The sequence below is a fragment of the Papaver somniferum genome, chromosome 4 (assembly GCF_003573695.1).
Source record: "Papaver somniferum cultivar HN1 chromosome 4, ASM357369v1, whole genome shotgun sequence".
In the NCBI taxonomy this organism is placed as follows: Eukaryota; Viridiplantae; Streptophyta; class Magnoliopsida; order Ranunculales; family Papaveraceae; genus Papaver; species Papaver somniferum.
The window spans coordinates 9,045,695-9,189,873 of record NC_039361.1 but is presented as its reverse complement, the minus strand read 5'-3'; the positions used below and the strand labels follow the sequence as shown (position 1 = coordinate 9,189,873).

General features: G+C 38.2%; 5 protein-coding genes, 1 long non-coding RNA gene and 3 other non-coding genes across 10 annotated transcripts; 5 read left to right on the top strand and 4 right to left on the bottom strand.

Annotated features, from left to right (window-relative positions):
- The first annotated feature begins 9,034 nt into the window (after positions 1–9,034).
- On the top strand, positions 9,035–13,793 carry LOC113271964. The gene is made up of 13 exons (XM_026521886.1): positions 9,035–9,213; positions 9,285–9,354; positions 9,452–9,461; positions 9,556–9,679; positions 9,790–9,885; positions 9,996–10,115; positions 10,217–10,301; positions 11,359–11,454; positions 11,650–11,705; positions 11,849–11,971; positions 12,106–12,142; positions 12,897–12,977; positions 13,525–13,793. Exons 1-12 carry the CDS (start codon positions 9,035–9,037, stop codon positions 12,957–12,959), a joined length of 1,059 nt encoding a protein of 352 aa, XP_026377671.1. The 3' UTR covers positions 12,960–12,977; positions 13,525–13,793.
- Positions 13,794–17,136: 3,343 nt separating this feature from the next.
- LOC113273504 lies at positions 17,137–18,299 on the bottom strand. 2 transcript variants are annotated; one of them, XR_003322439.1, is made up of 3 exons: positions 18,222–18,299; positions 17,952–18,099; positions 17,137–17,433 (listed from the first exon to the last, which is right to left on the bottom strand). It is a non-coding gene; the product is annotated as an uncharacterized LOC113273504 (long non-coding RNA). The 2 variants fall into 2 exon arrangements; XR_003322438.1 differs by having other exon boundaries at positions 17,154–17,433; positions 17,932–18,099.
- Positions 18,300–21,935: 3,636 nt separating this feature from the next.
- On the bottom strand, positions 21,936–22,043 carry LOC113276969. Its single transcript, XR_003324751.1, has one exon. It is a non-coding gene; the product is annotated as a U6 spliceosomal RNA (small nuclear RNA).
- An 18,838-nt stretch (positions 22,044–40,881) lies between these two features.
- Positions 40,882–41,511, bottom strand: LOC113271963 (probable F-box protein At5g47300). Its single transcript, XM_026521885.1, has one exon. The coding sequence runs from the start codon at positions 41,509–41,511 to the stop codon at positions 40,882–40,884; it is 630 nt and encodes a 209-aa protein (XP_026377670.1).
- Positions 41,512–48,557: 7,046 nt separating this feature from the next.
- LOC113271962 (F-box/kelch-repeat protein At3g06240-like) lies at positions 48,558–49,661 on the bottom strand. Its single transcript, XM_026521884.1, has one exon. The coding sequence runs from the start codon at positions 49,659–49,661 to the stop codon at positions 48,558–48,560; it is 1,104 nt and encodes a 367-aa protein (XP_026377669.1).
- A 303-nt stretch (positions 49,662–49,964) lies between these two features.
- Positions 49,965–51,794, top strand: LOC113271961 (protein ABCI7, chloroplastic-like). The gene is made up of 2 exons (XM_026521883.1): positions 49,965–50,897; positions 51,087–51,794. The coding sequence occupies exons 1-2, from the start codon at positions 49,965–49,967 to the stop codon at positions 51,657–51,659; spliced, it is 1,506 nt and encodes a 501-aa protein (XP_026377668.1). The 3' UTR covers positions 51,660–51,794.
- Positions 51,795–84,873: 33,079 nt separating this feature from the next.
- Positions 84,874–87,281, top strand: LOC113274708 (short-chain dehydrogenase TIC 32, chloroplastic-like). Its single transcript, XM_026524096.1, has 8 exons — positions 84,874–85,136; positions 85,502–85,733; positions 85,847–85,926; positions 86,119–86,272; positions 86,361–86,439; positions 86,558–86,642; positions 86,765–86,826; positions 86,909–87,281. The coding sequence occupies exons 1-8, from the start codon at positions 85,031–85,033 to the stop codon at positions 87,065–87,067; spliced, it is 957 nt and encodes a 318-aa protein (XP_026379881.1). The 5' UTR covers positions 84,874–85,030; the 3' UTR covers positions 87,068–87,281.
- A 389-nt stretch (positions 87,282–87,670) lies between these two features.
- TRNAM-CAU lies at positions 87,671–87,759 on the top strand. Its single transcript is given in 2 exon segments — positions 87,671–87,708; positions 87,724–87,759. It is a non-coding gene; the product is annotated as a tRNA-Met (tRNA).
- A 29,480-nt stretch (positions 87,760–117,239) lies between these two features.
- Positions 117,240–117,328, top strand: LOC113276892. Its single transcript, XR_003324684.1, has one exon. It is a non-coding gene; the product is annotated as a small nucleolar RNA Z101 (small nucleolar RNA).
- The last annotated feature ends 26,851 nt before the right edge of the window (positions 117,329–144,179 follow it).

The window sequence follows — 144,179 nt, the reverse complement described above, 5'->3', positions numbered from 1 at the left end:
TATCAACTCCTTTTCTGGTTCTGGCTTTTGCAAGATTGACAGTTTGATAAGGTGCTCTTTGATGCCCTTCAATGCTTCCTCGCATTCATGCGTCCATGCAAACTTCCCCCCGTTCTTTAAGATATCAAAGAAGTGTTTGCATTTGTCCGATGATCTTGAGATGAACCTCCCCGATGCTGCCAATTGTCCATTCAATTTTTGCACGTCCTTTACGGTTGATGGTGACGGCATATATAATATTGCTTGCACCTTAATGGGGTCCACCTCTATGCCTTTCCGCGAAACAATATGGCCTAAGAACTTCGCTGATTCGACCCAAAAAATGCATTTGATTGGGTTTATATTCATTTTATATTTCCTCATCTGTTCAAAGATCTCACTCAAATCTTCCACATGATCGTCAGAATCCTTGGTCTTCACAAGCATATCATCCACGTAAACTTCCAACTTTGTGTGCACCCACTTTGCAAAGATCTTCTCCACCATTCGGTGATAAGTCACCCCTGCATTTTTTAATCTGAATGGCATTCTCGTGTAACAATACAACCCTCTGGGAGCGAAGAAGGTTGTATGCTATTGATCTTCCTCGGAAAAAGGTATTTGATTGTACCCACAATACCCGTCCATGGAGGACAGTCTTTTATATCCCGCTGCTGATTCCACCATTTGTGAGATATTTGGAAGGGGAAAGCTGTCTTTGGGACAAGCAGTATTTAAGTCACTGAAATCGATGTATATCCGTATTCCGTTGTTCTTCTTGGGTACTATCACCATATTCGCGATCCAATCTTGATACTTCGCCGACCTTATAATTCCAAAGTCCATCATCTTCTGAAGTTCTTTGTCGATTTGCTCGTGATAAGTTCTTGTAATGTTCCTTATTCATTGTCTTACTGGCTTAATCGACGAGTCTAGCTCCAATATGTGACATGCCACTCGTGGATCGATTCCTGGTATCTCATCCATGCTCCAAGCAAACACGTCACAGTATTCTTTTAACAACTCAATTAGCCTTGCTTCTTATTCTTCCTCAATTTTCGTCCCAATCTTTACAATTTTAGGTTCGTCATTAGTCCCTAAATTTATATCCTTCGTGGGTTCTATAACTGCGAAGTTTATGATTGGTTCACCCATTGGGGTCGGTTTTTTCACTTGTCTTGCCGGTTCTCCTTCCTTTTCTGGTATCTCGCTGGGTATGACCCACTCTTCTTTCGTCTTTGCCATATATACCATCAGTTCTTTTTTCTTCTTTGACTTCAGCATGCTCTTCCTTCTTTCCTTCCTATTTTTTAGTCCTTCCTCGTAGTTTTCAAAATCCTTCTTGCCGCAGTCCTTTGCGTCTCCCAGATTTCCTTTTATCTCGCAAATCCCATTCGGCATTGGGAATCTTATCGACTGGTGGTAAGTCGATGCGACCCCTTTTATTCCATGAATCCATGGCCTGCCCATGAGGGCATTATATGGCGACTCCACGTCCACCACATAGACAGTAACTTCTACTTCTAGCTCACCCGCGAAGATCTTCATGCATATCTCACTAGGCCTGTCAATGGAAGAATATCCGTCGGATATTTAGAAATCCGAGATCCGACATGTTAAGCACTACCGGATATTCGATATCCGATAATATCCTATATGATATCAAAATCAGATATTGATTCCGATAGGCTAAGCTGTCGGATATCCGATAAATATCCGATACTAGACTCGAAATTAGGATAAATTATAAATAAGTTCCTATACTATCGGATATCGGATATTAACATTTCGGATGGGGTCTAATCCGTTTCCGATATGTTAAGGAAGAAATATCCGATAAAATATCCGATCTGATATCCGATAAAACGGATAAAATCCTATAGGATCTCGAATACTCGGAAACGGATACCGGATATCGGACAAATATTGACAGGCCTATATCTCACCCTTTGGTTTTGTTTCCACCCCATTGAATCCGTATAGATTGTACGCCGTAGGCATCATGTCAGAATCTTCATATCCAAAAGCTTTAAATGCATGATAAAAAAAGATGTCCATCGAGATTCCCACGTCCACTATGACTTTATCCATAGCCCAGATCTTTCCCTTACCGCTTCGAACCTCTCTTCCTTGTGAGTATTCGCCAATAGCCAAGGTAATGACCAATGAGTTCATATGCGATCCTTCCTTTGGTGCATCTCGTGCCGAGAACGATATATCCCTTTTTTTCCACTCCTTCAGAGGTTCCCTTTTCACCACAGGGATGATCTCATTTCCTTCGTATCCCTTTTGTATACTCTTGAGAGCATGTTGTCATGGAAATTTCGAATGTCTTCCTTCGAATGAATTATGAAGTTACAGCCGGACCTCCACGTTCCCTTGTTTATTTCGATCTGACGCCTCTCTGTATGGTTCCTATAGTGTTGCGGTGGTGGTGGCAGCCTATGATCTCCCACGTAGTGTGCGAGCTTTCCTTGTTCAATGAGACGAAGTATGATCCTCCGGACATTCCTACAATTGTTCGTATAGTGGCCGTGAAAGCGATGATATTGGAAAAACTCATCATTCCTCTTCCCCGATTGTGGCTCCCTTCCCAGATTTGGTGGGGTTGGGATCTCTTCGGTCAATATGACTTCCTCGGTTAGCATTCAAGGCTAAGATATTCACGCATATCTCACCCTTTGGTTTTGTTCCCACCCCATTGAATCCATATAGATTGTACCCTGAAGGCATCATGTCAGAATCTTCATATCCCAAAGCTTTAAATGCATGATAAAAAAGGACGTCCACCGAGCTTCCCATGTCTACTAAGACTTTATCCATAGCCCAGATCTTTCCCTTACCGTTTCGAACCTCTCTTCCTTGTGAGTATTCGCCAATAGCCAAGGTGATGATTTCGTATGCGATCCTTCCTCTGGTGCATCTCGTGCCGAGAACGATATATCCCTTTTTTGCCACTCCTTCAGAGGTTCCCTTTTCACCACAATTATGATCTCATTTCCTTTGTAGTCGCTTTTGTATACTCTTGAGAGCTCGTTGTCATGGAAATTTTGGATGTCTTCCTTCAAATGCATTATGAAGTTACATCCGGACCTCCACGTTCCCTTTTTTATTTCGATCTGACGCCTATCTGTCTGGCTCCTATGGTGTTGCAGCGGTGGTGGCAGCCTCTGATCTCCCACGTAGTGTGCGAGCTTTCCTTGATCAATGAAACGAAGTATGATTCTCCGGACATTCCTACAATTGTTCGTATGGTGTCCGTGAAAGTGATGATATCAGCAAAAATCATCATTCCTCTTCCCCGATTGTGGCTCCCTTCCCAGATTTGGTGGGGCTGGGATCTCTTCGGTCAATATGACTTCCTCGGTTATCATTCAAGGCTAAGATATTCACGCATATCTCACCCTTTAGTTTTTTTTCCACCCAATTGAATCCGTATAGATTGTACGCCAAAGGCATCATGTCAGAATCTTCATATCCCAAAGCTTTAAGTGCTTGATAAAAAAGGACGTCCACCGAGCATCCCATGTTTACTAAGACTTTATCCATTGCCCAGATCTTTCCCTTACCGCTTCGAACCTCTCTTGCTTGTGAGTATTCGCCAATAGCCGAGGTGATGACCAATGAGTTCATATGCGATCCTTCCTCTGGTGCATCTCGTGTCGAGAACGATATATCCCTTTTTTGCCACTCCTTCAGAGGTTCCCTTTTCACCACAGGGATGATCTCATTTCCTTTGTAGTCCATTTTGTATACTCTTGAGAGCACGTTGTCATGGAAATTTTGGATGTCTTGCTTCGAATGCGTTATGAAGTTACAGCCGGACCTCCACGTTCCCTTGTTTATTTCGATCTGACGTCTCTTTGCCTGCTCCTATGGTGTTTCGGTAGTGGTGGCAGCCTCTGATCTCCCACGTAGTGTGCGATCTTTCCTTGTTCAATGAGACGAAGTATGATCCTCCGGAAATTCCTAAAATTATTCGTATGATGTCCGTGAAAGCGATGATATCGGCAAAACTCATCATTCCTCTTCCCCGATTGGGGGTCCCTTCCCAGATTTGGTGGGGCTGGGATATCTTCGGTCAATATGACTTCCTCGGTTATCATTTAAGGCTAAGATCTTCACGCATATCTCACCCTTTGGTTTTGTTGCCACCCCGTTGAATCCATATAGATTATACGCCGAAAGCATCATGTCAGAATCTTCATATCCCAAAGCTTTTAAATGCATGATAAAAAAGGACGTCCACCGAGCTTCCCATGTCTACTAAGACTTTCTCCATAGGCCAAATATTTCCCTTACCGCTTCGAACCTCTCTTCCTTGTGAGTATTTTCTAATAGCCAAGGTGATGAACAATGAGTTTTTATGCGATCTTTCCTCTGGTGCATCTCGTGCCGAGAATGATATATCCCTTTTTTTCCACTCCTTCAGAGGTTCCATTTTCACCGCAGGGATGATCTCGTTTTCTTCGTAGTCCCTTTTGTAAACTCTTGAGAGCACGTTGTCATGGAAATTTTGGATGTCTTCCTTCTAATGCATTATTAAGTTACAGCCGGACCTCCACGTTCCCTTGTTTATTTCGATCTGACGCCTCTCTGTCTGGCTCCTATTGTGTTGCGGTGGTGGTGGCAGCCTCTGATCTCCCACGTAGTGTGCGAGCTTTCCTTGTTCAATGAGATGAAGTATGATCCTCCGGAAATTCCTACAATTGTTCGTATGGTGGCCGTGAAAGAGATGATATCGGAAAAACTTATCATTCCTCTTCCCCGATTGTGTCTCCCTTCCCAGATTTGGTGGGGCTGGGATCTCTTCGGTCAATATGACTTCCTCTCATACCCTTTCTACAGTTATATTGAGTCCCGGGAGTTTCAACTCGGTCCATGATAACGCGTTCGGTCCTTTCTTCGTTGTCTTCATATTCTTTGCCTCATGACATCTTTTCTTATCTCCTCGTGGCCTTTGTTTTCTTTGATGTGACTCCCCTTGCCTTGGGTTTTGATTATCCCACCTCAGTTCTTCGTCTGGCGTTGTTTCTAACTCTGCACGAGCCAGTGCGGTTGCCTACCCCTTTGTGAGCTCCCCATTTCTATTCTCATACCTCGCAGCTCCTGTAAGATCTCATGATCTAAAGTCCTCCCTCTTACTTCGTAAACGCTTCCTTCGCTCTTATTACGTTTATTCTCGTCCTCGCGCCTCTTTTCTTCTTCGTATTTCATCTTTTGATTTTCACATCTCGCCTCCACCAACAATATCCTCAGGTCTCTTTCCCGTTCATATCCTTCCCGCAACTTCCTTCTCTGTGTTCTTCCTTCTTTACTTTTCCCATCTTCCTCGTAATCTTCCTATGGATCGTTTCCTCGTTGCGGAATCTTTATTTGAGATGAAACTGTTATTGCTTCTGAACTGGTATTTTCTTCTTGCAAGCTTCCCATCTTCACCTTATTGCCGCGTTCGTAATTTGGTTGCGTCACCTGACCTCCTTGCTGTACCGTTCCAGCTTGCTTTTCTAATTTGTATCTTGCTCGCCCTTTCTCCCAACGAGGTGCCTCATTCGGTTCATCCAACGTCATGCTCTCATGAACAACATCCTTTCTCTTTTTCTCCTGGCTCGTTCCTCTTTTTGCAATAGCCCTAGCTTTCCTGATTTGGACAGGTCCCTTCGTAAGTTCGCATCTTCCCGCCTTGCCTTTCCGCCGACTTACGATGCTTTCTCCATCTACAACTGATGCCTTTGCTTTCATTTCTTCTCTACGTGCCTCCAACCGCTTGCTCCTCCTTGTTTCAATCACGTGTCTCGCCCGATCTGGTGTTTTGGCCATCAACTGTTCCTTGGTTCAATCTCTTCCGACTAATTTCTTGCCTACAATCTTCCGATGCAATACCCAAGGGTCACTGTCTCTCCTAGATTTCTAGTCTTGACAACGAATGAATCGTTTAAGATCTACAAAATCCTAATTTGAAAACAAGTCGCCAAAATCTCTTCTACAATTTTAAAGCAATTTGAACCTTTCCCAAACTCTTAGATGAGGATGAATCCCCGATCTAAGTCCCTGTTTCTGGACGCCAAAATGTAACTATTGGAAACCTAGTAGCACATCCAAGTAAGATAAGAAACAGATCTAAGACATGATAAAGGTTTTGGATAAGAAATTCTTTATTGATTAACCATTCCAACACTACACCAAATTCCCGGATTCGTAACAGCAATTCGTAACGGCTTTGTGGCCGTTACAAAATCCCTGATACCAAAATCTGTTACAAAATATTAACAGGATGTAACTGTTACAAATGTTTAAAAAATTCTTAACAAGCTTGAGCCATTACGAATTTTTTTATAGGCGTGCCAGTCACACGCTTGGTCACACATGGTCGTAACACCTGGAGTTTGTGCGTGTGCCATTTACATGCGCGCTTTCTTACGTTTCATCTACACCGTTTATGCCTAAACTAATATATCTACCCTTCTTTCTATTCTCGAGATGCATTTCAATCATAAAACCCTAGATTTTACACCTACTCCACATTACTACGTCTTAGCTCTCTCTCCGTCCCTCTTCCTCTCTATCGATCTCTCAGAAGAAACAGGGTTCTTCTCAACTTCTTTTTTTTTTTTTTTTTTTTTGCTGTTCTTCGTTTTTTTTCTTCTCAAAAGCATGAACTGAGAAATTTTTCATATCAATTAAGAAGAAATCTGGAAAAGTAAATGGATCAGGAAAGGTGTTACTGAGGTTGTGAATTTGATTTTGGTTAGGGTTCTTATTAATTGAAGAACGGCGAATCAGTAAGAAATAAAATTAGGGTTTCTGGTGTTAATATTGATTTTGTGCAAAATCGAAGGAGGAGATGGTGAAGATGTATTAACTCGGATTATAAAGGCTAGGGTGAATCAGAGATAGGAAGTTAGGGTTTGGAAATTGATTTAAGGTTCGATTTAGTGGTAGATAAGAAGAAATCAAAGACTGGGTTTGATGGTTTGAGATATTCATTGAGCATGTGTGCAGATTTCTTGCTGAGAAAATGGTTGTTATAGTGGTAGCTGCAATGGAATAGAAGATAAAGCCAATAGTGCTGCAGGATGAGTCAGTGTTGGTAGTTGCTGTGCAGGAAAGAGGATTCAAGGGGTAAGCTTCTTTCACTTGTAACATATTGTTTCTGATCTGTTTGTTTTTATCTTGATTTCAGTTGGTTTATTTTTGTATCTTGTGTTACCCTTATTTTCTGCATAGGGTATGTATATTTCTAGGGTTTTATCTTTAAGTATGGATGGGTTAGGATTTAGGCAAGTGAATTTTCGTCAATATCTTGGGCTTACTAGGTTCATTGGTATTGTTTTGTTCGTTAGGACCAAACATATTTCAGGGGCACAAAATGATGACAATTGCTTTTGCCATTGCTTAATTTGTCTTTTATGATAGTCTAATTATGCGTTATTGAGAACATGAATTTTGGGTTCCACAAATGTACCTGAACTTGAAGTTTGCTGTCATCTATATTTTTGTAGCCAGCATAAGTATGCAATTGTTGTTACGGAATAAAATATTTCTAAACTCCAAGTCAGTCATTTCGCGATACTAATTTTTATCATCATAACATTTGATGCAGGGGAAGTATTTAAAGACCTTGTTGGTAGTGCATACTACGTTGCTCCTGAAGTATTGCGACGACATTACGGGGCAGAGGCTGATATTTGGAGTATTGGTGTGATACTCTACATTCTTCTTAGTGGAGTCCCACCCTTCTGGGGAGGTATGTAGGTCATCCTTACCTCCATGCCAATATATCTGACAACAACCTCAATGAATTTTATTAGCTGGTCATCCTTATCTCTATGCCAACACATTTGACGACGACCCTGATGAATTTTAATAGCTGCTCATGCTGGGAAAGTGGCTCACAAGATGAGCTGGTCCGCAGTGTCCAATTTTATTTAAACTTGTTTTTCTTAGGTGCCAAAGTTAAGTAAGGCTTCAATTTGAATGTCAGTGCATTGAGCCTGCATTTATGTGCCGTCAAATGCCCGACAAATGAAACCCCATGTCAACCACATTTAGATTTTTTTCCCCAAAATTAAAGATTTACATTAGCTAGGATTTGCACTGAGACAATACTCGGAAGGATAGTTGTAATCCTAATTGGTGTCTGCGGGAACCCATATAATATGAGGCAGTCTTACTTAGATGATCCTGTATATTATCTATCATCTACTGTCTAGCTATCTGGTGTCTAATAAGACAGTACTCGTTGATTCTTGAATGGAGGTTATCCTGTCCAGCTATCTGGTGTCTATTATCCTGCCTATTATCTAGCGCTCTGCAATATAACCGTTCGTTCTTCTCACTTTACTCTTTATTGAATGGAAAATGATATAATACTTCTTGTTTTTGGTTGTGAATTTCTCTTGAATTGTGAGAATGATGGTCTCCTTTGCCTCCAACACTTAGCTTGCAGGGACTTAAAACTAGGATCATAGGGTGGGTGAGCTCCAAGGGTGGGTGAGCTCTAAGTTCTGTACTGCTGCTCTTATGTTCTTCTCCCTGGTTTAGTCTGACCACAGAGACAAATTACGTTTAAGTCAGCAACTTAGTATGACATGAACAAAAATGGCAAATACTAACTCCTTGTGTGTGTGTGTGTGTGTGTGTGGCAGGAACACACAATGATTGAATCGAATCCTGATAATTTCTTGGATGATCTCTGATTAAATTATTCATGGCCTGAACTCAAACGGTACAGTTTCTTTACGTCATCCCCTATCTAATTGCTCGACCAAACTCTTGACTTGTATTTGACAATTTACACACACAACTCTGTTTCAATTTGTAAACCCTGTTAAATCAGTTCAGTACAATAATCTTATCCATATTAACCTGAAGAAGATTTCAGTAAAATTATTGTGTGTTTGATTCGTTTAGGCAACTGCTGCTGGTGGTGGACGTGGTATACATCTCGCAAAAGAAGACATCTTCCTTTACCAGAAAGTTACCACTTTTTGTGGTAATATACTGTATTTTAGCTGCTGTTTCACTTATACTTCATAAAATTTGATTCTTAATTATGACTGCTGATAGTTCTCGCATGGTTGCGCTCGTCCCTTTGTTGCTAAAGTCAAATGCTGCACAGAGTTTGATTGAAGATTACGCAGCTTGCTTAGAGTTACGTTCGGAAGAGTCTCAGACCATAGAAGACACCAAATATGACATAGGAGTTCTTATCATTCAGGTTCTCACCATTTGGTGTCTCTTTCTTTGAAAAAGTTGTTTTATATACTTTCTTGGTGGGTTCTAATTTCCTTTCTGTTTATCAGCTGCTCATCGATAATATCAACCGCCCACCCCCAAATATCGCACAGTTCTACAGCCAAAGTTTCATTACAGGTTTTGCTTGTTACAGTTATTACTGATCCATTTTAGTACATACCACTTCTGATGTTTTGCTAATAGTGAATAATAATTTTCTTATATTTGTATGCAGTTGCTTGAAGGTGATTCTTGATATTCTCGAAAACCTCTCCAAGCCAGAAGTTAAGGCTTTGCTGCATGAATTTGGATTTAAGGTCTGGTGGTACTGCTTTTTAGTATTACGGGTTAGGCATGCAAGGGCACGGACTCTGCGGGCTGGCCAAAGTCTGGTTTCAGCTAAAGATCTTTGTCAGGACCCATGTGCATCACAAGGGTGGAGAACAAAGCAGCTTCAAGTTTTGTAAGTTCCATGTATTCAAGTTTTGTAGGAAGTTATTAAGTTTCTTTATTCCCTTGGAAATTTGACACATAGCAAAAAAAATAGAAAATTGGTACTTACAGAAATTTCAGTTCTTTTGTTATATGTGAATCTGAGATGACACTACAAAAAACAAGGCTTCTAGGGACGGCATCACAAGGGTGGAGAACAAAGCAGCTTCAAGTTTTGTAAGTTCCATGTATTCAAGTTTTGTAGGAAGTTATTAAGTTTCTTTATTCCCTTGGAAATTTGACACTTAGCAAAAAAAATAGAAAATTGGTACTTACAGAAATTTCAGTTCTTTTGTTATATGTGAATCTGAGATGACACTACAAAAAACAAGGCTTCTAGGGACGGCCACTTCTACAAAAAACGTACCTAGAGGTTCGTTCACAGTGAAGCGACACTTTATTCTCAGGTTGAATTTCTTCCTCTTTCTCTCTCAATCTTACGTTGATTTGATTTTAGGGTTTGCGAATTTTGTTTTGAAAATCTCACGTGGTTGTTTTTTGATTTTAGGGTTTGCAAATTACAAGAGAACACTTTCCGCGTCTTCATTGATTTTGGGTTTGCAAATTACAGATGCTCATCATGCAAACTTAGGGTAAGAATCTATCTCTCATTCCCTTTGAATTTTTTTTGGTTTGATGTTTGAAATGAAGAATTTAAGGTTGCGGTTAGCAATCGCAGTATCTAATATTTTGAGGTAAAATTTGTTATTTGTTTCAATTAGAGAATATTAGTTTTGAGTTGAATCTGCTATATATTTGGTTCAATTAGAGAATATTATTGATTGAGATTGATAATTTTGAGTTGAATCTGTTATTTTTTAGTTCAATTTTATTGATTGAGTTTGATAATTTTGAGTTAAATCTGTTGATAGGAGTAAGAGGATATTCAAATTTCACTATACAGGAATGAACAAAAAGTGTAAGCACCAGAAAAAAGTCCTCCGGCACAAGTTTACTCTAGATTTGAATCGTTTTACTACGTTGATAGTAATTTGTAAATCATCGGCGAGCAAACTTTGCATCCTTTATATTATTAATTGTTGCTGGATTAATAGACTTCGCCCCCTTTATGTTTGATTGTTCTTTTTTTCTTGTGAGTTTTCTTGTTGTCCAAAGTTGATATTTGAGGCCAGATTCATTAAGCTTCCCCTGTATCCTGTACACGCTATCATCATCTACTTTCTGTTGTAGTTTCTTGTTACTTTCAGCGTGTTAAATGGGTTCAGCAGCACTAGGTAATCCTCCTTCTGCAATCATTTGATCATAAACCTGCTTTACTTCGCCAATGCAGTGATCCTTGCAAAACCCCAATACCCTCTTTCTCCTATCAGTAGCTCTAGGGAAGAAACTTCTCATTTTAGTGAGAAACTCAAATGATTATGATTTATAATTTTTCCACTATATTGATTTACTTCTTGTGATTCCTGAAATGTATTTATGAACATTACGTTTTGGTTCGTTGAAGCATACTCCTACTAACATTTTTCTCTCCTAGTTCAGCATGATACGTTCTTTTCCTTAATGATTCTCTATCTAGTGTACTATATCTCTTTCTAATGTATTACATCTATCTTCATATCTAGCCTGTACTTATTTTATTTTATTTTATTTCTATCAATATATTCACTGGCTTGAGGTGTATTGCGCCAGGTGCATATTTCTGGTGGTGGCAGTTTTCCTCTAGCGAGCGTTACTAGCTTAGCTGATCCTTTCCCTTTACCATCTGTTGATACCAATAATCTAAAGGTACCCACTGTTTATGTTTTAGTTTTTAACCTTTGTTTGTAAAAAATAATTCTTCATACTGTTCTATTCTCTAGAAAGGCAAAGGAATGGGGTTGTCTGGGACTTGGGTTTTTTGATCTGAACTATATCTTTCAACCTTGCTTCATTAGTACAGTTTCACGATTTAGGATCTGTTTTTGTCGAATTTCGATGTAGTGGGTAAAATCCTATAAGCGGACCAGAGTACCATTCTTTCCAGTGGTTCAGATCAGGTACTCCTCAGTTTGTTGAAAATTAGATTTGATTCTGCGTTTCTTGTATTTCATTTTATGTACAGCAGTGTGAATTGATCTATGCTGTTAGCTGAGTATATTAGTCATCTAAAGCAAGAATGAAATCAATTTTTGACCCACAGCCGACTTCATGTTCCGTTAGAAAGCAAGTACCTCGAGCCGGTAATCTTGGACACATTACACGTATTTCTAATAGGCTTATTCAGCTGGGAAATGGAAACAGTCACATCCATGAATACATACAGGTTGGTGATAGTGCACATTGTCTATACTAAAAATTCAATCATTAGCTAATTTGCTTCTTTCTTTTTGTTATTTGTGTATGTGATTTTGTTTGTCGATTTCGTTAATTATGGGGTATGGTGTCTTTCTGAAACAGGGAATGCAACTGCTCTGTTACTCTTCTTGTCTCCAGTGTAAGTTATCTCTCTCCGTATGTTCTTTTGATCTTTTCCATTATAGAACTGAGAAATTTCATTCAGGTCTTACAGAATTTAGACATTAATGTCTTCTTTCAGATTCTAATTACAAATTTGGGGTTAATTACTTTCCATGCTTAGCTTAATTAGGTTTCTTGAATTATCTTCTTTCTTATTTTACCGACACCAATGGTGATCGTTAATTACTCTTAGTAACTTAACAAATAATTTCAACCTATTTCTATTTCTTGATAATGACCATCATAATCTGCAGAGTGACATTTCGTAGAATCATAAAAACCAATCTGACTCAACAATCCTCTGGTGTTTCCTTACATCATGACCTTGTTCAATTTCCTTATCTCTCTGGATGGTATAAATCTCTACCTCTCTATCTCTCTATAACATGATTGCTATATGCGATTCTATTTCAGAATGAATGGGATAAGGAATAGCATAGGTATACCAATTCTCTGAACATGATTGCTCAATTTCCTTATCTCTCTTGATAGTATATGCGATTCAAAAATGATACTGATTCAAAAATGAGACTACTAGTTGTATTTTGAGTTCGCTTATACTTTTTGCCTTGTTATGCCTTAATTAGGATAACTTCTAGGAGATGGGAAGCACTGGTCCTTGTGGTGGACCCTGCACAGAAACCCATTTTGATACATTTGGTAACCAAGATGTTGCGTCATTTGTTTTGCTTAGTAATTCATTTTTAATCACTTCATTGTTGTTCAAATAGAGTGTAAACTGTAAAGTACAAACGGTAGTTATTGGTGGCGCAAATTTGGGGAAAAAGTGCTAAAGGAAACCTAAATCCCAGGTGCATATTGGTTGTTCTTTATCCTTAGTTTAATCTTCATTTTCTCACATTTTGTTTGGTTTGATCTAGTTGTACTGTAGTAGGTCTTTGTTCAATTGCTTCATCTATATGTTCATTAGTATTTTCGTTGGAATATCTCAATGAGTCTTTAGCTCTGCGCTTCATTTATTAGCTACTACGCTCCTACCCTGCAATCATCAAAAAAAAAAAACAAAAAAAAATTCTATTAGTATATGAGAAACGAATAGAAATCTAGAATGTGTTTATTAGTTCTTACTTGATTGAGATTGAAACTTGAATAAGTAGAGTACAAGCTAACTCTTGGAACTTTGCGGAATAATACTGATGATGAAGGAGTGCAAATAGATGGGGTTTGAGGGAATGAACCAGAGATGTAATTACTGCGCAAAACTGATGGTTTCCATTGTGAATGTGTTGAGCTTTCTTTCGGTTTTCTTGACTGATTAGAATGTAACTACTCGATGATGTATTGAGTAGATTGATGATATTGCAAATATCGTCTTACCACAACTTCTGTTTGTTGCAGGATATGTGACACAGAACGGTGCAGGAAGGGTTCTAATCCGCTACATTAGCTTATTCGGATTGACGAGGTCTTTAGGCATTTCAGACGCAGGAAGGGTTTGCTGTAAAGTGTTAACAAATGATACACGGAGACACCATTTGCTGTAAAGAGTATATGAACATCTAGATTCTTGCTTGTTTTTTGAGAACAACTTGTTTTTGAGAATGAGTGGGTCTCTTTTGTAAACAAATTAACAACTTTGTTTTGAGAATATATATAAAAAATTTCATCTGCGCATTTGTCTCTGATTCTCCGTTTTGTGGATATATGTTTGTCTCTGATTCTCTGTTGTATGGCATTCTAATCATATGGTATGTGGATGCATGAGGGGATGGCATTCTGCCAACTAAAAACTGGGAAACTAAATTTCAGTATTATTCAAATATTAGGACACTTGTAAACGTCCTATTGTTTCACTTATATAAGAGACGTTATTACTGTTTTTCCGGCAGTTTCGAAACCGTCCCTAGAAAGGTGAAGCCGTCCCTAGAAGTATTATTGACGGCCATTCAGAACCGTCCCTAGAAGTATTAGTGACGGCCGTCCAGAAAAGTCCCTAAAAGTCAGAACCGTCCCTAGAAGTATTAGTGACGGTGGATCTGGGGATGATACATCAATCGCCCCTAATGCCTTTTTGGGACGGCTTTTGTCCTCTTGGGACGTTTTTTTGACCGTCCCAAGAGGCCTTCTGTTTTGTTGTGTGAATTGAATGAATGTGATGTGAATGATTGAACAAATTATTGTTGAGTGTGGTTATGAATGTATTGAAAGGTGTATGCAGGGTATTGAATTTAGAATTCCGGCTTATTTCCAACAAAAAATGAACTGCCGGTCAGCCTTGACCTGGTCAAAATTGGTCAATGTTGACTGGCAGTAATTTTTTTCCTGTTACAAAAAAGTTCGTAACGGCTATAAGCTGTTAAAATTTGCCACGTAGTAACGGCTTGAGAACGTTATGACAGCGCTGTTACAAAAATAATTCGTAACAGCCTGGAGCTATTATCATGTGGCAAATTAGTAACGGCTGATAACTGTTACGGGAGACGTTACAAACAAACTCGTAACGGCCGCAAAGCCGTTACAAAACTATGTAACACCCACTTTTGCAACAGGCATAGCCGTTACAACCGGTTTTAGTAACAGCTTAGTTCTGTTTCTAATCCCAGAATTTGGTGTAGTGCAAGTAACGTGCCTATTCTCCCCTTTGGTTTGTTCCTTCCTCTGCTTTTTTAGGGTCTGAGCAAAAGCTTAAGGAGCAGGTTTCTTTTCTGTCTCGCGAGAAGGATGATCTTTCCAGGAAGGTGTCTACTCTCCAAGAGGACGTTCAATATTTGACTGAAGATATCGATACCATGATAATGGATGCAGCCACGATTGCGAAGCGAATTCGCAGAAATACTCAAGATGATAAGGTCAAACTTTTTAATGAGTTCTGTGATTCTCATGGCATTTCTCGTGTTCCCCTAGAGCTTGAGGTATTTTCCTATGACGAACCTGAACTTGTGGTTAATGAGCCGGCTTCTACCGATGAAGATACAAAGACAAATGGCGATCTCCACTCAGAGGACAAGGCCCATTAAATTCACGAGACTGGCAATGTTGGGATTTCCCCTCATTAATGTTGTAGCTTTTGTCTTTATTTCAGCTTCTCCGAGATATTTTCTTTGTAAATAATGTAACTGCCTTTGCTTCATGCCTTCATACTGTCTTTACTTTGTTTGCCTTATGTGCCAAGTATATACTTGAAAATGTTGAGTCTTGCGAAGATAATGCTAAAGAAGAACACAAAATATAAAAGTATATACTTGCCTCTTGTTCTTGTTAAGCATTAGTTGACCAAGATAGAGTCATACCAGATTATCATTTGTTATTAGCTAATCATGGCAGTTTTGCCTTTATTGCTTTCTGGTTTACCTTCCTCGCCGGATCCGTCACTTGTTGCTCTAATTGTCTTCCTCGTTGGGTCTATTAACTCGAATTGTATTAGGTAAAATTTTGTTACTTGTTGCTCTAAGAGGTCTTATTGCGCCTCCTATTTAAGGTCTTATGGTGCCTCTTATAATAAGAAAAGGCAAAGTGTAGATACCAAAGTTACGATTCACCACGTGGGCGCAGGAGAAGACACGAGTCATTCAAGGGAATCATGTCGAAAGATCTTGCACTATTTCCCGAAGATCCTCGTCAGTGACTTGTCAAATCAAGTCAGGGTCGTCATTATTGAATGACTGACGAAATAAAAACCATGCGCGAGATAGTATATTAAGGCGGGGTAACTCACTTGAAGGATCTAAGTTGCGAAGAACCAGTTGGACTACCCGGCAAGGCACCCGCCACGAAATAAAGATGGACCAAGTAAGGTTACTTGACTAGAAAGATAACTTGCGAAGTAAGTAAATTATGGAGCAAGAAAAGAGACAACTGTCCCGACAAACACCCAAAGATGTCAGCGAAAGAAAGGGGAAAACTTCATGAAAAATGATCTGGGCGAAGTATAACGCACCTCCACGAGATCCAGGCGAAGAAAAATGAGTTGTACACCATTAGGGTTAATTGGTCTATAAATAGGGATCCTTGGGAAATGTATCGGGGTCGGATTCTTGGGTGAGGGAAAGTTTTGCTTAGAGTGAGAGATTAGGGTTTCCTTGTACTCAAAAACTTGTATTCTTCACTACTTGGAATGGTTAATCAATAAATAATTTCTTATCCAAAACCTTTATCATGTCTTAGATCTGTTTCTTCTCTTACTTAGGTGTGCTACTGGGTTTCCAGTAGTTACAGCATTTGGGCACACTGCTCTGATGGGTATCGCAGTTTAGCCAAGAAAATATGGGTTTCCAGAAGGTCATGATTGTCATAGTTTTGTTTATCTGTCCTCATGGGTCACGTTTGGTTATGCACGGCATTGATGATATACTACATTGTTTCACATCTAAATGTCAAGAGGCGTAAATGGAGAGTGGACAACAACATTTCAAAAAAGGAACTCAAAAGCACAAGATATGAATTTTAGCCAAGAAAATATGGGATTTCACCATGAAATTGACCCACAGTTGTTGAAAATTCTTATGTACTGTCCATTGTGATCTATAGTTGTGTTCTAGTGTACTTGTTATTGATGATTATATTAAAACTCCATTTCCTGGCTATCCATTGCAACATATTCTGCTTTGCTTTCACATTTCTATTCTTCCAGGTGGTGTTAGCATTGTGCCAAAGTTGTGTTTTAAGTGATGGAAGAGCCGCGGCCGCTGAAACGAGCTTTAATTGATGCCACGTCTGGGGCTATTTCCGGTGGCATATCTCGGACCATAACATTGCCATTGGATGTTATCAAGATTAGATTTCAGGTTCAGTTGGAGCCAACTTCATCATGGGCATTACTTCGTAAAGGGATGTACGGGTCGTCAAAATATACTGGGATGATGCAAGCAACTAAAGACATTCTCAGAGAAGAAGGTTTGCCGGGTTTTGGGCGCGGTAATGTCCCAGCACTGCTCATGGTGATAACTTGGCTTTCTTGCCATTTTTTTCACTTTAAAATTTAAACAATAAAAGTTCAAAAAAAAAAAAAAATTGAAAGAAAACGGGCAAAATATATTGAAAAAGAGACTTCACTCACCAAAGGAATGAATGAAGCAAAAAGTACAGTTAGCTGCTATGAATAACGGCATTCCAATTACAAATCAGAGTGCTTAAAGAATAACCCTCAAAAAGTTTTGTATACCTTGACCAATTAAACAAAGTGAATGCTACAGACACAATGAGCTACTCCAAATTCCTCTTTTTGTTGTTGTAGAGCCTGCCGTTTCTTTCCTTCCAAATGTTCCACCAAATTGCAAATGGAAGGATCCCCCAGATGTTCCACAAACGCTGTAATTCAAAAAGTACAGTGTCAAATTTTGTACAACCCGTTGTAAAATTCAGCTCCTTAGTCATGCATCTTGTATTTTGCTGCGGCTTTTAGTTTTCACCGATGTCTCAACTCTCAAAAGCAGCATCTCCTGAGAAATTTTGATCTCCATAGGCGGTTTTAACTATGGTGGAATCTAAGCATGGAATGTTTAAATTTTGATCTCATATTCTTGATAAATCAGAGTTAAATCATGTTTGAATAACAAAACCAGGTATGAGGGAAAGAGTTGTATACGCGCAAAAACAAGGAGACGTGAAAGTAATAAACACTAGATGCCTCTGTCTATATTTTTGAAACAAGTAGCAATCAGCATATCACTGCTTGGCAGTTAGCACATGGTTTTATTCTCTTAAACACTCTACTAAAAGAAATACATGTAGATTGCTTTTTTTTTTTTTATATATATAAGCATAACCAAAAAAAAAAAAAGGACAAACAGAAAAGGAAACAAGTACTGCTGTTTAAAGTGCTTTACGGTGGTGTTTAGGCTTCTGTTTCCTGCAACATCATCCCTTGTACCAGAGCCAAAATTCGCTGCATTGAAGTTTGACCATTCGGTTGAAGTATGAGATGTTACTACCATTTAGTTTTCACCAATGTCTCAACTCTCAAAGCAGCATCTCCTGAAATAGAGATCAGAATAAATCATTAAAAGTTGTTGGTTAACATGGTGGCAGACCAGACATACACATACTAAAGTGAAGATTAAAAGAAGCATATATAGAATTATTGAAAAATATTTTACCTCATTGTAGCTTTGGGAGAACCTCCATTTTTATGAACAAGTTGTTTAGAATTCTATCGCTAATACCAAACTGAATCGTTTGTTTTGAAGATAAACTTCCGAATAGCTACATATAGTACGTTGAGAACAGTACTGAGTGCATGTTTTACCTAATTAACTCTCAAAAAGCCTACCTAAAAATGCCACCAACCTAACTCTAATAAACAAGCAAACACAACTGCTAGAAACATAGAATTTATGCTACACTGAGTAACCAAAATCCACAGAGATTACCAAGCCAGTGATCCGGTGGTAAAAATTGATTTATTTTATAGGAATCCTGTTGATAATACGTTTCTAAGGAACCATATTGGCTTCAAAAATGGTACCGAGCAATTGTCTCTTGCGGATTGGTGAATTTGTTTAGTCCATGGTTCTTTCACTCCATAATGTTGCACAACCCCATACAACAGACGTACCATACAAGAGACGGGAACAGCTAAAAACATGCAGTTCCCTATATATTTTACTCGATGGACCACCTATTGGAGGTGTCTTAGGTTCTTCACAAACGGGTTATATATTTTACACGATGGAGGGTTATACCGACTTAGACATGCAGGGCGGGATCCCAACCCGCCAATGGCCCTACCCCTGCTAATCCCTGCAGGACGGGTTGTGGTTCCTCCCCGAAGCAATATAGAATTGAGCGAATTCGGCACAACAAAGCCAAGCGATACCCCATAATACATGTCCTTCGCTATAACTAAGCTATAGCTAAGCGACACATACTACCATATATATAATGCTTAGCTAATAAGCATTAGAGTTATCAAACTAGGCTTTTCACCTAACATTCTGATCTATATCAACCTTGTAGAATTTAGCCAAGAAAGTGTGGGATTTCAGCATCACAAATTTACATTTATTGAAAATGCTTGTGCAATGTAACGTCCTAACTGAAGTACTTGTTAACGGTGATTACAAGAGGCCACGCAACAAATTTGGACACCATTTTAAAGAAAAAAGATCCCATCAAATGAAAGTATTTAAAAAAATTCTATCAATAAAAGGATCCATTTATCATTTGGTACTTGGATTTTTGGTGGATTTAACTTTGATGCACCGATAACTCTTGGTTGACTTCCATTTGTCATCGAAGTTTTTACAAAACAGGAGCCCTATTTTTGCCTTTCCTAATCTCCATGTTGAGAACGTAACGTTTGGTGTGTACGATTCCTTTTTTAGAAGAATTGCACTCTTTAGTAATTGGATATCAAGGGGTCACAGACTCACGTGGATATAACCCAAATATCAAATAGCAAGTTAACTCAAATAATACTCTATTATATCTTCTTGGCACATACATGACATATAAATAATTTATCTTTCGTCACGGAGATTGGAGAACGACAAGAGATTCGAATCTATTAATAGGCTCTCTCTCTGCTACGACCTAGGAGTCCCATAATGTACATAATGCAACATAATGTTAAGAGAGCAGGATATAACATATTGTAACAATTGTACTATGATCCACACATTGATGAGACACTTCAGATTACTTTTCAATCAATGGAAGATTATTCAAAATACTTCTCTGCACCAAATTTAACAATGAAACCAAATATCTATTTTACTTTGATTAACTCCACAGGAATTGGTTTAACAATGTGTGACTTCACAGGAATAATCAGAGAAGCTAGAGGTTTGCATGTAGATTGTAGCACCATAGAAAAACTAGAGAAAGCTGGAAATGATGCAGCTTTTTAATGGGCGACAGAATTGAGTGGTCATGTTATCTCTTTCAGAAGCACCTCTGAACCCACTCTGCTGCTGCTAGTAGGAATGTATGTTGAGGCCAGAAACCGAAAATGGCGGATTAGTGAAAATTTTGGAAACAACACAAAGTTCCATATAAACTTTTTTGACCAAAGATATAAATCAGTTAGGAGATCCCAAATGATTTAAGCATCTAGATTTTCGGTTTTTCATAACAAATACGCTACCACTCATAATTGGTTAGACAATAATTTAAGAGCTATGCTAATTTACTTGAGCATTCAAATTTGGAATGAAAATGTAACAGTGTACCGTAATTCCAATTATGGAGCTTATGGTACTTTTCAAGCAATGATACTAGGAAAACCTCTTTATAGAAAAAGGAAAAAAAAAGTTTTGTTGTTATATTAAAGCAAAGATCTTGGAGTTGTATTCGGAAAAGATCTTTGAGTTGTATCCGGAAACGAGTTTTCTGTCCACCTATCTATATATATAAATATATATGCCGTGCTCGATGCAGGATGTAGGTGAATTCAATATCTCTTTTCTCTTTTTCATCTGTTTGAGAGAAAAACCGTTTCGACACCTAAGAGCATCCTCAAGAGAAGGTGCAAAAAATTCTACACATAGAGTAAATATAGGATCTCATATCTAAAAAAAATAGTGAAAAATATGACGTGGAGGTGGAGGTGGAGCCGGAAGTGTAGATAACATTTTCTTGAACACCTTCATATTTATTAATTGGTCCCTCCTAATTTGTAGCACCCTACTATTGGAGATGGATTTATGCCAAACGGTGATGTAAAATCCCTTGTATCACTAAAAAATAAAAAAATTCACTCTCTGGTGGAGATGCTCGAAGAAAACGATATCAATCCTGAATACACCAAAGATGAACCCGAAAGCTAAGAGGTTGATATCAAACGAAAAGTTCAACCGGAGATCTATCAGGATGTTTTCCGATCTTATGGAGATCAATGAAGACGTTCGCCATTCCCGGAAAGACTATAAATATTCTGATCCTAACAGGAATCGTACGAGAATTTTCCGAGGATGAAAAGGTAAACACCCTACTAAGCTTCCACAAGGGTACATGCGCCAATATAATCTCACAACTCTATCCATCTACTGGCCATGACGATGCACTTGACGACTTGAAAATCCTTAAAAGTTTTGAGCCTATACTGCTCCATCTCGAACATGAATATCGGCAAACTTATTCTAAAGCTTCGTATGAGAATTTTAGAGCGAAAAAACAACTACTGCAGGTAAAAATTTCAATGTCAGTATTTCTAAAATCTCCAGATGCCGCCGCCCTTCCGGAGGATATTAAGAACTGGATGATGCAAAAATTAGAATGTAATGATGATAATGATGATGGTTACTATAAAAATGATGAGGAACGCCTAGAGGGTCTCGAAGGAGCAAAAAATGATACACTTTCTTATCTCCAAATGCTAGGAGTTGATATGTCCGAGTACCGAGATAGTGATGACGGTGATCAATATCTCAATGATCAGCCTATTCAGGCCAGAATAGACAAGTACATGCTGTTGGAGAAGGTAATAACAAGGACGTATGCAAAAATGGTTCAGCTGTCTGAAGATGCGCATCCCATTGCTCATTATCTAGGTGATATAAAACGTCACGTGGAAATTTTGGAAGAGCATTTGACTAAAGTGGCGAATGCGGACCGAAGGAGAAGCCAAAAAAAAATTATATAGACGACAAATGAATAGACAAAAGAAAAAGAAATAAAAAACTCGAGATGGTCCAGATGATTTAGGTGTAAATAGAATACTTGGCGAGCAGAATAGTTTAACAAGGTCTCCAAGGCCGATTTCTAAGTGATTAAGCACTACTCGCTAGATGATCGTGGTGATTTCGGGTTCCAAACTTATTTTGAATTTGGGCGATTAACTAATCCAAAGCTGATTTTAGACCAATTTTTAGATGATCTGAAGCCAACTTTTTTTTTTTTTTGAGTACTTTGTGCAAGGATCATGCTAATCTTCTCTATATTGTTTTGTTTCAATTTTATTGAGTGTCCCCTAAAGGGACAAGCTTGAAGATACTAAATACCGACGTTTGTTATGAGTGCGAATTAATGGTTTTGTAAACAAGCGAAGGTTATCGCGTACAGTATATTTAAGATGACGTCAGAGGAGTCACGGGTAAAGTGTGATGATCGTGCGAAGTTACAGAGTACGTGCGAGAAGAGTCAGAGTAAGCGTGCGTTAATGACGCATGCAAGATCCGAAAATAAGGGCTTTATTAGCTGTCATCCACTATGAAAAATCCCTATATAAGGGGATCGAGCGACCATGTAAAGAGAGAGATCTTTTTGAGAGCTTAGACTTGGGAATTTAGGAGAGAGAAAAATTGTTTGCTCTCCAAGTTAGAGTTCATCTCAAATCTTGTAACCATATCGGAGAATCTATGAATGAATGTATGAATTTTAAGATGATTACTGATAGGCTCTGAAACCCCCAATAAAATACTGCAAGTGCACAATGTTTAACTAGTAGAACAATGGCAAGTACAGGTCGTTCCCACGAGGAGTGTGAAATATTCTACCAACTAATACCAAAAACTAAGTAATCGTAATATGATGTTTTTGAGAGTTTTCAGAAATTCGGACAAAATGAAATAATAGATAACAAAGACGTAACAAAAATGAGAAAGGGTTGTTAGGGTTTTCGATTTCCACCAATTCAATCATATAAAACTCTACTAATCTCTATTTATCACTCAAGACAAAATTCGAAATCAATCTCATGTCCCGGAAGATGTTATATTAAATTCTAAAGTATAGTTTCTCCGTTGTAACTTCCTTCGCTTCGTATGTAGCGATCCTAAAGCATTACCTATCTATCCTTGCATAACTCGTCTAGGGATTTAATCGAAGCACGAAATATCAATTCAAAAGGATAAATAATCTAGAAAATCACATGAACGATAAAACACCAAGCTATATGAAGAGAAATCACTAATCAATGAATCATTATTAGAAATATCATCGTAGAGTTTATAAAACTAAATTGTCTTCTATCTAAACCCTAATATGGATTAGCTAGCCATGGTTTTCTCCAAAAACCATAAACAAATTGAAATCAAAATTAGCTAAACCAAAATAATTGAAAAAAATGGGCAATGAAACTTCTCAAACCCTAGCTCCTGTTCACGGCTCTCCGTCGCGCCTCCTTCCTGGTTTTGGCTTGTTGCCGCAACCTCCTCCAGCCTCTGTCACCAGCCTCCGGCTTCCTCCCCTCTTTGTTCTTCTCAATTGAAATATATAGGTGCTGCGAAGGAGTCTCATTAAGACCTGACCCAGCGAGTTTCCGAGGCCCAGTCCAACCACGAGCCACCTTATAACCAAAACTGCTTTCCAAACCTGACCCAGCACCAATCATTCCTTCTCGTAGCAGATCCAACTCAGCTAACATACAGACCTCAACTTCATGCATGAACACAAAGTCGCTGCAATGAATATCGACTCCACTTTCTTTTCAAACCTGCTTCGTCACCATTTCTCCAAACCCTGAACTTTGATCAAAGACAAATTCCCTCACTGAGATCCCTTTAACCCGAGCTAACTCTCATCACCGTCCCTGACTCCACTGCCAATGAGCAGCAATCGTTGAACCCAATCAGTCATCACATGCAAATCTCGACAGCAACACTTGTCGATCGACTGCATTCAGGCCAAGAATCACCCGTCTTCCAGGTTCAATATTTCCGCAAGTGTTAGCAATTCCAGGCATCTCGTCACCATTCCTTGCCATTTCCATCTTCAGCTCCTTCCGGACTTTGTAGCTTTTACATCTCGAACCAAAAGCAGCAGACTCGAGCCAATATCCACCTTCCATTAATCCACAGCACCATGTCTGGCTTCTGCCAATTCCAGCTGTTTCGCATTCACTGTTCACTGAGTTCAGTTGTTCCACTTGCTGTATTAGTTGTATTCGAACCATTGCCGACTGGTATTACAGCACCAGAGTATTCCCTGACTAGCTAAGGTCCATTGCCGGTCACTTTCAATTCTCAGTTACCTTAATTCTCTCATTCCACCCACCGTTTGTTGTTCTTCATCTCCATCTCGGTCTCAGCTTATAGCACCAACATCAGGCATCTTGATCAATCATTCTATAACCAGCGCCAGTTTGACTCATTGCTTTCGTGTCCGAGCTCTCTCTACAGCCACCGTTAGCCCACTGACTTGGCAATGCCCATTTGTTCTCCTGCCTTTACTTTATTGCCACAGACCTTTTTCTTCCTGTTTCGACTAAGTCTTGGCATCCACCGGCTCACAGCTTAAACATGCTTCTTTCCATCTGGTCACCACTGCCTGCACCATGGACTTGAGAAATTTCTCCTTCTTGCTTATAACAACAACACTCTGAAGTACATCCCGACTCCATTCTTTCAACTCTGGCCATCACCAGAAACTCGTCTCATCGCTGAGCTCCATATGCTCACATTCCTCTCTGTACATACCACTCGAGACAACACCGACATCTTAAGTGTTTGCTACCTTGTAGCTGGAACCAGTTACGTTCTCCATTCTGTCAGGCTAAGTCTCGGCCAGAGCATCGACACCTTTCTTCGGTTACAGTCAGCTCCATCAACGAATTTCCAAGACTCCGTGACCCCATCTATCTGTTTCCATTACTTCTCCACTTGGGTTCGCAACTGAGAGCTATAGAACATCAAGTCCCAGTTTCGCGGGAGAAGATGCGAGCTTTCTTTCAGCTGTATCCTTGTTCTTCTCGCTGATCTCTCCATCGATCCATGACCTCAACTACTACTGCCATTTCTGTCAGATATCGACTCAGCCAACACGACCATCACTGCCTCCAAATCATCTCTAATTCTCGATCATGAATTAACCAGTCGCAGCAACAAACGCCAGCTGCATCGAACGCAACTAACTTCTACCATCTGCATCACCAGTTGCAACGAGTTGTTCTCTAGCCAGTTGAGCATCTCTTCCGGCCATAGTGCCAACTTCCTTTCTTCCTCAACGGCTTGCAAATCTGCAAGAGCTAATGTCGCAATAATCACCACCCTGCACAGCTCATTTAACACTGTCGTTTGACAACACACAGACTACTCGATGTAGAATCGATCTCCGAAATCCATTGTTGTCGCAGTACTCATCAAATCAACAGAACTCAATAGATCATGAAAGCTTGGCTGACTATCATCTCGTAAACATCTCCCTGCACGGCTGAAGCACTACCTTACAGCTGCCATAACCAACGCCAGCAGCCAAACATCATGCATCCTACCCGATCAAGTTCATTTCAGGCCATATCTCTATATTCACGGCAACATCATTTCAGCCGACTGCCACCACCAGTTCTGGAGAACCAAACCCGCGATTGCCTGCACTGATTTCCTGCCACTAACCCATGTAATCGATGAGAAGGCAGCCACCCAAGTCTACTTAGCTCTCGTCTTCATCAACTTGAATAAGAAATTGAATTTTCCTTCTTCTGTTTAATAAAGAAACAAGGTACTGTGCAAGTGGAGTTTCACGTGCCAGCTTGAATGAACAAATACAATTCAGTTTGTGTGTTGTCCCTGGCATTGAGTAAGTGGCCACGTCTCATTATTAGCAAGGCCCAAGGGGAGTTGACGCAAATGCTTGTGAACTGATGTAGCCGAGCAGGTGGCTTTTGTCACAAACGCTTTTTAATCTCTAACTTTAGCCGTTTATTTTCCGGGTGATCAGAATTCACTTGTACTTTCTACAAAAGCACTAAAATGGTATCATTAGCCAAGATGTCGAGTCCTAACTAGTATAAATATGGGTATAAAATGTAGTACTTACGTGCTTATCAATTACTTGAGTGTATATTAAGATTTCATTAAGGGTGTGGTTGTTGGATTTCCTGCAACTACATTTTGACGCTAGAAATCAGCTTGGAGTGATATACCGTGGTGGTGAAGGAAAAAATTACTGAAACAAGAAAATCATTGTTCAAATTTTTAGTTCTTTACAGAGAAGTTCTTCTTTTAATTGAAACAAGAAAACGAAAATGATAAAAATCATTGAAGCAACAGAGGGCAGTAAGAAATTACAATGCAACTTAATAACCAAAAATATTATCGATGACTTTCATGCAAGAATTATAGGAAAAATACACAAGCGTGATTTCGAAGGGAAGAAAATTATGACGGTAGAAAAATTTTCTCCACTGAAGGATTGGGAAAAACAGAATATAACATTCACGGCGGAAGAAATATCAGAAGAGAATTTAAGACGAACAGATCCTTTGGTGGTTACAGTGGCTGTAGAATGCAAAGAAAAACATGCTGGAGCGAAAAAAACAAGATGGATGGGCGGTGGATAGAAGGATAGAACCTTAGTAGATACAGGGAGTTCGGTGGACATCTTATTTTATCACACGTTCAAAGGAATGGGATATAAGGATACAGATATGGACCGCTCAAGTTACAATATTCATGGTTTTAATAAAGCAACAATGAAACCAAAAATAAAAATAAAAATGCGAATACTGCTGGGAGAAATAGAAACACATGTCAAATTGTGTGTGGTTGATGTGGAATCACCGTATAATGTGCTCTTAGGGCGACCATGGATACATGCGATAAAATCCGTAGCATCAACTCTTCACCAATGCATCCGATTTCCAATACCAAGTGGAATAGGAGAAATTAAAGGAGATATTGAGAGTGCGAAGATCTGTAGTCAGATAGGTGTAAAAAACTATGAAGGCCGCCCAAAGAAGCAAAAAGATCGCTGGAGAAGAGAAAGAGAATTAAGGAAAGAAGAAGAGTTATGAATATACATGATCAGAGCAAAAGCAGGACGAAGGATACCAAGCAAAGTTCCAGAAAAAGAAGGCGAACCAATGCATGTGCTAAAAGAGCCAACACCACTAGGAGAACCTCAAGAGAATTTTATTGCAGCAGAACCGACAAAAGAAATAAATGTTGGAATAGAAGAGTAACCAAAGATTTTAAAAATTGGAACTAAGATGGGAAAAGAAGAAGAATAAAACACAATAAACCTCTTACGATAATATAAAGACATCTTCGTATGGAGTATGGAAGAAATGCCAGGGATAGATCCATCCGTTGCATGTCATAAGTTGGATATTAAAAAGAATGCAAGACCATTCAAGCAAAGAATAAGTAAAATAACAACAACATACCATCCTCAAATAGAAGAATATCTCTAGAAGATGCTTGAAGCAGGGATCATAAGACCAGCGAAATATGCAGAACGGATAGCAAACATGGTGGTGGTTCCAAAGAAGAATAAGGGGATATGGATTTGCATTGACTTTAGTGATTTAAACAAAGCATGCCCGAAGGACAGCTATCCATTGCCGGACATACCACAGATGGTTGAATCAGCAGGAGGAAATGATAGAGTATCATTAATAGATGGATACAAGGGTTATAATCAAATTATGTTAGCCGAGGAAGACCAGGAATATGCTTCTTTTTTCGCTCCTAGAGGATTATATTGTTGTACAAAAATGCCTTTCGGTTTGAAAAATGCAGGTGCGACATATCAAAGAATGGTGGAGAAGGTGTTCGCACAGTGGATACATACCACATTAGAAGTTTATGTTGATGATATTCTAGTGAAAAGTAAGAAAGCTGAAGATCATGTAGATAACTTAAGGGAAATCTTTGAGAAAATGCGACAATTCAATATCAAGGTAAATCCTGAAAAGTGCATTTTCGGGGTAGCATCGGTAAAGTTTTTGGGATATTATATCAAAGAAGGGAATAGAAGTTGATCCAGAGAAGGTACAAGAAATTCAAGAAATGCCACCACCCGCGACTGTAAAAGATGTCCAAAAACTAAATGGATTGTTATCTTCACTGGGGCGATTTATTTCGGGATCATCAGACATGTGCAAACATTTCTTTAATATTCTGAAAAAGGGAACTAAGTTCAAGTGGGCGGATGAGTGCGATAAAGCGTTGCAAAGTATAAAGAACCATCTAATGAATTTTTTCATCATGCAAAAGGCGGAAAAAGGAGATGAGTTATTGTTATATTTAGCATCAACATCGTGCGCATTAAGTGCCGTACTGCTACGTCTGGATGAAGGGGTAGGAAAATCGATATATTACATAAGCAAAACTTACAATGCCGCAGAGAAGAATTATTCAAAGATAGAAAATCTAATACTCGCATTGGTGCATGCAACAAAAGCTTCGTATATATTTTCAAGCTCACAAGATCAAAGTATTAACAAAAATACTAATTGAGTCAGTAATGAAGAATTCAAAAAGATCAGGAAGGATTGAGAGGTTGAATGCACAAATAGGGAACTTTGATATCAAATATGAAATATTATCTTCTCCAAAGTCGCAAGTAACTGCAGATTTCTTGGCAGAATTCCCTTTAGAAGATGATGAAAGTGTGGAGGAAATGATGGATATAGATGAAGAGTGTGGGAATCCTAAAGACTTGTTGATAGATAACACAAGATGGGAAATATTGGTGGATGGATCATTAAATGGAGAGGGTAATGGAATTGGAATAGTTTTTATCTCACCAGCAGGAACAAGAATGGCATATTCATTTAGATTGGAATTCGCATCCACCAATAATGAAACTGAGTATGAAGCGGTTGTGCACGCGTTACGCCTGGCCATTGAAATGTAAATAGAAGATGCGCGAATAACTAGTGACTCACAGTTGGTTGTTCGCCAAATAGAAGGGGTATATAGCACAAATGAGACATCCTTGCAAAAATACAAAAAGCTTGTCGGAGAATTATCAGCACAAATTCCAAAAATAAATTGGAGGCACATTTCGAGATAAGATAATCGGTTAGCCGACGCGCTTGCTTTTATTCCATCTACGATGGTGGATGCAACTGCAAGGGACATTAAGATACAAACACACTTTTTACCCTCCATTAATAAAGAAGAGTGCGAAGATATAGATGTAATGCTAGTAGATAATGAAGAAAAAGAGCAGGCGAACAAAATCGCAGATTGGAGAACCTATCTCCATTTGTATTTAAAAAAAGGAGAGGTCCCAAGAAACAGGTTGGAGGCACATAAGTTAAAGAGCAGAGCAACAAATTATGAGTTGAGAGATGGTGTACTTTACCGAAGATCATTTCTGCGACCATCACTTAGATGTTTAACAAGAACGGAGGGAATGGAAATCTTAAAAGCATTACATTATGGAGATGCAGGAAATCATAATGGAGGAAGGTCTTTAGCATATAGAACGCAAATACAAGGTTATTATTGATCGTACATGAATGAAGACGCGAAAGAAGTGTCAAGGCGGTGCGAAGAGTGCCAGCGTCATGAAAATAAAATACACGCACCTGGGGCGATGCTCAACTCATCAACAAGCGAATAGACATTTGGAAAATGGGGGCTAGACATTGTGGGTCCATTCATACCAGGAACAGGGAAAAAACGATATTTAATAGTAGCGACAGTCTACTTTACAAAGTGGGCAGAAGTGAAAGCAGTGCAACACATTCGAGATAAAGATGTTTTCAAATTCATATTTGAGAATATCATTTGCAGATTCGGAATCCCAACACAACTAGTTTCGGATAATGGAAAACAATTTGAAGGAGAAAATATAGAAATGTTACTTAATGTGTTCAAAATCCAAAGCGGAAAGTCCACTCCATTGTATCCACAAAGCAATGGTCAAGCTGAGGCAACCAATAAGACAATTGAAGATATATTGAAAAAGAAATTGGAGGGATATAATAAAGGATGGCGCAAACAAGTACCCAATGCAGTATGGGAATACATAACAACTAGAAGGGAAGCTACAGTAGTGTCACCTTTTTGCCTCACATATGGAGTTGAAGCGGTATTGCCAACTGAGGTCGTAATTCCTACAACTAAGTGAGATGCATGGGAAAAGAATTTAAGCGTAGATTTAATTCTAACAAAATTGGATGATCTGGAAAGAGAAGTTGCTTTGCGACATATGGAAAATTACCATCAGAGGATTGCTCTAGAATATAATAAGCGCGTAAAAATAAGAGACTTTCAGCCAGGAGAATTAGCGCCGCAAGAGATACCGTCTTATCAGAGAGGGAGTGACCGGAAGCTGAAGAAAAGATGGGATGGACCCTACATAATTAAGAAAATAATTGGAAATGGAGATTATGAATTGATGGATCCTGAGGGAAGGAACACAGGTCGAAAATTGGAACGTCCATGGAACAGATTATATTTGAAGAAATATTATCCGTAGATAATGCGATGATGATCGCATACATATAAGAGGCGGGACAAATGTATGTGAGAGTGAAGGAAGCGAAAATGAAGATGCAAATTCCTAACTATTCAATAAGGATGTATTGTTCAAATGAATGAATTTGAAGATTTCCTTATAAAGATATACAAGAAAAAAGCAAAACTAGGACCTTATAATAAGACCTTCATAGAAGGCATAAGAAATAAAGACTCTAATGAAGGGGCCTAACTATCTGATTGTGGCGTGCACCTTAGTTCGCATACAGCAAGAGGAAAAATAATACCTAACGCGCATCACAATTCAGAAGTTAGTTAGCATGGCTCAAGTGAAAGCTACACCGATCCTGGAGCTTGAGTCATGGAGATTTGGGGTGAAATAAAAGCCCATCCAGGAGAGGCGCCTACATCGAAAGATTAAGGTGACAAGGTCTCTCCTAAGGAGTGCAGAAACTCGATCAAGGAGACGAGGTACACGGTTGATTCAAGGGTGCCTGGGGCGTCTAGAGCGTACCTGGCCGCTCTTGTAAAATCTTGAATATGATGCACTCGGTCCGAAGAAACCCCACTTAGGGTGCGGTCTTGAAACCATAAGCCATATCAGTGAAGGGATAAGAGGTCTCGAAAACAACTGATTATTGTATTACTGGATGGGAAAAGCCCACCCTAACCCGGTAGGGGTACGCCTCCTTGAAGGGACATTCAGGGGGAATATAAGGACGACACCCTCCATTAGGGAGCTGAATTGTGTCAAATGACGTAAATATTGTAAGGATTTTTGCTCACTGGAGTATTAAGACTTATCATATTTGTGCAACAATAAAACCTGATGAGGAAATAATACAAGAATATGATAAGGAGAGATCAATGGGTCATTACGCGAAAGCATAAGGGCGTCCTGCGATATGGTCGCACAGATACAATATCGTATACTAGGAAAAATAAGACCTTTACTTAGGAAGGAAAGATAATACCTCATGAGAAAACACAAACTCACACTAATACTATTTTGCAGGTTACATAAGAGATGTTCAAAATTATTTCATGTTTCTTTCAAAGAAGATAATAAGAGGCAAGTATGGAGATTGGAAGCAAAGACATATTATCTTCCTTATCAAGAAACGAGATAAGAAACTAAGTAAGCGAATATTTGAAGTACCCCAAAATGCATTTGCAAAGAGACAAGAAACTAAGAAAAGAAAAAGGTTAAGTATGATTAGAAGGCGAATCTGGAACACCTGCAGAAGCTTCGATGTTGACTTCACTCTCAGGATCTTTGGATAAATCTTCACCAGATTTTTCTTCCCCAAGTTGATTCTCTTGATGTGGAATATTAAGATCTTCTTCATTATCACTTACCTGATCATAGTCACTATCAGGCTCAGGGAGTCTTTCATCATTACTTATCTCAAGAGGAGGAACAATAACCGGAGGAAGTGATTTACTCAAAAGAATCTTATTGAAAAGATTCTGAGTTCTAGTGTGAGTTTGGCGAGCGATACCATTCTCAGTATTTCTTCTATCAACCTCCATAAAATCTTGAAGAAATGAAACCCTTAAGCTCAGTCACGAGAAGAACTGAGCGCAACAGAAAGATCTTTGGATATTTTTGTTTTTTTCGAACGCTCTTTGCAAACCTTGGTCAGATCAGATCTTGGTTTGGAAATGGTAGACTGGTGCACTTTTTCAGAATCTACATGAAGAAATTCATAGTTATAAAAGAGGAGAAGTTCTCGCAACGACATAATTTAAGTAATAGCTAAAAAATAAATAAATTAAGGCAGTCAGCTCCATTTGACTACCTTCCCTTTGAGAAATGAGATACTGAGCTAAACCAAGACCATTATTCTTCACATTTTCCATAGCCATATCAAAATCATCACCAACCAGAGCTCCAAGACGAGATCGAATTCTTTTTTCATCAAAAGAAAGGGAAGTTTTCTCTTTCATAAGAACACCGTGAGATTTTTCAATTGAGTATGCTCTTATCGAAGTTGATTCATCTTCACCGTCAAATTTATCTTACTCTGAATAATCTTTTCATTTTGAGCAGTTAATTTCTCTGAAGATTCATCATACTGTTTCTGTAATAACCGAAGAGATTCTTCTTTATTTTCATAAGCTTTTTGAAGTATAAGATATTGACGCGAAAACATCACTTCTTTCTTCAGAAAAGAACATTTATCTTGGGATAGACCCTGATTTTCATCTGATAAGGTTTGATGTCTCAAGTCAGCAGTACTCAACAAATAAGATAGATGCGAAAGTTGGGAATCCAATGTTTCGCATTATTGAGACAAATAGACATTCTCATTAGATAGATTTTTAATTTGGTCAAGCGAATACGAGTGTTCATTTTTTAGCTAAATTATCTGATTCTGTAACTTCTTATTGCCAGAGCGAGCATCGTCAGCAGCAAATTGAAATTTATACAACTCCATAACGCGTTTCTGATTTAAATCTTAACGTGTATGCGAATAAGTTCAAAAAACATGGATAGGAAAAGTAGATTACAGTAATAAAAAGGTATAAATATAGAAAGAAGGATACCTCTTAGGTCTTGATTCCTCTTACGAAGATCATCATATTCAAGACTTGCGGTTTGGAGCTCTCCTTTCAATTTGTTCATTTAATTCTTTAGGATGGTGTTCTGATGATAGAGTTCCATTATGGAATTACGAGATTCAAAATATCCCTCAGCTAAAATCATGCGACGACGAGCTTCCTAAAAGGGGAATAAAAAATAAGAGTAAATATGAAGTAATACAATGATAATAAAAGGATGTGCGAAAAAATGTTTACCAAGACATCCAGAAGAATATGCACGCTTGGATCAATTTCAGAGAAGATTTCGCTCCTAGTTGGTTTGTTGGGCGGAGAATCACACACCAATTTTTTCAGGGGGATACAGACGCGAAGTTTAAACGGGTCATCAGAGACAAGAGAGAAGAGTCTATAAGTTCAGACAGAGCCTGGAAAGTAGAACTCATTCCTCCTAGAATCTCCTTATCAATAGAAAGGGACTCTAAAGAAAGGGGAGAAAATTTATAAGAAAGGGAAGAAGAGTCAGGAACAGAGACAGATTTTCCCATTATTGAAGGAGAGATAATCTTCGCGGAAGCAAGAGAAGCAATATCTGATGCGGGAATATTCGCAGAGGCAGAAGTAAAGACATTTTCTATAGGTGCGGGGATATTCGCGGACAAAGAATTGTTGACGAAGGTAGAAACAGTATGGATCACAGGTGGGGCAGTTATTGATGGATATAAGGGAATGTTCTTCGCTACTTCATCAGTAGGAACATCTTCCTGAGGAGCGATAGCCTCATTTGGAGAAGTAGTTGAATCCAAAGAAGTAGAGGCAGTCAACTCTGGTGTAGGAGCACCGATATTGATGCGAGGATTAGCATCAACCTCCTGGCAATCGAAGTCAGGAATTATGAGGTTCTTGTTGAGTGGAGTTGCTTTGCGAATTCTTCTCAACTTAGGTTTCTTACCACCATCAATCTTGCATTCAGATTCCTTCGATTAACAAAGCAGATAAGAAACAGAGGAAACAATACTTTTTATACAAAAGAAAGTATTTCTTACTCCTTTGTTATGTGATGGCTTCCTCTTGAGAGATTCTTTGTCCTTCAAGCTTGAAGAAGAGTGAGGGTTTGGAATTATGAACATGGCACTCCTGGAAGAAGAATTTTTGCTGAAACAGAACAAGTATGTAGATTAATATGACGACAAATCGGTAATATAAAGAAAGATCAAATCTGTTTTAGTTTTTAATATCAGATCAATTTCAGCAAAACCTACAAACCTTTGATCAAGATCCATGGGAACAACAACAAAATTTAAAGACGAAACCTTGAAAAAATGATGGAAGAATCTGGAGAAGATAAAGATTTGCAGAGAATTTACAGAGACAAGAAGAGAAGATGAAATAGAGAATAAAAGATTATCTCTCCTCAAATTTGGTTAATAAATAGATGAAAAAAATGACCGGTGAAATTCGAACGTGCCGGTAAAAAGGGAGAAAATCAGTACGTGTAGACGGTTACACTCAAATCACGGAAACTTGACGGCTGGTAAGAATATGAAGAGGTGAATAAGTGCGGAATTATAAATTGAAATTTCTCATATCGCTCCCTTTTCAAAGGAACGACATGAGAAGAGGCAAAATGTAGATACTAAATACCGCACGTTTGTTATGAGTGTGAATTAATGGTTTTGTAAACAAGCGAAGGTTATCGCGTACATTATATATAACATGACGCATCAAATGACGTCATAGGAGTCACGGGTAAAGTATGATGATCGTGCGAAGTTACAGAGTACGTGCGAAAAGAGTCAGAGTAAGCGTGCGTTAATGACGCACGCCAGTTCCGAAAATAAGGGCTTTATTAGCTGTCATCCACTATGAAAAATCCCTATATAAGGGGATTGAGTGACCATGTAAAGAGAGAGATCTTTTTGAGAGATTAGACTTGGGACTTTAGGAGAGAGAAAAATTGTTTGTTCTCCAAGTTAGAGTTCATCTCAAATCTTGTAAATATCGGAGATTCTATGAATGAATGTATGAATTTTAAGATGATTACTTAGGTCTATATTAAGATTTCATTAAGGGTGTGGTTGTAGGATTTCCTGCAACTACAAAGCTAATACAGAAGCTTTCGGTATATAAAAAAACTCGACTTTACCAACCAAGAAATAAAATGCGAAGTAGTTAAATGTAAGATTATTAATTTGTTCCCCTTTCATTAAAACGAGCTAACAAAAAATTCACTTGTTTTCTTCTTAAGCTTCATCTTCATCTTCCACCTTCTCCTCCTCCTCCTATGTATGTCCCTTGTCTTCCACCTCCTCTTCATCTTCATATTCATCTTCTTCTTCCTCTCCTCCAAGTCTGTCTACATAACAACTACTGGAGCGAAGCAGAACTAAGCTTTCAAAATAGTTGTCATTCTCATACCATGTCGATGATATCAACATTCTCTGAGACTTCCGCGCTTTGGATCAAATATAAGTAAACTCTCAGGAATAACGAAAAGAATCTCACCATTCTTGAAGACAATAGGAGCCTTATATATTTATATTTCAAGAATTCTAGGTTTAGATGTTTTACTGTCTCACAAAATTGTGTAGACTTGGCTGTATTCATTCAGTATTTATATGATTTACATAAGAAGGATTCAAAACCTAATTAAACAAATTGTACGCTAATGCTGGAAATCTAAAAGACTTGTTACAACATATGACATCTTCTTATACACCGGAGGACTTGGACTACAACAAACTTCTTCTATTCACCAGGCTTGATCTTTATAACAGACTTGGACTATAATATGCTTGGTCTTCAGTGTGTATGTACGTGTAGTATGTGTTGTGACCACACAACACATATATGACATATATATATATGTCCAATATCCCCCTCAAGTTGGAGCAGGAGTTGAGTCAGGATGAAGGCCCAACTTGCTAGAAAGACGTCGAAAATGATCCAATCCCAGTGGCTTGGTAAAAATATCAGCTAATTGATCAGCTGACGGAATATGAGTAGGTTTGATGAGACCGGATAAGAGTTTCTCACGAACGAAATAGCAATCAATTTCTATATGTTTAGTTCGTTGATGAAATACTGGGTTCTCAGAGATATGAGTAGCAGCTTGATTTTCGCAGTAAACTGGAATAGGTTTCGGAATAGAAATACGAAGATCTTGAAAAATATAATGTAAGCAAGGGCACGATATTCTGCCCCAGCAGAAGAGAGTGATATAGTTGGTTGTTTCTTGGATTTCCAAGAAATGGGACTATCGCTTAGCATTGTAAAATAGCCTGTCGTTGATCGACGAGTTGTAGGGAACCCTGCCCAATCAAAATCAGTGTAGCCAGCAAGGGACAAAGAGCTAGTGGCAGAAAGAAAAATGTCATTGCTAACAGTACCTTTGAGGTAACGAACTACACGGTGAGCAGCGTCCAAATGATTAGAACACGGTTGATGCATGAATTGACTCAAGTAGTTAACTGAATAAGTTATATCAGGACGAGTTACCTGAAGATAAAGTAATCGACCAATTAGACGACGATATATACTTGGGTCTGGCAGTGGAGTACCAGAACTGGGAAGAAGCTTAAGATTTTGTTTCATGGGAGAAGGAGCAGTCTTAGCACCTAATAACCCAGAATCTTTAACAATGTCAAGAATGTATTTACGTTGACAAAGAAAAATACCTTTTGGAGATCTTGAAACTTCAATACCAAGAAAGTATTGTAAACGACCAAGATTTTTAGGTGAAAACTGAGATTCAAGAGTATCTTTGAGCGCTTGAATGGCAGATTCATTATTTCCTGTAATAATAATGTCATCGACATAAACCAAAACATATAGCGAAACGTCACCAGAATGATAAGTAAAAAGAGAATAATCTGCTTGAGATTGGACAAAACCAGCATTGAGTAAAGCAGCAGAGAATTTAGCAAACCATTGGCGAGATGCTTGCTTGAGCCCATATAGAGACTTGTTGAGTTTATAAACACGAGTATCCCCATTTTTTTGAAAACCTGGAGGAATTTTCATGTAAATATCCTCAAGTAGATCACCCTGAAAAAAGGCATTATTAACGTCGAGTTGATGCAGAGGCCAATTATGAATAGCGGCAACAGACAATAAAACACGAAGAGTAACTAGTTTGGAAACCGGAGCAAAAGTGTCATGAAAATCAATGCCCTCTTGTTGTGTGTAACCTTTAGCAATAAGACGCGCTTTGTGACTTTCAATGTCACCATCTGGTTTATATTTGATCTTAAAAACCCATTTGCAGCCAATAGCGGTTTTACCCGGTGGAAGATGAGTCATAGTGAATGTGTCATTGTCTTGAAGAGCTATATGCTCTCGTACAATGGCATCACGCCAAGCCGGAATTTTGATGTCCTCTGTGAAATCATGTGGTTCATCAGTGGTGAGAACATACGAGAGAAAAGTACGATGGTGATCTGTAAACTGATCAAAAGAAATATAATCAGTTAGAGGGTAGGGAGACTGAGAAGGACAATGGTTAAAAGAACAAATATAATCTTTTAAATGAGGTGGACGATGATGATCCCTAGTAGAACGACGTAGTACAGTGTCTTGCATAGGAACTGTAGGATTAGAGAGGGTATGGTCACTAGAAGTAGCCAAGCGAGAAACAAATTCATTAGCAGGAGGTGAGATAGGAGATGTAATTTGAGAAGAGACAGCGTGTAAATCCAACGTACTGTCAGTATTGGAAGTGAGAATTGGTAAAGAAGGATTAGAGGAGCGCTGACCTGAACAAGGCACAGATTTTGCTGGCAGAAATTGTGAACTGGATAGCGGAGGATCATCATAGAAAAATCCTCTTGAGTTACAGACTGAAATGAATCAGAAGTAGTGAGTTGTGCATCCTTGAAAGGGAAAACATTTTCATGAAAATCGACATCTCGAGAGATGAAAGTAGATTTGGTAGATAAATCCAACACTATATAACCTTTATGGTTATATGGGTAACCAAGAAAAACACCAGGTGTAGCACGAGGGTCGAATTTATTTGCAAATTTAGTATTGCGAGCATAACACAGACAACCAAAAACACGAAGGTTGCGATAATCAGGTTGCTTACCTAAAAGAACTTCATATGGGGATCGTTTAGAGAGTACCGGAGTAGGCATCTTATTGATTAAGTATGTGGCAGTAAGAATGCATTCACCCCAGTAGAGAATAGGCAAGTTAGCTTGAAAACGTAGTGCTCTGGAAACAATCAACAAATGCCTATTTTTCGTTCCACCACTCCGTTTTGTTGTGGAGTATAGGTACAACTACGTTGATGATGAATGTCATTCTCATTTACCCATGCCTGAAACTCATTAGAGAGAAATTCTATGTCATTGTCAGATTGGATATGTTGCAAGATGGGCAAAAAAGGTAAAGAGTTACCTATAGAGATGGTAGTGAGTTGCGTAGAATATTGAGTGGCAACATATCGGGCAAAAAATTTGAGAAACTTGCAAGTTTCACTTTTAGTGTGCATGAGATACACCCAAGTGCAACGAGAGAAATCATCTACAATAGTAAGGAAATACTTTGCACCAGTAAAAGAGGGTGTAGAAAATGGTCCCCATATGTCACAATGTATAAGCTCAAAACAACGTTTAGAAGAAATACTACTTTTATTAAAAGATAATCGATTTGTTTAGCCAACGGAAATACATCGCAATCAATAGAAAAACTGGAGTGCATATAATCATGCGAATTACAAATGGAACGGAAACGATCTAAACTAGGATGGCCAAGTCGACAATGCCAAATGTCGATTGCTGTCTTATTAAACAAAATTTTAGGCGATGACGCAGAGACCCGTAGATGATACAGACCCGCATGAAGTTCACCCTGACCAATCACTTTGTTCGTTTACAGGTCTTGAAAGATAAAAGAATTGTGTGTGAGAAGAACTGCACAATTCAAAGCTCGAGTCAGCTGACTCACAGATAATAAATTGAATTTAAAGTTCGGAATATGATGAACATTTAATGATTTAAGAGTTGGTGAAAAACTACTTCACCAATGTGTTTAACTGTAGAGAAAGTACCATCTGGAAGTTGCATTTGGATTAAAGTTGCAATAGGAGAATAAGAACTAAAATAAGATAGTGAGTTGCGGATATGGTGAGTAGCACCACTATCAACAAACCATGGTTCAAAAGAAAATGTATTTAGGAGCTTACCAGCAAAATTAACACGCGGTTCTATTATAGTATCCTCAGAGGAAGTGTTGATTAGAGCCAACAGTCGTGAATATTGTTCAGCAGAGAATGAAGGTATCGCTGGATGATGTGCAAGTTGAAGATCTGGAGCAGCAATGATGGTGTTGGCAGCAACTGGATGTGATGCAGAAGGAGCAGGAAAAACCGTAAAGACGGTAGCAACGGTCTCGAACATGTCCATGGCGATTATAGTAATCGCAGTGGGGTCGTGGACTCTTGTTATGGCTTGTGGAAGGAGCAGAACGATTAGCAGATGATTGTGCATCATAGCGGTTTGTACTGAGAGCCGCACACTCAATGTTGGGTAGAGCACTTGCAGTTATATGCTGTTGTTCTTCCTCCTGCTGCACCATGTTGAATATGCGCAAGGCAGTAGGGAAAGGGTCCATCAATAATATCTGACTCCGGAGATTGGAGAAACGATCATGTAATCCCTGGAGGAACTCCATAGATCTATCACGCTCAAGACGCTCGAGTAAGGATTTTCCAGCGCCGCAAATACACACCTCAGTGACAGCTATAAGGGAATCATATTGATCCCATAGGGTCTTAATCTTTGTGTAATACAAAGAGACAGACATCGACTCTTGTCGAATAGCAGCAATTGCAGATTTCAGACGATATAAAATAGGTGCATTAGAAATACAAAATCGCACCTGCAAATCCTTCCAAATTGCATGCGAAGAGGGTGCATACAGGCAACTTGCACGAATATCTAGCTGACAGGAGTTGAGGAGCCAGCTTCCAACCAAATCATCAGCACGCTTCCAGCATTGATAAGTTAGTTCGTCAGTCGGCGGAGGGACTGATCCATCAACAAAGCCAAGTTTTCCTTTGGCGCTGAGAGCCTTGGTAATACCTCGTACCCATGATCCGTAATTATCACCTTGCAACAGAGGAGAGAATAAAACAGTGGTTGGGTTATCACTGGGATGAATGATGTAAGGATCTAATGTCCTAGGGTTTCCTGAAGATTGATTTTCTGTGTTTCGATGAACAGGGCTTTCAGGTGGAGATTGAGTTGAAGAATTCACCATGACGTGAGAAATCAGAGATTGATTTTGCGGAAGAGATAATAGGTCCTAGAATGGATCAAGCTGATACCATCAAGAATTCTAGGTTTATATGTTTTACTGTCTCACAAAATTGTGTAGACTTGACTGTATTCATTCAGTATTTATATGATTTACATAAGAAGGATTCAAAACCTAATTAAACAAATTGTACGCTAATGTTGGAAATCTAAAAGACTTGTTACAACAGATTACATCTTCTTATACACCGGAAGACTTGGACTACAACAAACTTCTTCTATTCACCAGGCTTGATCTTTATAACAGACTTGGACTATAATATGATTGGTCTTCAGTGTGTATGTACGTGTAGTATGTGTTGTGACCGCACAACACATATATGACATATATATATGTCCAATAATATTTACTCAAAAAGATCAGATAGTCCTTTGTGTCATTTAAAAAACACTCATGGCTAATGACATAGAGTTTCGTCCAAGATTCTAGAACTCCGTATTCCTGCATAACCCATACCTCAATGCCAATAACCACAACATGAGCAAGCATACAAAGGCACCCTTCCAACAAACCTACACTTCTAGGAGAATAGTTAGGTTTTTTTGGTAGTTGTATTGCCCCAAACCTCTCGTCACTGATATTAAAAGAGAATATAACGTTAGACACGTCTTTTGCGCAAGTTTCACCTAGCCAGTGAAGGTCTCCGTGAACAAGCACCCCCGATACTCTAACAAAGGGAAACTTAAAAAGGATGTGATCAATAGTTTTCCATGAATTCTTTTCTAACGTATAAATGTCGACGAAACTATCTTCATCTCCATCTTCTACGACTTTTGCCAACTTATAGTCATCAATTTTATAATCATAACCAAATACAAAATGCCAATTTCTTCTTGCAAAATAGCATTTGGTGACTTAGGTAATTTCTTGATTCTCTTGTTATTGGGTTCCAAATACGAAGGATTTCCTTGACGCAATAATCATCCTCATCGCAATAATCATCCTCATTCCTTAGGGGAACTAATCCATTACACGAACCCAATAATTCAACAACATGATAATTAGATTCAAATTGAAAAGGGTATTTTGATTCAATAGCATCAGTTTCATCAAACAATTCACTATTCTTGCTAATGGTGTATATAAAATTAACACTACCTTCTTGCCTTCTAAGCATAAGATTAGGTTTGTTTTTCAGAAGAGTATAATTAAGATGCCTTTTGATAAAACTAAGATTAGAAATGAGACGAAGCCAAGTCTTGCATCCACACTTACAGTCATATGTGGATCTGGCTGCTACCCTTAACAGGATTTCAAGATATATCTCCTCTGGAAGTCCCGACATTGCTTCGATCTCCTCCTTCTTACTCTTCACTTTAGCCTTATTTTCATAAACTCGAGACGACGGAAACGAAGTTGTTAAATAAAGAAAGAAAGAAAGAGAGAGAAAAGAGCGGGGTCCACCATTCATGTCTCTGCCCGATTTTCCCATGGTTTAAAAGTGCGGTTCATGTAGAACTGTTGTTCTCTTAATGTACCGAGCAAATGAACTAAGTAAAAACCAGGTAGACACAAACAATGCCCATAAATGGGACCCCCTGTTTCTCTCCAGTTGTGGGGTCCACCATTCATGTCTCTACCTAGGGGTGTATATCGGGCCGGGCAGGTCAGCCCATGCCCGATTACAGCACAAGCCGGACCGAACGTGTTTGTAGTCATTACTACCCATTAAGTTTAACAGGTCGGGCTGGGTTAGAGCAAAAATTTAATGCCTATGACCCGTCCATACCTGTGAAACAATACAGGCCAGCGCAAGTCGGGTAGGGCAGACTTCGGGCCCAAAAGGTAATTCAAATTTTTTAAAAGTATATAGAGGTTTGTCTTTTTCGCTTGATAAATGTTGATATATCCATAACTCGTTTAAATGATTGTTCAAGCAATTCATATTCATTACTGTGAAATATAATTCAAAATTTTCTCGAATCCCAAAAAATTGTCTAAATTTGAAATTTAAATTCTTGAGAAATCCATCACATTAGTAGAAAATTTTGTTCCAGGATATCGGCAATCAGGTAGACCGGGTAACTAAACAGGCTACCGGGCGGACTAACAGGCCGGACTCCAATATTTGATCGAAGACCCGGATCCGCCCAATTATAATTATCGGAAAGGCCGGACAAGCCCATGACAGGCTGTCGGGCGCACATGGACTCTTCCGGACCCGGGCGGTACATGACAGCCGCAGGCTTCCGGGCATTTTGTACACCCTTATCTCTACCTGGTTTTCCCATGGTTTAAAAGTGCGTTTCATGTAGAACTGTTGTTTCTCTTATTTTCGAACAGAGTCTGGTTCGAAACTCACTAGTCTAATATTTGATCAAAGAGCAACTGCAGTGGTACGGCTATAACCAAAGATCAAAGACCAAAACGAAAGACCAAATATAAGTTTAGTCTGCACTGTGACGCTAGGGTAGAGGAGTATATTTAGTCGAGCGGATGTATAATCTACGCTTGGTTGTGGAACGTACATATAAAGTTTGTCCCGTTGAAGCGTAGATATATATTGTACGCTTGTTGTGGGGCGTGCATATAGTTTACGCCGGGAGAAGGGACGTTGGTATAATCCACGCCTGTTGGGGAGAATGGGTAAACGACCGCCTGAATGAGGCGTAGGTATAATCTCCGCTCAGCTGCACAAACGTAAACGGCACGTGAGGCATGAACCATAATTTTTGAACCTTAATTTTTAGTTTGTTTAGTGCTTCATATTTTTGATCTTACCTTTTTATAAAGGGTTTGTTACATGCAGAGTTACATGCGTGCTTGGATCGTGTAATATCAAATCGTATGTGGATTAATGAATGTGTTAGGCTATACATGACTCAGCTAGTTTAGAGTCAGAGTCATATAAAAAAAATTCTACTGTCAGAAACTTGGAATTTACAAATGAGGCGGAGGTATTAGGTCCTCTCATCATGGGGCGTTAACTATATGCACGCCCGAGTTGGGGCGTTGACTATATCAACGCCTGACTGAGGTGTATGTATAATGTTAGCTTCATTGGGGCGTTTATTATATCACCGTAGGGGTGTAAATATTACCCGAAAAAATTCAGCCTGCCCGTACCCGCCCAAGCCCGCCTGTACCTGAAATTGTCCAAAACCTGTTATGGCCCGTTGCGGGCTACCCGGCCTGGCCTGGATTAATTTATTGGGCGGTCTCGGACTTTGCGATTAATTATGATGCCCGGCCTGATACCCGGTCTAGTGCCCGGCCTGTAAGGCTTCTCTGTGCCATTAATCATTTAATATTCTCTTAAAAAGACTTAAAAGTTACAATTTTATAATTTTCAATTTTGTGTCAAGAAAAATAAAATATATAATTGTTTTTACTTATAATTAACCTTTTCAAAACATTAATGGTAATATATTTTCTTATTAGAAAGTTTATTGTAGTCTAATTAATTATTTATTATAGGCTAAAATTAAAAATTTGTCAGTGTAATTTAAATATAAAATAATACTATCACTTACGATATGTGATGTTGGAAAGGAAAAGATATTGTATTTAATACCGTTCATTTGAAAATTTAAACTTAAAAAAAAAATCAAAATAGTGGCCTGTCCGGCCCGATCTGGCCTGCCCGTATAAAAAGCGGGCTTTGGGCGGTCTTTGGGTAGCAAATTATCTACTTGTACCCGGACTGTCCGGCCTAAATTTGTTTACGGGCTCACAAATATTAAGCCTGGCCTGCCCGGCCTGTCTTAGTTTTTGGGTCGGGCGGCCCGGCCTGCCCGAATTTACACCCTTATATCACCGTCTGACATGGGCGTAAACTTCAGCAACGCCCCGTCGGGCGTACATTTCAGCACCGCTCCATTGAGGCGTCGTTTATATACACGCATGTTCGTGGGACGAAGATTATACATGCGCTTCATGTAAAGCGTACTTTATATACACGTCCGGTGACAAACGAAGATTATACGTCCGCTCGACTATATATAGGTTTGGTCTTGGTCGGGGACCAAATATAGTCTGGAATTTGATCTTGGTCTAAATTTTAGTCTTTACTCCGTCCCATTGTATCTGCTCTCTAGACCATAATTATAAGTATGATCGTCCACCGTGGTTGCTCTCAGTCTCCGTATTCCCATAAATGTTTTTTTTACCCCTCTTATTTTCAGATTGTCTTCGATACATTCCGGAGCGCTGGGCAGATCCCCAAAACCTGTAGAAGGTGAGATTCTAAAACCCTAATTCTTCAATTTTTCAAAAATGTTTCGTTCTCTATGCAATACATTGTTTCATAGAAAGATTATTAATGGAGGTAATTCAAAACCCTTTATTCTATGCTCACATTTTACATCACAAAACCCTTGTTTACATCATCTTCATAACAGGGTTAGTTCTTCATCATCTTCTTCATTTGTGGTTTCTTACTTGATGAATTCATGTGGGTTAACTGAGAAAGAAGCTATTTCTGCTTCCAAGAGACTTAATTTCAAAACCACATCTAAACCAGACTCTGTTCTTACCATCTTTCAAGATTACGGGTTCACTAAATCAGACATCTCAAAGCTCATTCTAAGAGAGCCACGCATCCTTTTATTTGGTGCTCATAAAACCCTTAAACCCAAATTTGATTATTTCAGTTCTAAAGCGGTCTCTAGACTTGAAATCGTCAAGGTCTTATCTTCAAACCCAGAAATCCTAAAAATAAGTTTAGAAAACCAAATCATTCCTTTTTTCGATTTCATCAAGAAAATTGTTGGTACTGACAGATACGTGTTAGCCATTTTCTGACGCTCAAGATTTCCTCTAGAACTAATTGAGAAAGTGATGATCAACATACAGGCTTTGAGAGATGAAGGGGTACCTCAATCAAATATTGTCAAGTTACTAATCAACAGACCGACGATACTAATGATTAGCACTTCTAAATTCAAGGACATTGTACAAGAAGTTAAGGGTATGGGTTTTGATCCTTACAAAACTGCATTTCTTAGTGCTATTCATGTAATCACAGCGATGACTAAATCAACCTGGGAAACGAAACTGGATGCTTACAGGAAATGGGGTTGGTCAGAAGAAGAAATTTTATTTGCATTTAGGATGTATCCTACCTGTATGGGGTATTCCACGAAGAAGATAAGCCTCACCATGGATTACTTTGTGAATCAACTGGGGTATAATGCATCGTTTATTGCCAGATACCCAATATGCTTTGGTTTTAGTTTGGAGAAGAGGATTATACCCAGGTGTTCTGTTTACCAGATATTAGTCTCTAAGGGTCTGATTAAGGATCAACTACCCATACGTTCACTTTTAAGTATGAATGAGGATTCTTTCTTGGAGAAGTTTGTGGCCAAGTATGATAAAGAAGCTCCTGAGCTGCTGAAGGTATACCGTGGTTCACTATTTGATATTCCTTTATTTAGTTAGTGACATGAAATGTGTTGTAGATTATCTGAATCTACATATAGATTACATAGTTTCTACTTGGCCCTTTTGTTAATTCCTGCAGCTTGTGTTTAACGCATTTGCGGCGTATATGCTTATATTCTCTTAATCTGAATTACATAGTCTTTACTTGGCCCTTTTGTTAATTCCTGCAGCTTTTGTTAATGCATTTTTGCGGCATATATGCTTATATTCTCTCTAAACCAGTCACTTACTTGTTATATACTGGCAGTTGAGATAGGTGTATTCATATATTTCCTTTGCTGGAAAACTCTCATGCTTCTTTACACTTGGTAAATTGTTGTGGAAGTTGGCAGGTTACCTTAAGACTACACTAGAACATTATCTATGGTACAGATTTCCTCTGTGGATGTGTAGTTCCTGGACGCTTAGCCACTATGTTTGCATCCATGGATAACTTTAATAGATGAGCAAATATTGTATCTTAACTACTTCTGCAACATTATCCTGTATTACTTATATAAATGAGGACTCTGGACCCCTCAGCTTGCGTGAACTCTTTATTTTTCAGGGCTGTCTCTACCTATTAGTCTAACCATGCCACTCATCTTATGACTGCTTCAGAGTTTAACTAGTTACGTTGTCTAATAAAATGAATCTTCTGTACTTGATTATTCAGTTTTATGCGGTAATGAGTTTTGGCGTAACTTTGGTATTAGATTGCTTCTAATTCATTCTACTTCTTCTGTTACTTACATAAATGAACAAAGGCATCTCTATGCATGTATGTATGTCAAGTTAGGTTTGTATCTTCTTTAGAGTTGGTCTTACTTGATGAATTTTTACCAAGTTATATACTGACAACGGAGATAGATGCTAGTTTCTAGGCTTGTCTTCTTTTTTTTCTGGAAAACTCACATGGTTCTTTCCACTCGGTAAATTGTTGAGGAACTTGGCAGATTTACTGAAAACTATGTTAGATAGACTTAGACCATTCTCTATGCTACAGATTTCCTCCACGTATCTGTAGTTCCTGGACGCTTAGCCACTATGTTTGCGTCCATGAATAACTTTAATAGATGAGCCAAACATTGTACTTAACTATTTCTGCAAGATTATCCATTACATACATGAATGGGAACTCTGGACCAACTCTTTCTTTCTCAGAGCTGTCTCTCTACCTATTAGTCTAATCATGCCATCCATCTTATGACTGCTTTGAAGCTTAACTAGTTATGTTTTCTATGAAATTGAATCTTCTGCAGCTGATTATTCAGTTTTATGCTGTAATGAGTTTTGGCTTAACTTTGGTCCTAAAATTTCTTGTGATGTCAATTTAGATTTGTATCTTCTATAAAGTTGGTCTGATTTATTTATCTCTTTTGAAATTAGATTTGTAATTTGGCACCCATTCGGTGTGTTTTGGAAGGCTCACAAAGTGATGAGTTGACCCTTGCTGCCAAGCAAGTCGTGAAAACATAGCTACCTGGCTCGCTGAAATGTATGTAGGTGCAGCTCGAAATACGTATATACATCAGACATTCCGTCCCTTGGTTGGAGAGAATTGAATAAGAGGGCATCAGGTAAATTACATATGTCTGTTGCAAACTTTTTTCATTCTATATTCTTACATTTTTTTATACATCTTCATTCAGGTTCTAATCTTAGTAATCTAGTAAAGTTACTTATCTTCTAGTATACGTTGATGATATTATATTAACAGGATCCTCTTCTTCCTATTTACAACATCTCATTGACACTCTCCACAAGGAATTTGCGCTCAAAGATCTTGGTGAGTTGTCTCTTTTCCTCAGTGTTGAAGTTACCCGAACACCTGCTGGTTTGTTTCTCTCCCAGCGTAGGTATATAGAAGATTTATTGGAGCGTGCTAATATGCAAGGAGCTAAGCCTGTGAGTACTCCTTTTACCACTACTACTGAGTTAAATCCGCAAGGTGGAGTTCCTTTGAAAAATCCTACTGGAGAGGTCTTCAATACTTGTTGATCCTGCGGCCTGAACTTGCTTTTTCAGTCAATAAAGTATGTCAATTTATGCAACATCCTACTGAAAAGCATCTTCTTCTTGTCAAAAGAATTCTACGTTATCTACAAGGTACTTCCTCTTATGGTCTTACTCTTCGGTCTTCTTCTAATTTAAAATTGAGTTTTCAAGCCTACACAGATGCTGATTGGGCTGGTGATCAAACTGATAGACGGTCCACTAGTGGATATTGTGTTTACTTGGGTTCCAATCTTATTTCTTGGAGTGCTAGAAAACATAAAACTGTTTCTAAGTCAAGTACGAAGGATGAATATCATGGTCTTGTCATTGCTACTGCTGAGCTAATGTGGATTGAATCTCTACTCAAAGAACTTCAAGTTCTAGTCTGCACTCCTCCTGTCTTATGGTGTGATAATCTTGGTGCTACCTATCTTACTATTAATCCAATATTTCATGGTCGTACTAAACATATTGAAATCGATTATCATTTTATTTGTGAAAGAGTTCAACGTGGACAGTTAATTGTTCGATTTGTCTGTTCTAAGGATCAGATTGCTGATGTTTTCACTAAACGGCTTTCACGAGATCGTTTCTCTTCTATGCGCTCTAAGCTTACTGTTTCTGATCACCCGCTTAGATCGAGGGAGGGTGTCAGAGAATAGGAAATGTAGCTTATACTTTTCTTGTTATAGCATTGTTTTCTGTATATAGTTTTTTGTTAAACTTGTAAAGTTTTGTTTGCCAAGTTACGGCAGTTGTAAACACACATATATAAACAGGACCACTCTTTTATCATGCTTTGGGTTAACCTCAGTAGGAGAGAGGGAAAATAAAGAAACAATGGAGTTGGACAATTGGTAAATGGATGGAAATAAACAATAACCCAAATGATAAAGCAAAGGTGCAGCATAGGATAAGGTAGTTAATTTCCATCGATCTTATCCCCTTAGAGGATTCTTATGTCACAGTGCCTTTTTACTCACATAAGTACCTGATGAGTTAAGAGAAACTAAGCTTTCCACGTAACGTTGTGGTCGATTATGTTGCATTCCAACTCGCATGCAACCGCTCCGCCAAATGTTTTCCGGAAAACCAACCGATAACTTTCTACCTCTTTCATTCTTTGGGTCGTATAAAACAAAACCTGCAGAAATATTCATCAGTATCTCTGCCATTTTTCAAAAACCATATCGGCTTTGAATTCCAAAAATCGTACTTAGCAATTGTCTCTTGGGCAATGTTGAATTGTTTAGTCCATGACTCTTTCACTCCATAATCTTGCATAACCCAGAAAACATAGCACATACAAGAGATACGAACAGCTAAACACGGGCAATCTCTCACGAGTCTGACCACCCCCAAATTTTTACCCGATGAAACACCTATCGGAGGTGTCATAGCCTCTTCTGGAATACCTACATCCCTGAATCTGTCATTGCTGATATCAAAAGAAACAATAACTTCTGAATTAGTTTCTTTTGTGGTGGTAACACCTAACCAATGAAGAGCTCCATCGAAAAGCACGCTGGGAAATTGAATTCCACGAAAGGGAAACAAATAAGGGATGGATTGAATAGTAGTCCATGTATCTGATTTTATTGCATAGACTTGAGCTTGAAAATAACCAGGTTTTTCAATATCCTCCAAAATGCTTACGACCTTGTAATCGTCAATGTTCTGATCGTAACCAAACCCATATCTATAACGATACTTGAACTCAATATCACTGAGTATTTTCTTATACTCTCTAGTTGATGGATTCCAAATGCAAATTCTATAACCCAAATCACTTCCAAATGGATAATTAGAAGTAGCTAAACAAATCAAGCCATTGCAAGATCCCAAAATATGAACTGAACCCCCACCTTGGTCATATTCGAATGGGTAATACATCCTGACAACCTCCTTACATTCACATGCTCGTGACGATGCACATGATGATTTGTTATTTATTGTTTTGATCGATAGCGATGCAGATGATAACGTTGAAGCATAATCTATGGAGTAAAGTACATCTTGCTTATGGTTCATGGTAGCTGTAATCATTAACCTAGGGTTATCGCTTTGCATAGAAGAATCAAGGTGATACTTTACAAATCCAGAACTACAAAGTAGATTACGCCAGAGTTTGCATACGCACCTACATTTACCGATGGATTTCAATGGTAACTTGAGAAACACATCTGCTTGAACTTCTTCTGTAAGCCTTGCGAATAACATATTTGCTGCCTACTGCTTCTCCATCGTAGGGATTTAGGGTTTTCAACGGAACCGTGCAGAAAATAGAGATAAAAATACCGTATATAACTTGGGGGTAGAGTCCAATATTGAACTTGGGACGTTTTTATTTTACGAGGGGGAGAATCTTTTAATTAAATATTTGACCTAGTCAAATGTACTGACTCTCTCTTATATATTATTTTTAGGATTATACGGTATTTCCTGCTTAATATTTTTGGGCTATACAGAAGCCGCCGCAAAAATAATCTCTCCCATCTCCCCTTCCCTCAGCTCAGATCACTGATGGCTTTTTCTTCTTCTTTATCAATATTCCCGCCACCTTGTCACCACCACCTTCAAAGCTCAAAATCAATCCCCCTCCTCTCTTCTCCCTTATTAAAACACAAAACTAGAACCAAGTTCCGATCTTTATCGGTTGTTCCTAAAGTATCTTCTCATCTTTTTGACCCACTCGTTCTTCAAATCGCTGAAGCCCTAGAAGATTCACATTCATCTCATTCAAAACAATCCCCAATTCTTCAAAAACTTAGAGATTTGTCCGCTGAATCTGCCCTTTCTTGTTCTTGGCCTACACGAAAAGATGAATCTTATAAAACTATTGATATTTCTTCCATCAAGAACTCCCAGATTTCTTCAATTTCACACACCCCAGCAAATCGCATTCGTTTTGAATTAGACGGTGATGATGATGCTGAAACCCTAAATATTGTTATAGTTGACGGTCACATTATCGATTCCAAGTCTAACCTTGATGAATTACCTGATAATGTGTATGTTGGGGGTATTCTGGGAATAACTTCGGATGAAATTAGTGAAAAAGTTATGAAATTTGTGTCAAATTCTGAAAACAGGGATTTGTTTTGGTCTTTGAACGGAATTGGAGCACCTGACGTTACAATTGTGTATGTTCCGACTGATTGTATAGTTGAGAAGCCGTTGAGGTTTAAGTTTTATTCACAGGAGACAAGTGAGATTGGTTCAAGGAATTTGCCCATGTCAAATCCGAGGGTTTTGGTGTTGGTAGACAAAGGAGGTGAAGTTGGGATTGTGGAAGAGTATTTGGGTAGTTGTGGTGGTTGTAAAGAAGAAGATGATTCTTATTGGGTTAATTCAGTTATGGAGGTGCAAATTGGTGAAGGTGGCAAGGTTGTGCATACTTATCTGCAGCAAGAGGCTCCTAGTGCAGCACATTTCAAGTGGACTGCAGTTCGTCAGGTAACACATGCACCCTTTCTTCTTCCTTTTATTGCAAGTAGAAGCTCGTTGTTTTAAGATTTTAAGGTTTAAACTGCTTTAGTACTTGTTTTAGGAAAACTAGAAATGCAGTTGCATCGTATAAGTTAAGTTTTTATGTAATGCAGCACCAGTGAATTTGTTGTAACTCCGTGATATGTTTTGTTGCAGGAATCGTGTAGTACATATAATCTGGTAGAGGTAAGTACTGGTGGGAAATTGAGTAGGCATAATCTTCATATTCAACAGCTAGGCCCTGATACATTTACAGAAGCGAGCTCCTTTCACGTATGTGTACGTCCTCAAATACAAGATCTTCATAGCAATATAATTCTGGACCATCCGAGAGGCTTTGTTCGACAACGTCATAAAGGCATTGGGGATCATTCACGAAGTCGAGTTGTGTGCAATGGTAACATTGTGATGAGTAATCCTGCCCTAAAGACCGACTATGATCAGGTCATAAGAGGCCTATTACTTGTGGATGGTGCGACTGCGAAAATGGAACCAAGGATACAAGCAAATAAAAATGAAGTTAAAAGGTTATCTCATGGATCTAATATTAGTGGTATCGATAACGATGAACTATTTTACTTGTGTTCCCGTGGCATGTACTTAGAGGCAGCAAAGAAGGCCTTAGCTTTCGCCTTCGGATGTGAGGTGATGTACCGTTTGCCTTATGTTTCACTTCGGAAAAAGGTGGAGAGCCTTATCCGTAGATTACAAGATCGTACTCCATCATAACTGTCATGATCATGGTTTGCTGTATACGTATTAGTATCACCTGCCAGTGGTGCAAGAACCTTGAAATATGAGCATCACATTGGTTCACTGTTTCATCGTTCCACAATGTCCGTATCAGTCTCATACACACTTAGTTTTTCCACTTTTGATGTCTAACATTTTTTGTTTATTTAAAGATCCAATATTCAAAGAATTTGTTAATGATAGCAGACTTATCTCTCATTGAGATAGTTAGCCGACCGAGTAACTAGGAAAAATCCTAAGGCTATGTTTACACTTGTGAATCAGAGGTTTGACTTTGTTAAAGTCTTCAGATTGTCAGAGCATCTCCAACAAAAGGTGTAAAAAATTTTACGTGGATTTTTTATTTAGTCCTTTTATTTATGGGGTCTACACATAGAGTAAATATAAGACCTCGTATCTAAAAAACCATCTCCAACGGTGAGAAATTTAACCCTTAGAATTAAAAGAAAATCGGTTAAAAACATGACGTGGAGGTGGAACCGGAGGTGTAGATAATACTTTCTTGAACACCTTCATATTTAGTAATTGGTCCCTCCTAACTTGTAGGACCCCACTGTTGGAGATGGATTAATGCCAAAATGGGGTCTAAAATCCTATGTGTCACTAAAAATAAATAGATCGACCCTCTCTTGGAGATGTTCTTAGATCCTGTAACAACTATTGTAACTGCATTGCAGTATTTTTCAAGTATAAATAATACTCAAATCTCCATACAAAGACTGTGGAAGATATTCTACCTAAATTCGTGTTCAAACTTGGTATCAGCCTATGATCCAAGCACGCTTCCATTTCAAAAAAAAAAAAAAAAAAAAAACAAAAAACAATATCAATGGAAACTAATACCAACAGCCTCAGAAATATCCAGATTCACCATCTTGTTACCTTGAAACCCACATAAACTAATTACTCCCTATGGAAAACACAGTTTAAGCCTATTCTCAAAGGATATGGACTTACTGGTTTCATAGATGGAACTCAAACAAAACCTCCAAGAACCCTACCAGATTCAGAAGATATCAATCCTCTTTTTACAGGCTATGAAGCACAAGACTCACTTCTTGTTGGGTGGCTCAATTCTACTCTTACGCCAGAAGTTCTTGGCCATGTCAGAGGCTTAGATACATCAAAACAAGTTTGGGATAAACTTGAAAGCCATTTTGCACCAAAGACAAGAGCTCACCAGATGAGCCTTAAGAAACAATTGCATTCAATGAACAAAGGTAACAAATCCTTAAAAACCTTTTTAAATGATGCTAAAACTTTGTTTGATCAACTTTCAGCATCAAGGTACACAGTTTCAGTCGATGAGATGAAACAATCCATCAGCAATGGATTGAACCAGTCATATGATCCAATTGTAACGGTTTTGAGAACCATTGAAGAGATGGACATGGATACATTCTTTGCACATCTTCTTACATTTGATATGCGGCTCGATCAACAACTTGCATTGATTCAACAACCTATTGCAAATGTTGTTGTCTCAAACAAAACATCTTCTAGCAGAAATGGTCAAAGAAACTTCAATCAGCAGAACCGTGGACCTAATCAGATGAACAACAATCAGTTTCAGCGTCGCTATCAGCCTGCTCAGAAAACTTTTGAACAACCCTGTCAGATCTGCAAGAAGAAGAATCATCAGGCAGACAGGTGTTGGTTGATGAGTGCCTAATATTGTATATATTTATCCCTTTTTGTTGGCATTTAACTCATCTTTTGTGCAGTAATTCTACATTTTATCCCATATTCTGTATTTTCATTGTTTTCAAGAATAAATATTTTTCTTACTTAATTTTGCATTTTTAGATAATAAATAAAGTCTGGATAACTTGCGGAGCGGAAAAGAGTTGAAGAGTAGTGAAAAGCCGGAAGAAATTACGCAAGGAAGCCGCGAAGAATGGTGCGCACAACCTCATTTTCTACACACAAAAACGCCTCCGTTCTCAGCCATCAGATCAGTTCTCAGAAGCATCCGACGGTCGCTCCTTCATAGAGCATCAAAATCTGAAGTCTCTGCCAAGCACCACAACGCTGAAATTCCAAGCCTTCAGATTAGATGGTAGTTGAATCCAACGGTTGCTCCCTTGCTGTTCATCAAAGTTTGATATCTCCGCCTTACACTACAGCACCTAACCTAATCTAGCACCGTTCGTTTCGTTGTATCCCTTCATCCGATGGTCGCTCCTCGCTTGCCTCCGCATCACCGTCCGATCTACCTACCAGCTCCACATCTCACGGCTTAGTCACAAAACATCAAAAGTTGATGAAGCCGCCACACACTGGAGTACCAAACCCTATACCAGCTACCCAAACGCACCCTCCTTCTTTCCATCGACTTCTTTCTCCCTCACCCTCTGCAACCACCATCACCCTGCCACAACCACCTCGAGCTCACACACTGCCACCCTATCATCCTACGCGTGATTGATAGCTTCCCCCATCCTTCTAGCCCTTTATCCCATCAACTTATTACCTAACCTAAACCCTAGGTTATGGGTTGATGGATTAACGTGTGCTAGAGAGAAATTGAAGGCATGGAGAGGTAGAGGAGGACAAATAGAAGCATGTGTCGAGTTTAATTTGATGTTGCTACATCAAATTAGGTAAAAAAAAAATCAAACCCTAGTCTACTGTTAATTTGTGAATTTTTTTTGGGTAGAACCCTAATTGTGTCTGTGGGTATAAATAGCCTTGTGGGTGTTGTTGTAAAACTTTATGCTGGACTAGCCAGTGTCCAGAACTATGTTCTGTTAAGGTTTTTCTCTTCAATGTGTTCTGTTCAATTTCACTGCATATGTTAAGGTGTTGTGCTCTTGTTTAATCATGTATATGTTTTACTTTTAATATCCTGTTTTGATGTTCATGTTTTTGTTTTAATTTCAGTTATGTTTCATGTTGTTATTTAATTGTTTTAGTATTTTGTTCAACTGTTTAGTGTTAAGTTTGTGCACTGTGAAGTGATGGAATGCTAGGCTAGAAGCCTTTGAAGCACTGAATTGATTGAGTAATGGAAGAAATCAGTGCTCAACTGTGCTTAAGATTGATTGTACTGTCAAAAGACAGTCAATGCTAGGAGCACATCAGTTGAGCAAGCTGATTATCTTGCCATTCCATTTTTGTATGCTTAGGAGGCACTGATTTGATTGAGCATTGGGAGAAACTAGTGCTCACTAGTGACAATGAGCAAGCTAGTTCTCTTCCCACTCTAGATGAATGCCTTAGCTTTGCTCTGTTAGCTTCACCATTTCCCTTGCCCTTGGCTTAGGCCTTGGTTCATTTTGCATTGTTCTCTGCTTGTTTTCTTCATTGTCTTCATTGTCTTGTTTTATTTACTGCATTGCCTTTGCTATATTGCCTCATTGCCACTGTTACCTTGGCTTAGTGCCACCACTACTTGCACTGCCATCTCTTCTTTTCTCCTTGTTCTGTTGCTGCTACTACTTGCACTGCTTGTGCAGCTACTGTGCAGTATTGCTGCTGCTGCTGCTTTCTTTGCTTGTGCTACTGCTGCTGTTGCTGCTGTTGCTGCAGCTGCCTTTTCCTTCCTACTGCTGCTGCTGCTTCCTCTTCAAAGCCTAGCTCAAGCTAAAGGCTCAAGGCCCAGATCATCATTAAGGAATAAGGCCCAATTCACTGTTACATTGAGCCCAATTCACTGTGAAAGCCCAGCTCAACCCAAGGCTCAAAGCCCATTGTAAATTGTTGAAAGACCACAGGCCCAGCTCAAACCAAAGCCCAAACCAGTCAACTGTGGGCTTAATCCAAAAGCCTGAACTCAACTCTGAGGCCCAGTTCAGCCCAAGCCTAAGTTTAAGGCCAAAGCCTAGTGCACTTCAAGACCCTTTGGTATTCAAAGCCCATTAGCAAATTTAGAACCCAAGAAACAACAAAACACTCACGATCTCTGTGGATCGACCCGTACTTGCACGAGCTACAACTGACGACCGTGCAATTGCGGTATTACTGTAGGCCCGCGTTTTCATTGCGCTTTAATTTTACACGTTCCCGGGCCCACCAAGTTTTTGGCGCCGCTGCCGGGGACCATTTTGCACTTAAATATACCCATCTTTGAGGCCTACCAAGTTTTTGGCGCCGCTGCCGGGGATTGGTGCTGTGTTTTTCTTGTTGTTTTCTTGGTTATTTTGCATTTCACTGCATAGCATTTGCATCTGCATCTGCTTCACTTCATTTGCTGTTGGATCTGCTGTTCTGAACCAGTTTTTCCTCTGCTGGGACGCCACCAAGGAAAAGAACCAAAGCCCAACTGGGTTTTTGCAACAATATCAGAGCAGCTGGGCTGTGCTTAAAAGGTAACCCATTTAAGAGAACCCGAATTGTGGGCTTCCAATTTTTAATTGTGGGATTGTAATATTAAAGCCAATTTTTGGGCTTTTTATTTTCTGTTGGGTTTGTAATTAATTTTTGTGGGCTTGTTTGTTTAATTTGTGGGCTTGTTTTAATTCTTTTATTGGACTTGTATTTTGTATTCTGGGTTTTTAAACCCAGCTGAGCTTGTAACCGATCACGCTAGTTGAACTCGTTAGTGGGCCGAGTACCCAAATTCTAGGCCGAGATTTTGGACTCAGTTCCACCAAAAGTTTTCAACCAGCGAGCCAAAGCAAACACAAAACCAACAGTGGGCTTGCTCCCATTCAAAAACCAAATTTTATTTTCTTTTAAAAAAAAAAAAAAAAAAAAAAAAAAAAAAAAACCAAAATTTTACTTTTCTCCCATTCAAAAACCAAATTTTACTTGCTCCCATTTTAAACCAAATTTTTTTCTTTATCCCATTTAAACCAAATTTTTTTTGCTCCCATTTAAACCAAATTTTCAAATGTCTCCCACCAAAACCAAATTTTTCCCAAAAATCCAAACCCTTTAAAAAACCAAATTTTGGGCTTTGTAACATAGTTACTTAGCTTTTGAGCCAATCATGTCTGGATTTTGGTCTGCTCCTGGGGATGGAAATAAAACTCTTAGAGAACTTGCTTATGGGCATGTGCCACGTTATGAACCTTCCACGGACCATGATGTCAATAGTCATAGGAATTATTATGGACATTTTCAAAGTCCCGAGCCGCAATACATGAACCCTAATGACTATTCATACATGCATCATTCATCGCAACGTGAAAATGAACATTTTGCTAGTGCCTCACTCACACAATCATCACTTATGGATCAAATAGAAGCTCGAATCACAGCTTTAGAAATGCAATCACATGAGGAATCTGTCACATCTAATTTTCTTAGGCAACCTGAAATCTATGCATGTCCCGCATGTGGTAGTTTAGACCACCCTGTTGAGAATTGTCATATTTTGCATAATTTTAGGCAATCTAGAGAAAATCCAATGTATGAAATGCCCATAAATTGTGAGAATGGTAGTCATTGGGACCATAATCAATCCTTTGAGGGTTGCGATCAATATTTTGTAAACCCTAATGACCATGCACACATGTACCATTCACCACAATTTGAACATGAAGAATTTTGTACTCCCATGAATTTAGACTCCACCACAGAAGCTTTAAGACTCTGTAAGCAAGACTATGATAGATCTACACGAATTCATGCACATTTAGATCAGATTTTGCTTCACCGACAAAAGGAGGAAATTCATGAGGAAATGTATGTTGTCCCTAATGAAGTGTCTAGTCCCATTCATGTAAATAATGTTGAATATGAACCTAATTTAGAGGAACATGAATCGACTAATGACACCACCACTGTTAATGAGGACCAATATGCATGCTACCATGATGATGATTATGATGATATGTTAGAAGAACATGAAAATATTGTGGAACCTGTTGGTTCAAAACATATGGCTTCTCGCCCTCGACCTTCATGAATGTTGTTTTTTCTAATACTCATTGTAATTCATATGATTTTGATATTGACATGGGATTCGTACAATTATTCTGTGAAGATGAGCATGACATAGGAATAGTTGAATCTTCTGTAGACACTAATATGCATGAAAATATATTTGATGTGTCTGATTCTCTACCTAGGTCACATTGTGATATTTCTCCTGATTTGCCGATGCATGAGAATAAATTTTTGATGATGTTGATGACTCTGATTGTGATCTTGCCATTTGATTGATGATTGTGAGCATGATGTGACATGTGTAGATGATTAGGAGATTTTGATTTGATTATAATGATATGCCTATTCTCCTACATAAGTCACAATCTGTTGGCCTTCCACCCAACCTAGATTTGGTTTGTACCCATATTGTCAAACCGATTTTTCTGAAAATTCCCAACCTAGGTTTGGAACTGTGTGCTTCCCAAGTCCTCTTGGACTATTTTTCTAAATATAATACATTTGAGGAACCACAGTTGGAATTAGCATGTTTGCCCGTCCCTAGCAAAGTTCATTTCGAGCTAGACCTTTTGCATGATGAACCCCCGAAACTGCGCGATTTTGTTTTCAAAATTATATCTTCTGTAAAATCCAGGTTTGGGGGTAGCTCATTTTGTTTCACAGTTTCACTTGCGTTTCTTTCCTGTTATATATGTGTGAAGCTGTTGAAACCTTTACACTTTGTCTTTTGGGTTGATCCTCAACTCTTTAGATTGTTAGTGTATGGTGAATTTTTTTGTATATAATCCAGTAGATAAAATTTCTTAAAAACCCTTTTTTTTCCTTTTGTATATATTTTGCTAATCCAATATGATCTCGGCTGAAATATGTTGGATTTTTGCCTTGAATAACGGAGTTTTAATTCTGCTTTCGCCGAAATCGGGTATTCTCTCTCCTTTTACTCTACTCAGCATGTCCCTTTCCATATGTTGCATTTTAATTCTTTCCATATTTTGAAACATTGAGGACAATGTTTAGTTTAGGTTTGGGGGTATAGAGTAGATACCATGATAATATGCTATAATTGAAATCGAACTCCTTCTTCTTTTTGAAAAAATTGAAAAATTCCAAAAAAAAAATTGAAAAATCAAAATTGAAAAAAAATTAAAAAATGAAAAATCATAAAAATGGAGCTCATTTACCTTGAAATGTTGACTCTTGTGCAAATATGTAATTATTAGGAGTCTTAATCTAGATATTTAGGCACCCTGATTCTAGCACAATTCACATAGTGATAAGAAATTTGCACGCGCACGATCTACCAATACATGTATGGCCTCGATCTTCAAGGTGTTTGATAGGAAGTTACGATTGCCAATCACTTTAGAATACTGAACGAAACTTGACTAGCTTGTTCTTTGGTTGGTTGGGATAGAAGGTGGAGGTTACATTAAGAAAGACAACCATCGAATTTAACTGGGTGCATCAAAAAGGGCTACCTCTTGCAAAGTGTCATGTAATCTTTTGTTTCCTTTTGTATATGTATCAAAAGTGTTTCCTTGTTCAAAAAAAAAAAAAAAAAAAAAAAAAAAAACGATGTATATATTCAGAAAAAAAAAAAAAAAAAAAAAAAAATACAAAAAAATCAAGTATTTATCAATTCCATCATCTCTTGTTCCAAAAATAAAAAGAGAATAGTCAATGTAAATAAGAGTCATGTAAAGAGTCATTTTGTTGTTTTTTGTAATAAGCAAGGAAGGGTGTATGCCATTGATGTACAACGCGAGTAATTGTGAAATACCTCCAACTCATTCACAATTCTCGTAAAGTCCGGACAGCTAGCTAGATTTCGACCTTGGTTCTTAGCCTGAGAAACTATCTCTTGGTGATTAGTAGTCATAACTTCAGATCTTTCTTTACACATGTGTAGATACACTTTACACTCTTATCACATGTCTTTTTTTGTTACCAGTGGTAGGATTGTGCCTTCGATAGCTAGATTGACATCTCCATTTTGCTGTGAGCTTAAACTGTTTTGCACATGTCACATTTGATGGAATATGAGCTTATATTTTGACCTAGAACTTTGTAGGTACGTTCTAAGCAAACCTTCACGAGACTTCAACTCGTCCACTAGGGACACTTAGTGGTTTAAAAGGCTTAGTGCATACGCTAAATGCATTCGAGAGACCAGCGACAGTGGTATAGTTAGGATTTCCTTAGTTTTGTTTTACTTGAGGACAAGTAAAATTCAGGTTTGGGGGTATTTGATGAGTGCCTAATATTGTATATATTTATCCCTTTTTGTTGGCATTTAACTCATCTTTTGTGCAGTAATTCTACATTTTATCCCATATTCTGTATTTTCATTGTTTTCAAGAATAAATATTTTTCTTACTTAATTTTGCATTTTTAGATAATAAATAAAGTCTGGATAACTTGCGGAGCGGAAAAGAGTTGAAGAGTAGTGAAAAGACGGAAGAAATTACGCAAGGAAGCCGCGAAGAATGGTGCGCACAACCTCATTTTATACACACAAAAACGCCTCCGTTCTCAGCCATCAGATCAGTTCTCAGAAGCATCCGACGGTCGATCCTTCATAGAGCATCAAAATCTGAAGTCTCTGCCAAGCACCACAACGCTGAAATTCCAAGCCTTCAGATTAGATGGTAGTTGAATCCAACGGTTGCTCCCTTGCTGTTCATCAAAGTTTGATATCTCCGCCTTACACTACAGCAGCTAACCTAATCTAGCACCGTTCGTTTCGTTGTATCCCTTCATCCGACGGTCGCTCCTTGCTTGCCTCCGCATCACCGTCCGATCTACCTACCAGCTCCACATCTCACGGCTTAGTCACAAAACATCAAAAGTTGATGAAGCCGCCACACACTGGAGTACCAAACCCTATACCAGCTACCCAAACGCACCCTCCTTCTTTCCATCGACTTCTTTCTCCCTCACCCTCTGCAACCACCATCACCCTGCCACAACCACCTCGAGCTCACACACTGCCACCCTATCATCCTACGCGTGATTGATAGCTTCCCCCATCCTTCTAGCCCTTTATCCCATCAACTTATTACCTAACCTAAACCCTAGGTTATGGGTTGATGGATTAACGTGTGCTAGAGAGAAATTGAAGGCATGGAGAGGTAGAGGAGGACAAATAGAAGCATGGGTCGAGTTTAATTTGATGTTGCTACATCAAATTAGGTAAAAAAAAAATCAAACCCTAGTCTACTGTTAATTTGGGAATTTTTTTTGGGTAGAACCCTAATTGTGTCTGTGGGTATAAATAGCCTTGTGGGTGTTGTTGTAAAACTTTATGCTGGACTAGCCAGTGTCCAGAACTATGTTCTGTTAAGGTTTTTCTCTTCAATGTGTTCTGTTCAATTTCACTGCATATGTTAAGGTGTTGTGCTCTTGTTTAATCATGTATATGTTTTACTTTTAATATCCTGTTTTGATGTTCATGTTTTTGTTTTAATTTCAGTTATGTTTCATGTTGTTATTTAATTGTTTTAGTATTTTGTTTAACTGTTTAGTGTTAAGTTTGTGCACTGTGAAGTGATGGAATGCTAGGCTAGAAGCCTTTGAAGCACTGAATTGATTGAGTAATGGAAGAAATCAGTGCTCAACTGTGCTTAAGATTGATTGTACTGTCAAAAGACAGTCAATGCTAGGAGCACATCAGTTGAGCAAGCTGATTATGTTGCCATTCCATTTTTGTATGCTTAGGATGCACTGATTTGATTGAGCATTGGGAGAAACTAGTGCTCACTAGTGACAATGAGCAAGCTAGTTCTCTTCCCACTCTAGATGAATGCCTTAGCTTTTCTCTGTTAGCTTCACCATCTCCCTTGCCCTTGGCTTAGGCCTTGGTTCATTTTGCATTGTTCTCTGCTTGTTTTCTTCATTGTCTTCATTTTCTTGTTTTATTTACTGCATTGCCTTTGCTATATTGCCTCATTGCCACTGTTACCTTGGCTTAGTGCCACCACTACTTGCACTGCCATCTCTTCTTTTCTCCTTGTTCTGTTGCTGCTACTACTTGCACTGCTTGTGCAGCTACTGTGCAGTATTGCTGCTGCTGCTGCTTTCTTTGCTTGTGCTACTGCTGCTGTTGCTTCCCCTGCTGTTGCTGCTGTTGCTGCAGCTGCCTTTTCCTTCCTACTGCTGCTGCTGCTTCCTCTTCAAAGCCTAGCTCAAGCTAAAGGCTCAAGGCCCAGATCATCATTAAGGAATAAGGCCCAATTCACTGTTACATTGAGCCCAATTCACTGTGAAAGCCCAGCTCAACCCAAGGCTCAAAGCCCATTGTAAATTGTTGAAAGACCACAGGCCCAGCTCAAACCAAAGCCCAAACCAGTCAACTGTGGGCTTAATCCAAAAGCCTGAACTCAACTCTGAGGCCCAGTTCAGCCCAAGCCTAAGTTTAAGGCCAAAGCCTAGTGCACTTCAAGACCCTTTGGTATTCAAATCCCATTAGCAAATTTAGAACCCAAAATAGCTAGAAACAACAAAACACTCCCGATCTCTGTGGATCGACCCGTACTTGCACGAGCTACAACTGACGACCGTGCACTTGCGGTATTACTGTAGGCCCGCGTTTTCATTGCGCTTTAATTTTACACGTTCCCGGGCCCACCAAGTTTTTGGCGCCGCTGCCGGGGACCATTTTGCACTTAAATATACCCATCTTTGAGGCCTACCATTGGTTTAGGTATGAAAAACCCCACAACAACCAGTAAAAGCCGCATACAGCTTACATTGCTCTTCCTGGAGGTGAACATGACAATCAGTGGGTGAGTGATACTGGAGATACTCATTACCTAACTGCTGATTTGAGGAACTTAACTATTCCTCATGAGTATGATGGCACTGAGCATGTGCATGTTGGTAATGGCAATGCTCTAAACATTGCTAATGTAGGTAATGCAACTTTCACACATAATTCAAGACTATACTGTTTAAACAATATATTCCATGTGCCTCAGATTAAGACAAATTTGTTATTTTTTTTCACAATTTTTCAAAGATAATGGTGTTTTCTTTGAGTTTCACACCTCTCATTTCTTTGTGAAGGACAAGCGCACGGGAACAACGGTGCTACAAGGGCTGAATAGGAATGGGTTGTACATTTTTGAGGGCATTGATAAATTAGACAAACCAGAAAATCCTCAAGTTCATGTTGCATCTTCTCTACCAATTTGGCATCAAACTGTCTCTAGTACTTGTCATAGGTTTTCCTTACCAGTTTTTAATAAACAGTTTGATTTGTGTCATTCCTGTCATGTTAGCAAAAGAAAAAAACTGTCTTTCTCTCTTAGAAGTACAATTTATGATAAACCATTGAGTTTAGTTGTTTCTGATATTTGGGTATCACCACAATTGTCAAGAACTGGTTTTCGTTACTACTTGTTAACCATGGATTTTTACTCTCATTTCACTTGGGTCTTTCCACTTGTTCAACGTTCTGATACTTTGCATACATTTATCCAATTCCGCAAGCAAGTTGAAAATCTCACAGAACATAGGATAAAAATCTTTCATTCTGACAATGCATTAGAATACAAGAAATTCACAGCAAACCTAAATGATTCAGACATACAACATAGATTCTCATGTCCTCATACATCTCCACAAAATGGAATTGCAGAAACACTAATTCGTCATGTCACTGAATCTGGCTTAGCACTTTTGTATCAGGCTCACATGCCTGTCTCCTACTGGTCTGATGCATTTACTACAGCTTGTTATTTGATAAATAGGCTTCCAAAATCGCCCGCAGAACAAAAACTTCCACTAGAACTTCTTTTTAACAGAGAGCCAGATTACACTTTCTTAAAAGTCTTTGGGTGTCTATCTTATCCATGTCTTAGACCGTACAACTCCAACAAACTCGAACCTAGATCTTTACCTTGTGTGTTTATAGGATACAATAATGCGCATAAAGGTTATCTGTGCCTCCATAGAAAAACTGGTAGAGTTTATATCTCACGGCATGTTAGATTTGAGAAAAAGTCATTCCCGTTCCATCCAAAGCAGCAGCAAGTACCAGTGCCATGTTCGGGTAATGTACCATCTGATACTAGTATTTTGTTATCACATCATTTTCGGAATGGAAGCTTGCCATGAACACAAAAAAATATTGCTGCTCTATCACCAATACAGTCTACTTCAGATGGTCCAACTGATACTATGGCTACTCCTGTGAATTCTGAGGCATCACCAGTTCAACATTTTCCACAACAGTCTCCATCACAAGAAGATTCGGCTGCCTCAGCAACATCGAGTGCTACTCAACAAGTTCAGTAAGATGTGCAGTCCATTCAAAGTGAACTTGTTTCTCATCCTATGGTTACAAGGTCCAAGTCAGGGATAACCAAACTAATACATAAGCTTTGTTTAACTGCAGCAAAACATCCCCTGCCAGAGTCAGATTTTATGGAGCCTACATGTTACTCAGAGCCTTGCAAGAATCCAAAATGGAGATCAGTAATGGATGTTCAAGTTAATGCACTCATTCGTAATAGCACTTACTCTTTGGTGAAGTATGAAGATGGAATGAATATTGTCGGCTCAAAATGGGTATTTAGGGTGAAGCAGAATCCAGATGGTAGCATAGAGCGTTACAAGGCAAGATTGGTTGCAAAAGTCTTCAACCAGCAGGAAGGAATCGATTATGGGGAGACCTTCATCCCTGTGATCAAGCCATGCACCATTCGATTATTGTTATCACTTGCAGTAATGAATCAATGGAAGATTTAGCAGTTGGACGTCGAAAATGCATTCTTGCATGGAAAACTAGAGGAAGATGTATACAGGAAGCAGCCAGCTGGGTATGTCGATCCAAACTATCCTAACCACGTTTGCAAACTTCATAATTCCTTATATGGTCTTAAACAGGCACCGCGTGCGTGGTTTTCTAGACTAAGCACCTTTTTACTAAAGATTGGTCTCAAGGGTTCTGTGGCAGATAATTCTCTTTTTGTGCTCAAAACTGCTGCTTCAGTCACGTATGTTCTTGTGTATGTCGATGACATTATTGTCACTGGCTCTGTTTCAGAACATATTACACAGCTTATTGCAACTCTTGGTTCTAAGTTTGCAATAAAAGATATGGGGAATTTATCTTTTTTCTTGGGAGTAGAAGTTCTACGACAGGGCCGTGATTTGGTTCTCACTCAAAGAAAGTACGTGACAGATTTTCTCAAGCGCACCAAGATGGATGGTGTTAAGCCAGTCTGCACACCATTAGCAACAGATGTGAAGATTCAGAAAGGAGACACTGAAAAATTCTCTGATGCAACTCTATATCGCGGTGTGGTAGGTGTTGATGGGGTAAAACGTGGACAGGAGGAACTAGTCCTAATCACAGAAAGTACTCCCAGGGAGAAGATATGGTTATGAAAGTAATGCGGAATTAATTATGATCCCAAGAAGTGTACCCTCTCTCCCTTTTATAATGATCCTCTTATGGATAAGTGTCCATAAGATCAACATATTATTAAACTACCATTTCCCTTTCCTTAAGTTAATACTAAACCCTGAAGGGCCTTTCTTAGACCAAGGCCCAATCTACCTTAAGTTAATACTAAACCCTGAAGGGCCTTAATATAGCCTTAGATGGGATAAAACTATGCCATCTCAATGGGTTAGGCCTAGTCCCTTAGTTCCTCCTCTCTAAAAGGAACCCTTGGTTAGTTAGGGGGCTACTCATCTATAGGTTAATTATTTTCATGTATCAACATTAGTCCCTTGACTGTTTCGACCGTGTCAACAGTCATATGTTGACGCAACGGATTCCAAATGAGCCATCTTCAGATCGTGACCCTTTGGATGCTTTGGTTACTAACCCACTCAGTAACTACCCCTTTTATGACGGTTACAGTCGAAGAGTTGTGGATGGTTTACAGACCACGACTCTTGAAGTGCCACGGTTACTGGTCTGTTCGGTAACTAGTCTCCCTTTTACTTTCCTATAAATACAAGAGACCTCGCTTTCGAGCCCCCATCTTTTACTGTCTCCCTTTTCTCTCTCCTTATCTTCTTTTACTAACATGTCTAGCGACTCACCCCCGCGACCGGGATCATACACACTCGAGGAGTTTAGGAGTAATCCCCAGCTCAGGGATAAGATACGGCCACCATCCGCAGATGATGACACTACTCTTTTTCCCGCCGACGATGTCTGGATCGCCTGTATGCTGAATCCTCATCCTTTTCCTCCGTCCGGGTCCGCGAGCTGGCTTATTCTTCCTCAAGCAGAAGCGCCTCTCATACCTTCCTTTGAAAGTACTCCTCGTTCGGCAGTTTATCGAGGGGATTATGTTTTTCCTTAGATCAATCATCGTTCATCTGCTGAATCTCACGCGGCGTGGGAGACGTGGATGGACTACATTCGTTCGAACACTGAAAATGTGAAGATTATCCGTTCTTTGGGTACAAAAATGGCTCTGGAAGCTTCCCGATTCAGGTATGTTCGGCGAGACTTTGATAGTATAAATCGTTTATGCGCGCGTTGGGGAGTCGATCCGCATACATTCCTATTTTCTTGTGGTGAAGCGACTCCTATCTTAGAGGATGTAGTGGCGCTTACTGGTCTACCCGTTTACGGAGACACGGTCTTCGGTAGTTGTTGTTTAAACAAATCCTTGAATGACAGCGACAAGGAACTTCGTGATCACTTGCTGAAATCTAAAACAAATTTTATGACGTACTTTTTACCTGATGAGCTTAAGGCTGAGGTTCCGGTTGAGGTGGAAGGTCCGGTGGATAAAGGAAAGGGAACAACTACTGCGTCGGATTCTCGCGATTCTCCTGTTAACGTTTCGTCTTCTTCGAAATTCATGGCGTCCGCCATAAAAGCTTGTCGGGAAAAATCATTTGTCTCCGAAGAGCCTGATGATGTGAAAGAAGTGCAGAATGTTCAAAACCCCAAATCTGGGGCACGCCGCGCCTCCTTTTCTTGTTGGATTAATTATTGGGACCCTCTGCTTTCGGGCCCTCGTGAAGGTATTCCTCCTCGAGAGGGAGAGACGGACAGGGCAGAGTTGGCGGCTTTTTTCCTCTTTTGGTTGTGTCATGATGTGTTTGAGTATAGTCCACGAGATACTATTAAGAACGAGTTGGTCCATATGGTTGTGTTAATGTTTCGCGGCGTGGCGTTTCCTCTTTCCCTTATGTTTCTGGGCAGTCTATATCACCAGTTGGATTTATTGGTGCGTGATGTTTTTCGCGTAGACGGATCCCATGAGGTTGAGACTTTTCTCCCTGCCAATTTCATCCAAGTGTGGGTTTGGGAGCGTTTCCCAAAATGCAGGCCTCCTCAACTGAATCCTCTCGTCCTCTCTTGCCAGAAAGAAGTCACCAAAAAGGATGGTTCTAAGAGTCTTGTGACAACACCCAAATCCAATCCCCGGATGGCTCTTTACCATAATAAGGGTTTCCTTCCAAAAGAGAAACTCGAGGATTTCATGGATAAGGGTGATGACTTCAATCCTATCACCTATATATCAGGATGGTCGTACTGGTCCTCTTCATTATAACTTCGTCATTCAATCTCAGCGGAGGATTACCTCCTTGGAAACACCTTCTTCCAATGACTTCGACATCATTATTTGTACTTTGCTTGGGCGCCTTCCTGGTTTCTACGGTGGGAAGTTTTCATCTGAGACATACAATACTGTTTGTGTGGCCCGTCAGCTAGGCTTTGACCAAGGAGTCCCTTATGTTGTTCCCCTTCCTTCCTCAACAGAAGAAGACAGAGAATTCCGGAAGAGTTTTGACCGTTTTTTTCAAGAGTGGTCTCCGGATGAGTGACCGCCAATGTTATTTTGACTTCTATCAACCTCAACCCAATCGGTCTATGGGTGTTACCGTCCAGTGGCTCGGATATCTTGATAGCGTTAATCGCAGTGTGCTAACCCTTCTCATTAAGGAGCCATACGCCCCTCAAAAATTGTCTGAGCAAGACCTTAGAGAGATGCATGCTTCAGGTTGTGTGCAGCTAAATGCTGAGATCGCCAGGAAGTACAAGCTGTCTTCTAGTAACAAAGGTCGTCCTATTCAAGCACTTGTTACCAGCTGGGATCCCCTTCCGGGAGATGAAACTTCTCAAGGGGGTGGGAAAGGTAGTGCTCTACCTCCTTCGGGTTCCAAGAAAAGAAAACGCATTCGTCCGTCAAAGCCCTTAATTGTTCCTTCGTCTCTTCCTGGTAAGGTATTTGCACCTTCCTCATCTTTCATCTCTTTCTTACAAATTTGTACTTAGTCTCTTTATACCAGTTTACAACTTTGTTCTAGCATTCCCCGCATATTGGTTGCAAGCCCAGGGGGCTTCTTATCAAAGAGTATATCAATCTACCTCTTAACGAGTGGAGGGCTGACCGGCGGGCTAAGAAGATGAAGCGATACGCTGGTGTGCTTCCCATTCCGAAATTACCTTCCATTCGTACTGTTAATGTTTCCTTTTCATTTTCCCCGCAGGATCCAAAAATGGGGTCATCCTCCGCGATCACCTTTTATTGAGCGCGTGGAACGTCAACTTGGTCAATCAGTCAGTCAGACAGGTCCTGAAGTAGTTTCTCCTGGTATGGTTATTCAATCTATGCTCCCTTTGATTGGAAAAACTGTTCAAGACCCTGACCATCCCCTTCATACTCCTTCAGATATGTTAGGCGCGGAGGACTAGTCTGAGTCGGATCATTACGTGCATGATTATTCTCATGAAGACAGCGGTCTTAAAGGCAGTATCAAGAGCCAAGGTTCTTCCCTTTCTAAATCCCGTGAGTGTACTATATCCCTATTTATTAGGTTTAAACATCGACACGTGCCGGTCAAAATATTATTAAATGCATTTGATAGTCTATATATACATCTTCCTTCTTGTATCCCCTTTCGACAAGATTATTTTATCTTCTTTTCCTTTTGCTTCTCTCTTTCCTCAGATCACTCTGAGCCAGCTGTTTCGAGATCCTCTTCTTCCTCTCGTCGATCGGTCCATTCTCCTACCAATCCTTCCCTTCCTTCCGATCCGGTATATACTATGCCCTTTAGATCCTATTTCCCTTTCTATGTTGGAGTATATATTTTTTTTATATTTTTTTAAGTCTGTTTTTTTTTTTTTAGGATATGGGGAAACGAGACGGCGCTCAGGCTAAAGGAGACGGCTCGAGCCATCAAGTTAAAGGTAGCGGATCGGGGAGTGCTAATGGTAAGCGGCAAAACCCTTCCAAGCCTTCCCTGAAGATTTCTCATGGCGTGGATGCATATGCCGAGCTGATGGCCATCCTGGAGGATCCTCAGTTCTTGTATCCTCGTATCATTTCAGCTGCGGAAGCTGGCGTGGATAGTAATCATGAGTTGGTACACGAATTTTGGGTCCCTTCTTCTAAAGTGGCTAACTACCGTCGCATAGTAGAGAAGTTCGGCCACATGTCTGTTCATGAAGAAATGCCTATCAACTCTCTGATCGTGTCTAATGAAGATTTCCTTGTCATAGCGGAGGGTCTCTCCCTGGCGGATGAAACTCCTATTGATCCGGCTATGCTAAGGAAATGGGATGCCATCATTCAAACCTATATGGCTCTCTGATTCCCCATTCATTGGCTTAAGAATTTGTTGTACCTAGCAAAGGCGAGTCACAGTGCACGGACCACACTTCCTCGTGAGATCGAGGAACTGGAGCGAGAGTACCAGCGTTTGCTTGGTGTCGCCAATACTAGGAAGAAAGCGTATGACCAATTGATGGCATATGTGGGTCGAGCTACCAAGAATTTGAAGATTGCTCGGGATGTTGCTGAGGAGATCAATAGGCACCTGACCAGGAAGAGGGCCGAGCTGGTTTCCCTAGATGTTTTCTGATAATGATTTTAAACAATGCTTAATTTTTATTTTGGTCAAACTAAAGACTTGGTTGGTTTGTTTTCTTTCTCAAAACGTTTTATTTGCATTTATTATTATGGTTGGGTGATAATTAATGCAGTACTACCATATGTTTCTATAAATAGGGGTGAGTGAAACTGCCCTAATAGCTTATCTCATCTTGTTTTTTAGGTTGTTGGTTATATTTTGTGGCAGTGTGTATTTTGGTTTTCTACAGCGAATGGCTGACCGTCTTCATGGTTATACCTTGGTTTTGTCCCCTGTGCCAATATTGGTCGTCCCTCATGAGAAAGATCGTGAGTTGGATCGCTTGTTGTTAGTAAAGGCTGAGGTGGAAATGCTTAGAGAGGTTAGAATGGCGAGTAGGGTGGCTACTCGCGCGCGATTTGACGATCATCACGACACATACTCCATGACTCAAAGGTCCCAAGCGTCCGGACCCTTGATACGACGCGCGCTGGACGATACTATACTCTCTCGGAACAAAGCGGAGCGGTTGTTTCAGGAAGCGCTAATCATGACAACTGATATTGAGCAAGAGATAGCTCATTGTCATGCCTTTATTACTCAACAAGCAGGACTGAATCTCCGCGGGTGTGTTTTAACTTTGTGTGATGTTTCCGCTCTTATTCGTCCTTCCCACATGGAACTGGAGCTGGCACGTTTATTCATTTTAAAGGATGAAGTCGGGATGCTGCAGACCCATCGATTGATTTCCCTAGATAAGGCTCGTAAAGCATATGAAGAGCATAAAGAGACGTTGGATATGGCTCGGAAGACTTGTGCTTCTAGTGAGTTTATGCATGAGATTCATCAAGTATTGCGAGAGGCGTGCAGTGCACATGTCGTTTCAACTACTCAGTATGTTGATGCGCAATTGATGATGAAGGATTTGGACGAGGACATTTCCTACTGCCGCTCGCTTATAGCTCAGCGTTCTTAGATATACCGCTACTAGGTTTTTTTTTCTAGGGAATCGTAAAAAAATAGTCTTGGGTGTTGCGTTATCTTGATTATATATATACCAAAGGTTATTTTTTTAACCACAATAAATATTTCTTCACTCTTGTGCCTTCTCTCCCACCCTTCTTTTTTTTATGGCTAATCGTGTGAGGTTAGTTCTTGAAATGGAATATCTAAATCATCTTTTCCGAGTGATGTGTCTTGCTCGAGATAGTTCGGGATCGAGAACTCAAACTGGCATGAACGACTATGTGTTGCGGATCATTTGGTGAGGAAGATTCAGAGTGAGGGCGGCCTTCCTGACTTGACCCTTCTAGAATATCGTGGTTATTATCGTGAGCAACATATGGTTACTCATTTTCGATGTGTTAAGGTGGATCGCAGTTATAGATATATTGAGATAGCTCTTGCAGAAGTTCGTTTGGCGCTCCATATGTTGTCGTGATTTTTTTTTTTTTGGTCTATTTAATCTAAGTATCTTCTGATAAAAGGGGTTAAAGATTGAATTGTTGCAAGCTATTTTTACTGGTCATTTTCGATGTGTTAAGGTGGATCAGTAAGTGCCGTATGTTTGTTTCTTAGGAGGCAAAAGATTGAATTGTTGCAAGATACTGTTACTGGTAATGCCCGACTTGTTCGTGAACATGAAGAGCATTTTGAGGTTAGTCAAGAGTAGTACTTACTGGCAATGGATCTTTACATAGATCGACTGAGTGTTAGTCGGATCCATCCTTTAATAGAAAATATAATGGCTTCGGATGAGGCTTCTGAAGCGTTTGCCGATGCTCGTCTCCACATGGAGCGTAGGGAAAGCGACTTAGATGTTGCGCGCGGGAGGTTGAGGCGCTCAATCTCAATTCTATCCTCAGCTCTTTTGCCTTAATGGGTTTTTTTTCTTCTTTTTTTTAAAATTATTGTGTATCTTGTCGGACATGTATTTATGTTTCCCCTTTTGTGTAACGTGCATGCAGAGTTTCTTTTAGGAATGTTTTTTTTTGTGAAATGTTCTACCAATATTTGTATTGCGCTTATGATATCTTGTACGGCTTTATTGAATTGTACGCGCAATGCTAGGTTGGCTTGTGGTGTACTTCACTACCCACGCGGGGCTTATCTTTTTCCAGAATCATTTGTGTATGTCGTTGTACCTTATATTGCATATGGTTTCTCTTGGGGATATCATCGTACCTTTCCATATTGTTCGTGAGGTTCTAACCCTTTAGGGGATTGCTGGTGCACTTCATTAAGCCATGCATGGAGCCCAGTCCTTTCTGTGACTATTGGTGCGCTTCATTGATCCACGCACCGAGCTTAGTACTTTCTGGGACAATTAGTGCACTTCATTTAAGTCATGCACGGAGCCGAGCCCTTTCTTGGACTATTTGTGCACTTCATCTAAGCCATGCACGGAGCCTAGCCCTTTCTTGGGCTATTGGTGCACTTCACCTAAGCTATGTACGGAGCCTAGCCCTTTCTTTGACTATTGGTGCACTTCATCTAAGCCATGCACGAAGACTAATCCTTTCTTGTATTATTGGTGCACTTCATTGAATCCATGCACAGAGCCTAGCCCTTTCTTGGACTATTGGTGCACTTCATTTAAACCATGCACAGAGCCTAGCCCTTTCTTGGGGTATTGGTGCACTTCATCTAAGCCATGCACGGAGCCTGGCCCTTTCTTGGACTATTGGTGCACTTTATTTAATCCATGCACGGAGCCTAGCCCTTTCTTGGACTATTGGTGCGCCCTATCGGGTCGTATATGGGGGTTTAATATCGACTCAAAGTATAACATAAGATAATTATTTTATTATTTTCTTAGCCATCCGGCGTACATCAGGTTACTTAAGCGTAATAAATTTTAATCCATTTACCGTTGATATGGGTATTGATATGTGAGCCATTCATTCTCTTCAGATAGTAATATCCGCTTTCTGCTGCTTCGCTAATCATATAAGGGCCTTTCCAGTTTGCAGCAAATTTCCCTGCCTTTTCATTGCGCTGGACATGCGGTGCGATCTTCATTACTACGTCATTTACACTGAAGACTCGTTCTTTTACTTTCTGGTTATAATACCTTGTCGTATGTTGCTTATACTTGTCCGCGAAACGTTCAGCCTTGGCTCGTCGTTCTTCTAAGGTATCTAGATGAGCAAAACGGTTGACCTCATCCGGGTAGTAAGGCTGGCCATAGCCACGCGCGCGGATGGTATTGCAATTTCTGCTAGCAGTATTGCATCTTCTTTGTACACTAAGGAATAAAGGGAGGCCCCAGTTGAACTTCTTCTGGAGATTCGGTATGCCCAAAGTGCAAGGGGTAGTTGCTCATGCCATCCCCTGTGATGATCATATACTATCCGTCTTAGTATCCTCAACATTGTTTTGTTAGTTTCTTCAGCCTGCCCGTTCCCCTGAGGGTAGTAGACAGTCGAAGTGTGGAACTTGATCCCGTACTGGTTCAGCAAATCAATTACAGTTTGATTAACAAAAGAGGTACCATTATCCAAACGTATAATCATGGGCGCGCCAAATCGAAAAATAATATGTTCTTTGATAAATGCAGCGATCATGGCGTCGGAATAGCCACGGAGCAGAATAGCTTCAACCCACTTGGTAGAATATTCGGTTGCGGTGATGATATACTTGTGACGCCTGGAAGAAGTTGGGCTTATCATCCCAATGATGTCAAGTCCCCAGCTATAAAAGGGCCATGGGGTGACGATACTATGCAGCAGGGTATGCGGGGTGCGGATTAACGATCCCTGACTTTGGCATTGCTGGCACCTTTACATGTTCAGCTGTATAAAACTCCATCGTGGGCAAATAATATCCTCCTTCTTGCAACTGCAGGAAAATCTTTCTCATTCCTTTGTGCTCGACATCTTGAGTTGTATTCATAAATATCTCCGCCTCTTCTTGCGACAGGCAACGTAATATCTTGTCCCCAAAGCTTTTCCTGTAGAGGATGCCTTCGCTTATGAAGAATCGTCCGGATTTCCTTTGAATCTTCAGCGCTTCTTGTCTATTTGTCGGTAGGCGCTCGTACTGGATGAAGTCTATGTAAGGTTGTCTCTAGTCTTCTATCTCCGCACTGCATACTTCCGTCTGTTGTGGGGGTGCTTGACAATCTTCACATTTATCCTGGATTACCGCTGCTTGGACTGCCATATTTGGCCAGTACACTCTCATCCTTTGTAGCCGCCGGTACAACGGAATCCCTCCAGTCTGTCCGCATGATTCTTCATGGACGCGATTCAGTATTACCTGCGCTTCTAGTTTTCCCACACATCGTGTTAAAGCACCTCCGGACGTTCGATAGTATAATGTTCCTCGGATCACAAAGAATTTCTTTAGCACCTTGACGGGCAATAACTGATCGTCTGCCACTCTAGTCAAATCTTCGATGTATGTCGTTATCCAATCGTCCTTTAATTCGAACGCTGCATCTTCCTTCCATGTTCTGGGAAACGCTCTTCTTTTTACCACTATGGTGCCTTCGTCGGCTTCGTTCAACTGTAGCTTGGCTGCTAAGGTAGACAATGCATCCGCATGCTTATTGGTAGATCTTCCAGTATGCTCGACCATGGTGCTTCCTCTTCTCGCTATTAGTTCATGATCTTCCGCTCGATATGGTGCCAAATGCGCCTATTTTACCTGGAAGTCACCCGATATCTGGTTTGTGACTAACTTTGAGTCTCCCTTGACGTCGATTGCTCCTAGATTGAGCTCCTCGGCCATTCGTAGTTGATCGCTGTCGTCAAAAATAAATTACTTTCTCACTACTCAAAATATATAATATAGCAAAGGCAAGAAAGGATCGTTCCCACAGAGAGGACTAGGTTGTCAATAAATTTTCGGTTTCCTATAAATAACAAGGGGGGATTTTTCTGATTTCTAAAAAACTAGACAAATATAAAAATAAAGAAACAAATAAAACAAATCAAATGAAGTATGCGAAAGTATTGGTTAAGGATTTCGTTTTCATTCACTAACATGCTCTTGTCATAATAACTAGAATTGATTTTTAATCTCTCATTATCAAAGGCCCTAGGATACCTTGGTAGCAAGAATATCCCGCTAATTTCCTCTTATCATGAACAACACATTAAAAGATGCGAATATGAATTCTACCTAAGATAACAACCTAACGTGTAAAAGCACTAATCGAGTTTAATTCCCTAGATGCATTAAGTTTTATGAAATCAGGCCAATCAAAGCAATCGAACGTGTAAAAGCACTAATCCGATTTAACAAAGGTCAAGGTTCACATATGGTTACTAGGATATATCACTACAAGCAATAACCATATTTGTGCTACTTGTATTCAAGATGCATCACTTTTACGTATGAAACACCCTAAACTAGCATTAGATGTGAATACGAGTTCAATCAATTGGCCACTCAACTAAACAAATATTCAAATCATACATGGCGATAAATATAGTGAATAAAGATCGATAATTATGAGACAAAACTAATTTATAAATAAAAGAAGCATGCTATGTGAAATCCAATTATTCCATAACCAAAAGAGAGTTATCTAATCATATCCATGAAGTTCATAAACAAGAAGAAGCAATAAAACTATCATGTTCAAACCCTAGGAAAAAATAGAAGAGGAGATATCCCCTGGAGATAGATGTCTCGGCCCTTTTTATAATCCTCTCCTGCCTTTTCTCAACTTCCGAGCTTAACCCCCAAATCCGGCAAACTGTAGCTACAGCTTAAAGACAACCCAAAAAGTCAAGCCCAGGTCCAAGTCCTCCTGAGTCAGGCATCGGTGAGTCAACTCGCTGAAATCTAAATCTGGCCGAGTTCTGACTTATTTCAGACAGTTTCCAGGCCAAATCATGCCTACTTTGAGTCCTCTTCCTAGCATTCATCTAATTCGAATGAACTGCATCCATACTCAACAACACATAATGAAGTTCACTTCCAATAGCTCTACCTGTATCTGCATTGAATTCACTTCCTTACCTTAAATCCTCCAGCCATCGAACCACAACTGCAACTCTAGTGCGGCTTCAGTCTAGCCCTTACATCACTGTTTCAGCTAGCTCTAACCATTCTATTCTTCCCATCAAAGGCTGCAAATGCTCATCACTGCCACCAGATCCATTCATCTCCACTATACACCGTGCTTGCGCTATATCAACAAATCACATGCCTGTGTTCATCATCACTTGTTTTCGCCACCACTTTGTATCACCAGGTCCAGCTTCAACCTCAACTGCCACTCAAGGCTCAATTTCAGCAGCAACTGCATTTACCACATGACTTGCATCCACACTACAGTATCATCCCATTCTCAGCGTCTTATCCTTCAGCTCTGCCCATCTCCATCAGGTACTAGCACTAGAAAATCCATTGTCTCTGCCAGCATTCCCATCACCGATGCCTCAAACCCCGAACTCAAGCTTCCATCATCAACACTGCCAAGTTCTTCAACCACAACTCACTCCAGTCACAGCCAATGATAGCTGTTAAGGAAGCAACACCGTGACTCACTTTTCTCTAGCTTTCTTCCCACACTCGAACATATCTGACACTCATTACTATTCCATGATGCTCTTATCACCTGGCGAACGACCCTCAACCCCATTATTCTTACTTGTCTTGAAACTCCACCAAGTACTCATCATTTCCTTCTCTTGGTTGGCTCTAAATGAAGCTATTTATCTCAGCTTGATACCCATCTTGACCCTTGATAAGCAGTCACAAGAACCATGTCTAACAGATGTAGAGAATTAGACTGGCAAAACACTCAACCACTTAGGCCTTTTATCGAACATGTGATGGGTGTAAACTGGTGGTCTTGTTCTTTCTTTGTAGCTTGATTCTTCCTTGAGCTCAACAAATTCGAACTCCTTCCCTGCAATGTAATCGAATTTCACACAAAAGCCATTCATACTGACCCATTACAGATCCTAAAACACACATCAATTGCACCAATTTATTGAGATAAACAGCAGCAGCAACTCAACTCAGTTTCACTGTCTTCTTGGTTCAAAACTAGCCTCAAACTCGAATCTACATCAAACCCATCCTTCATATTCAATTCAAAGCTCAAATGCCTTCTTTAATCTCTCCATTTATCATCTATTTCAATGGCAGGACTTGTTTTCTTCCTCCCTGTATTTCCTTGGTTTAAACTGAACCCAAAACCATCGAACTCCCGTTACAGTTCATACCTAACTGGCCATTCTTTGTCTTGAACTCGAAATGCTCTCTTGAACTTTCGTAATTACTGATCATGGCTAGCCGGCAGTTGCTCCTTGGTGCAGCACAGGGAAGTGAACCTTGGCAGAGAACTGAGTTTCTCGACCTGATTTTCAGCTGCTAAGTTATAAGGCATAGAGGATGTATCCTGTCCTTAACAATTCTCAAAATGATTTCATTGGCAGCCCTCAGCAGAATATGTCTGGTGCTCCATTAATTTATGTTTCCTATGCAATGTAGGCATGTATCCTGTCTATGTTTCCTGTCATCAGCGTCTAAGGCTTCCGAGCATTGCTTTGAGCTTCAGTTTCTTTCTTTCCTTGTCGCATGACTCCAAAGTACCTATAGAATGCAAAAGAAGCGTAATATACAAAAATACAAGAGAAATAGTCAAGAAAAGTATAAGAAATTAACATTCAAAAGATGTATTTAAGGCACTTATCAGTAGTCCAAGTATTAACGCCTCGTACTCTGTCACATTGTTACTACATTCGAAGCCTAGTTTAAAAGCGAATGACAACAACTCTTTCTTGGGTGTCTCAAATACTATCCATGCTCCTCCATAAGAGCCATACGACGACAAAAAACGTTGTCCAGCGCTCTTCCTCTTGGACTTCTGCAACCTCTCCAGGTATCTCCTCGCTTATTTCTGTCATATCCATACCTGGGAATGCAACTAATAAATCTGCGAATACTTGCCCGCGTACTCCCTTTGATCGCTGGTATTTTAGCTCAAACTCGGACAATTGTAATAACCAGCGGGCTGTTCTGCCGGATAACACTGGTTTGGTTGCCAGGTAAGCGATCGGATTAGTTGTCACCACCACTATGGTTTCATGAGCGAGCAGATACGATCGCAACTTTTGTGTGGCATAGATAAGCGTTAAGCATGCTTTCTCCGCCTTAGAATATCGGAACTCTGCATCTCTAAACCCTCTACTGATATAATGAATTGGGCATAGTTGGTCATTGCCGAGGTCTTGCGCCAACAATGCTCTGATTTCCATATTAGTGAATGCAGTGTACAAATAGAGTGGCTCGCCTTTGACGGGAGGTCTCAGGACCCGTGCGGTGATTAAGCATTCTTTAAGCTTTTGGAAGGCCCGTTCTTGATCGTCTCCCCACTGGAACTGCTTGTTCTTCTTCAATAGTGGTGCGAATGCACATAGCATTTACGCTAATCCTTGGATGAACATTCGGACTTAAGACACTATGCCGATGAAAGTCTGCAACTTTTTCACATTTATGGGCGACCTCATAGTAGTTATTGCTTCTACCTTATCCGAATCGATTTGTATCCCTTTCTTGGTAACAACAAACCCTAGAAACTTTCCGGAGGTAACTCCAAAGGCACATTTGAGCGGATTCATCTTTAAGTGATACTTTCGATATCTGTTAAAGACATGCCTGAAGTGGCTGAGGTGATCCTTTCGTGTCCGAGATTTTACCACCACATCATCTTTATAAATTTCCATGATTTGGTGCATCATGTCGTGGAAAATAGCCACCATCGCTCGTTGGTAGGTTGCACTCGCATTTTTCAACCCGAATGGCATTACCGTGTAGTAGAAATTCCCATATGGAGTCTGGAAGGCTGTCTTCCGCGCATCTTCTGCGGACATCTTAATTTGGTTGTATCCGCTGAATCCGTCCATGAAGGAAAACATATCATATCCGCATGTGTTATTTACCGTTGAATCGATGTTTGGCACTGGAAAGTCATCTTTAGGGCATGCCCAATTCAAATCTCGGTAATCAACGCAACACCTAACCTTGCAGTTCTTATTTTCTACTGGTACAATGTTGGCTAACCACATAGGGTGCTGGATTGGTTTAATGAAGTTAGCCTTCAACAGCTTCTCTACCTCTTCCTTGATCGCCAACTCTATCTTTTCCGGAAAGTTGCGTCTCCGCTGTTTAACAGGAAGATATTCGGGCGAGACATTGAGGTTGTGCGCGATCAAACTGCTATCGAGGCCCGGCATTTCGTCATCTGTAAACGCAAACACGTCCTGATACTCACGGAGCAGGCTAATCGGTCGTGACCTTTCTCCTCTGTCCATGTGTTTGCTGATACGTACGCAGCGAGGCTCACCTTCCGTGCCAAGGTTTACTTCTTCCAATCCGTCGAGGGTCGGATCGAGTTTTATCATTTCTTCAGGTAATCCTTTTATCATCTCTTCCTCCGAGATTAATGGCTCTACCTTTTCCTACAAATCTTCAATTACTGGGGTCGCTTCCACTATTTCCTCGTCTGATGATGACATAGCGCAATCATGTTGTCGATTGGAAGCTTCCCCGAATAATTGCTATAAGCGGTAAACATGTCCACTCTCCGGTCGGGAGAAGCGTTTAAATTGACTATTCTTCGTTTCGACTACGACTCTCTTATTTCCCGCGACAGGTCCCATCCGGGATAGACTAAAGACCGATTTAGCCTTCCCTTTTGTTTGTGCCTCAGGTTGGAATTCTTCCCACTTGGGGAGGGTGGTGAAACGCTCCCACTGCTCTTCTTGATCCGTGACAGGTTGTGTGTAGAAAATTGCGTCTGCTATATAAGCTTCCTCCGGACCGAACGAATTACTTGTAGCTGGGATCCGTAATTGTTTCCCTCCAATATTAGTCTTGACACACTAGTGGTATGTAGACGCTACTACCTTGTGGTTCAGGAGCCACCCTCTCCCTAGTAGGATATGAAATGTGGTATCATCCTCGAGCACGTAGAAAGGAGTGAGCGATCTAATAGGTATGATCTTCATCATCAGATGTACTATTCCCATTGTCGTTTGAGTCTGTCCTCCAAATCCTCTCACAGTCATTGCGCGCATTTTTATTGACGCTCTTGACACTCCTAAGGATTCAAACGTGTGCAAGGAGATCATGTTGAGGGATGTTCCGCCGTCTATGAAAGCTCGCTTGAGGGGTTGTTTGTTAATATGAGCTGTGAGGTATAAGGGTCGAAGTTGTTCCCCTGGATAGCATATATCTTCATCAGTAAAAGTGATAGCTTTCTTAGGCATAGGGTTGTATACCTTCCCGGATGCGATTGTTGTAATAGATTAGGATGCCTCACTGAAACCCAGAGAATCGAAGAATTGTTGGGCCAAAACGGTTTGGGAGAATTTGCTGGCGACTCCATTTGTGTCCCAAAAAACGGTTGTTTTAGATACCTCACACGCCTCCTCTTCTTACGCATCTTCCCATGGTCTCCAAGTTTCTCCTTCTATAGGTTCGTGGGAAATCATCATGACCTGGTGCTGAGGGAGCGGGTCCTTTTGGATGCTCTGTTTTCCTATCTCTAGGTCTCCTCTTGCTCGTTTTCTTTGCACTATATAGCGTAAAGAGAAACATTCCACAGTCGGATGATGGACCCTCCTGTGGTAATGGAAGTATCGTCCGTGCATCTTGTCTGTCGCGGTAGGTTCTGTGACTACGAGCGGCAAAGTCTCCTCTTTGTTGGCCAACCATTGTTCTAGAAGTCCTATTATCTGCTCCCTACTACACGGCAGCGGTGGCGGCGGGTTCGATCTTCCTCCGCCCGCTCTTCCCCCTCTTCTGTAGGATCCTCCTCCTCGGTAAGTGGCTCCTCCCTTTCCTCTGTCGTTTCCCTGGTCATTGGATGCAATGTTAACAAAATGTAATTTCCAATTGTGTCAACTTGTCCCCGAGTTCATCACATCTGCGCAGTCTGATATCCGAGCTGCTGCCTCTTCGACTTCCGCGAAGGTCTGGAATTTGAAATTCGTCAAGTTCAACCGGAAGATAGTATCCATCCATCGGATGCAGATTTCCACCAGTCGCTCTTCAGGGATGTCTTCGTGACATTCTAGTGTAAAATCTCGGAAGCGAGTGATATACTTTCCGATCTCTTCTCCTACCCGCTGAGTACATCTTCCCAAGTTTATCGCTGTGACCCTCCTTTGCGCGGAATAGAACTTCTTTAGGAAGAGTTGGACCATAGCGGGCCATGAACTGATGCTTCCGGGTTTTAGATTATCATACCAAGAAAAGGCGTTATCGATCAGAGATTTCGGGAATTCCCGCATGCACAAACTCTCGTCATGAGCATAAGCATTCATAGATGACATGAAGCGACTCATATTTTCTCTCGCGTTTCCCTTTCCTCCATATGTTTTGAACTTTGGGATGTATAATATTCCGGGTATAAGTAGTCAGCGATTTCCGCTGAGTATGGTGATTCCAGCGAATCATAGACATCATGCTTTGTCACTAGATAATTAGCTTCTAGATATTTTACGGTCGCATCTTCTGTCATGCCCGAGATTGCGTTCCTAACGTTGACCGCTCTCGGCGTTGTCGCGTCTTGCTCCCTCGCTCTCTTTAAGAATCCGCGCAGTTCTTGCTGCCTCTTGATAGATGCGTCTAATTCCTCCTGCATCTTAGACACTTCTCGCTCGCTCGCTTCGACCGTAGTTTCATCTTTAGCATTTTCTTCTTTTCTCTTAGGTGCTCCGGCGCACTGAGATCCTTCTGCACCTTGTACAATAGGCGTGGTGACTACCGCTCACAAATGTATGTCTTCATCGCTTTGCACATCTTCTACGGTGACGTGATCCGGATTAGGCTGTGTACCATCTGCTGGTACCCTCTGGCTCACACTTGGGAGTATCATGATGGAAAAGAAGCTAAAATGTGGTCGCAATGTGGTCGTAATGTTGATGGGTAAAACGTGGATAGGAGGAACTAGCCCTAATCACATAAATTACTCCCAAGAAGAAGATATGGTTATGGAAGTAATGAGGAATTAATGATGATCCCAAGAAATGTAACCTCTCTCCCTTTTATAATGATCCTCTTATGGATAAGTTTCCATAAAATCAACATATTACTAAACTACCATTTCCCTTTCCTTAGGTTAATACTAAACCCTGAAAGGTCTTTCTTAGACCAAGGCCCAATCTCCCTTAATATAGCCTTAGATGGGCTAGAACTATCTCATCTCAATGGGTTAGGCCTAGTCCCTTAGTTCCTCCTCTCTAGACGGAACCCTTGGTTAGTTAGGGGGCTACTCATCCATAGGTTAATTATTTTCATGTATCAACAGTAGGTGCATTGCAGTATTTGCATTTAACCAGGCCTGACATTTCAGTGGAAGTAAATAAAGTGTGTCAATATATGCATGATCCATTTAATGAGCATTGGGAACTGGTGAAAAGAAAACTTCGCTATTTAAAGAAACCTGTGGATTATGGTCTTCATCTCTCTGCATCAAAAGACTTTTCCCTTCATGCCTACTCTGATGCAGATTGGGCTGGCAGCTGAGATGATCGACGATCCACAAGTGGATGTTGTATTTACTTTGGGGAAAACTTAATATCTTGGAGTGCATGCAAGCAGAAAACAGTTTCCAAGTCAAGTACAGAGGCGAAATATCGAGGAGTTACAATTGCAACATCTGAAATCATTTGGATTCAGTCCTTAGTAATGGAGCTGGGTGTCATATCTACCACTCCAATTCTATGGTGTGATAATATGGGAGCAACATATCTCACTGCCAATCCCGTGTTTCATGCTAGAACAAAGCACATCGAGATAGATTATCACTTTGTCAGAGAACCTGTTGCTAATAAGCAGCTCAATGACAGGTTCATCAGTTCAAGAGATCAGTTGGCGGATATCTTTACAAAAGGGCTCTCTGCACCAAGGTTTCAAATTATACGTTCCAAGTTACACATTCGCCAGCTCCGGTACAACTTGAGGGGAGATGTTAATGATAGCAGACTTATCTCCACAACAAAGTCTCATTGAGATAGTCAGCAGACCGAGTAACTAGGAAGAATCCTAAGTCTATGTTTACGCTCTTCTGAGTCAGAGTTTTGAATTTGTTAAAGTCTTCAAATTATTAGAGTCTATAACAACTATTGTAACTGCATTGCAGTATTCTTCAAGTATAAATAACACTCGGATCTCCACACAGACTGTGGAAGATATTCTACCTAAACTCGTGTTCAAACTGAATTAAAAATGAAGGAAAAGATTTTCAGATGCTCAGGTTGGTATTCTTGTGTGCATTTTCGATGTGAATGAGTTTTGTTTTAGGATTGAAACAAAAGGTTACACTTGACACAACTCTGTTAGATTTGTCCTCATGGTCATGCTTGATTGTGCAAGGGGCATCACTGATATGCTACAATGGGCACGTCGGCCTTAAAAATTAAAGATATTAAAAATTAAAGATATGGAAAAGATAAAACCAACCCGTTTATATTGATGCCTCTAACCAAAACTGGCAAGAACTAACCAAACTGAAAAGATCATCAACTACACAAAAAAGTATTTTTTGTTAATTAAATAACTAATAACTCGTTATTTCTTCCTAAGAAACTAAGAGAAGAAAAATATGAAACCATGGCGGAATCAGTTGGTGGCATTTGCTTAAACATGTCATATATCTTCGTAATCGTGCATTCATCGAACTTACAACCATCTATTTCATAGAATTTACAATCAACCAATACTCCACCTCCATCTCCTTCATTCGTCGCCCAAGCCTTCAGGGAAACAAGGTTCTCAACATGATTAGTGACACAATAATCACAACCACATTTACCATAAGTAGGACCTTCTACTTCAGTAAGCTTTTTCGAGTCCAAATCATAAAATTGAATAACCGCAGGATTTCCTTTGTGTTGCGTCAATTTCCTCCAGTATAGATATATCCGGCCAGCGAACTCTATAATACGAATACTAGTATTACCTCTCTCTGTATGTGTAAAAGTATCATGGTTGTGGTTAGAATAACATGGAGCTTTGGGAGGATATGGTAAAGTTGTTAGAAGATCGAATGTAATAGTTTCCTTTGCCCAAACTTGGTTGATTCTGTCTTTCAACATACATAAATCAACTTACCACTATGACGAATTCCAACAAAACACAGACATCTTTTGTATTCCAATATATCATCATAACCCCAAGGATACATGCAGTGCGGTATATCAATTACTTGAAACTTTTCCGTAGTCGATCCAAAAAAGAACTCCATCAATATAATGGCCGGGTGACACAAGCCTAAGTCCTTGTGGGTAAGGTTTTGGTGCCATTGGATGCTTAATCTCTCTCCATGATTGAGTATTAGCAGTACTTCCAAGTGCTAAAATCATATATCGGTCGTGTAACTCAGCGCCATCAATATATTGAAGTATACACATCAATTTATATTCCTTGGCCAAACCATCGTATCCAAATCGACAATCTTGGACCCCTGTGCTTCCTGGGGTTTTTATGGGAGAGACAATACGTAGTTTCTCGAGTTTACCAAAGTTAAAGATCTCAATGACAAAATAAGTCCAATCGCCGGTTGAATATGGAAAACCCACCCAAAAACATACTAAACCATTGCAATAACCAATTAATCTCCTTGGAGAACTGTTTTTCGAAGCTATTAGATTCTGAACATAAGGTAAAACTTGGCTTTTACCATTAACAAACTTATCTTTTTCCAAATAGAACAAGTGATTTATGGGATATTCTTCCTTTCGAGGTTAAAAAACAGAAATGTCATAAATAAAATAATCCAACTTTCTGGGTAAGAATTTGAATATGAGTTGGGGATTCTTTTGGGATTCAAGCAAGTGGGCATGGATAAATTGTCGATGATTTACATACACAGCGGAACCTCATCAAAGTTTTAATAGGAAGTTTGTGAAGTATTTGCAAAAGTACCTCGTGGGGAATGTGCGCATTGCTTTTAGCCTTCATCTCTTCCGTTGTTCGTTTGCGTTTCTGCATTGCTTCTCTTTGTTAATATCTCAGAACAATTACCTGTTGGGTTTGCAGTATTTATAGAGGCCAAATGAAAGACTTTCCTTTTTCTAGGCCAAGTTGTATTAGGAAAAGCTAGTTTTGTTTTGTTTTAGGATTGAAACCAAAGGTTACATTTGTCACAATCTGTCCTCATGGGACATGCTTTATTGTGTAAAGCCCTAAGGGGGATCAGTGATATTTTCTTTTTCTTTTTAATGGAAAATGACAAGTGATTCGAATCTAATGCGATGATAATTGACAGGCTCTCCTCTACGAGCCACAATTCCCACCTTTTCTTTATTTATCCTTTCTTTTTATATCTACTGCAATGATAATGGGTCTAATTCTTTTGGTGAAAAGAGAGAAAATCTGTCACCAACTAACAAAAAAGTGTATGTACATTGTACATACCACAACAACAATCGGTCTTCACTTCAATTTGAAAAATGTGTGATGAAAATTTCTTGTTTGTGTTGGTAAAAAAGTAATACGCTGGGTGTCTGACCATGGATAATAAGAATCACTTTATCGGGATTTCAGTGGTTGGACTAGCAAGTACCAAAACCATATTTAAACAAACAAAACAGGCTGGACTAGCAGTTATTCTCTTTATTTCTGAATTCCTCTAAGAGAAAAAAAAAATAAACAAAATTTTTAAAGGGATTTGCAGAAAGAAAGAAAAAAAAAAAGACGAAAAGATGGTGTTGTTTAGTAGAAGAGGAGCATCTGGATTCTCAGCATGTAATACAGCAGAAGATGTAACTCTTGGACATGATGGCTCTGGCCTTACTGCTATTATTACTGGTAATAATCAATTCTTCAATTAATTGTTGGTTATATGATTATAGTAAATTAACTGCTAGTTTTACATGAAAAAATTTTGTTTTTTGTTATTTGATTTTGGGTTTTTAGTTAATTGAATTACTGGTATTGTGTTGCTGTTGGTGTTGTTGTTGTTATATATTCTTGGACTAGTATGAACTTTTGAAACAATATGGATATCTAAGTTGAGATTTGATTCCGTGGTGACTAGCAATTTTGTGGAATTGAATGAAGAATAATTTGAATAAGAATTTTTCATGATTGAGGATTGTAGAAGCATTTAGTACCTCTAAATTCTTGTTGCTTTTTTTAATGTTTGTATCCAATTGTTGTTGTTGTGATGGCAGGATCATCAAATGGTATTGGCGCGGAGACTGCACGTGTTCTTGCGATGCGTGGAGTTCAAATTGTCATGGCTGTGAGGAATACGGCTGCGGGTACGGCAGTAAAAGAAACGATATTGAAGGAAACACCTTCGGCCAAAATTGAGATATTGGAGCTGGATGTTAGTTCCATGGCATCAGTGAGGAAGTTTGTGGAAGAATTCAAGTCTTCGGGTCTTCCGCTAAACATCCTTATGTGAGTATCCAAAGAATTTGAGAAGTTTGTTTTCACTATTCATCTGCAATTTCATATCTGGTCTTTTGGGGATGAATGATTTTTTGTTGAGGAGTTTTTACTCTTTGTCGCAGTAATAATGCAGGAGTTATGGCACTGCCTTACAAGCTCTCTCCAGACAAAATAGAGCTTCAGTTTGCAACAAATCATCTAGGTATGTTGCATGAATGATCTGGATTATATTGTATTAATTGTTGTGGCTGCATATCAATATAGAGATGATTTGACCGAAGGGGAATTGTTGGTGGAGATTGATAAGGTTACTTGAGTTTTGCATTATTCCGAACGGACCGTCTTATCTTATCTTATCTGATTCCTTTTTACCTTAATTTCAATTTTGTTGCAGGTCATTTTCTTTTAACAAATCTTTTGTTGGAGACCATGAAAAAAACTGCATCTCAAAGTAACATAGAAGGAAGAATTGTCAATGTTTCTTCTGAAGCTCACAAGTTGGCATACAAAGAAGGGATTCGCTTCGATAAACTCAATGAAGAATCAGGGTTCGTAACTCCGGGATAAAGAGTTTTTGCTTAGGAAAAACTTTAAATTTCAAAAAGTTGAATCCTAGTTTCTTTCTCTTATTTGCAGGTACAACAGCTGGGCGGCCTATGGACAATCAAAACTTGCAAATATATTGCATGCTAATGAGCTTAGTAGACGCCTTGATGTATGTTGTCCTCGAAGATTTTCTCCTTAGTATATTATTACCATCATAAAAATGTTCAGAAATTTCAAGTAGTACAGGCAATGATTTGGAAGCTTGTTCGGTTTTGCTTAATGAACAGGAAGATGGGGCGGCAATAACAGTAAATTCACTTCATCCAGGAGCAATTGTGACGAATCTCTGGCATAATAGCAGCATATTTGGTGGTAAGTCATCGTCCATGGTTTCTTTTTGACTTTCACTTATGCGCAAAAAATCTTTTTAATTTGAACTGACTTGTCTGGTTTCAAGGTTTTATCTTACTGTTATGGTGCAAACTCTTTCGCAGGCTGGGTTTCTAAAGTTGTTGTAGCTCCAGTTAGTAAGCTTGTGGGAAAAAATGTTCCACAGGTATGTCCATTACATTCATGCATTGTGCAGAAGATGTTTTCTTTTTCTTTCTCAGTTATCCTGACAGCAAATATTTTTCTAGGGTGCATCTACAACATGCTACGTTGCATTACATCCGAACAACAAAGGTGTAAGCGGAGAATATTTCGTGGACAACAACATTGGAAAAACTACCTCACAGGGTATAGATACAGAACTAGCAAAGAAACTTTGGGATTTCAGCATGAATTTGATCAGTTGAACAACTCTCAGTCCAGTGGCGGTGGCAATGGTGGTGATAAGTGTGTTTCATGATTCTCGTTATAACAGAACATAAATTAATTTCAGTCACAGAAAGTATTCTTAATAGTTTGTCATTACTCCATTAGTCTACATTAACATATTTGTGTATGATAATAACAACTTCAGCTTTGTCAGTTCTGCTTAAGATTTAAAAAGGGACTGTTAGTGGCGGAGTAAGCAGTTTTCAGTCACCCTAAGCAAAAAAAAAAAAAAAAGTAGGACTCCAAGTTCAGGACGTTCTTAGTAAAAAGAATATAAAGAAACTGAGATCCAGAACTCGACATAACATTAACACCAAAAAGGCTATGGGATCACTTCTCGATTTATCTGATGAGAGATACGCAAAGCAAAAGGTTGTTTCTAAATTTCTAATAATAATTCAGAACCAGTATGTCGGCCATTTCCGGCACCAATGCTGGCTTCCAGGCGCCATTTCTTTGCCCTATGTATAAATACAACGAAGTGAAGCTGCTCTAAGAAAACCTGCTCAAGCTAAATACTTTTCCAAAATTGTACAGCTAGGTTACCGTCAACTTATTTTAAACGTTGTTGTTGTCACCAAGGGGTGGTGGCGCAGTTGGCTAGCGCGTAGGTCTCATAGCTAATAGTTGAGTGATCCTGAGGTCGAGAGTTCGAGCCTCTCTCACCCCATATTTTTGCATCTAGAACTTAGAGTTCAAGCCTCTCCTGAATCCATCCGAAATTCTTTTTCACAAGTACTGATAAGTTATAATCCGAAATCTCAGCATATGATTCCAAAGGATGAAATGATAAAAAAAAGATGCAGCAATGGAGATATACTTAACAATGAAATGATTAGACTTGGTTAAACAGACTGAATTAGCTTCTAATGTCATAAATAATCTGATTTGTTAATTCTTTTAACTATAGTATTTTGGATAGTAGATTACTTAATGTTTTTGACAACAAACAAACTCTTAATGTCAAGCATTAATTAAGGATGATGGCAGTTCATTTCAATATGTGTTTACTCTAAAAAAAATGTGTTATTTATTTTGATACTTTCACAAATCACAATAGCAGTTCTCTTCACACTGCAAAAAAAAAAAAAAAAAAAAAAAAAAAAAAAAAAAGTTTCTTTGCAAAAAATGACAAAAAAAAAATACAATTCTAGTTCATTGGTTAGAACAAAAGTTCATTAAATACGATGAACTGAAAAAAATGGTGAAGTAAAATAAAAGTTCATTACAGACGACGAACTAGAATAACAATTCAATAACACTTAAAATCATTTCAATAGCAATTAAAATCAGTTCATTCCTATAGTTAATTTCAAAAAATGAACTAGAATAACAGTTCAATGGGAACTATGAACTAGCTCATTATGAAATAAGAAAAAATCATTCCTTCATCTAGATTTTCTTATGAATGAAGAACGGATTTTCTTCTTATTTTCTCGCAAAAATAAGTTAAACCGTAAAAAGATCTCTTCTTGTCTTTTTCAATTCATTTTTTTGGTTTGTATACTTTCTTTCCCAGGATCTTTCTTTTTCTCCTTCTTGGTTCTTGATTTTGAAAATTTAATTTTAATTTATTTTTTCATCAAAAATCAAAATACTACGTCATTATTGATTTTGTAGAATTTAATTAAAATACTACGTTATTTTAATTTGGGCTTGGAATGTTTAACTGCAAAACCGATGTTGCGCTTAAAATCAATCAAATGTTAGAATGGTTTATATTGGGTGAAAAATGTTTTAACTGCAAAACCAGTCCATATTAAAAACCAATCTATTAGTATACCGTGTACAAACAACAATAAGACTAGTTTCATGAGAAAAAATGTCATATCTATACATATCAAAACATAACTACTTTACAAACAACAACTCAAAGAAAGATCTAAGGCACAGAATAACCAAAAGAACTTCATGAGAGAAACAAGAAGAGCAAAAGGAAATAGTCCTTCTCAACTTTTCCCTTCCCAAAAGATCCTCTGGCTAGCTCCATTTTTTATCTTCGTAAAGAGTTCTCTCCTTTTCTGATCAAGCTCTCTCTCTCACACACGCACACACACGAACTCTTAGCGATGTTCTCACCAAACTCCCCCTCACTGCTCTTTTATAGACAAAAGGCAGCCAGTGATGTTGACATTCAGTTGTTTGTCTGCTCTTTGTTGCTTCCAATTTTTATTTTGTGGGTGTGTTATTTTTTGGGTGGGGAAGATATAATTGATGGAAAAGGGTTAAACTCCGAGCTATTGAAGAGCCGTTGATTCTCTAGGGATTTCTGACCATTGAAATTTAGGGTTTTGCTCTATAGATCCATCGCTATGGGTTCATTTCCTGAGGGTTTGAGAAACAGTCTAAATATTAATTAGCTAGCAATTAAACTGATTTTATATTAAGGTTCATAGTTCATTTGTTGGAATTTGTTAACTGTAATCTAAACCTGTTACTACTAGTCCTAACACCGAATTCAAAATTTTCAATGAACTGTTATTGAGAAACCGTTTAGCAGTCATTTGAGCTCATTATGAACACTAATGATGATGAAAAAAACAATGTGTTAAAAAAAATCATCATTATTAAGTGTTCATTATTAGTGTTCAATGAATTAGGTATGAATCATTAGCTAGTTCAGGTTTAGATTACACTAATAACCATTTTAAAACTGTCAATTCATTGAGAACTATGAACTAGTAATATAAACTAATCAAAAAAAGAAAACTATCAGTTCATTTAGAAACATGAACTAAAAATGTAGTTAGTTTAGCAAACTATCAGTTCATTTAGATGTATGAACTAAAGTTGTCAGTTCAGTAGGAACTATGAACTAGCAATATGAACTAATCAAAAATAAAAACAGTCAGTTCAGTAAAAACTGTTGTAGGTAGTGACCATTGTCCAATTATGTTAACAACTACCAAAAATGTAAACAACACAAAAAAGCCTTTTAGAGTCAACAAAGCTTGGTTTAGAGATCCTAGCTGCCCTGATCTGATTAAATCAAAATGGAAATGCAATAAGAATGGTTATGCTGCTTTCCAGCTTGTTCATTGCCTTAGCAATACTAAGTTTGGCATTAGGGATTGGAATTACAATCATTTGGGAAACATAAATACTCAAATTATGAATATAGAATCTCAACTGGCTGACTTAACTGCTTCTGGTAGAAATATTAATACTGGTAGAATCTCTGAGTTAACTCAGAAACTTAAATACTAGTATGATATAGAATCTGATTTCTGGAGACAGAAAAACAAAGATGAGGCTATTCTCCAGGATGGTAGAAATACTGCATACTTTCACCAAAGGGCTTACTGGAGACAAAAAACTCAAATAGAATCCCTCCAGAATAACTTAGGCATTTGGTTGGATAATAGAGATGATATTGGTGCTGAACTGTTAAATCATTTTAGCAACATGAGTAAAACTTCTTTTCCTCCTAATCTTGATGTTTTCCTTAATATTGTTGCTGGTAGTATCATAGATGCTGATAATGTTATGTTAACTGCCATTCCTACTGATGATGAAATTAAGAAGATTGTTTTTGCAATGAAGCCATGGACAACATCAGGATCAGATGGTTTCCCTCCTGTATTCTATCAACTAATGTGGGAAACAGTTGGTCCTGATGTTGTTAAAATGGTAAAAGACCTTTCTCATAGCCATCACTTGTTAAAACAACTGAATCATAATTTCACCACCCTGATACCAAAAAATAAATGTCCCAAGAGTGCAGTAGATTTCTGGCCAATTAGCTTGTGAAATGTCTCTTATAAAATCATCTCTAAACTCATGGCTTCTAGACTCAAAAATGTTTTACATAAAATTATTTCTCCTGCCCAAACAGCTTTTTTGTCTGGTAGATTTATTCATGATAATATCATGATTGCTCATGAACTTATACATAGCATGAAAAAGACTAAAGCTAAAGATGGGGGTGTGGAAATAAAATTAGATATGGCTAAGGCTTTTGACAGGGTTGAGTGGAGTTTTATTATTGCTAGTTTCAAAAAACTAGGATTCTCTGATGAATGGTGCACAATGATAGAACAATGTATCTCTGCAGTTTCAACTTCAATCCTTCTTGATGGATCTCCAGGTAATGTATATTCTCCACAAAGGGATCTTAGACAGGGAGACCCCTTATCTCCTTCCTTGTTTATCCTTTGTATGGAATCTCTATCTAGAAGTCTTCACCATACTGAATAAAATAACTTAATTCATGGGTTTAAAGCCACTAAAAGTTGTCCTGCTATTTCTCACTTATTCTTTGCTGATGATTGTCTTATTTTTATCAAATCTAGAACTAAGGATGCTAGAAATATAGCAACTATTATAGAACAGTTTAGCAAATTCTCTGGCCAAGCTGTTAAATTTGATAAATCAGCTCTAGCTTTTAGTGATAAAGTGCCACCTAATGTTAAGAATGAAATTTCTAACATCCTTATAATAAGAAGAATATCCTTACAGGAGAAATATTTAGGAGTACCTTTGTTATTGCAGAAAAGGAAGTATGATACCTTTGTTCACCTTCTAGATAACCATAAAGGAAGACTTGACATTTGGCAAACTATTTGTATCTCTCCCCCTGGTAGAACTGTCATGAATCAGTTTGTGTTAGGTAGCCTTGCTAGTCATCACTTAGCTGTTTTCCCTATGCCTAAGGAACTCACTGACAAAATGGACAACATTCAAATGAAATTTTGGTGTGGAAAAAGGAAGGTGAAAAAGTTTACTATCCTAAAAGTTGGTATGACATATCTCTCCCAAAAGAGCTAGGTGGTCTTAATATTAGGAAAACTGATAACATTAATCTAGCTATGCTTACCAAATTAGCTTGGAGACTGATAAATTCCCCAGATGAACAATGGGTTGTTATCCTAAGGGAGAAGTATTTTGCTAATCTAAACTTGTTAAGTGACTGCATAGGAAACCAAGGTTCTTAGATTTGGAATGGTATTTGCACTGGTTTGAGCATTGTGAAAAAACAATATGTCTGGGAAATTGGTGATGGTAATAATGTTCATATTTGGAAAAACAACTGGATTCCAAATATGCACAAACCTCCTGAATCAAACTTTAGTTCTACAGGTATGACTCTTGTTAGCCAATTGATTAATGTTGATACTAAGGATTGGAATATTGACACTTTAAATTCTTTATTTGATGAGAATACTGTCAAAGACATTACTAATATTAGAATTCCTATGTTTGGTCGGGATAAGGTAAGATGGGAACCTTCCAATGATGGAAATTTCACTATCAAATCTGCATATAGGGCTATCCTGGATGATCAGCTGAGTGTCAAACCTACTAAAAAAATTTAGCAATCAATTGGAAACATAAGTTACCTCCTAGAGTTCATACTTTTATCTGGAAATTTTTGCATCAATGTCTGCCAACTAAATCCAGGTTATCTAGATTTACTAGGCATCGGGATAATTAATGTCATTTTTGTACTAATGCTCCAGAAACTCCTCAACACCTGTAGTCAGCTCTATTTGGAACAATGTGCATACTAATCTTACTTATATTCTGCAGAATAAGAGCATATACCAATGGGTTTCTAGTTACTTCCAGAACCAAGTAATCCTGTGCAAAGAGATTTATCTCTTTATGATGTGGTTTGTTTTACTTTGTGGATGATTTGGAAAGCTAGGTGTGTCAAAGTTTTTGAGAATAAAAATGTTAACATCATAGAGCTTTCTAATAATGTTAGGTTGCAAGTGGAAGACTGGAAAAGGGTTAACCTTTTAAGACTGTCAGATACTGGTTATTCTAGACAGTTTAATAAGTTTTGGAAACCTCCAGTCGATGGAGTGATAAAAATTAATTTTGATGCCTCTTTTATTGATAGACATAACCTTGCAGGTTGGGGATTAACATCTAGAGATTTTGCAGGTAATAGCAATGGACTGCGGGGAGGGGCATGTGGTGCAATAGACCCTGAACAGGCAGAGGCTTATGCAGTACTGGAAGCAGTGAAGTGGGCAAAGCAAAAGGGATAGGAAAGGATTTAACTTGAAGGTGATTGTCAGAATGTAATAACAACAATAGATGGGAAGCTTGATGCTGTGAATTGGACTACCCAAAATGTAGTGAATGATGCAATTTTTCTTCTTAGAACATTTGAATTTTGGAAATGTAGCAAAGTGCATAGAGATGCAAACCATTTGGCTGATACCCTATCCAAATTTGCAAGAACTAGCTCTTTTTGTTTTAATTGGCTTAATAACTGTCCAGAATGGGTAAATGCCCTCATTCAGAAGGACAAGAATGATATGAATTTATCTATCTTTCCTATTAAAAAAAAATGTAAAAATTGTGAACTAGATAATGAACTAATCAAAAGAAACTGTGAACTAGATAATGAACTAGTTTTGATGCTAGTAGTGGTTTAGGAGTTTTATTTTTTATAGATTGGGTGTTGCTATTCAAAGAGGTGTTTTGTTAGAGCACTGCTCGGTCGAACTCGCAAATGTTGCTATCTCAAGCTTGTTGTCAAATTTAGTTTCCAAAACTATAAGTCTTGATTTCTAATCTACTTATAGTTAAGTCTCGGATTAGGATAGAAAGTGTAGTTGAGCATTAGACTTCACGGTGTTCATCGATTGAAGACGAAGAACTAGTAAAGGGAGCTTGTGGAACTTCATCAACAAAAGGCCGGTATGTGGAGACTTGAACACATCTATCACTCAAAAATCTATCTACTCTATTTTCTATTTGAGACAAAAGTCCATATAGACTTCAATTATACACATTTGATATTTCGAGCTGAGTTTAACTCGCTTACATATTTCTCGAAGTATGTGTTGGTAAGCTTTCGCTTTCTCTAGAACTAGTTTCATTTGAGTCATTTGAACTAGTTATGGTTAAGATGAATATGGTTCATATGAAAGTGTTCATATGGATAACTTCGGTTAACTATTGTTGAGCCAAAAAGGTACACACGTTTAGGTACGGTTACTCATATTTGAAAAAGCGGGAGTCTAACAACACCACCCAATATTTCGATTAGTAATCTGTATGGACTAACTCCGAAATACTTTGCTAGAGAATCAACTAGACAGTCAAACTCAATCAAGATAGAAAGTATGTCAAGGAGTTAATATCTCTCTCTTGATTTGATTTTTACTCAAGCTAAAAACAATAGCGAGTCTTTATGAAATACAAGGAATACTTGGACCGTACCAAAGACCAATGTCCAAGGATCAATCAATATCAATCAACAACCAAAGGTTGGATTTCCAATTGATGATCACGAACGCATAACTTGTATTATTTCAATTATATAAAATATAATGCGGAAAAGAAATAACACAGACACCAAAAATTTTGTTAACGAGGAAACCGCAAATGCAGAAAAACCCCGAGACTTAGTCCAGATTGAATACACACTGTATTAAGCCGCTACAGACACTAGCCTAATGCAAACTAACTTCGGAATGGACTATAATTGAACCCCTATCAATCTCCCAATGATACAAGGTACAGTTGTACTCCTACGCCTCTGATCCCAGCAGGATACTGCGTACTTGATTCCCTTAGCTGATCTCACCCACAACCAAGAATTGTTATAACCCAAAATCACAGACTTGATAATAAACAGATTTGTCTCACACAGAAAAGTCTATAAAAGGATAAATCTGTCTCACACTGATAAACCCTAGGTTTTGTTCCATCTTTAGATATAAAATCAAGGTAACAAGAACCAATTGATAATCCGGTCTTATATTCCCGAAGAACAGCCTAGATTAATCAATCACCTCTCTACAATCCTTCCTGACTACACAAGCGGATTGTCGAGGAATCACAAACAGTGATACGAAGATGTTTGTGACTTATTTATCTTTCCTATCAGAGAACTCTCACGATCTCAAGCCAATCAATCGATTTTACTCGTACTATAGAAGATGCAAGATCAAATCACACAACTAAGATAAAGTAGTATCGGTCTGGCTTCACAATCCCAATGAAGTTTTTAAGTCGTTAACCTGATTTTAGAGAAGAAAATCAAAGGTTAATGGAGATCGACTCTAGCGGGCGCACTAGTAGCACAAAGACGTGTGGGGATTAGTTTTGCACAATGCTAGATGTCTCCTTTATATAGCCTTCAAATCAGGGTTTTTACTTAGTTACAAAGCAATCCATATTCACCGTTAGATGAAAACCTGATTTAGATTTAAGCTAATATTTCTCAATCGTTAGATCGAAAACTTAGCTTGTCACACACACTTGGGTAGACGTTTAATGGGTTCGTGATAACCATGCCCAAATGTGTACGTGTATGTTGGTTCAACATAGTAACCCAAAAGGTTAATTAACCATATGAGCATTTCATATTAACGTTGTTCTTCTTCACCATAACTAGTTCAATTGACTCAAATGAACTAGTTACAGAGTTGTTCAATTGCTATGAGATCTTATGTAACTACACAAGACATAATTGAAGCAAAGATGATTCGATTCGATTGAATCGTCTCATGAACATTATAGCCACGGTTTTCATAAAAAATTCCTTAGTAATTTAATGTTTCATGTTCAGAGCACATCTTTAGATCATAACCTCTTAAGTTCACAAACAAGTTCGCGGACTTAAGTTAATCGGTTGAGTTTTCCAAACTCAGCAGAAATTCTCGGGATGAGAACTTCCGCCAGTTCGCGGACTGGGTTCGCGGACTGAATTCGCGGACTAAGCACACAAACGAGTATTTGGAAAATCCCAGCAGAAATTCTCGGTCGAGAACTTCCGACAGTTCGCGGACTGAGTCTGCGAACTAGGTTCGCGGACTTGGCAAACCAATTCCACAATCCTCCCGATTTTTCTTGATCAACAAAGTTCGAAAACTTCGGTTCAAGGAATACATGGTTATGTAATCTAAACTCTCATTTAAATCATTGAGACATTCTCAGAGGACGCTATGTAGTCGTTATTCACAGACCGATTCACGTCAGAGCAATTCTCAAAGTGATTGAAACTTTTCATGACTTTCGTCACTAGGTGAAGATAAACTTGATCAAAGAGAAACGCTTTACCAACACACGATTTCGAGATAAAATATAATCAATGAATGCTCAGCTCGAAATGTCAAATGTGTATGATCTAGTCTATATAGCATACAACTTTTATCTCATAAGAAGTAGGAGATAAAAGAGATAGACTTTTGAGTGATAGATAAGTTCAAGTCTCCACATACCTTTTTGTTGATGAAGTTCCACGGTTCCTTGTATAGATCTTCGTCGTTGTATGATGAATCGCCATGAATTCCTTGAGCTCAACTACACTTTTCTATCCTAGTCTGAGACTTAGCTATGTAGGCTAGAAATCAAGACTTATAGTTTTGATCACTAACATTGACAAACAATCTCCCCCTTTGTCAATTTTAGTGACAAAACTATTAATACATATGGAATACAAAAAAGATAAACTTTAGTGGCTCCTATCCCATAGTCTAATCTTCAACGTTCCTTGAAATCTTCGTCCTTCCAAGTACTCCAATGATCCCAAAGGTTGTAAGTTTAGTACCATCGTTGTTGAAGATCCGTAGCTATAACAATGAGAGAAATCGAGATTCTCGATCATTATTATACAGTGTCATAGTATTTATTATATGCATCAAAGTCCAATTGTATCACGACTTTAACAATAATACTACGGTGATATGTATCACTCCCCCTTAGTCAATACTCCATCTCGATCAAGGAAACCACTCCCCCTTACACAATGATCCGAAAACCATATGTATTTGTAGTGTGAACTACAATATTTCTCCCCCTTTTTGTCAATAAAATTGGTAAAGGTACAAGAATGGGATCATAGTGAAATTTCCACAATAGACATTTCATGACCAAAAGAAAAATACATACCAACTTAATTTAGATGCAATCTAATAGCCGAAGCTAACAGCATTCATCAAGGAGTTTTAAGATACAAGATAACCCCTATAAAGTTCCACAGCCGCACTCCCCGCAAGATATTACCATTAAGCACAAGTTCAAAAGAACTCTCCCCCATTTGATGTCATTCTCGAGAGAACAACAAGAGCGACCTTAATTTCGAAAGAAAATAAGGATTTTTTATTGGACACCAAAAACCATAGGAATGATTTTATATATCCAAAGATCAAACAAATTAACCACAAGTAAACCCATGATTAATTCAATTGGAATACGCAATTAAATCAAACCACAAAAGTGATCAATTTAATTGAAAGAGCTCAACATCAATAAAATCACGGAGCTACGACTAAGTCAATCACACGAAGATGACTAACTTAACCGTTCAAATACTCAACATAAGGAAAACCTTACGGAATATATGACTACATTAACCAAAGAACATGATAGTGTAGCCTTTCATATACTCAACACAAGAACTTGTGGAATATATGAAAACTCAACTAGATTAATTACAAGAGAACGTATAATTAATCTAATTGGAATACAAACAACCAAAATAATCACTAAAGTAATCAATTTAATTATTTTGGGCTCAACATAAGAGAACTTATGGAACCCCGACTAAGTTCATCATAGAATATGACAACCTTAACCGTACATGTACTCGACATAAGAAAGAAGACTTATGGAGTACTAACTAAATAACCAAACTAGTTGATTAATTTAGTTCCTAATGCTCGACATATAGCATCTTATGGAACAACCAACAAAGCCAAGGTAAATCGACTTAGTTGTAAGGTGCTCAACATAAGACACACAATGGAGCCTTCACGGTAAAACATAATAAAATGGATTAATGAAGATCAATACCGTGGATAACATACAAGGATCTATTCTATTTTCCATCATAACGACATAATATACTTTATCCTTGTAGAACAAAAGATTTTATCCTATTTTCCATCAAATACATGATTACATAGGTTTAAATTTTGTATATGTCAAAAGTCCATTCGTCCTTTCATCAATAAGAATACCGATTCATGAACGACTTTACTTTTGACAAAATATGGGACCTTCAAGTTCATGGACGCAAACAATACATATCCCATAAAAATATTGCAATATCACAAACCATTAAAATACTGCAATAAACATCATCCTCCAAATATTTTTAGAATTTAATAACCAAAACCTAAAAAATAACATAAGAAGATGAAAACAAAAATAGTTATGTGTAGTCACAATCATCGATATTCAAAGCACTAGTTATTCTTCCAGCTAATCCAAAAAGAAGACATACTAGGCATATAAACTCAACAAAAACAGATGAAAAGCTTAAAAGGAAATGGATCCCGGTGTATCCTCAACAGCGAACAAGGACACAGGAGGTACATAATCCATATGAGACATGAAGTCTATGAGCTTGTGATTGACAGCCTTCTCAGCATCAACGGACAGATGATTCTCTTTTCGAAGATCCTTGATTTCAGATTTTATGAGACCAAGGTCAGACACAACCTTTTACAACTCAGTTTTCACCATATCAAGACCTTTAAGAGTATCAACAAGCTGTTGTTTTGCTTCCCCAAAGTACTTAAGAAAGTCATGAACAACTTCAGCAGATATCATCCTTATCAACATCTTCATGAGTATAAGCAAAGAAGAATGAGGCATTGGGATGATCTTCATATAAAAGTGTTCTCTTCCTATTAGATTCAACCTCAACACCTTTGTCAAGAAATCCTTTTGCAAAACCACCATAGCAAGAAGAGGAGGAAGACATTCTTGAAAATCCAAAAACCACCAGGAGTACCCGTACGTGACTTGTAACCCTAAGAGGTTGGATATTTTATCTTTGGGGACAACAATTTAGGGTATTAAAAAAAAATTGTTGATTCGGGCCAGAACGGAATCCGTTCGAGTACGACAAATACCCAAAAAATAAAGTCCTTCAAACATTTTGAAAACAGGACCTAAAATCAAAATTTAAGACAATATGCAACAACTTCTTTTGGCTTAACTAATACTTGATCTTAATGAATCTGTCAACACAAGTTTAGCTATGGACGATAAGAAAATGGCTTAACTTAACAAATGCAAGCAACAAGTATACATGTTTTTAACACTACTTACTCAACAGGATTTTATATGAGTAAGTTCTCGAACCTTGTGATTAATTAGAACAAGTACGATCCACAGGCTCATTACGAGGTTTATATCTTTGGTTAAGTTTGTTTTTCCTCTTAGACTTAGAGAGGGATCATGTTTGACATGAGAAATTATTCTAAAAATTATTGTCATCAAAATAAGAGACATAGTTAGAGTTCTTACCAGAAATGTCTTGACATGAGGAAGAGGATAATCTGTTGACAAGCTCTTTATATCTTCCAACTCTCTTTTTAATATCTTTTCTCATCTCATTGATTTTCCTTTCTTCTGGGATGACTCTCTCAACGTGATCAATGTTTCTTTCAGAAGCACAGCAGTTAACTTCCTTAGGATGATGTTTATTAAGACGTATATTCTGCCTTTGAACATTGAAGGAACTCACTGTACTGACATTCCTGTAGCATTCACAGGATAGGTATGAAAACCAATTGGCTCAATCATACGTATGTCAGTCACACCTTTAAGAATCAAATCTAGGGTGTGTTGAAGTTGAACTAAGGAGTTTTTATTCAACTTAGGGTTTCTCTTTTGTCTAACAGAACTCTTGGTCTCACAGACGAGACATACCTTTTGATCATAAGAATGATTGGACGAAGTCGTCTTAATATCATCATCAGAAGATTTGTGCTTTTTACAGAATGTCCTAAGTTTGGTGGAAATATTAGGAACACCTTTTTTTACTTTTGAATGTAAAGCATAAGAAGTTGTTGGTATATTAGATTGCTTTGAACAACCTTGAATGGAGAATTTATTCAAACGGTGTTAAATATCCAAAGCATCCTTTTCGAGGCTGGCCTCAAGAGTTAAGCACGAAGAATGATCTTCAACATTACCATGGACATTGACATGGTGTTTTAGTTGATCCAATCTGACAGCTTGAATTCTAACAAGATTTAGAATCAAATTACTCTCTTCCGCTGTATCCCACTCATTAGAAGAGAATGTCTCTTTCGAAGGGAGATCAACAACACACCTGCCATTGTTTGTCTGTCTCGTCGAACCACAAGGTTTTTCTATATTCGAGATAGAATAGATTTTCTCTTTAATATAATTAGACGAGAGAGAATTTTTATTACTGGTGATGCGTTTATCTGAGATAGTACTCTTTCCCATAGAGTCAGATCGCTACAAACACGGACTTGTTAGGTCTTATACGTGTTTGCCTGCTCTGATACCAATTGAAAAAGCGGGGGTCTAACAACACCACCCAATATTTCGATTAGTAATATGTATGGACTAACTCCGAAATACTTTGCTAGAGAATCAACTAGACAGTTAGACTCAATCTAGATAGAAAGTATCTGAAGGAGTTAATATCTCTCTCTTGATTTGACTTTTACTCAAGCTAAAAACAATAGTAGTCTTTATCAAATACAAGGAATACTTGGGCGGTACAAAAGACCAATGTCCAAGGATCAATCAATATCAATCAACAACCAAAGTTTGGATTTCCAATTGATGACCACGAACGCACAACCTGTATTATTTCAATTATATAAAATATAATGCGGAAAAGAAATAACACAGACACCAGAAATTTTGTTAATGAGGAAACCGCAAATGCAAAAAAACCCCGGGACCTAGTCCAGATTGAATACACACTGTATTAAGCCGCTACAGATACTAGCCTACTGCAAACTAACTTTGGACTGGACTATAGTTGAACCCCTATCAATCTCCCACTGATACAAGGTACAGTTGTACTCCTACGCCTCTGATCCCAGCAGGATACTGCGCACTTGATTCCCTTAGCTGATCTCACCCACAACCAAGAGTTTTTGTAACCTAAAATAAAGACTTGATAAGAAACAGATTTGTCTCACACAGAAAAGTCTATAAAAGGATAAATCTATCTCCCACAGATAAACCCCAGGTTTTTTTCCGTCTTTAGATATAAAATCAAGGTAACATGAACCAATTGATAATCCGGTCTTATATTCCCGAAGAACAACCTAGATTAATCAACACCTCTCTACAATCTTTCCTGACTACACAAGCGGATTGTCGAGGAATCACAAACAGTGAGACGAAGATGTTTGTGACTTATTTATCTTGCCTATTGGAGAACTCTCACGATCTCAAGCCAATCAATAGATTGTACTCGTACGATAGAAGATGCAAGATCAGATCACACAACTACGATAAAGTAGTATCGGTCTGGATTCACAATCCCAATGAAGTCTTTAAGTCGTTAACCTGATTTTAGAGAAGAAAATCAAAGGTTAATGGAGAACGACTCTAGCAGGCGCACTAGTACCACACAGACGTGTGGGGATGAGTTTTGCAAAATGCTATATGTCTCCTTTATATAACCTTCAAATCAGGGTTTTGCCTTAGTTACAAAGTAATCCATATACACCGTTAGATGAAAACCTGATTTAGATTCAAGATAATATTTCTCAACCGTTAGATCGAAAACTTAGCTTGTCACACACACTTGGGTAGACATTTACTAGGTTCGTGATAACCATTCCCAAACGTGTACGTGTATGTTGGTTCAACATAGTAACCCAAAAGGTTAACCATATGAGCTTTTCATATTAACCTTGTTCTTCTTCACCATAACTAGTTTAATTGACTCAAATAAACTAGTTACAGAGTTGTTCAGTTGCTATGAGATCTTATGTAACTACACAATACACAATTGAAGCAAATATGATTCGATTCGATTGATCATTCTATCACTTGAATATTTCTTTGAAGCTAATAATTTGTGTGAGACAGCTATTGTCGTCTTCCGAGAATGTTTCAATGATTGAAATGAGAGTTTAAAAGAATTGGATATAAGCATAGTATGTGTACTTGAATATATGTAATCCAAGTCCGGGAACCATGGTATGTATACCCGTATGCGTACTGTTTGGTTTAGTGAAATACCGGGAACCTTGTACGCATACTGGTACCCGTACTGGCGCGAGGTTCAGTTCCAGGAATTTCTGCTGACTTTGGAAGGTATGCGTACCATTTCGCGTACTGGCGAACCCAAACTTAGTTCGGCCACTTAGGTAGGCGTACCCGTTTGCATACCTAAGTGGATAATGTTCTAAAATCGGTTTGTTCATGAACTAATACATTTATATAATAAGGAATGCAATCTTTTGCAAACCGTGGCTATAATGTTCATGACTTGATTCGACTGAATCAAAATTGATTTTTTTTCAATTATGTTTTGTATACTTCTATGAAAATATAAACAATTGAAAAACTTTAGAACTAGTTTCATTTGAGTCATTTGAACTAGTTATGTTTAAGATGAATATGGTTGATATGAAAGTTTTCATATGGCTAACTTCGGTTAACTATTGTTGAGCCAACAAGGTGCACACGTTTAGGTACGGTTACACATATCTAAATGAAGTCACTTTTCATTTGTGTGTAACAAGATAAGTTCGATATAACGGTTGAAAGATATTAGCTTGAGTCTAATCAGGTTTTCATCCCACGTGAATATTGAATGCTTTGTTACCAAGGTAACATTGATTGCAAACCCTGATTTTAACACTATATAAAGGAGAACTCTAGCAACTGGGAAACCTAATCCCCACACCTCCCGTGTGATACTAGTTGCGACTAGAGTCGATTCTCCTTTAACCTTAGGTTTTTCACGGAATCCTGTGGGTTAACGACTTAAAGACTTCATTGGGACTGTGAAGCCAGACCCAACTATTTTCTCTGTAGTTGCGTGTTCTGATCTTTCCTTATGCTATCGTATTGAGTATTATCTTCTCTAAGATTTTCTCGAGATTGATTCTCCGATAGGCAAGATAAAAAGTAGTCACAAACATCTTCGTCTCATCGTTTGTGATTCCACAATATCTTGTTTCGCTACCATACGACTAAGATTATTGTGAGGTGATTGATATTTCTAGGCTGTTCATCAATTGGTTCATGTTCACCTTGATTTATAAAAATACGGAAAAAAAACTCGTAGGTTTATCTGTGGGAGACGGATTTATCTATTCAATAGACTTTTCTGTGTGAGACAGATTGGTTTATCAAGTCTTCGACTTTGGGTCGTAGAAACTCTTAGTTGTGGGTGAGATCAGCTAAGGGAGTCAAGTGTGTAGAGTCCTATTGGGATTCAGAGATGTAAGGAGCGCAACTGTACCTTGACCAGTGTGAGATTGTTTAGGGCTCAACTACAATCCAGTCTGAAGTTAACTTGGAGTAGGCTAGTGTCTGTAGCGGCTTAATACATTGTGGTGTTCAAAAAAAAATAGTGTGGTGTTCAAATCTGGATTAGGTCTCGGGGTTTTTCCGCATTTGCGGTTTCCTTGTTAACAAAACTTCTGGTGTCTGTGTTATTTCTTTTCCGCATTATATTTGTTTATATAATTGAAATATCACAGGTTGTGTGTAAGTTCAATCAATTGTGAATCCAACCTTTGGTTGTTGATTAAATTGATTGACACTTGGATATTGGTTTTTGATACCGTCCAAGTTATTTCTTATATTCAATCGGGCTCGCAGATTCCTAATTGTTTGATTGCGTATTGAATTGACAAATCGAGATACAAACTCTTGGATATATTTCCATTGATTGAGTCTGTATGTCTAGTTCATTCTCTTGGAATTATATTGGAGTTTGTCCATACAGATTGCTAAGCGAAATATTGAGTGTGGTTATTAGGCCCCCGCTTTTTCATGTTAGAGCCTAGGTTGTTACTAGGTTACCCAACAAAACTTTGTACGAATCATATGATTGATTTATATTTTATTAATAAAAAAATTTTCCTGAAAATAAATAAATAAAAAGGACCATAAACGCATTCATGCCTCAATCAAAAGTTCGATAAGAATTTTCCCTTTATAAAATCATGTTGATAGTTATAGTTTTTTGTTGTGTTCTTCACTATTTTTGATGTTGTTGTACCTTCTCAACTACTAGATCCTAAGACTTAATAATAACCTCTACAAGATGTTGGTGAAGAACAAAAATGAGGAGACATATGTACTACCTAAAATATAATATTTGTACGAGATGGAGCCATAAATCCTTTACAAAGGGGATAATCTCCAAAAATACATACTCAGAGAGAGTTTATTATAATATTTATATTTAATTTAGTAAAAACTTTAACGGATCTTTAATAACAAGGAAGGCGGGGCCGTCCTTAAGCTCCACTTCCATCCGTGAGATCTACCTTTGAGATTAGTAGTTTTAGATTGAACTGATACTTCAAATTTTAAGCAGCACTAAATTAACCTTTATCCATTATCCATTACTAACAATTTTATTGATTACAATATCTTTTTTATTCTTTATTGTCAATTAATTGATTTTTTTTTGTGGGCGGCATTTACTTCCTCTTTTCTTTATTTTTAAATCTTGAACATCAAGCATCACAGTGAAAACACTATTGTTAGTAAATTGAAAAAGAACAAAACAAAAAAAAAAAAAAAAAAAAAAACATTATTTACTTGTTGGACATCTTCATCTCCTTCCATTTTTTTGTTATAAACGAATACTCGTTTTTCTTATATTCTATTTTCTTCTTGGTTTTCATTAATATAAGGATTTCGAAAGGATTTTCATCAGTTTCTTTTTCTTTGATAAGTTATGTAACCATAGGAAATCATAATTTTTCTTAAGGTTTGTCTTTGATTGTATACTAATTGTGATTATCGGTAAATCGAGTTCGCAAACCTTGGTTGTTGTACAGAATTTCTTTATGGATCCAACGGTAGAAAGTTTCCATGAACTGTTGACAATGGTTATTCTCAAAAATCGAAGCAAAAGATGAAATTGGTGGTCACCCGTTGTACATAATTTCTTTACGGATCAACCGGTACCAAGTAATCAAGTTTTAGTGAGAATTGAACTTGGTGGATATTAAAACCTACTTTATTTTTCTTTCAACATATCGAGTACTTGAAATGAAAAGAAATTGAGTTGATACAACCATAATTTTCCTCCTTTTAAGTGGATGATAGTGAGGGTTCGTGAATCGTTCAGTTTAGTTCCGGGATGAAACTGGTTCCACTTTAGTTCATGGTACGTGAATCGCACATGTACAAGCCAAGGGTGTTAACATACATAATTTTTGTTAAGATTCTTTTCCTGGAGAAAAAGTTTAAATATCAACATATGATAATATGAAATCTCAGAGCATATATGCTTTTTGAATTTCAAAAAGAATACTCGCGTATCCTGTGCTCATCTCTTACAATTAGGAGTTAGATAAGCAGGGATAATTATCATTTGTGGTACGAAAAGTGTTGACACCCACAAGTATTTATTACATGTTGGACTCGTAGCATTACGAAACCACCAAGTTACTTTGATTGTTGGCGCAAGGGAGATATCATTGATTGACAAAATAAAGTCAGTTAATAACCAAAAATGTCAACAGGTTATATAACTTGTTAATAGATGGAATCATCTTCTTGGAGCAAGGCACGAAAATTGGTGATCAAAATTCTCTACTCAGAAAAAAAATATTCGAAAATTTATATAATTTGATGGCGAAATACTTCAGAGAAAATATTTGCTCAGAATGGCATATATGATTTAGAATGACTCCGTGAAAGAACTTCTTTCTAACTACTTTCTATTCTAGAGGATCAAAAAGTGTACAGTTACATGTAATCAAGAGAAATTGCCATGGTATCCACCCACTCCTGCTAGCACAAGAACTGAAAATAACTTGGTGAGTTATATAACCTTGATGTTTTTTTTTTTTGCAATTCTTTACCAATAACGCTTGGAGAGATCACTTAGCATCACACAATAAAACTCTCTAGTAAAAAAGAGGTAATTGACTTTTCGTCATGGAATGAGATTTTGACATTATCTTGAAAATTCTGTTGCACGCCATTTTTGTGAACAGACAAGATATAGCATAGTAGAGAAAACACACCACAATATTTATTGATTTTACAACATTTTCAGAGGGATAAAGATAAAAATCTTCTTTATGAGTGATAACATGGTTATTACAACCTTTTAAACCACATAAATAAGGAGTCGAGGGTTCTTTTCAACCTCAACATGAATGGCATTCATCATGACCTTGTTTAACCTATCAAGAGAATCTTGTTATTTTTAAAGATACAAATCAACATCAAGAGTGACATTCTCCAGTTGCTTTCCAAGACCATCAAAAACTTCGAGGGATTTAAACCTCTAGGGTGTACATCAAGAAGCTCTTCTACTTTTATAGTAAGGTCAACCGTAGAAGAAGTGAACCCCCGGTCTGGTGCTAGCAATTAGAGATTGAATTATTGTTCATAAGTTCAGATCACCACATATACTTATTAGGTCTAACAGTGTTTGCCTTCTCTGAAACCAATTGAAAAGGAAAGGGTACCAAGTACACCACCAAATTTTTAATCTGGAAACCTGTATGGACAAAACCTAATACAATCACAAGTATGTCAAAACAAAGACCCTTGAATAAGATTGTATGTAGAGTTTTTCTCTTTTTCTTCCACAATCAATATTATAGACCAAAGGTACGTGTATCTAATTGTATAGAAGAGTTCTTGGACGATCTCAAAAATCAATATCCAAGATCAATCGTTGTATCCAAATTATCAATATCTGAATTTTACCAAGTAGGAAACCTGTAATCTATCTTTCAAGATATATATGAATTCAACAAGAAAAAGTCACAAGTCTTGTTTTTATTTCATCCAATAAGGATTTAAACAACCTAAATTGGTTACGTACTACTTGTGCTTTTCCTATTATAAATATAAACAATATAACGTGGAAAAGGAAAAACACAAGACACCAGAAATTCTATTAACAAGGAAAAATGCACCTGCACAAAAGTATCGCACAATACCCCGGGACCTCATCCATCAATTCAGTTGTAGTCATGTTCCTTCTACGTTTCTTGAACCTCGTAAGATTCTATGCACTTGAATCCCTTAGTTGACGTCCTTTACATCCTAAGAGTTTCTTCAACATCAGTGAAGACTTTTGATGCTTATCTGCCTCTAACAGACAAGCCTATTTGATTTCCCTTCAGAAATACAATCAAGATTTGGAAACTTGTTAGCAGTAGACAAAGTCCAGCAAACCTCACGGATCAGGAACACTTACACTCTGTTAGCAGAGAAGCATGGATCATTAACTACCTCTCGAGAATAACCCAAATAAATCAAAGAATAATTAAGATATCTACATTAAGGAATCACAAAGTCTGAGAGGAAAAAAACTTTGTGATTTTTTATATATCATGTTCCTAATCCAAAGTTCGTGAATTCAATAACCAGTAGAATAAGGTCCGGATACAAAAACTATCAGGTAAGAATATAATCTGACCGGGCTTCACGAATCCAGGGGTGTAGTCTTCAAAGTTGTGACATAGGTTAAAGTTTCATAAAGAAACCAAGGTTATAAAGGACAACTCTACCTTTACAAATATAACATGACGCATGAGACTGGCAGGGATTAAGAGATCATTTTCAGAAAGTCTTTCTATTAATAGATTTTCAAGGCTACAATTGGCTTTGAATTAAAGCTACGGTTAGTTTGAGATTCAAGAAAACACTTTCTTAGTTTTAATGAAATTATTATTAGGAATTCAAGTAAGTATGTGAAAACTCCACCTTGAAATTATACATAAGAATATGCACAATGGTTCATGGTTCTGGAACCGTGCACAATGATAGTCCACAGCGGCAAGTATGCCTTTTAGGTTATAAGCACTTATCAATGTTTAGTAACACTCGAGACTAAACAATAATCTACAAATACAGTGTGATTTTGTGAATAAAGTTATTTCAAAGCGTCTATGATAGTTATAGCAAAAGTGAACAAAGTCATGTAAGACAATTTCATGACCTTATGCTAAATTGGAACTGGGTACATTTGCAAACCGGGTTTTCAAACCTTTTGAAGTTTTTCAAGTTAGGTCATAGAGGTTTGAAAACCTTGGTAGTTTGCGAAGTCAGGTCATAAGGGTTTGCGAACCTACCCTCATTTCCGAACTCAGATTTAAAGGGTTTGCAAATCCTATATATTTGCGGAATTTAGATTGACTTGGTAATACATTCAAATATGTGTATTTTGCGGCAAGCAATTTTATCTCTCATAATTAGATTTTATACATTATTTATAGTCATAAACAGTATGCAATGTTGCTTGGAAAGTTTTCAAATGATAAACTTGAAATAAAATTAGTTTGTGAACAAAAAATTGTTCCAACTAAGATTGCTAAGGATCTATGAGCATCCACTGCTTTAATCAAGTTTCAAGAGTTTCACCAAGACAAGCTTTCAATCGGAATTTCATCTTTGCAATATTAAATCTACTGAAATTATACGGCATAGTCTCATAAGATAGAATGGTATGTTCCATGAGTAAATATGATACGTTAGTCTTCACATACCTCTTTGTTGATGAAGTCCCCGCACATGTCTTCGTTTTTTCGTCGGTCTTTAATATTCGAGGGTTATTTAGTGATGTCTGATTTAACTACCATACTATAATATTAGCACGAGACTTGAATTTAGTAGACTAAAAATCAAGATATAGTTTTCTACATCTAACATTGACAACAAACTTGATATAGCAAAACTTGTGGGTTCAACCGAGCAATGTTCTAATAATTAGGTCAACCAAAATCTCTCACTCAAACCTTATTCAAGATCCGTTTGAAACATATTGCTCAAAACATCAGAGATAATAAGAAATCAGAAATGAGAAATTTCTTTTGCTTAGTTAATTCTGTTAGAGCACTGCTCGGTCGAACTCGCATGCGTTGTTATCTCAAGCATGTTTGTCAATGTTCGTGATCAAAACTATAAGTCTTGATTTCTAGCCTATCTATAGATGTCTTGGACTAGGACATAGATTGTGTAGTTGAGCTTAGTTTTCACGGTGTTCATCATTTGAAGACGTGGAATTAATAAGGGGATCTTGTGGAACTTCATCGACAAAAGGTATGCGGAGAGTTAAACTCATCTATCACTTGGAAAGTCTATTTATACTCTATCTCCTATATCGAGGCATAAGTCGTATTACAATATAGTTTTCTATATACACATTTGAGATTTCGAGTTGAGTTTAACTCGCTTACATATTTCTCGAAATATGTGTAGGCAAGATTTCGCTTCGACCAATTTCATCTTATATCATATGAAAATTTCCAAGTAACATCTTACATGGTTTGTGTGATACAATCATTTGGTGTTATCTTGGAATGTTTCGTAATGATTATTTCAATAACTTGAAAATTGCTTTGATGCTAATAGTGTGTGAAAAACGGCTATTGTCATCCTCTAAGAAAGTTTCAATGATTGAAATAAGAGTTTAGAACACTTAACCATTATTGGATATGTCATGTTGTACACTCTTGCACATATGTAATCCATGTCCGGGAACCATAGTGTGCGCACCCGTTTGCTTACATGTTGGTTTGAGAAATCCTGGAACCTAAGTATGCGCACCCGTTTGCGTATTAGCGTATAGGTTCATGTCCGAGAATTTCTGCTGGGATTTGAAGTTTGCGTACTGGCGTAACTCAATCTTAGTCCGGGTATTTCAAGTATGCGCACCCGTTTGCATACTTGAAGGTTAAAGTCCTAAAATCGGTTTTAAACATGAACATAAACATTTATATATTAAGGAATGCAATCTTTGCAAATCGTGGATATAATATTCATGATTGATTCGAGTGAATCAAACCGATGTTGCTTCAATTGTGTTCTTGTATAATTCTATGAGAATTTAGCAATTGAACAACTCTTTAACTAGTTTCATTTGAGTCATTTGAACTAGTTATGGTTAATATGACTAAGGTTAATATGAGAGTAATCATATGGCTAACCTCGGTTAACTATTTCTGAACCAACATGGTGTACACGTTTAGGTACGGTTACATAAACCTAAATGAGGTAAATTTCATTTGTGTGTAGCAAGCTAAGTTCGATCTAACGGTTGAATGATATTAGCTTGGTTGAATCAGGTTTTTCATCTAACGGTGAATATTGAATGCTTTGTTACCAAGGTAACTTGGATTGGAAACCCTGATTTGAAAACTATATAAAGGAGAACTCTAGCAACTGGGAAACCTAATCCCTACACCTCCTGTGTGTTACTAGTTACATAACTAGAGTCTATTCTCCTTTAACCTTAGGTTTCTATCCAATCCTTGTAGGTTAACGACTTGAAAGACTTCATTGGGATTGTGAAACCAGACCCAACTATTTTCTTTGTAGTTGCGTGTTCTGATCTTTCCCGATTTTATCGTATTGAGTACAATTAAAATAATTGAATCGAGATTAATTTCTCCGATAGGCAAGATAAAAGTAATCAAAAACATCTTTGTCTCATCGTTTGTGATTCTACAATATCTTGTTTCGCTAGTCGATTAAGATTATTGTGAGGTGATTGGTAATACTAGGCTGTTCTTCGGGAATATAAGTCTGGTTTATCAATTGGTTCCTGTTCACCTTGATTTTTCAAAAGACGGAACAAAAACTCTTGGGTATTTCCGTGGGAGACAGATTTATTCAATCTATAGACGTCTCTGTGTGACACAAATATTTTTATCAAGTCTTCGACTTTGGGTCGTAGCAACTCTTGGTTGTGGGTGAGATCAACTAAGGGAATCAAGTGTGTAGTATCCTGCTGGGATCAGAGACGTAAGGAACGCAACTGTACCTTGAATCAGTGTGAGATTGATTAGGGTTCAACTACAGTCTAGTCTGAAGTTAATTGGTAGTAGCCTAGAGTCTATAGCGGGTATATACAGTGTGTTGTTCAATCTAGACTAGGTCCTGGGGTTTTTCTGCATTTGCGGTTTCCTCGTTAACAAAATTCTGGTGTCCGTGTTATTTCTTTTCCGCATTATATTTTGTTATATAATTGAAATATCACAGGTTTTTCCTTAATATCAATCAATTAGAATATCCAACCTTTGGTTGTTGATTCATATTGATTGGCACTTGAACATTCGTCTTTGGTACCGTTCAAGTAACTTCTCTTATATCCAATTGGGCTCGCAGATTTCTATTTACTGATTGCGGATTGAATTAAGAGTTAGAGATATTAAGCTCTTTGATACACTTTACTCTAGATTGAGTCTGACTGTCTAGTTGATTCTCTAGAAAGTGTATTGGAGTAAGTCCTCTCAGATTTCCAAACGAATTGTTTGGTGTGGTTGTTAGACCCCCGCATATTCAATTGGTATCAGAGAAGGCAAACACATTAAAGACCTCATAAGTCTGTGTTTATAGCGATTTGATATGGACAGATGTGTTATCCCTATAAACGTACCACCAATCTTCGATGGCTCAAATTACTTGTGCTGAAAAATTTCTATGCGTTCCTTTCTTCAAGCGCGTGATTTTCAATCATAGGTTCATGTAGTTAAAGGCTATGAAGCTCTCGTTGTGGCAGTAGGGAATGCGACAGTTCCTAAGGATATTGGTGCATATGACGTTGTTGAGATTCCTGCTGCAAAACAAAACTCCGACGGTTTGAATGCCATCATACATGCCATTACCCTAGATCTTCAGCACCATGTGACTACGTGCACTCGGTCTATAGATGCTTGGGATATCTTAGAAACCGTATTCGAAGGGAATACAAGTGAAAAGGAATCTAGGCTTCAAAACCTTAATTCTGATTGGGAAAACCTTCGTATGGCAGATGAAGATTCATTTGATGAGTTTAATCACAAAATATCTGAAATTGTTAATGCATCCTTTGCATTGGGTAAGACTAGGACATTGTGAAAATTTCTCAGACCGCTGCCATCTAGATAGGATTCTAAGAAGCATGTCATAGTTGTAGGAAATAACCTTGATGCTCTCTCCAGAAACACGCTGGTTGGAAAGCTAAAGATCTTTGATCATGAGCATACATCCAAAATCGGAAAGGATGTTGCCTTCAAAGCACAAAAGAACACTAAATTACTTGTCAAAAGTAAAGTGTTCATGTCTCTGAGGATGATTTGTCTGAGGTTGATTCATCAGATTAATATCTTGACAAGTCAGTCTCTTTGATCACAAGACAGTTTAGAGATCTATTATTAAAGAGAAGTAAACAGTTTACCAGCGACAAACCTAGGTCACTAGTTAAACCTCACAGTCGCATTCCTCCTAAAAACATGGATGCTTACGAGGATGATGACGAGGATATACCATGGTGCTTTTAAGTATAAAAGTTTTGGTCATTTTGCAAATGAGTGTCCAAACCGTAGAAAATACACTGGGAACAAAGGTTTTGCTGCAGCTCTTGATGAAATGTTTGATCACTATGATTCTAATGAAGACGCAAGATCAAGTGTTGCACTTCTTAGTGAAGATATTGATTTTGATAATTGTAGTAATACATACATGAATCTCGATATTCTTCCAGAAGAAGACTCAAGCAATCTGGAAGAAAAAATTAACCAATCTGTTGGAAACTCTCTGTCTGATTTTTCAGGTTCCACTTTGTGTCTAGCATCTTGCACATCTCGGGCGTCTGAATCATCTTATCCATTGACATGCTCTTATTATTCACTCAAAGGTCATGAACTTTCAAAGTGTTTCAAGTACAAACACAAGATGACATATGTCAATAAACTTCAAAGAAGAGCAAATCGCCTAGAAAACAAGCTTAAACTTGTTCAAAAAATCGCTGAGGTATGTAAGATTTTATCCTCTTCAAAGAAGTTGGTTTCCAAGGATAGGTCAAGACCACTAGAGAAAAAAGTATGGTCTAAACATTTTGATAGACATGGATCTATGAATTCCGATCAAAAAGGATGTGATGGACAGATTATTGTTCATCCCACCACAACTTAAATTGTGTTGGTTAGTGCATCTTGTCTCATGTTCCTGACTAAAAGAGACAAGATTCTGCACACCTCGGGCTTTTGAAAAAGAAAAATGGTTTTAAATTTGTTTTCTTTTCTTTTTGAGATTTGCCTGTTTTGCAAGATTGGAATTTTTCAATATCTAATTGATATTGGAAAGGTCTTCCCTGGTTAATCAATAAAAGAGGGTTAAAATTGACAATTCAACCTTTTATAGGGTATGATATGTGCGTGAACCTGTGCGGTTAAAGGTTCTGTAACCCTACATTCCTTTTTCCTACTCTGAGACTTTTTTCATCTTAAGACTGCCTGTTGAGTTTAAATTGTGACTTCCTCTCACAAACTCATACACTCATGGAAACTACAAGCATCATGTCTTCTGATGGAAAAGATGTTAATATGATTGTTAAGCCATCAATCTTGAAGGAAAAAGAGAAATCTTCGTTACCTCCAACTTTGAAAAGAAAAAGAAGGAATGTGAGGAAGCCAAGAGTTGTTCCTTCAAATTCTCAGAAATTTTCTGGTGTTCTTGAAGAGTTGAAGGAAACAAGAGAGGAGATTCAACAAATAAAAGCTTTTGTTTTGAGAACTCTCAAAATTCAGAAGGCTCTGGTTCGACATCATCAGCCTAGAAGGTTTGTTGGATTTGACTCCTTTCTCCACGAACCTTATCTTCCTATGGCTGTTGACGACAAGGAGTTTGGGGACGATAAAGAACTCTTCATAGGTCTCAATGTCTAATAAATCTTCTTAAGAGAATTTATTTCTTGTGTTTTTAGAAGAATAACTAGGGTTTAGAATAGCCATTATTGTGAGTATACTTAGCTATTTCCAACAAAGTGACCAAAATATGTGATTCAAATCAGAGGTAGACTTCTATACGAGGTTTAATGTCCTTTTTATAAGTTGAATCTATCAAAAATTGAATTTTTAAAACCCAGATCTACTAACCAGATGAACTGTTCGGCTGATAACTTGTCACTCGAACCTCTGTGTTTCGAAAATATACTTAGGTTCGGCTAACAACTTGTCAATCGAACCTAGGAATATTTTCGAAACACAGAGGTTCGGCTGACAAGTTATCAACCGAACTTTACTCTGTAACTCACGAATTTAGGTTCAGCTGGTTTGAACAAAATCGTTGTTATCCGAACCCAGGTGTATTTTCAAAAAACAGAGGTTCGGCTGACAAGTTATCAGCCGAACTTCGCTCTGTAACTGACGAATTTAGGTTCGATTGATTCGAACAAAATCTAGCAAAATCGCATTAGCCGAACATAGTGTTTCTCTAAATCATATACTAGGTTCGGCTCAAAATTGATATTCCAATATCAGCCGAACTGATCTTCTGAAAATCGTAATTTCACCTTTGAAATCATATTTTATCGATCGAACAAAATAAAATCAATTAAAAACAAGATTGGTTTGTTACAAATGCATTCTAAAATACATCTAAGAGCAATTGAGATTTGGATTTCGCACTCCAACATTGCTCACTTCGATTCGTGTTTCCTTTGATTAATTGATTGATTGCTTGATTGAATTGGAGTCCAAGATGTTTAAGTTTAAAGGTTATTTTGATTTTTGATTTTAGGTTTTTGGGGATAAGGGCACTCTAGTAATTAGATTGTTTAAGGATATATAGGTAATTGCACTACCTTTAGACAACCCTTATAAAACCACCCTAGATGGGATAATAAATAAGTATGCCTCAAATAAATTCAGTATGCCTCAAAACAGGTTTCTTAAATAATGTTCCCAGATAAGAGTCTCCAAATATAAAATTCCTTGAGAAGTTTTGCCCACCTAGAGAAGTCTATTATGCTGATGAGGCCTCTGGACCTCTGGTTCCTCTTGATTTCCTGTTGCATCACATAATATAAGTCCATTCACTGCCATAGTATCATATTTTTTTTGAAAGATAGGTAAATCCGTATCACCCTCTTTTTCTCACTCCTTTTTCTCATCCTCTTGGTTTTTTATTTGATGTATATTGATAGTTTGTTCCTTGTTTTGGTTTAAGCTAGCCTAGCTAGATGAATTTCAATTTCACAATATTTTGGTGACTATTTTCCACACAGACTTGGTGGATTAGGAGACTGAGGCATTGACTAAGGCATGGAAGAGATAATATCTTGCAGCTGTAATATAGGAGAATCAGCAACAATTACGCCATTGATTAAGGCTTTGCAGCTGTATCCTTAACATCCCCTCTCAAGTTGTGCAAGAGTATGACGAATGTTCAACTTGTTGCGCAGAAGATTAAAACGTGAAGCAACTAACCCTTTGGTAAAAATGTCGGCCAACTGATCCTTTCTAGAGATGAACTTCACTTCTAATTGTTTACGGGCCACCCTTACAAAGTGGTATTCTATCTCAATATGTTTCATACGAGAATGAAACACAGGATTAGCAGTTAAGAACGTGGCTCCCAAATTATCGCACCATAATGACGGAGTTTGAACATGTATGACCAATTCTTTTAGAAGAGATTGAAGCCACATTAACTCTGACGTAGCGATGGCTATTCCTTTATATTCAGCTTCAGTGCTCGATTTTGAAACAGTCTTTTTCTTCCTTGCACTCCACGATACAAGATTACCTCCAAAGTAGATGGCATATCCACTTGTAGATCGCCTGTCATCCAAACTGCCAGCCCAGTCTGAGTCAGAATAAGCATGTACTCGCGTGTCTGATGATTTGTTTAACACTAATCCATAGTGAATTGTATGCTTTAGATATCTCAAAATCTGTTTCACTAACTCCCAATGCTCTTCATATGGATCAGTCATGTACTGACATACTTTATTGACAGCTACAACAACATCTGGACGCGTAAGATGCAGATATTCGCAATGCTCCACAGACACTGCGATAGAGTGTTGGGTCTTCATATCTTTTGGTACCTTGTTTGGTGATTTAAGCATTCACTGCAAGGGTAGTAGTTATTAGTTTTGCTCCATCCATCTTTGTACGCTTGAGAAGATCTGAGATATACTTACACTACACCATTTTTCCAGATTCGCAACTAAAATTCGTAACGGCCCAGCAGCCGTTACGAATACTTCTGTTACAAAAAGCCGTTACAACCTGGTTGTAACACGCTGAAGCCGTTACCATTTTTTTTTATGATTCGTAACAGATGCTAGCCGTTATGAATCGTAACAGGCTAATTTTTTACGCGTGCTGCTCACACGCTTGGTCACACTAGACTCGGGTAACATGTGTATTTGCGCGTGTGCCATTCAGCCATGTGCCATTTTTTTCCACCCAACATGAATTACACTAGAGGATAATTTCACCCTTAAAGATATGATTTTATCCCCCTCTCATCGAGTAGTGAACTACATTTCTCGTTTCCCTTCCTCTTTCTTTTTTTCTCCCCCTTCTCATCGAGTAAACCCATTTCTCTTCTCTTCCCCATGAATACAGATTAACCACATCTGATTTTAGTTCTTCTCAACTGAAGATCTCAGTTCTTTAATCATCATCGTCGTCATCATCATCAGTTTTGGGTTTCGATTTCAGTTTTATCATCACCAGTTTTAGGGTTTTCTCTAATCTATTATCAAATCATTTAATCTTTGAAGAATTGATCTTCAATCGTCTGTTAAGCGAGTTTAGGTTTTCAATTTCACAGATCTCTGTAAGTATTTATCATCTGTAGGATTTCGGTTTGTAAATTAGATTTTAGGGTTTCAATATTTCAATCGATTTTAGGGTTTCTTGCTACTCGTTGATTTGGTATTGAAATTCCTAGGGGTGGGTTTGATTTTCTACATACGAAGCCATATTTAATTAGGGTTTGATTTGAATCGTCGTAAACAGACTAGAAACCTTCTCAATATGATGTACATAGTTATTATTTATGAATCTTTTATTATTTATGAATCTGAACTGAGAACATATTAGATTTATGATTCTGATTTACGATTTCAGTTGTGGTATGTATTGTTCATTGCAAAAATAAGGTTTATTGTTAAGTTTATGTCTCTTTAATAATTATACATGACAGGTAGGGTTTAGTGTAATGGAAATAAGTTTAAAAGTTTTCATGTAACTCATCTTTAAGAGTATGAATCAAGTATCCCAACTGCGTAGGAGGCCCTAGTTTGATATAATGTTGTTGGGGCCCTTTTGCCTCACTTACTCTGTGTTGACTATAGTTGACTGGGTCAGGGTGAGTATAATAGGCAGACACACTAATAACCAATCTCAATTAGAGTCTAACTATAATTAGCTCTAGCTTATCATTCTTTCTATAGTTTCATTACTTTCAACGGCGTCTTTGTTTTGAATGAAACATTTATTATGCTTTAACTGTATATTTACAAGGCAAATGAGGAAATTTCATACGTAATGTATAATTTGCGTCTAAATATTTCATTGATGTTAACACCTTAGAGATTTTTGGTTGATTTCAGAGGTGTGGTTTGGTCGGACGAGCTATCCAAGTTGAAGATATCTGTATCTCAAGGGTGTTACCTCCTACCCAATGACTTCAATAAATTTATAGTGCACAATGTCAAGGAGCTCAAATTGTTGATGATGCACAACAGGTAAAACCACTTTCCATTTCATCTCCCTTGTAGTAAGATTTACCATGTAAAGATGATTTTTCACTTTTCTCCGGCCTTTATCTGTGCTTAGGTTTCTCTTTTTCTTCTCTATGGTATTGGTATTGATTTTTACTTGTCACCTTTATCTTACCTGATTCAGGACTTTTTGTGCTGAGATTGCACACAACTTTTTTATAATAAAGAGGAAGGATATTGTTGAGCGCGCATATCAGTCGTAACTTGTATGTCTGTGTTTCCAACAAGACAGCTAGGTAGCGCAGCTAGGAAGACGAGTATTTAAATCTTACTTTACTATCCAAAAATTCGTATTTGTTACAAGTATAACTTGGATTTGTGATCTGAAATTTTTTCTCGGTGCAGGTTGATCTTGCATCAAATATATTGGTAGACTTGCCTGACACAGTTGGGAGTTTACGGTATCTGAAGGTACTCCAATCTTATTTTTTCCTATCATTGTAAATTATCTGAATCATATCATCATTTACTTAGTCGCATGTTTTGTAGGCTCTGCATCTGAGTAATAATGGCCTCAAATCCCCTCCTTCGACGCTATTTAAAATGTGCACCTAGCTCTCGACTCTTGATCTTCATAATACAGAAATCACAATTGATAATCTCAGTCAGGTATTGACTTTTGATTCTTTTTTTTTTATCTAAAACTTGTGCAAGAGGTGATAGTCTTATGTATCCAAGTATTATGTCACACAAGCAGTTTGAAGGGTGGGAAAGTTTTGATGAGCGTCGTAGATTAAAGCATCAAAAGCAACTGGATTTCAGAGTTGGAAGTTCTGGTGTGTTTGATGAAGGTGCTGATAAATATTAAAAAGTTACTCGATCTCTCAAGTCGCACATTGCCAAAGTATATGAATGCAGTTCCATATACATTTCAGATGATCAATCAAAGATAACTTATATGTTGAATGCTTTTTCATAGTAGTTTTTTTTTTATTCTTACTTTTGTAATTACAATATGCTTTTGTGCAAAAAAAATTAAAGGTATAGTAATCTTCCAATGTTTGCTGTGTCTGAGTTTCAATCTTCAAATGTTTTCTTTCTCTGCGTAGTTTGGCTGAACATGCCAGTTGTTTCTCCTTCATATTCCTAGTATTTTCTTCTCATAATATTTAGAAATGAATTTTCTTATCATCAGGGTATTCCTTTAAGAATTGAAATTGGATCTTGCGATGTTATGTGAGTCATGTTTGTGTATATTTGTAGGTTACATGTCCTAAAAAGAGTATATGTCATGGTTTGTGTAGTTTACATTCTCAGTATATCTCGCGTCTATCTTGTGGGGCTGTAGCTGGGTTGTTTGGTCAGACATTTACATACCGGCTAGATGTTGTTAGGAGGTGGATGCAGGTACCTCTTGGTTTTTTTGTGTCCGCATATTCTATCTTAAGTATTCGTAAAGGCATTCAGTTTAAACTTGCTTTCTTTATTACTCAACTTAAACTTGCTTTCTTTGGTCTTTTTTCTGTGCATATTGTTCCTTCAATAACTATTGTATTCAAGGCGTACGACATGATGATGTCTTGCCTACGAGTTTATTTTCTAAATTTCTACTGTGTTTTGTATCAGCAAGGATATGTGATCAAACAACAAGAATCACAAAGAAATCTAGTACGAAATCGCCAAGAAGATAAATCTGTATTAGTAAGTTACAAACAACTCAAAGTCTTTGATTTTAAAATTCAATCTACTAATTATTTTCCTGGCATGTTGATCTTACAAACTGTCTTAAAAGCCTCTCTTTTTTCTTTCAATGTGCAGGTTGGCATACATATTTCTGGATAGCTTTAGTTCCCCTCTTTGTAAGCTTGGTAATCCCTCGAGCTCTTTATACACGTTTTCATGATTTCATATTCCACCAATCTTTTCTTTTTTATTATGTTATCGTTTTTGTATTGTCCTATGTGTGATGTTATGTGTTATCTCTAACCAACTAAATTTGGTTTACACTCTTGCATTTGCCTAATTTTCTTGTCTAACAACGTTGTTGTTAAACCGTTGTTAACAGTGTTTTGTGTCTGCAGGTGAAGTACTACGTAGCTGCTTCTTTCTTGGTAGAGAGATACTGTAAGAGCAATGGCCATTGGATTGAAGATGCATAGCTATTGTCGCGTTGGATTCCATCAGCTTTGTGAATCCTACTTCAGATGCAGCAGTCTGCGGCATGAGAAGGCTTTTATGTGAGTCGTGTTTCTGTTCCTGTTAGCATGTGACATGGGAAAACTTAGAAAGTTTTTTTAAGTTTCTATGAACTGAACTTTGGAACTTAGTAAATTGCTATCTATGTATTCCCAAAGAATTTGATACTCAACAAAAGAAAAATTGGTACTTAGAAAAATTTGTGTTTTTATATGAATGTGTAGATATGAATTGATTGAGTATAGTATGAATTGATTGAAACTATTGTTAGATATGGATGATTAGTAGAATGAAATGTGTATTTATTTGGAATGCCGGCATATCCCGGTCGAGAATGAGCTGCCGGTCAACCTTGATCCGGTCAAAATTGGTCATTGCTGATTGATTTTGACCAGGTCAAGGTTGACCGACAGTAATATTTTTACAGTTACAAAAAAATTCGTAACGGCTTTAACTTGTTACAGCGTCATGTTACTAAATAAATTCGTAACGGATTGAGCATGTTACGATGGTGCCACGTAGTAACGGTTCTAAGCTGTTACAAGGGCCGTTACGAAAAAAATTCGTAACGGCTAGTGGGCCGTTGCGAAAAAATTATAGCACCCCTTTTCGTAACGGTCAGGAACCGTTACAACCCCGATTCGTAACGCTCAAAAACTGTTTCGAATCGGAAAAAATGGTGTAGTGTTATGCTGACTGAGTATTATAGAATTTCCTTGTTTGACAACTTCTACTCCTAAGAAGTAATTTAATTCACCAAGATCTTTGACTGCAAACAAAGAATTCAGATCATGAATAAGATTTGTAATAAGTGACGGATTGGAACCTGTTATGATAATATCATCGACATAGATAAGCACATATGTAAATCCAGCATTTGATTGTTGTATGAATAAAGAACTATCCTCCACTGATCCCTTGAAACCCAAATCAGTAAGATGTGTGCTAAGCCTTGAATACCAGGTACGTGGTGCTTTCTTTAGAACATATATTGATTTGTTCAACTTGCATACATGATTGGGATAATCGGGATCTATATATCCAGCAGGTTGTTTCATAAACACATCTTCTGTCAGTACGCCATGTAAGAAGGCATTTTGAACATCTGATTGACGCATATTCTAGCCATGTGATACTGCAATAGAGAGAACAAGATGTATAGTGCTTGGCTTTATTACCGGACTGAATGTTTCTGCATAATCAAATCCTTCTCACTGGTTGAAGCCTTTTGCTACTAGTCGTGCTTTTCGTCTATCAATCTTTCCAACTGGTTTTTGTTTCACTCGAAAAACCCATTTTGAGCCAATTACATTCATCCACTTCTCATATGGAACTAGACTCCAAGTCCCATTGCGAATATGATCATTGATTTCATCATCCATAGGAGGCCTCCATTCAGGATCCTTGGATGCTTCACTGTATCATGATGAATCCATAAATTCTGGTAATCCCAAAGGATATTTGGTAGCAGTTAGGCATAACTTCTTAACTGGCTTCCTAATACCATCTCTTGCTATTGTAACCATGGAATGCTGCTGAGGTGGTGGCTGATATGGAACACTTGAACTGCCAGCAACAACTGTACTATCAGCTGCATTATTAGTGACTTGAACTGAACTTGAGGGTAAGGTTTCACCTGGTGGTTGCAAAGTATCATTAGATAATATATGATCTTGAAGTGTAGGTTCAGTTTGCACTTGTGGAATTGTAACGGGGATAGTAACAGGTGAAGGAGCTGACAAAGTGGATGATGTGACAATCTTAGTAGATGGTACATATTTTTGAGATTCAAGTGAACATACATGTTGTTTGGAAGCAAATGGGAAGCTTGTTTCTTCAAATTTGACGTGTCGAGAGATGTAAAGTCTATTGGTTGGCACATGAAGGCATAGATACCCTTTGTGCACCACTGTATCCAATAAATACACAAGGAAGAGACCTTTGTTCAAGCTTGTTTGCTACATAAGGCCTAAGACATGGATAACATAGACGACCATATACCTCGAGGAAGGAAATATCAGGTTTCTTGTTATATAGCAGTTGTAAAGGAGATTTAGACTCATACTGTGAAGCTGGAATTCGATTTATGAGATAACATGCTGTTGTGAAAGCATCTGCCTAATATGACTTTGGCATAGAGGCATGGAAAATAAGAGCTAGACCAGACTCAGTGATATGCCTAATGCGCCGTTCTGCAAGACCATTTTGAGCTGAAGTATGAGGGCATGAGAATCTATGTTTGACTCCCGAGCTATTGAGAAAAGATGTAAATTTCTTGTATTCTCCTCCATTATCTGACTGAAAGACTTTAATTTTGTGATCAGTTTGATGTTCTATCAACTTTTTGAACTGTATATATACAGGTAATGCATCTGACTTCCTAGCTAGTGGGTATATCCAAGTATAGTGAGAGAAAACATCAAGTCAAAGAAAATAATAACGATAACCATTTCTCGAAACAGTTGGGGATACCCATAAATCAGAAACTACTAAGCTCAGAGGCTTATCAAAGGTTCATGAACTAACAAGAAATGGAAGTTTGTGACTCTTGCTTACATGACAGGAATGGCAAAATTCAAACTTTTTATTCGATACTGGAAGGGAAAAATTCTTGATAACTCGGAAGACAGTCCGTAGAATATTGCTAACAGTATTGAAAAATTCTTGATAACTAACAATATTGCTTTTGCTGTGGAGATCCATTACAAGAAAGAAACCAGAGTGAAATTCAAAATAAACCTCATTATCTTGACAGAATTTTGAAAATGAGAGTAAGTTGGTTTTAATCTCAGGAAAATGTAGAATATTTGTAAGATGAAATGAGTGATTATTGTGAGAAAAAGAGGCATTACCAATATGCTCAATGTGAAGTGCATTACCATTTCCAACTCGAACATGCTCAGTTCCTTCATATTCATGGCAGATGTCGAGATTGTTGAGATTTGCAGTCAAATGGTATGTAGCACCTGAGTCAGTTACCCAATTGTTGTCTGTTGCTCCACCAGGTAATGCTAAGTATGCAGCTGGTTGACGTTGCTTGGGAGAAGGTTTATCTTCCTTGTAGCGAAACTAACAGACTTTGGCAGCATGATTCTTTTTGTTGCAGATCTGACAACGTCCTTCTTCTTGTTCTTGTGGACTGTTATATTGATTTTTGAATCTTGGTTGTCTTTGCTGTTGTTGCCGTGGACGAAATCCTTGATTTCTCCTTTGTTCTGTCCCTTGAGCGGATCTTGGAGTTGATGAAGAGACGATGTTTGCTATTGGCTGTTGCAGTGTTTCCATATGTTGTTCAAGTCTCATATCATATGAGAGCAGATTCACATAGAATGCATCCATATCTAGCTTTTCAATAGTGCTAAGAGAAGTCACAATCATATCATATGCTAGATATAGTCCACTGAGAATGGACTCCTGCATATCAGCTTCATCCAGTGCACTTCCTGACGCTGCAAGATCATCAAACAATTGTTTAGATTTCGAGAAATATTCATGCATAGTGCTATTACCTTTCTTAAGACTATGAATTAGTCTTTTTAGGTTCATGAGATGTGCTCTATTTTTAGGAGCATGTCGTTTTTCCAAAGCATCCCACACCTCCTTTGAGGAGTTTAAGCCAGAAACTCGACCTAGAACTCCTTCAGTGAGAGATGATAATATCCACCCTAAGAGGATCTGATCTTGTTCCTCAAATTTGGTATATGCAGGACTTGTAGTTGCTGGTGATTCTGGTTTTGTACCAGGAATGGTTGGTGATGGTTTTTTGTAGTTTCCATTCACATAACCCTCTAGTCGGTAGCCCTTCAATAGTGGCGTAAACTGAGTTTTCCAAAGAATATAGTTGGTGTCTATGAGTTTCACGTCAATTAGATGATTAACATGTATAGTATGAAGAGTTGAGGTTTCTGGTGTTGTCATTGAAGATAAAGGTTTGTTGAAGAAAGCGTGGTATGGATCTTTCTGGCTGATACCAAAACAGAACACAATATTTTGGTGAATATTTTCCACACAGACTTGGTGGATTAGGATTCCTTTTTATACAAATTATTAGATTACTCTAAATAGAGTTTGATTTACAATGAATGAGAATAGGTAAATACGGTGATTGAGGCATTGACTAAGGCATGACAGAGATAATATCTTGCAGCTGTAATATAGGAGAATCAACAACAATTACGCCATTGATTAAGGCTTTGCAGTTGTATCCTTAACATACCGTGTGATTTAACCACACGAAAACCGCTAGACACAGCAAATCTCATTAAATGGGACTCCTGCTGTCCTCCGCGAAACCCACCGGGACCCATATCAAAAATTTGTGAGATAAAATTTCAGATGTGGTTTTGGTGTGGTTTACCAAGCGGTCTGTTAAGAATTATCCTTTCAATTTATCCTATTAATTCCATTCGCATGGAAAACTTAAATTTTTTTAGACAACCAATATTCATCCCATTTGTTGGTGGTTGATGAGAGACTTGAGAGTTGAGAAGCATGATGTAAGCTCCGCTTAGATAAAATCAAATATTTTATAATCAAATATTTTAAAAAGTCATCAAGAAAAGTTGGTTAATTGCTTGCCACCTGATAGAGACTCGTTGCTCTTTCTAACACTAAGTGACTTTCAATTGCGAAAGCAGAAATAACAAAAAGAGGGAGATTCCATGAGGGACATCAGAAATGCATGCCCCCTCCTGCTTAAATAAGCCAAAGAGGATTTTGATTTTCTACTCATCATATTCCCTTATTCGGTTGGTGCGAAAGGACAATAGTCCCACATAGCTAGAATCCGCTTAATTAACTTAAATATATAATATGGAAGAGCCATCCCACTCATTATCAATTGGTTTTGAGTGATTTTAACATGGTATCAGAACTAAGTCCCAGACTTTTGAGATGGATGTCCCAGCCTACTTTAAACAGTAGCATGCATATGGCTGCTAGATCAAAAGCTTTAATTTTCTCATGTGTCCGTTCCATGCTTCTGCTTTTTCTCGAAGCTTCTTGAAAAATCCAGTACGGTTGTTCACGATTTTATTTTATTTTTGATCTTAGAGAAAAGCGTTGGCTCAAACTAATTTCACTTGCATCATGAGCAAGTAGGTTTTAAACAAAAAATAGGACATAACTAGGAAACGTCGAGATAGATGATGCATTTGACTCATGTATGTGCGAATGCAACACAGCCACCTCCTGGTTACGTTTGAACTTTGCTCTATTACGTTTGTTATTGTTTACACCTCTAATTAAGTTTAATTAATCTATTATGCGAATATACGTTTGGAATTCGCTCAATTTAATTAATTTAGGTCTTCAAGCCAGTGCAATGTATGCTAAAATAGCCTCTTGGGCACGATATAAGAACAAAGACTTAACTTAGAAAATAGTTACTTAATTCATGCCATCGGTAGTAAAAAAAGACGCCGCCGGAATATGAGAAGGGGAAAAAAAAGATACTCTTTATACGTAAATCACAATTCATCACGCAAATGGCAATTCATTACGCAAAAATAGCAACACCATCTCTTTGGGAACGACAAGCCACCTGCCTGGTCAATGGTCATCACACCATAACAACAACAACAGAATGAGAAGTCTATGAGATTTTAATACATGGGCTATTTTAGTAAGTTCCTGTAAGTGAAAACTACAGGGAGACCCATTTTTCAGTTTTTCTCCACCGTGAAACTCACGGGCGTGAAACTTCACGCGCGTATTCATTTTTGGGAAAAAAATTAGAACGATTTTTTGGGGACCATGGTTTTTCTTGGGGACCATGGTTTTATTTTGGGTAAAGACATTAGAAGTAAATCTAGGTCACCCCTTATCTAGATATTTATATTAATCCCTAAATTACCCTCTTGATTAATTTTGGGTGATGATTAGCTAGTGTTAATAATAGTTAGTGTAATGATTAGCGAGATGATTAAGTTAAAGATAATTAGTGAGACTAAAAAATCAGATGAGTTTTTTGTTTTAAAGAAGTAGAATTATTGAGAGAGTAAAGTTAGAGAATATAAAGAAGGAAAACATCAAAAACGATGGATTTTACCAACCACAATCGGAGGAAGGGTATTTGGGTACCCAAGTATGCTTCAAACTTAGATAATGTTGGTTGAATTGCTCCAAACTTTCAAAAAAATGAAATTTTTTATGTAAATTTGGGCCAGTTCGGTTAACCATATGTCAACAACATGTAACCGAACACATCTGAAAGTGTAGTTCGGTTACTATATGTCAAGAACATGTAACCGAACACACCTGAAAGTGTAGTTCGGTTACGTTTTCCAAACACGCAAGTTACCGGACTCGCTCGTTAATGGAGGTTTTGGTCGTACAGTGCAATGTTCGGTTACCTAGGATAAAATGGTAGGTAACCGAACTTTGAACTTGAAAATTTATTTGAGTACATCTTGTGTGTTCGGTTAGTTCGCAAACTTTAACGCAACCAAGTTCCCAACCTAATTTCAAGTTAAAAGTAACCTAGTGTTAGAAGTTCGGTTGGTTCGCAAACTTCAACGTATTTTGCGAATCAACCGAACTGGACTTATAGGTAGAGTTCGGTTACAAAGAAAACTTAATAATTTTGCAAACGAACCGAACTTATGGACTTGTATTGTTCTAATACAAGGAGTTCGGTTAAAAGTATTTTTTTGCGAATCAACCGAACTTTTAGTTCGGTTAAGAAAAAAATAAGATAACCGAACTTTTTACTGAAAAAACTCCATTAAACCTCTCTGGAACTTCCATTTTCAACTCATTTTGATGATTAGTTCTCATTTATTCAACAAAAAACGAATGACAAGTAATGGGTTTGTGAGAATATCTTTGTTAATGTTTTAAATAAAGCTATATATATAGTGGTGGTGGTGGTAATCGGTGGTTATTGGTGGTGATAATTGGAGGTGGTGGTGGTGGTAATCGGTGGTGGTGGGAGGTGGTGGTGAGAGGAGGTGGTGGTTATATATATATATATATATAGAGAGAGAGAGAGGTGGTTCTTGTGTTGGTTTTAAATTAAATTAGATTAAGGATAGGTTAGTCATTTCAATGTTCTAGGACACCCCTTATAACTAAAGGGAAGGTGGCTTAATAAGACAATGGTCCTCCCAAAAAAACCATGGTCCCTAAAAAATCATTCAAAAATTATCCGAAACCCATATTTTTCTAAACTTATGTTTTATCAGGGAGACGAGATAGAGAGGAAATTTCCAAAAATCTCTGTATCGCAAAGCGGATTGATTTTTGATCTCCTCTCGCACCACAAATTCATGAAGATCCCAACATTCGTCATCACCATTGTTCACAATATAGAAACTAAGAAAGGAAAACAATGATTGGAGACGGAATTGAAGATGAAGAGAAATGATTGCTAACAGAATTGCAAGTCTTCAAAAACTTCCTTTTACATGCATCTAACACTAGTAATGAACTTTTCAAAAACCCTAATTTAGAAATCCCTAATTTTTATGAGATTTGCTGTTGTTGATATTCATGGGAAACGAGGAATTGAGAAGATTTGGGAGACAGTGAGATGGATTTGAAGAGAAGAAGGAGATGTGGTTGCCAGTGATTTGAGGTCGAGATTACAATAGAATTATTGTGTCATGGATTGGAAGATGGTGGTTGCTTCGATTGAGTTGAATTAAAATGCAGAGAAGAAATATTGAATGAATTGCTGAGATGGAGTAACTTTACAAGGGGATTCTATCTAGTTGAATTTCGTTCTTGAAGCAATAATGAATTATGAATGTTGACCGGTGTATGAGAGATATGTTTTTTCTTTTTTTTTTTTGTAAATGTCATGGAAGGAGATGAGACGGTAGTTAACACCAAATTCATCCATGGTTACGTCAAGTCACGTACAACAGGTGTTTGTAGAAATGCACTATTAGTTTTGCCTTCCAAAAGACGTCCCTCCTTACTGCCATAAGCTGACCCAGGAAAATAGAATCAATCCACTCGTTTGAACATAATGAATGCATCTCCACTTTATGCCCAGAACGACAACACCTGTATCCTTAAACTCTCTTTATTTAATCAATTAGTTAGCGACTCGTCATTTCAGAATTCCAGTACAGTCGCATGAAAAACAGTTGGAGATAAATTCTTCTTTTTTTCTTAACCAATTGAGTGCACCGGTTTCACAAGTCAATTTTTTTTTGAAAGGTAGGACCATTCATTAACTGAAAAAGATGTTACATTACTAACGTTAGAAGTCAAATTACTAATGTGATATGCATCAATTTTCTTGTTGGAAGTGAAATCAGTCAAAAAAAAAAAAATATAAAATATGAATGCATAACTTATTATGCATCTAAAAAAATGTCTGTATAACCTGTTATGCAGTCGAGAAACGGTTGCAGAACACATTATGCATCAACTTTTTTGTTACTATTAAAACCAATAGAAACAAAGACTGCATAACTTATCATGCACCTACAATATCATATGCATAACATGTTATGCAGTCATGAAAATGGATGCATAACCTGTTATGCATCTGAAAATATGGTTGCATAATGCATTATGCATCAATTTTATCTGTACACACTAAAATCAATCAGAACAATGGCTACGTAACTTGTTATAGATGCATAACTTGTTATCCAGTCGAGAAAATGGTTGCATAATTCGTTATGCGTCTGCTTTTTCTGTTGGATTCAGGCATATATAGCGTTTAAGTGGCTGCATAAACCAAAATAATATATGCGTGAACAAAAATATGTTGCATAACGTGTTATGCATCTTTTATTGTGTCTGCAAATTGTGTTATGCATCTTTCTTAGTGGCTGCATAACGAATATGTAGCCAGTTTTCGAAAATTTTCCCTAAAATGATGTTCACCTTTGATTTTTTTGTGAAAAACAAAAATTTGATATTGTTGTTTGTGCTCGTTGCGTAGCTCTCTTAAAAAGATTTCCAACGATATAAAATTTGTAAAATTCTATGGCGCGGATTTTTAGATATGTTATATCCAAGTTGTGTTGCCAATTATACCCCTGATGCATAATCCGTCATGCGGATGCATAATCCGTCATGCATACATTTTTAATGATTTCATATAATTATGGGTGTCACGGAAATAATTATGGGTGTCACGGTACTTAAAATTAATTGTGGGCCTGACAATGAGAATATTATTTTTTTTGGGCCCTGTAATCTGCAATTAAATACAATGGGCTTGATAAACAGTTCACTTCAGAGGTAGGGGTGTGCAACGGACGGACTGATGCAGATTAGGGGTCACCCGCGTCCAATCCGTCAAAGTTGCGGATTTATAAAACCCGCCCGTGTCCGGCCCAATCACCCGCGAATTTAACATCCACGGATCTATGGATGATACGGACCAGATGCGGATTAACCGCGGATTTAGTCAAAAGAACAAAAAAAAAAATACATGAATTTTCTCCTCCATTAACTTGGTCCATTAATTTTACTTTCCCCGTCAAAACTCTCTTCTTCTCTTATTCTGTCCGAGCAGATTACCATGAATGATGGTTGTTGGAGATTAAAGATTTTTATGATGTTAATTTATGGACATGAATGTTAGAGATCAAAGAAGGATATATCACTGAGAAGGGTCGTGTGGTTCAGAAAGACTTGTTATAAAGGTCTTATTAATTGAGTCATATTAAAGAGATCTAGGCTAGTTTAAAGAGATCTCTCTGATGATGGTACTTCATTAGTGTCCAATTTTGTTCTTGATGTGTATCTATTTGCTCTATTTCACGGGAACCAGTTCAAGCAATAAAACAACGACAAATTGATTCTATTGCCGTTGATTTTGGTTGTTGAATGGTTTAGATGTTAATTTGCAGAGAACGAATTTGCAGGGAAGGAATGGGCAAACAAATTCAGCAGCAAAACCGTTTTCACTATCACTAGTTTCACGCGCATAAAGTATTTGTAGAAAGTCTTGAACCACATGTTCTCTGAGTTTACAGAAGTTACTTGGTCACCATAAATTTAATTGATTAACCACGGGTGCGGATGAATCCGTGGATTACAAAGTCCAACCGCAACCAAACCGTGTAAACGTGCGGTTTTGAGAATTTCACCCGTATCCGATCCATAGCTCTTGCGGATTGGGTTTCACCCGCAATTTTATGGACGGATACGAATGAAATCCGCGCTTCCGATTTTTTTGCACAGCCCTATTCAGAGGTGAAGGTACCGACTAAGTGACTATGGTAGGTATACTATGGATATCGGTTGTACGTAGCTCTGGCAAGAACTCGGACAGTGATATGTAACTAAAACTTCTAGAAGGTAGTGAATGCTGTAAATTAACTAAATCAAGATTAAAATTCCTGTTTTGGAATTGCTGGTTGATGTTTTAAGGACTTTGCTTAAGATTTGTTGTATAAAAGGTTTATAAAATTATTTATTTTTTTGATTGATTCGCCTACATATGTAAAATGTTCATATTTTTTTGATTGATTCGTCGCGTGTTTGAGGAAAAATACTGCTTCAAAACAGACTTGGAGTTACGCATTGATGGAAAGACTTTTATGCTTAATTAATTGGGCTGCTAATATGGGCAACAGAGTCATTATAAATCTCAAGCATAATGTGTAATTGTGCATAACTGGGTAGCTTGTATCTTTATAATTTCCTCTTGTAGTTGTAGGAAATCCTACACTACACACCTCGTATGATTTTATTATTAATCAATTCACTTTAGATTTTAAACTCTTTATTTTATTGAACAATCTTTGAATATTCATACAAGAAAAGATAAAGAAATTAAGAATGATCTCTGTTCTAGACTTTCTCACTCCTATTTACTTGTTTCTTACTCAAAAAAGATCTCACCCATCTTTACAACTTGAATGAGTATTTATAGGGAAATACATAGTGGATGACAGCTAATTCTGTCCTTTATTTTCGGATATGGCTTGCGACATTCTCGCAACCTTACAAATGTTAATTTCGCAAGTTCTCTAATCTTCGCAGGACTATCACATCTTTCTCATGATCCTAGCTGACGTCGTTTGTTATATTCTTCCTGAAATTGTTCTGCGGCGCTATTGTGCTGTGCCTTTGATAATTTCGCTGAGACATTATTGTTACGAGATTCTGATCCTACATTTTGCCTCTTCTCATATCTTCTCTGCGAAGTAGAGCATGCTGTGAGAAATGTCGTAGATGTTTTCCTCTTCATATTCTGAATTTATCACACGTATTATTTCCTCCATTTATTTCTCGACACGTCTTTTGTAACCGTTGATTTTTAACCACTTATATCTTTCCGTATTAATCGTATTTATTTTCTCGAGGAGAAATTCCCTCTATATATATTCATTCCCACTCTCTTTTTCTTTCTTTTTATTTTCTCTGCAACTTCATCGTTCTTCTGCAAATTCCATTATTACAATTTTTCTTCTTTCTTCTTCAATCTTTTAAGTTCTTCTTCATCTTCATACCATATCTTCGTAGTTCGTAATTTTCTTTGAGACAATCTCCCTGCTATTATTTTTCATGGATTCATCAAGGTTACACTTCTCTTTTCTTCTTTATGAGTTTTGCTGAGATTGATATATTTGAAATTGATCTTGTTTATTGCCTTACTTGATGTTGTTTATGTGATTCCCATACTCTTGTTATTTCAGCAAAAGCGGATCCAACACTAAATTTACAGTTCAGAACCCTAACATTCCCAAATCACAGCATAAGGTTGTCGCACATAAAAGGAAGTCTGCGAATGAGAAGGTAGTAAGAAACACTATCTTTTTCTAATAACAATATTGTTGCCTCTGTTTCTTATCTGGATTGTAATTCGCAGGGTGATAAAGATCTTAATAAACCTCTCAAGAAATCTCGCCACCTTAAAACTGTTCCAACTTCTATTCCCTTCCACCTACTCATTTCTTCCAAATCTCCTGCGACATCTTCACAAGATAAACCTATATCTCCAATTCGCGTAAATGCTGCCTCTGACTTCATTTCTTCTGCTGACCTTTCTATGATTGAAATTCCCCTTGTGGATCCTTCTACGAATGAAACCTCTTCTCTTCCCATTGAGAATGTTTCTCAACCTTCTATCTCTACCAGTTCTCTACCCAAGTCTCTTCCTTTTTCGAAACAAACCGTGGAAGGGATAGATATTGCTTTCAAAGTTTTATCTGAAATTCTGGATGATGGCTAGAAATCCTATACTGATCCTATCAAGTCTAATGTTTGCGAAATTCTGAGCAAACATTTGGGTTCTGACAGAGCTGCTTCGCAGATAGCTTTAGAAAAAGAGTGTAATTCTCTTCGCCTTGAAAATCAGAAGCTCCAGAATGTTTTGCTGGATCGTGACAATCTTCGCAAGAAGAATGATGAATTGAGAGGTATGATTTTCTTATCTATGTCTTTAATTTGTCATTTCGATGGTTTTATCCTTCCCATGTTTAGTTATCCTTGAAATCCTTCTTTCGCATGTTAAGAATTAAACCAGAAACGTATAATTGAGAGATATCAATTTGAATCTGCTGTTGAAGAAGCCCGTGTTGATAAAGAAGTTTTGATGTATCAATATAACCAATTAGATAACCTCTAGTCATATTCTCTTGATCAGATAAATAATCTTACCAATGAAAATACACAATTAGTTCAAACACAAGATCTATTAAGTAATGAAGTATCTCGTCTTTCTCATTCTTTAACTAAAGCTAATTTAGGGATGGAAACTTTATCAGATGAGAATAAAACCTTACCTCAAGAGAAGCGAACTTATTTAAACAAGATGGCGATATCTTCGCAACAACTTAGTATTCTCCAAAAAGTATGTGCTGACCAAGAGAAATCTCTTCGCTCTTTGAGAAATGAACTTAAAGAAGTAACAGAGTCATCTATCGCTGAAAGAGATACACTCATTCAAGGTAGAATAGCTTTAAGTGTAAAGGAGAATCAACTTAAAGAACAATATTCCAAATTAGAAGAATCTTATTCTTCTCTTGCGAAGAAAAATGTCTTTCTTATTTCTAAAGAGAAAAATCTTCAGTCTCGACTTAAAGGTTTAGTTGGAGATAAGTTTGATGACGCAATGGATTGTTGGGAAAATAGTTGTCTGTCTTTGATTCAACACCTTATTTCGCAAAAGGAAGGTAGTCATAATAGTTTGACTGCCTTAATTATCTTTTCTTTGTCATATCTCTCTGAACTCCTTATATTAATAAAATTTTGTATTCTATCTTTCGCAGAGACTGAGAAGAATCTTTATTCTTCTATTTCTGTTTTGGAGGCTAAATATGCCAAAATTCGCAAATAAAATGCATTGCTTGTCTCTACTCTTACTGGTTCTCGCGATCCAGCGGAAAGAAGACTTGATTATCTTGCTTATTTTAAGGATATTCAAGATAGGAACCATCAGAGAGCACTTCTTCGCCAAGTTCATATCCGGGCTGAAGTCCTTGTAAATGACATTTTATTAACCAACTCGCTTCCTCCTACATCAATTGATCCTTTATAAGTAGATGACGATGAAGTTCCTCGTCCTGCTGATAGTGATTATGATTACCAAAGCGGTGCAGAGCATAATTTCTTGGAAGATGAAGAAGAGGTTCCTTATAAATAAGTATCTGCTGGTGTTAATCAGAATGAGAAAGAAATTTATCCTGAAGAAGTAATTGCTGGCGATAATCAAGATGCTAGTCATGGCGAAGATCAAAACCGAAATGAAGGAGAGGCTTGCGAGAATATTGGCGAAGAAATTTTGTCATCTCCTTCTACTGAAATTAATATTGAATCTTGAGCTATCTATCTAGGTTTGTCTTCTTGAATTGTCTTATTTCTATCACTTTTGCGAATTCCGCTTTTCTACCAACTTTGGAATCAACTTTTCTTTTAATATTTTGTTGATGAGAAAGATAATGCATCTTGTGTATTGATTCCCATACTTGCCTCTCATTATCTTTCTTGAAAAAAATAATATGTTGCGAATACTTATAATTAATTTGTTTTATCATATTGTCTTATTTTGCCTTCCTAATTAAACGTCTTATTATGCCACCTTTTTTCATTGCGACAAAATCGCAGGACGTCCTTGCACTTTCATGCAAAAACCCATTGATCTTGCCTTAACTTTTTCTTTTGTATTATGGACTCTTCAGGAATGTTGCAACAGTATGACAGGCATAAATATTCTTGCGAAAATAAAGCCCCATGGCATTGCCGTCTTGCGACGAAATCGCAGGACGTCTTCGCACTTTCATGCGAAAACCCATTGATCTCATCTTATCTTTTTCTTTTGTATTATTGCCTCTTCAGGATTGTTGCACAAATATGTCAAGTCTTAATATCCTTACGAATAAAAAGCCTCATGACATTTGCGTCTTAAGACACTTATCACCTCCCTAATGGAGGGTGCGTCCCTTATCTCCCCCCTGGTTGACCCTTCAAGGAGGCGTACTTCTACCATACAAGGTTATCTCCTCCCATCCAGTCTTAACAACAACCAGTTGTTTTCGCAGCCTCTTATCCCTTTTATCTATAGGGTTTATGGTTACGAGACTGCACCCTAAGTGGGGTTTTCTTCAGGCCGAGTGCAGTATGATCCAAGACTTGTCAAGAATGGAAAGGACGCTTCAAACGCCCCCGACACTCTTGACTCAACCGTGTACCTCGGCGCCTTGATCAGATTCTGGACTCCTTGGGAGAGTCCTTATTACCTTAGTCGCCCAACCTAAGTCATATGCTTAAGCTGAGAATCCAAGGTGCCTCTCCCGGATGGGCTTTATTGACCCCAAATCTCCATGAATCAGGTTCCGGTGGCGGTGTAGCCTTTCCCTGGTCCATGCAATAGGTACCCCCTAATATGACGTACTTTAGGTCTTACATTTGCCTCTTGCGAAATTTTATTCGCGAACTAGGGTGTACGCCATAAAGGTTCGCCTCTTTCTTTTATGTCATTGTTCTGTGATTATCTCTGCGAAAATTTCGCACATTATGATCTTGTTTTGATATGAGTAATCTTGCAATTATTCTTTCAGATTCCATAACTTCTCAAAGATTCTTACGGATAATATCTTTTTAAGTACAACCTGTTCCATGGTCTGTCCAGTCTATGACCAACATTTCTTCCTTCTGGATCCATTAATCTATAAGCTCCTGTTCCAACTATTTCCTTAATGATGTAAGGTTCATCCAATTTTTCGCTAATTTTCCACCATTTTCTCGCTGATATATTGGTGTTTCTCGCAGAACTAAATCTCCTGGTTGAAATTCGCGTACTTTGACACGTTTATTATATTCTCGAGCTAATCTTCGCTGATAATTCTCCATATGTTGTAAAGCTTTTTCTCTTCTTTCTTTTAATTCATCAAGTTTGTTTAAAATTAAGCCTGCACTAAGATTTTTCTCCCAAGCTTCTCTTTTTGTTGACGGAATAACAACCTATGTTGGTAACACCGCTTCTCTTCTAGTTGTATTATAGGCCCATACTGCATTATGTACTTGTTCGCACCATACTCTGTGGTGTCCTTCCAATTTCTTCTTTAATATATCTTCAATTGTTTTATTTGTTGCTTCTACTTGCCCATTAGCTTGTGGATACAAAGGAGTTGACTTTCCACATTTTATCTTGAATGCATTAAGTAAAATTTCTATATCCTGCCCCTCAAACTGTTTCCCATTATCAGATACCAACTATGCAGGAATTCCAAATCTGCAAATGATATTTTCGAATATGAATGTAAAGATATCTTTGTCGCGAATATGTTGTACTGCCTTCACTTATGTCCATTTTGTGAAATAATCTATTGCGACTATTAAGTATCTTCTTTGTCCAGTTCCTGGTAAAAATGGCCCCACAATATCTAAGCCCCATTTTCCAAAGGGCCAGACACTGGTTGAAGATGACAATGGTGCTCCTGGTGCATGTATTTTCTTTCCATGCCGCTGACAATCTTCGCAACGTCTTGATATTTGTTTTGCATCTTCATGCATGTATGGCCAGTAATAACCTTGCATTTTTTCTCTATGTGCCAAAGATCTTCCTCCACTATGATTGCCAACATCTCCACTATGTAACATTTTCAGCACCTTTTCTCCTTCTGATAGACGCATTTATGTGTCTAATTTGTCCTTAATGTTTCGTATTGTTAGTGCTCGTTTTTGTCCTTATTATGGTCTTTTGTGTGTTTGTAGGTATTTTTTTGGAAATAAATATTGTTGGAAAATTCGGCTCGAAAAGTTGCTCGCTGCACCCCCAGAGGACATTTGTTATACGGATCCTCACTTTTGATAAGGGGTAACCTAATTACTAAGGGGCACCCCATTTCTAGGAAGCTGCTAATCGCACCCCCGGACTGGATAAGGGGCCTTCATCTTCCCCATTCAAATATCAGTTTTGGAGGGAACTCAAGTGTCAGAATTATGGTTCGCATTTTGGTCGGGATTGAAGGAGACTCAATGGCGGATATTTGTTGGGATGACTAGATTTGTCTTAACAGGCTTGGTAATGGTTTTCGATTCGATTAAAATTGGTCGGAATTGCCGTTGGAACAAAACACGGAGGATATATCTTCTCGGGTTTATTTCCGGGAAGTGTGTGCTGTAATTGGAGGTTTGCGTGTGGAAACTAGGGTTTCGGTGACTTTTGGAACGTGTTTGTAGCATGACAGCTAAGGAATAATGCGTGGGTTGATAAATCAGGGAAGAAAATCGGTGACCGGCAATGAAGAATACTATCGAGTAATGAAAGAATATACGGAGTTATGACGCTTGATTTCGGTGCATGAAGGAGTATATAAGGGTGTGGTGGAGTAATAGAGAGGTGGAGAGAGTTTGGGGAAGTTTTGGAGGCTACAGAATGAAGAAATCACGAGTTGCAGAGCTGTCATTTTTCTGCTACTGCAGCTGATGAAGAACACCAAGAACACGAAGAACAGACTAGCCAGGACAGTCGTTTTCCAACAGTGAGAACGACACACAGGCGTGGGTCGTAGAGATATTGCGTCTGTGACCATTATTATTTATCGTTCTTTTTGGACGCTTTTTGTGGGTCGTACTTTTGCTGTTTTACACCTTTTCATCATTTTAATCAACTTTTGAGCAACAAGCATGTATTTTGATCAAGTGATTAATATGAGAAGTTAAACCCCACGCTGGGACGACGGAGGAAACCAAAATTCATCATGCAGTAAATTCATTTAATTCTTTTTTTGACTATTTTCATTAAATTAAAATTAAAAAAAAAATTCTTAATTAATTGTCATTTCGTTTGATGGTTTATGCTTAGGATTAATTCTTTTGATATGCCATGCTTAAGATTTACAATTAATATTTTAAGAATCTATCTTAGGCAAATAAATAGAGTCAAAATACTTGTTGAATGAGCTATAATGGTTTAGAATAAATAGGTGAATCACATGAATTTGAATATTTGGTGGAATCCTAGTCCCAGTACCTCTCACCATTGTTAACATTATTTGTATATTTATTTTTATTAAATTTAAAAATCGAACCTTCACAAGTCTTAGACGAAATCTACTACTACAACAACTTTTGAAACTCATCAAATTTTTGGCGCCGTCGACGCGGATTTGTGCTTAGGTAGAATTTTTAGGTTTTTTTTTATTTCATTTCTTCTTTTTACGTTTCTTTGGGTGTGTCTTTGTATTACAGGTTTGAAGTTGGATACTAAAGACTTGGAATCAAAGCTTAAAGCCAAAAGAGAAGGAAAAAGACAAAACAAAAAAAAACCAAAGAAAAAGCGAAAGAAAAATATAAAAAAAAAAGAGAGAATTTTTTTTTTAGAAACCTTCCATTTTTTGTAATTATTTTTTTTTATTTCTTTTCTTTTGCAATTTATTTGGACTTTGACTTGGACAATTATTTTTTTTAAACCCTAAGGAAGGGTACATTAAATATAAAACTGTTTGTAGGGAAGGACGACGATTACAATATCGTCTCATCCCCTCGGGTTCGCACATGACATAGGAGTCGTGGCCCGAGTCGACTCCAGCGGTTCTGCGCCCGTCTTGTACGGGAGGTAAGCTTTCGAAACACCCGCGAATCCCCTGTCAGCGGGTTTATTGTATGCCTTAAGGTGAATATATGCTGAGGATTTGAATATAGTTGTTTTAATTTCCTAGTAAAGGGCAAGGCCTGGCCAAATTAAGATAAGGACTCGAATTTCATCACCGTTTCCATCTTGCCCGCCTTAGGAAAACGAAACCAAACGCGAACCTAAGCTTAAAATTTTGACTAGAACGAGTCCTATAGAGTAATGAGATTAATGGGAAAGTCGTTCGAAAAATATTGGTTACTCTTTTGAGCATACTTTGAAGTTGATGATGGTTTCTGCGAGTTGAATGCGTGACTGCGCCGCCTTATAATACCGGTGAGACCTTGGGTATCAAAGCTCCTCGCAGCTTCCCTCGTCTCAATTCAACTTACTTAAACTCGGATTGATTCCAGAGAGGTTTGCTCAGATTGTAACGAATTCCTTTTCGAAAGATTAGAAGCTGGTCTAGAAACAATCTAAGTGGAGCCATCATGCTTTTTGTTTGCTAGAAATCTTTAGGTTTGTTTTGGTGGAGTAAGCCTGCTGTGTGTTTGCTTAGAACCCCCCTTCCATTAGGATTTTTTTTTTCTAGTGTATGCTCGAAAGGGCTTGGAAAAGAAACACTTTTGACCGTTTGATTAGTGACGAGCCTAGAAGTTCTTCTTGTGAAAGCGGGGATCTCGAAGACTCTTCTTTTGAGAGCCCTATTTTAGGAAACTTCAGTTTTGAGAATCTGTCTCTCTGTGAAGAAAGTACTTCTAGTACTTCAGCTGTGCCAGCGATGAAAACTTTGAAAGATTACATGTTCCCAACTAGGACCAACCGAGCTTCGTGCATTAAATTGCCATCCAATACAGCTAATTTCGAGATAAAACCTAGTATTCTTCAGATGATCCCTATATTCTTAGGAAAAGATGATGAGAACCCTTATTTTCATATTAGGGACTTTGAGGAAATTTGTGGGACAGTTAGAATAAAAGACCTTACTGATGAAGTTTTGAAACTTAAGATGTTACCCTTTTCCTTGAGAGATAAAGCCAAGACATGGCTGAACAACCTACCATCTGAATCCATTGAAACATGGCAGGAACTTATTGCTGCTTTCTATATGAAATTCTACCCTAAGCATAAAACTGCAGCTGTTAGGCAGAAAATTAGTGCTAGTGTGCTACAAGAGGGAGAGTCTCTTTATAGGTTTTTAGAGAGATTCAATGATCTCTTATCCCAGTGTCTTCACCATGGATTTGATAAGATGAAACTTGTAGGAATTATTTATGAGGGTTTAGACTATTCGACCAAAGCCATGGTCGAGTCTATGTGCGCTGGTGAGTTCACTAGTAAAAATGTTGATGATGCTTTTACCTTCTTAGGAGTTATTGCTGAAAAATCCCAACAGTGGGAGTCTTGTGTTGAAACCCCTAAAAGACTCTTGTTCAATAGAAGTAGCACCAATGTGGTAGATACAAGTTTCGGGTCAGATGCTAAGTTTGTTGTTTTGTCTAGAAGGTTAGAAGCTTTGGAATTGAATCAGCCTAAACATAGGTCTCTTGTTGAAACTGATGATAGGATTAGAGCCTCTCAAGTCTCTAGTTGTGGAGTAGAACCCAATAACTCGTTTTGGGAAGGTCATGTTAGTGAAGAGCAAGCCCATGTTGTCTATAACAATGCTAGGTTCGAGAACCGTCAGAAGTTTGACCCATACTCAGAGACCTACAACCCTGGTTGGAGAAACCATCCTAATTTTTCTTGGTCCAAGGGCCAGAATCAAAGTCATCCTAGTAATACTCAGCCTCCCCTAGGTTTTGGCTATACTCAGAACCCTTCAGGTCAAACCCAGTTTCAGAACACTTCAGAGAAAAAGATCTCTACCTTAGAAGAAGGTCTTACTATGTTAGTAAAGAACCATGATATGTTATCATCTAACCACCTTAGCTTTCAACAAGAAACCATGCAGAACCATAAGGATAATTCCCAGACTCTTGCTAAATTAGAACTTCAAGTCGGCCAAATAACTAAGTATTTAAGTGAGAGAGAAGAAGGAAAGTTTCCTAGTCAAACTCAAGCCAATCCTAGGGGGGTCCATCAAATATCCTTAGTTGGTGAGGAATCATCAAACCTTGTGAACTCGATAAAAACACTCAGGAGCGGTAAAACAATAGACAATAAGGTAGCCATGCCTAGTGAACATACCGTAGTTCCACCCTCTACTTCCCAAGAGGAATCCATAACCGAGGAAACTGAAACAATTTCTAAGGAGTCCCAAGAAATTCCTGATAGGAATATATTTGTGCCTAGAGCCCCATATCCTCAGTTGTTAACCCCAACAAAGAAGGAGTCAACTTTCAACGAGATAATGGAAATATTTAAGCAGGTGAACATCAACATTCCTTTATTAGAAGCAATTAGGAAGATGCCTGCTTATGCCAAGTTCCTTAAAAATCTTTGTACAAGAAAGCGTAAGCTTAATGTTCATAAGAAAGCCTTTTTAGATGGTCAAGTAAGTTCAATTCTTCTAAACCAAACACTCCCTAAGTATAAGGACCCTGGATGCCCTACCATATTTTGTGCAATTGGTAACCACACTGTCGATTAGGCATACTTGACTTAGGAGCTAGTGTTAACTTCCTCTCGTATCATGTATACACCCAGCTAGGTCTTGGTAAGTTGAAACCGACCAAAATGACACTACAATTAGCTGATAGGTCTGTCAAAGCCCCTCGTGGTGTCATAGAGGATGTTCTGATTGAGGTTGATAAATTTATTTATCTAGTGGATTTTGTTGTTTTAGACACCCAGCCAGTTCAAGACCCAAGTGCTCAAATCCCGGTGATTTTAGGTCGCCCATTTTTAGCCACAGCTAACGCTGTCATCAACTGTAGAACCGGACTTATGAATATATCCTTTGGTAATATGACCACTGAACTAAATGTCTTTAATGTTACTAGACAACCTTCTGAGAATGATGAATTAGAAGAAGTGAATATGATTAACACTTTAGTTCAGGATTTATTTTAGGATAATTGGCATGATACTCTATTGGGAGATTCTTTAGATGAATTTGAGGAAACCATTCTCTTAGACCAGATGTGTGATCAATCTGTAGAAGAAGCTCTTAAGTATTTTAAAGATTTTATGGACCCAGAAATTCAGGCAATAGTTTTAGGTCTGTCTGAGAGTAATGACGACCCTAAGTTTGGGGGTAGAGAACTAGAAGAATCTCTTGAATATTTTAAGGACTCTGAAGATCCGGAAATTCAAGCAATAGTTAGAGGTTTGTCTTTGAAAACCCTAAGTTTGGGGGTAGTGATGGTTCTTGTGATTGTCATGTATCCCTAATTAGAGTCCCTAACTTGGGACTCGAGCCTTGTGTGTCGGAGATATTACTTGAGTCTATTCAGACTCCGCTACCCGATCCTCCTGATGCTGTCCAGGAGGTAACCCAGGTATTAGAGACCCGTTTTTCGGATGAATCTATTTTTCGAGACACACATATGAAGTTCAATTACGCGCCGCAGATAAACCCAGTTGTCTTGACAGAAATCTTAGATGAGGACGTGCTCCTTCTTTTCATTTTTCTGAACCAGTGCGGTTGTCTCATACTGGTGTCAGCTCTATTTGGTCTTATGGACCCACAATTGTTTCGACTATTAATATATGACTTTGGAAGGTGACAATCCTTTTTGAGGTATTTGAAGTCTGGCTGAAGACTTTAAACTTAGCACTTATTGGGAGGTAACCCATACTCTCGCAACACGGTAATATCTTAACTCTTTTGCTTCAAATGGTAACAGTTTCTCCTTGTTCATGCTTTTAAATTTATCTTTAGAACATTGAGGACAATGTTAGATTTAAGTTTGGGGGTATGGAAGAAATTTTTAGTTGCACTTTTGAAACTTCTAGCATCACATGGTATCCGGTTAGCTAAGTTTACATACTGTTTCTCACCGAAAAGATATAAATTGGAATGCTAGGGATAACAACCTTTTGAGACATTATAGAAAAAGACATTAAGATCCTTGAAATTCAGGAGAGAACTTGTTCCTTTTAGAGGGTAACCGTGACCTAACCATACATGATGGAAAGGCAAGTAGGTCAGGAAATTCCAGAAAGACAAAGCAACCTCACAATGTAGTCTTAGTTACTGGATTGCGACTCTCTCTCAGTAGAAACTTATCATCATCAACAAGCGGAGCGACATCAAAATCTATGAAAACCCTAGTTATTAAAGATCTAGAAAGACATGATAGATTTTGTCTTCATAGAAAGACAAAGCAACCTCACAATGTAGTCTTAGTTACTGGATTGCAACTCTCTCGCAGTAGAAACTTATCATCATCAACAAGCGGAGCGACATCAAAATCTATGAAAACCCTAGTTATTAAAGATCTAGGAAAGTGTTCAATCCATAAAAACCCTCGTTATTAAAGATCTAGCAAGACATTATTATGGGTTTCTTAAAACCCATCAAAAGTAATAACAAAAGAAGAACGATTAAACCGTGTTGTTGTCTTCGTCGTCTCTTGTTCGTCTGCTCTAAAACACCTCCACGTCGCTGCTTTCTTTTCCTTCTCTCTGGCCGTCAGCTTGCGGCTCTCTCTCCAGTAGCCGATCCTCCACAACCAAAACTAGAAAAATCAAAACCCTATTCTCTGTATTCGGCCGTCTAGCCGCAGCCGCCCCTCTTTCTTTTTCTTCTGATATTTATGTGAGACTTCAAGCCTGACCGAGCCAGTATTGCCTCAAACAGGACCGAGCCCAAACTGCCAAAGCCCAATCCAAGATCACCATTTTCCATATCCAGAATCTTTCCTGCGAGAATAAACCCATCCAGTGTTCATACTGATTTCTGCATTCAACTCCGGCCACACTCCAGCTTTATGGCTTCTCACCTCAGGCGAAAATCACCTTTTATACTGACTGCAACTATCTCATAATCGACCGCACATAATCCATCTCCACCATCACTAGACACCATCATTAGCCAGCACTGGTTCCTTTTTTTTTTTTCCGAGAACGGTAATCATTAAACTCAATCATGGATACTCGACACATTCTGCAGGAACTGATGCTGCTAATACTTCATCACAGCTCATCCACAGTTGCTTATTCCATCTCCATTTCTCATCCACAAACCCATAAATTCCATTGCAGTGATGACGGCAGCTTCTTGTTTGGGAAAGACGAAAAATGCATGGCTTCTTTCACATTTGAATAGCACGGAAAACTTGATATTTTATTCACCAGCATGCGACATCTCCACTGAACCCACACATACCAACTGCCAGCTAGCTTCAGTTTGCTCCCATCTCTGCCAGCTAATACGTTCTCAGTTCTTTCCCCATCTGCCGAGCAACACCTACACACAAATTCCGTTTCTCCCAACTCCGGACCAAACCCCATACGAATATTCAGCTAGTTATCGACCATAACTTCACTTCAAACAGCTGCATTCTCGTTCACCTCACGCCCAAGATCGATCACAGCAAACCCTAGCTTTCTTCATCACTTCCTTGATCGACAGAACCACTCGAGCCATCGACAGTCCCTCCTTCCATCTTTGTGGACGCTGTCCTTCACCATTTAATCAAGACCCCATTGTAGGTACCAGTAAACACCGCCACTGCAATCATTTCCCATCGAGAATACTCTAGCCAACTTCTTTCTACTCGATACCCACAGTTCACAGTAGGAACCTTTTAGGACGTTGCTGCATTTCTTCATTGAGAACCCTAACTTCAGGTACCACTATCTCATTTGAACACATCCCCACAAAACCTTCTCCACTCGAGCTAAAATTCTCACCAAATCTGTCCAGCATATATCTACATTTTCTGTAGTTCAAATCCGAGACATACCTCCATTCGGACCACCTCCTGAAACACTCAATCCATCCAAAGTCCGCACCTTAACTTCTCCTTCCCTGCATTCAGCCATGCCCATGAACAAATTCAGACCAAACAGCATATACACCTCCTCCATTTTTCACGTTCATCTTTGTTGTGTAGAGTCAGTAATACTCATTACACTTCTGCTTTGCATGAACCTGGTTAATCTCAGCTGTCCATCTCGGTTTGACAAAGCTGCTTGAAGAAGTTTGAAATGCTGCACTAAGTTCGATATGCTCAGCTTCATTTTCATTGATAAGAATACCATTTGTTGTTGCTGCAGTTAACTCCCCGGAATCCATCTCAGCTCCCATCTCTATCAGAGCCATAATTTCATCTCCGACATTTCCTTCTCAAACCAACTTCAGCCATGCACAGAATCTTCATTTATCCATCGTTACCAACACCAGCTTTTGTCAAACCTCATTGCAGGCACGAGAGATCTCCATCGCGTCTCGGCTTTGATGAATATTCCCAAACGCAACTTTTGTTGTTACACCCACAGTAAAACTCCATGGAGACTTGCCTCCATTCTGTCCATAACTCCATCGAATTCCAATTTCGTTCATCCAGTACTGCACCATCTCGCTTCAATGACTGCAACAGCTCGTCTCGTCCAAAGTCATTTCTTCTCATAAGTGTATGGCTGCCATGAACAACAT

Excerpts from the sequence above, each read along its gene's own strand:
- LOC113271962 (XM_026521884.1), bottom strand. The coding sequence starts at position 49,661 with ATGTTATTCGCAAGGCTTACAGAAGAAGTTCAAGCAGATGTGTTTCTC.
- LOC113274708 (XM_026524096.1), top strand. The coding sequence starts at position 85,031 with ATGGTGTTGTTTAGTAGAAGAGGAGCATCTGGATTCTCAGCATGTAAT. Across the intron at positions 85,927-86,118 it reads GTTTGCAACAAATCATCTAG|GTCATTTTCTTTTAACAAAT; the intron begins GTATGTTGCATG and ends ATTTTGTTGCAG. Across the intron at positions 86,643-86,764 it reads TAATAGCAGCATATTTGGTG|GCTGGGTTTCTAAAGTTGTT; the intron begins GTAAGTCATCGT and ends ACTCTTTCGCAG.
- LOC113271964 (XM_026521886.1), top strand. The coding sequence starts at position 9,035 with ATGACTGCTGATAGTTCTCGCATGGTTGCGCTCGTCCCTTTGTTGCTA. Across the intron at positions 9,680-9,789 it reads ACAAAGCAGCTTCAAGTTTT|TTCTTTTGTTATATGTGAAT; the intron begins GTAAGTTCCATG and ends CAGAAATTTCAG. Across the intron at positions 9,886-9,995 it reads ACAAAGCAGCTTCAAGTTTT|TTCTTTTGTTATATGTGAAT; the intron begins GTAAGTTCCATG and ends CAGAAATTTCAG.
- LOC113271963 (XM_026521885.1), bottom strand. The coding sequence starts at position 41,511 with ATGGGAAAATCGGGCAGAGACATGAATGGTGGACCCCGCTCTTTTCTC.
- LOC113271961 (XM_026521883.1), top strand. The coding sequence starts at position 49,965 with ATGGCTTTTTCTTCTTCTTTATCAATATTCCCGCCACCTTGTCACCAC. Across the intron at positions 50,898-51,086 it reads AGTGGACTGCAGTTCGTCAG|GAATCGTGTAGTACATATAA; the intron begins GTAACACATGCA and ends GTTTTGTTGCAG.